This window comes from Alexandromys fortis, unplaced genomic scaffold (genome assembly GCF_014885135.2).
Source record: "Alexandromys fortis isolate MF-2015 unplaced genomic scaffold, M_Fortis_MF-2015_v1.1 scaffold_14, whole genome shotgun sequence".
Taxonomy (NCBI): Eukaryota; Metazoa; Chordata; class Mammalia; order Rodentia; family Cricetidae; genus Alexandromys; species Alexandromys fortis.
In genome coordinates, this window is record NW_026067910.1 from 4925347 (window position 1) to 5069525 (window position 144179).

The following is a 144179-nucleotide window of genomic DNA, read 5'->3' on the forward strand; positions in this document are numbered from 1 at the left end:
ATTGTGTTTAATCATCAGCTTGTGAAATTTACTTTACAATTTATAAATATTATAAGTTCTGAGAAATCTAATTTTCACAAAGATTCTAAACATGCATGACTGAGGATCAGGTCCAGCATCAGGACTGATTGTACCAAAGTAGAACACTGTAGGGCTCTAGATCTAAAACAGCTATCCACCTTGTGTGGCATATTTTGTGGGGAAACACAGCATGTAAGACCATGGAACACTCTCTACTAATGTAACCAAAGTGTGGAAACAGTTTAGTTATGGGAAAATATGTACAATAGACATGGTAGGTGTGATGGTTTGAAAAAAAAAGTCCCCCAAAAGATTGGCACTCTTAGTAATTATGGCCTTGTTGGAGGAAGTGTGTCACTGTGGGGGTAGACTTTGAGGTCTCTTTGCTCAGAGTGACGCTCAGATCACTTTCTGTTGCCTGCAAGATGTAGGACTCTCAGCTACTTCTCCAGTACTATATCTACCTGAACACTGCAATACCCTATCACAATGATAATAGACTGAACCTCTGAACTATAAGCCACCCTTTATATTTTCCTTTATAAAGGTTGCCATGGTTATGGTGTTTCTTCATAGCAACAGAAACCCTAACTAAGACAGTATGGATGTTACTAAATATTAAAATACTAAAAATTACAATTATTTCACCACTGTAACAGCATGAATTTTTAAGTCATATTTCTAGTCAGGCATGATGGTGAATATCTGTAATCACAACTCTGAATACATGAAGACAGATGAGTCAGTAGTTCAAGGTCATCCTTGAGGACATGGTAAATTCAGGCTAATATGGTCTTCATGAGAACCCGTCTCAAAACAAAACAAAAAATGGTCTTGATCTGTGCTAGTTTAGCGTTTAGCATTATTGCTGTCGAGGCTTTCACTAACGTGGTTCATGATTTATGAGAAATGTATTATTTATCTCTTACATGAATTGCAATATTAACCAAATACTTCAGGGTAATTTTATTCTCAAAATCCTCAAAATTCCATTTTTTCAATCAAATCTACTTTGAATTATCCACTTAAAATTTAAGAGACAGAAATCTTTAATAAATAAATAAAAAAGTACTATATTGAATAGCAAAAAAAATTAAGAACACAGCAAGAATTTATATCACAGGAATTTTTTTATGCAATAAAGCTAACTAGAGGAATGTCTCTTCTCTTCAGCAAAGCGGTTCCATACCCATTCTTAAGTATACGAATATCCCGAGTATGCTGGACACATTTCAAATAGGGAAAATCGCAGTCAATGATTTACAAATTGTAACTGGAAATAGAAAGATGTATTGAACTTAACAGGAAACAAAATGCATCGATGCATGACAACAATAAAAAAATAAATTTAGCAGAAATCATTGTTGAAAACATTAAATCACAAAGCACTAAATGTATAAAAGATGAAAGGGGGAACACAGATAACTGATCACCACTTAAACACTGTTCCAAGAATACTACAGTCCATGGCTTATTTTCTTTGTGCATAATACTATGTAGGAAACAATTTTTCAAAGCATGTAGTAATATTTATACTGCACTTTTCCACTTAAAAGTGTTCATAAATATTAATCAATTCCCACCACAACCCTATGACATAGCTAAAAAGTATCCAGAGTAGACAGACTGAGAGCTTAAAATTACATTTGGCTAAGATGTCAAGGACATGAGGAAATTCCCAAGAAGGGTAGCAGCAGAGTTCAAGTCTGGGCTTCGGCCCACCACAGGGGTGAAGGGAGCTGTCTGAGAATCTGCTTGTCTCTGTCCTCCACACCAACACACAAGGAGCTAAGAGCTGAACATTTGCTGATCTGCTTAGACATGCCTGGTCAGCTTGGTTATATTGCAGAGAACTTGTACAAGCTAGGTAGGCATCTGGCTTCTCCTTAGCATCAGCAACTTTTCAAACCAACAGTTTGGAGATCTGATGTACAAGGTCTTCTCTAGATTCCCCGAAGACAAATCAACTCAGAGTTTAAGAACTAACTGAAAAAGCAAAATCCAGACAACGGGGGCTGATCCACATGAACTCTTAAAATAGAGAGGTACCCCTACTTAAATGCTTTATATGCTAACAGGCTTATGATCTGTATTGACAGCGTAAACAGCTGGCCTACTAGTAAACAGGGGGCTTTCAGTATTAAAACTGGGTGAGGCTCAGGCAGATTCAGATGGTGGGTTACTGAACCGACCTCTGGAAAATGAGAAATGCCTTTATGTAACTGGCAAAATGAATCCAGCCGATTGTGTTGTCTCAAGAATTCAGATACACATGAATCAAAATTAAATTTGAGCTTAACATTTGAAGTGTTTATTTTTTATATTTTAGTGGATTTAATATATAAAAACTTCCTGTATGTTGTTAAGACTTCTGTCATTCATCCCTTCATATCCCTGAGTTCCACGTAGGAGGATCCAATCAAGTGTCAAGGTCATCTCTACTCTTCCTGTCTGCTGATGTCTTTTCTCCTTCACAGCAAGAGACTGTCTCATTTACACCAGCAGCCACTTGTTTCTTCACCATGAAGCCAGGAGTCAACTCTGTGTTGGGTCCTCCAGAAGTTACCTTCACCATATCTACTTCCTGTCATCAAAGTGTTTGAAGTGCTTTTTTTTTCTTTTGATCCTATTATGTTCAATTTTTCTTCAGCCAAAATAAAGAAAACAAAAGAATCTACACCATAAAGATCATTGTTATGAATAAATGAGGTAGTAGTTGAAAATGCATTTAAAAGATGGCACAGAATTAGTGCTTTTTCTTTATTTTGATCTATTTTGAACATCTTGGGGTTCTTTCGTACCTTCTTTTCCTGGGGACTTAGATGTTAATCTTTTGCTCTACCTTTAGCAATTAGAGAGAGGACCCCACCTTCAGATAAAGAGGAAAGAATAGTAGTGATACAGTATTCATCAGCTCTCTGACAGTAGCAATGACTTCACTTCTGAGCATATGACATAGGAATAATAATCCCAAATAGCTTAAAATATTTATCTGTGTATATGTGAGTGCTTTGCCTGCATATATGCATATGCATTATAGGTGTGCTTGGTGCCTGCAGAGGCCAGAAGAGGGTGTTAGAGTCCCTGGAACTGAAGTAAGTTTACAGTGAGTGCTAAGAACTGATCCCTGATTCCAAGAACTGAATCCAGGTACTAAAAACTGAACTCAGGTCCTCTACAAGAACAGCAAATGCTGAATCACTGAACGGTCTTTCCAATCCCAGCAAAACCAGTCATTTTAAGTTGAGGAAAATACGTTGCCTTAGCTACTTTTTCTACTGCTGTGACAAAACACTGTGACCTGGGAACCCATGGAAGTCTTCTTTTTATAGGTTTATAAGGGCATATAGCAGCAGAGGGAGACTAAAATGATCAACACGAGATAGTTCTTGACAACCACGTTGATTGAGCGTTGCAAGGAGGAGGGCCTGCTTGTCCATCCCAGCTGCCCGGCTAGCTTAGCCCCAAAATAACCACACAGAAATTGTATAAATTAATCACTGGTTGGCCCATTAGCTCTAACTTCTTATTGGCTAACCCTTACATCTTAATTTAATCCATCTCCATTAATCTGATTATCACCACATGGCTGTGGCTTACCAGCAAGATTCTAACCAGAGTCTGTCTCAGGCGAAGGATCCATGGCTTCTCTCTGACTCTGCCTTTTTCCTCCCAGCATTCCATTTTATGTTCCCTACTTACCTATGTTCTGCCCTATCAACAGGCCCAAAGCAGTTTCTTCATTAACCAATGAAAGCAACACATAGGCAGAAGGACCTCCCACACCAATTGAGCTAATTAAAAGTTTTAAGGCCTTTTTATTGATAGCCAGATGAAGATTAGGCTTATGTTTTTGAAAAGGTTCTTGGTACCCAAGGTCAGGGGTACAAAGATTTTAAAGGCAAAAACCACAAAGACCATAATTTCATCAAAGTTAGATGAGGGTCAAACTAACCTTGAAATGTTCACTCCTGGCAGAGTAAAGTAATTATTCTGGATACAGCATGACATGACAATTATTTTTTTTTAACTTATAGATTTTCTCTTTATTTTAGATTAATTATTTGGTTATTACAGCTGGATCAGGGTCAAGGTCAAGGAAAACTCAAATGTGTTGCCAAGGCAAACATGACCATGGTGGTGGTGTTAGGCTGGGGGTGATGAGAACTGTTTAAGCCAAGACAAAAAATGGAGCCAGACAGTTCATGGTGGTGATGCCAAGGACAGCACGGAAGCAGGAAGTAGGCATGGTGTCAGGAACAACAAGCTGAGATTCACATCTTTAACCATAAGCACATAGCAGAAAGAGAAACGCAAGAGTCTTCAAAGTTTCAAAGCCTGCTTTCTATGACATAATTCCTCCACCAAGGCCACACCTCCTAAACCTCAAACAGCACCAACTGGGACTAAGTGTTCAAATCTCATTTAGACCACCACAGTGCCCCTATAGCTTCCTACCCATCTTTAACTTTATTTGTTTGCTTGCTTTGGAGCAGGGTCTTTCACTGAACCCAGAGCTCCCTGAGTTCAGCAAGACTAGATGGCCAGTAAGGCCCAGAGATCCTCATGTGTCTATTTTTTTCAAATCAACTGAATGAATGCTTTACAGACCTGCTCCAATGCCTAAGAAGGAGACATATGTACAAACATATATATGCATTTTTTTTATTTGAACATGCAAGTACTTCTTTTTCTTTCAGAGTTACAGATGTAGGGCCCTATGGCCAGCTTTTTATAAGGGTGCTGGGAATCCAGCATCAGATCCCCACGCTTTCCCTGCAATCACTTTAACAGCTAAATCTACCCAGATTTTAAGTCAGCTCTCATGTGCTTTTCTCTGCCTGCTATGGTACTATGATCTGGCTACACAAATGGCCCACAGGAAAGGCAGTGTTTCTACTCCTGTTGTCTTATGAGTTTTCTAAAATTAAAATAATAATAAACAAGAACCGTTGAGTGCTTTTTATGACAATTTTAATCTGAATTTCTCATAAAAAAACATTGGGAAAGTCACAAAAAGGAGGGTCATAATAATGTAAATTATTTTTTATTCTGCATCCACACTTTTAACCGGGTGGTGGTGATATACACCTTTAATCCCTGCACTCAGGAGGCAGAGGCAGGTGGATTTTTTGTGAGTTTGAGGCCAACCTGGTCTACAATAACTAGTTTAAGGACAGGCTCCAAAGATACAGAGAAACCCTGTCTCAAAAAATCAAAAAAAAAAAAAAGTATGTCCCAAATAATATACATTTCGGTAACTCAAGGATAATTCCAAATCATCTATATATCCATATTTTCTAACATAAAAAGAATGAAAAAAATTTAGGTGATTTCCACATTTAAATTAATAAGGGAATTCATACAAAAGAAGAGGCAAGTTACACATTCCATTTTCTGTGTTTTCATGTGAAATACCATGACTCACCTTATCATAAAAGACAGCCTTGATTAGCTTCCCCTAGGATCCTGGGTAAGGGGCATTTCCAAGGAATCTAAAGCAGAAAGATTATAAGTCTTTATGGCACTGTTGGCACGGTGTTTTCCATGGAGCTCTCTCATGCCTATGAAAGAATTCCCTGACTTCAGAGCCCTCAGTACCTTGGGTGTCCAGGGTTCCTTTTCCCTTTATGAAAACTACCCCTTAGTACATAGTACAGAAAACAAATAGTTCAGCACCATAGCTTGCCTCCCAAGTCATTCATCTTAAAACTTCTGTGGAATGATTTTTCTCTAAATGACCTCTAATGCAAGTAAGCACTCCTTTGACTTATTTATATGTAATTGCCCTTTAACCTCTTTCTTGATCTTTATATCCATATATATATATTCCCTTGCTTCTGGAAGACACAGAGCCCAGCCTCATTTACACGACAGTAGAGAGTACCCAGAGAAAAGTGTAGAATCCCAGATGTCTTGTGACTTATGCTCAGAATTGATAAAATGTCACTTTTTTTGCAGCATACTGTCAGCTAAAGTAAATCACAAGGCTAGATCAATATTTTTTTTTAAAAAAGTGTAGAAACAAGTTCTCTTTCAATGATAAGGGTTGCAGAGCTATAGTGTACATAGAAGCAGGAAGAAAGAATAAAGGCCAATTTTTAAAAATCATCACTACCAGGATTGTGGTTTTCTATAAAAGGTGAGAAATATATAAACCTTAAGCATGTGTCAATAAAGTGGTCATAATGGGTCCCATGAATATTCAAAAAGAAGTGAGAACATAATATAATAGAAGTGAAAAATTATTTTTAAAGGTAAGAATTAATTAATTAATATTAGAGACATCACTGGCTTCAAAATTATGGTTGAGTGCTTGAAAATATGGAAAAATGAAGGAGTATTAGGATAAATCATTTTTGATATTATGGAGGAAGTAAAACTAAGAATGATGATGTTTACACTGCTTATCTGAATAATTTCCAATGGGTAACTAAGGTAGTGTGGGCAGCAAGATCATCCTAGAGAGAGAGGTAAAGGAACTGAGAAGAAAGAATACTGGAACCATTAAAACTTAAGAGCTATGAGGAATGCTAGGATAGTTAGCTTTAAATGTCAACTTGACAAAACGTAGAAATCGCCCCCAAAAGATAGCCTCAATTAAGGATCTGTCTAGATCATAGTCTTTGGGAAATTGTCTTCAGTGTAATTTGGTGTAGAAAGATCCATTGTGGGAATCACTATTCCTTAGGTGGGAGACCTTATATAAGATGGGAAAGGCTAGATGATAGCTACAAGCAAGTGGCAAGCAGGCAGCATGGATGTATATCACGTCTCTCCACTCTTGAACGTGGATGTGAAGAGGTTAGTCTGTACCTGGACTTTCACTGGATGACAGATCATAGCCTAGAACTTTATACCAAATTTACTTTCCTGTCTAAGTCATTCTTGGTTGGGGTGTTTTGTCACAGCAACAGAAATGAAACTGGAATGGGAAGATTGCAATGAGAAGCTAAAAACTTCAATGAATGGGAAATGTGAAGACTTAAGACTAGAGGGAGACTGGGGTAAATCGATGGGTATATGCAATATGCAACACACACACTCCAAACATGAAGGAAGTATTTGCATGTTCAAATTTTAAAAATATGCATATATATGCTTGAACATACATTTGTATTTTATGCACTGGAAAAGGTCTATAGAGCATTCATCCAATTGTCGGTAACAGTTACTGAAAACAAGAATGATAAATGTGTAAAATAGTAAAATGGGATTTGCACATTCATTTTCTTTGCTCTTTTTGTGTCTCATGAAATGATTATATATACATAAATACTTTTAAAAAGAAAGCTCAAATTCAAAAAAGAAAAAGCCTTTAAGAAAGTATCAGATGTTTCAACAGAGCAGAACATCAGTTCATCTGTGTCCTGTTTATTTCCATAGCATAATAATGAAGTCATTATCTACTATTCTTTGTTAAACTAATAATTGCATTTATGTGTACTAGTGTTTTGCCTAATGCAAACCTCTGCACCAGGTGTGCAACATCCAGGATCCCTCAGATTGGAGTTACAAATGGTTCTGAGTCCCCATGTAGGTGATAGGAATAAAACCTAAATTTTTTGACCGTGTAGCTAGTGCTCTTAACTGCTGAGTTATCTTTCCAGGCCCTTCTAATGTTCTTAATATGATTCCTTCTAAATGGGAGGAGCTAAATAATCTTTATTATCACTCCACTCATTACCAAGCTCCACCTCCATACAATATAGTGTGTTTGAGGGAATGTGTGTGTTACAGAGATATAAGCAGAGAAGGAAAACTAAATTCAACAATCCTGTAGCTCTTAAATTCTTTCCTAGAGTGATCTATTTGGTTGAAAGGGGGAGAAAATGAACATGTTTTATTTAAATTGCCTGTCTAATTTTCTGGACCATGACTAGAAATTCTGCATGTATCAATACCTTCTGTAAACAGTTTTTATTCAACCATTCTCTTTACGGAAGTTTCAACAGAACTATAAGAGTCTCCGCACGCAATGAAGACAGTTTAACCAGGCACTGTCATCTCCACAGGGGCAAAATGCACTCCAAGAAACCAAGGGAACGCTATGAGACATGATAAAATATATAAACCTAAGTTCATAAAATATTTATTGTTCCTCTGGTAAGTACTATTTTTAAAGTAAGTGAACGATTGTGCTCCAACTGTGCTACACCAGCCATCGTAATAATACCTCTATTTGAGTTCTTGATGTGGACAACAAAATCTGCTAACAGTTAAATGAAAGGGTAGGAGCTGATGCCCTTATGCTAGAACTTAACAGGCTGAGAAATTAGTGGTTGTCAAAACGCTGCCTGCTTTGTGGCTGTACACAATTAACATCCTTGTTGCCTGTGACGTGCAAACCCCGATTGATTACTGGAAACATAGGCTGTGGAGCTTCGGTAAAATATGGCACCTCTTCCCCTAAGTAATGGCCTTTTGCAGCCATTCTAGACTCACAATGGACAGGACAGAAATGAAGAAATGGCCAGTACTTCATCCAGTGGGCACTGTGAGCCAGGATGCACGGCTAGTCACTGAAGCGCAAAGATGAACGAGGCAAAGTACCTAGTCCAAAATAACTTAGAGCCTGTAGAGAAGTCTGTCATAAAAACAGATGCCTATGCAGCAAATTAGAAGTAGAGACATCTTCAGGTTCCCACAGCTAGACCTGCCTTGACTTTTAAGAGTAACATGAGGAATGGAAATAAAGGAATAAAAATAAAGGGACGGGATATGTTGGAATGACCAATTGAAGATTGGCCAGCCTCATTGTTTCTTCTAGTTTACTCATTTGAGTGTATGTGCATATGCATGAACACCAATGTGGAGACCAGAGGCTAATGTTCAGAGTCTTCCTGTTGTTTAACCTTCATTACATAGGCTGGGCTTTAAACTACTAGTGGTCTGACTACCCAGGCCATAGCTAGCAGGGAATTCTGTCCCCCCAGACAATGGCTCTGTAGGTGACATTAGAGGTAATTCCAATTTAATCATGGAGTCCTAGTAAGACTCGAGATTCAAGGGCTAGGGTGAAAATCTGCACGCTTAGAGAGTTAGAGCAGCAACTCTTTGCTGGAGTCTGGAAGCCGCTCTCTTCCATATCGCCCCAACTACAAAAACCCACAAGAAGCATCTCCCTGCTACTTCCAGTCAACCAGTTGCTAACCCTGCCTTTCTGAGCCCACTTTAATTTTATTTAATTTATGCAAAGGCAACACATCTTTACATAGTTAACAAATGCAACCTAAACAAATGTAACACATCTTTGCCTGGTTAAACAAATACTCCACAACAACTCCCTCTCTCCATCTTTCACCGAACTCGGAGTTCACTGACTGGCTAGCTAGCTAGTAAAAGGCCATCTATCTGTCTTTGTCTTAGTGTTTGGGTTATAAGCACCACACCTGTTTCTTTATGTGGAGGCTGGGGATCTGAACATGGGTCCTCATACTTGACTGGCTGGCACTTCATCCACTGAGCCAGCTTCACAGCCTCTTTTAATCTCTATTTTATGTACAGTGTTTCATTGGGTTTGCCAAATCAGGCAGCCTTTCCTCCTTGAACTACAGACTCTTCTAGGGAAGCTGCCATGTTGTCTGCTGTTATAGCCCTGTAGCTCTTGCATGTTTTAGCACATAATTGAGATGCAGTAAACATTTGCTCATTTGAATTAATAAGTTAAAACTCAAGAATTTACTAGTAATTAAAAAGAAAAGAAAAATAAACAATGAGTTCAATGGAGTATTTCAAACAGCATGCCCTATCAAAAGTCTGTTATATTTATGATATTTACTTATTTACTTATTGGCTCTTTCCAAGGGTCTAAACAGGATGAGCTTTGGTTGCCTCACGTAGCTGGACTCAGTTTTCTACTGGCCCCACCATATTAAATAAACACTAGCAGTTTCTATGGACCCACAGTGCAAACACATTTGGAAAGCAGTGGGCTAAAATATTTGTGGTACCTCCCATTACAATTGATTACTTTTTATTTGGAAAGAGAACACAGAGCAGATCACAGATGGACATGAAAAGTGGGTTGCAAACAGACTGACCAACAGATGGAGACACCTATACCAGATAAATTCTTAGCAAAATAAATTTTTGCAAACAATGTTGAAGTCATTAAGGTTTAAAGAATGGCAGGTATACCAGATGGCACTGGTGCCCCATCCTCTCAAACCAGTTCTGATTTTAGGCACAGTTAAGACTCAGCTATTTGTATATAAGTTCAGATTCACAGCACACTGGCAATAACCCACCCCAATAGATCTCTGAGAGGTCCTTATTCTTGGTACCCAGGGGCTAACTCTGAGGCCGTAGGAACCCAAGGTCATGTACAACCTGGAAAACTGGAGAGTAGGTAACTCTCTGTCAAGACAGAAAAGGAGCTAATATATAAATATTCAGTCTTTCCTCATTCCAGTAACAGTTCTGAGTTCCTTCTGCGTTTCGTGGGACATCCTAGCAGGATCGAACCTTTACTAGCTACAGTGACCTTGATGTTAGCCTTATATTGTATTTGCTGTCCCTTTTCCCTCTCTCCTGATTTGTTGCTGATTTCTGGGATCACTTCCAAATATACCCCTCGTAGCCGTGTCTTTCTTCAAACACTTGGCAAGGGAAGCCCACATGCGAAAGTGACGCAAATCCCAGTTCAGTATGAACTGTATGCAACTCCCCATAAAGCAGGCTTGAGAAACGAGCCCTTTGGTTCGTGATGATGGGGCGAAAAGCCTTCAGATTCGCCCAGGCGGAAGATAACATTACATGTACCTAAGAGTTTCCTATAAAGTGTCCTGTAAAGAACACTCCCCAGCAGTTTCTGAGTGAGGAGGGAGTTGGGAGCGAAGGTTGCAAACCATCATACCGCTTTCTGTTTCGTTTTAGGAGACCATGCATGCTGATTGTATGCCATAAGCACTTGGCATGGATATGGCATTTTAGACCAACATCCTCAAGACGGCAGTTCAGCTTTCCTCTTGGACGTGGCAGCTCTGAGAGGAACTCACGTCTCAGCTTTAGCTAACATGGAAGGTGGGATCCATGTGCTCAGCGTAGGCAAAGTCGGGGGTAATTCTTGAAAATTTTGGTAAAACTTTATAAATGAATGATTGATCCTCGAACAGGCTCACTCCCCTATTGTGTATTCAGCCACCTACGATTTGAGACTGAAGTTCCTGCTCAAGTGGGTTGGAGACAAGAAGCTAAAGATTCAAGACTGGGTCACAAGAAACCAGTTTATAACAGATTTTAAAATACGTTCATTTTCTGGTTACACTTAAAGTCTCTAAACTTCAGCTCACTTAAATGCTGAAAAATTTTAAATCAAGACGTAACTGGAAAAAGAAGAATGCAGAGCCATGAGCTAAGAACCATCGGTCTCTCTCATTTTATCTGCTACTGTTACCGAAAAGACTCACCAGACTCCAAAACCATCTCATAAATCTCCCATAACCCTTCAGGAGTGCCAATCCCACACAAGAATGGCAGGTGTGTTTCCATTATAGTTTTGTTTATTATTTGCTCCCAATAGCGAACGAGATTAAAGAATTCAGTGGACTCTTAGTACCATTTAGAAAACAGAAATAGTGTCTTTTCAGCCTAGCCCTTAAAGGGGGATTTCCTGTAACCAAAAAGTTTGATGGTTTTTGGGTTTTGTGCTTCAGAATGGACTCTTCTCTTAGAGTAGAACAGTATTAGACGCTACCTTGTTTAGCCAGGCTTAAATTCCACAGAAGAGGCAACTTAAAAACAAAACACATTTCTAAGGCTCTTGGAGACTGGGAGTCAGAGTGTCACGATGTTGTTTCTTGTGAGGCCAGCTTAGCTGACAGATGTCACTCTCCTTCTGTCTCCTTACTTAACTTAGCCTTCCTTTCCTGCAGTGTCTTCATGTGGTCTTTTCCTTTGTATGCATGTGTCTATTTACTTGTATAAATTTCGTCTTATAAAGATACCAACAAGACTGGATTTGAGGCCATCTAAACCCCCATTTTTGCCCACCCACCTCCTACAAGGAGTTATCTTCAACTACAGTGACATTATAAACTCATAAAAGTTAAGGTTCCATCACATAGAACAACTCAGTTCATAACAAACACTAAAGCATAACTGATTTTAAATTCTGTATTTTGTAAAAGAAAGTGAATTCTAAAAAGTTTTTCGGGGGGCTGACAAGATGTCTCAGCAGGTAAAGCACTTGCCAATTGAGCCTGGTAACCTAAGTTCAATTCCTGGAACCCAAGCAAAGGTGGGATACTCCATAGAGTTGTCCCCAAACCTCCATGTGCACCCTGTCACACACACACACACACACACACACACACACACCATAGGTTCTGGAGAGATGGCTCATGGGGAAGAGGTTAAGAGGTTAAGAGCACTTGCTGCTCTTCCAGAAGACCCAAGTTCAGTTGTAAGCACCACATTTAACAGTTCACAACCACCTACATAATTTCAGCTCCAAGGATCTAATGTCCCCTTCTGATCTCCAAGAGTTCCCGCACTTACATATGCATACCCACAAGAAGAAGATAAATACATAGACAAATAAATAAAAATAAATCCAACAAATTAAAAAAAACACTTCCCTATCAAAAATTTGATCATGTAATTGACTGAAGTTGCCAGATTCTGTAAATAATAGCACAAAATAATAATTTCAGTTGAAAGTTCAAGAACAGAACAGGTAATATTTAGTATTCACTTGCCCTGTGGAATATTTGGGACAAATATAATCAGGGATGATACATTAGCTCTGGCAATACAGTCTCAGGGAAGCAGGCTAGAGAACACCAGTGAGCATTTTGAGGAGTGCTACCCTCTGCCCACTCGAGGTTTTCCCCACATGGGAAACAAGAGCACCTTCCATAGGAGCTTAGGAACCCAGAGCAGGGGGAATTGGATCTTTATTTTTGGAATCGAAGAGGAGGTGGCCTTCCACGGTGCCCTGTGACAAAGAGGAAAGCGACGGGGGGTCTGAGAGTGGCCCTGAAGTAGCTGTCCCGCCATAGTGTTTGCCTTCTCCTTTTCCACCCTCATGTTCTAACATCGAGGGCTTACTCTGTGTGGATGAGAGGACAGCAGTTGGCTGTGTGTGGAGTGGCAAGCCTGAAGTGCTCTCCTGAGTTGAATTAAATTTAGACTTTTTCCCCAAAAATAGCAAAACTAGAGGTGTTTTGTCGTTTACAGAACAGGATTGCTACTGATGGCCAGCCTGGCCAGCAACAAATTATACCCAGGGCATATAAAGTTCAGTAAGAGCTGTGTGCATGGATGTCATTGACGTTTCCCCAAGCCCGATGACAATATCTCATTAGCTGTCATGTAATTCAGAAGCCTCGTGTCTGACAAAGAAGCTGGAAGCAAAGTATTGTGAAGTTGCTGACTGTTCAAGAGAGACTCAGTTCCCCTTGAGGTTATTGACATGTCTTTTCCAACTTTACTGCTAGTGAATCAAGATTCTGTGTGATGTCGTTAAAGTTGGTCTCTTGAACCTACAAGGAAAACTTAATATTTACCTTTCAATCAATTGTTTCACCTTTTGGGATTGTTTTGAAACACAGTTCTGTCTTTTAGTGTTTTGTCTCGCTCCTCAAAAATAGGCTCATTCCCTATTTTAAACACCACCATCAAAAGTAAGTAGAAACACGAAAACCTCAGTGAAATTTCTATGTAAGTTTCTCTTCTTGCTGCAATATCAGAACCAGAGTCCCCAAGATAAAATGGTTTTTAATTAAGAAATGTAAAGATCTAAAAAGAGCACAAAGACCATGGGGGAAGAAAATCCCATGAAGAACTACTGCCACCTAAAGGCTTTGCCCAGTATCGCAAGAATGCTTTTTCTTAGCTGAGTAGCTAGTATTGAGATGCCATAAAGATTAAGAAGTAGTAAATTTTAACATTCTTTCTAAATAAAGTCTGTTAATACAGTTTAATCAAGCTCTGCATGGCAGAGAATACATGGGTTAGCTTAAGGCATATAAAATGTTCAGTGTTCCTGTGCTTAAATAGGAGTAGTGAGGAAAAAAGTACATTTTAAACGAATGAAAGACTATGTACCTCTCTGTGTAAAAGAATACTTGCACAAATTATGTTTGCAATTCACATGTTAAGAGAAAGTTGCAAACCCATAAAGGGACATTTTAATGAGTTGTTTCACAATCTAAAACTTAAGCCAACTAATCAGAGTTCTGTTAGGTAAATACCGATGAGTAGGTAACAGCTCCAGATCACAATGACTAAATAATATTCTTATTAAAAGGCCAGGTGGGGTGCGAGGCTTTAATTACAGGCCTGCAATTCCAGCACTTGGAATCAGGTAGAGGGATTACGCATTTGAGACCAGCCCGAGCTGCATAGCAAGACAGTGTCGGGAAGAAAGAGGAAAGGAGTGAGATTTCATGATGAAAATCGCTCTAGAGGATCAGCAACATTACATACTATTTCCGACTATCTCTGAATTGTTCTGTAACGGTAGTTACAAATCTCAGTGAATGGAATATTTTAGAAGCACCTGAATTTGTAAAAAAAATTGACAAATGGCATAATGTTCCTTTTCTTGATGGATCATTGAAATTGCAAACAATACTCATTATATTTAACATATCAATATTGACTAGAGACCACTTGGCATTATTGACTGTCTTAGTTAGGCTGTCTTAGGAAAACCACATACTAGGAGGCTCCTACCAACAGAGTCTTTTCCTCACGGTTCAGTAGGCGATGGCTTTCACCACAGAGCCATAGGAGTTGGTTTCCATTGACACCTATTTCCTTGGCTTACAGACTTGTCCTTATTAGATCATCGCATGGCCTTTCTTCTGTGCTTGAGATTTCTGATGCCACTTCATATCATTGCAGGACACAGGCCATCTGATGGGACTCACCCCCATGTGCTTATAACCCTATTGAACAAAATCACCTTCCTATAAGCTGTCTCTACGTACAGCCATGTTACAGGATCTGGCTCCAACAAACTATTTGGAAGGGACAACACTCACTCTATAACAGTTATTCAACTTGTTCTTCAAAGAAACAATCCATCTATGTAATGGTTAATGTCCATTGACAACGTGACTTGATCGAAGGACATTTGGGGGTGAACCTGTGAACTTATGATCAGACTGTTTCCAGAAAGTTTCAAATGGGATAGGAAGCTCCTCCCCGAATGCACACGAAACAACCCCACGAGACAGGAGACAAAAGAAGAGCTACACACAAACACATTCAGCTCCTTATGCTTTTGTACTGCAGATTAAATGTAGCCATCTGCCTGCCTCACTCCTGCTACTCCAGCTAGATCCACTCTGCCACCATGACTTCCTCGCTGTGATGTACTGTACCCTCCAGTCGCGGATAAGTTGTTTTTACCACAGCCACGGGGAAAAGTAACTATTTCAGTATTTAAGCAGATTCAGCATTTAGTTGCTAACAGACAATCTGTGTTATTTGCATTGACGTTTAATGTATAAGAAGATATATCTTTATTTAGAAACAATAAGCTCTATGAGCCAGAGCATTTGTATCTAAGTTTGGTGTTCTGTAGGGACTGGAACAAACAGAAGGAAATAAGTTCTTGGAGGAACTGAGATAAGGTTGGAGACAGTGGATATCACAAGATGGAAGGGGCTCAAGAATACAATCTTCAGTGAAGAAACTGAATAACTAGATAAATTCTCCACCAAGTGAAATAATACGAACAACAGCACAAGGACTCTCTGGGTAGACACGAGGAATATGAGAAATAAAATGTTGGCTGATCTGCAGGATCAGATGGTTACTGAACACGACTAATGGCCAACTCCAGCTTGGAGTCACCTGGTTACAGATTGGGATCTTTTCCTTGAAGAATGACTTATGTTTCCTCCTCCCCTAAAGAATTTCCTGTCCCTGATTCAGAACATCCAGCAGAGTTTATAAAGGGAAGCTTCGGCTAAATCATCAAGAAACCAACCTTTTAAAACTTTTAACCATGAGTGCTGGTATACAGACCACAGTTAAGAGAATCTCTAAAGTACCTATTAACTCTCTCACACATACAACACACATACACACATACATACACACATGCAAATACATACATGCACCTACACAAACATACACTCACACACATACACACACACACACACACACACAATCTCTTTGAAGGAGACCTTTGGCCTTCAAGTTTAAACTAAAATGGAAGTCAGATTTAGTAGGCCTTCCACTGAAGATTCAGAGAAGCACATGGAGGTCAGTGCTTCTAGTAATAACTCATGAAGGAATTTTGGTTGATAAGAACAAGAAATAGAAACTATCCAGCAAAGGCCTAAAAGAAAATTTTGTCCCTAGCCAGATGTAAAAAGAAAAGAAAAGAAAAAGAAAAAAATGTCTTTTGTTTGGTAGCTGTCAGAGGCCAGGGCTGCACAAGGGCCTCTGGTTCCGGCTCTGCCTTATCTCTGCACTATCTGGACAAGCTCAACTGCCTGCACACTATAAAGGATGACGTGACTTGAAGAGAGCGGCAGATGCAGAGGACAAGGGTGAGCCAAGTGGACAGAGCAACTCACCTTCCCAGGACTCTGCCATCGGTCCTAGACTAGCAGCTTGGTGGGGCTCCATCCCTGGAACCTACTCCTGAGACAAGGTCGCTCTGCCTTCTTCTTCTCTGTTGCAGTCCCATCTTCAGCTCCCGTCTCCTTTAGCTGAATCTGAGAGACAAGAACCCAGAGCTATTAATTCGGTAGAAATTTTGTTTGGCCGTGACCCTAACTCCTCAGTTAAAGCCCACGTGAAGCTAAGATGTCTCTGTCCTACTCAAGGACCCCCCAAACTCCACTTTTTCGGTATCAGTCTGATACAAAGCAACCTTCCGCCTTATCTTCACAGACTGTAAAGACAGGAGGGTCTCAGTGGTCTTTATGCTCTTACCAGTGAGCTGCTCCATTTTCTAGAGGATTTCCTCCTGTCCCTAGTCCAGATTTGTTGGAGGCTCATTATGGCAGAAAAGTTAATTACTAGTTTTCAAATGAGTCCACTAGGTACTATAAGCATCCTAACCAACTGCACTGTCTATCGGGCTAAATTAATCCCTTGATTGGTCTAGCCACCTCCTAAGAGTACCTGTGGGACTTAAATGTAATTCTCCATCAGTTGTATCATTATATTATATCGATTGCTCTTTCTCATTAGATGAAGCGCTCTTTTAAATTTAGAGAAACAGTATGAAGACAATAGATATGTATTTTCTCTTTTAAACAAAGGGCTGTGAGGTAAGGATCTTAATATACTAATTCTTCACACACAGAGGCTGGAAGAGCTAAATGTCTCTGGCATCCTTTGACGCAATTGGATTAGTTTTTTTGCCATCTGAAATAGAAGATAATACAGTCCTTAACTAAGCAAATTGCCACTGAGATCGCTCTGTGCGTCCTGCTTGCAAAAGGTTGTCTTCTGGATCACACCCATTCATCTATAGGGTTTCTGATATCTTTTTAGAAAAGCTCAGTTAAAGGCAGGGTCATCAAATAGCCACCAGCCGTAGTGTCTTTTCTCAAGTTGGTCCTTGATAATGTCTAATGTATTCTCTAACTCATTCCAAATGATGAAATGATTCAAAGAGTGCCTTTCACATCTTATTCTTAGCAAACAATAGAGTAAAACGCTGTTAATCCCAGCATTTGGGAGACAGAGGCAAAAGGATCTCTGTGAGTTCGAGGCCAGCCTGGTCTACAGAAAGAGTTCCAGGACAGGCTCCAAAGCTACACAGAGAAACCCTGCCTCAAAAAAACCAAAGAACAAACAAACAAAAAGCTGTCGATTAAGCACACACACAAAGATCACGTAGACAAAACAAACAAATAACAAAAAAAAAACTATATGCTAAAGGAATCCAACAGCTATTTGCGCATAATGTTTTTTCTATCTCGCCCTATTCCACACTCAAGAATAAAGATACACTAGGATCGCTTAGTTGTATGGCGCCTGAAAGATGATCAGGAGTTCCGCCTAATTCTGAGTAACCTTAAGCAAGGAACATTTCCTAGTAGGGTCCTAGACAGACAATTCAGCTCAGGCAGTACTTGAGGAGCCTGCAAAAATCCCGCTCATCAGAAGGTGGGCGGGCCGCAGACCTGTGCTGCGGGAGGGGCGGGGCCTGGGGCGGCGGGCGGCAGCCCTCGGGTTGCCGGAGTTTAGGCCCCGCCCCATCGACGGGCCCCGCCCTGGAAGACCACGCCCCGCCCATCCGGCTCGGCTGTCCAGTAAGGCCCCGCCCCCTTCAGGGCCCATCCCGCTCCGCCTCCTCGGTGCGATCCTGGGTTGTCGGGTCTCGGCAATTTCACCACGCTCTTCCAATCTTCCGGTCTCGGAACCCTCCGCTGCGCAGCCATGGCTCAGCACTTCTCCCTGGCCGCCTGCGACGTGGTGGGCTTCGACCTCGACCACACGCTGTGCCGCTACAACCTGCCCGAGAGCGCCCGGGTGAGTGGCGCGGGTGACACAGGCGCACGGCCTCTGGGGCGTTGGGCGGAAGTGTGGTTTTAGGCCCCTGAAGGGACTGAAGAAGAAACCGGGGGCAGAAGACAGCGCAAGATGGAGCTTGGGAGCCGGCTTTTAGGGCATTGGAAAGGCTGGGTCGGGAGTCTGGGGTGTCATTTGCTGATCCTAGGCCCTGGTATTTCTTTCCTACTCCTCTGCGCTCCAGCAGAGTGGGTATAGCCACTTGTTTTGGACTTCTAGAATGTGTGGCTGCATCTTCCCTGTTGCACGACCAAGTAAATCACCTGTCAGAGTTGAGGCGCTGCGTTTAGGGAGAGATTGTGTAATAGTATTGCGAAAAAACACCGATCGAAAAGTCATTAAAGTCTTAGCCGTACTCTTGCCTTTACCAAGAAGAAAACGAGCGTTCATTTTGCACCTACTACTTGCTCTGTGCATTTTAAATAAAGTTGTAGTCTCAGTGGAATCAACAGTATTACAGTGAAAGATCTAAGCAAGACTGCAGCTAGATTACCTAGCTCGGGACGCCAGCTCCAAGTGTCTGGCTCTCTGACGCTGGAGAAATAACCTGGGTTCCTTCTCAGTTTCCCTTGCCTGGATTAAGTGGATAGTGGATGTGTGGTGCTGAGAGCTTGTCCCTGGTTAAAAAACAAATGTGTGTTATGGTTTGCACCCAGGGTATTTGGGTCGAGGTGTGGATCCCTAGTGCCGAGAACAGCCAGGACCGTTCTGTGTAGTCCTGCCAGTGCACCAGTTGGCCAGGTACTCAAAAATCAAAAATGAGGCTCCTGAATCACTGGTGTGTGTTTTTTGCATAAGGATTTTTTTTTCCAAATGTGAGTTCCCTGCTGGTGAACTGTTCTTGCCAGTGACACAGATCTCACATCCTTCCTCATGGTGACAGTTGGAAGGCATGTTCTTAAGTCTTGGTCCTTTGGCTACCCCTTCACATAGACCTTTGGGTGTTATTTTCGTTCCTTCCATGCCTTTCGAATCCCTGTCCGGTTCGTATTTCCTGTAGTCAACATCGTTTATGGGGAATGTTGTTTAAGTGCCAATTTGGTGGATGTGTGGGCATAAAATTCCAGAGTATAAGATCCACAAGATACTCTATTGTGAATTTTGAATCTCGGTGCAGTTTAAAGACTGAAAACTAAACCCTGGTGAGGCTCAGATTGTTTGTTGTAAAAATCCTAAATCTGCCAGCATGTTGGCACTGGGATGGAGTTAGGGACAGAGATGAACCACACACAGTTAGCAGCCGGTTAGCAGAAAGATGGCGTAAACCTCTTTTCTATAATCATGGTGGAGGGCAGTCTTTGCTGTCTTGATACGTGCTACTGCCTGTCCTTTAGGCTCTTGTCTGTTCTTCAGTGTCCCTCTTCTTCATGTGGGCTCTCAGGTTGAGTACTGTTCCCTTATGAAGCCTTCCCTTCCCACCCATGAAGTGTATCATGTCACCACCGTTAGTTTTCCACAGAAACTAACTCCACCATGAGGTTTCAATGTTTCACAGTTACTTTTTGGAATCCTCCCCCAGAGGCCCAGTCTTCTTAGCATCAGACTGATTGACAGGGTTCCTTGCATCCTGAGCGTTAGTACTGAGTGTACCGGGCTCAGAAAGTTACGATGTGGATGAAATTAAAGGACTTTAGTAGCTGAGTATACACGGCCACTTTTTTCTATTTTGGTGTGTGTCTGTGTGTGTGGTATATGCATGTATGTATGCGTATATGTGGGGGGTATGCTTCATACATGGAGGTCAGAGGTCACTGATTAGTGTCTTCCACTCCTGCCCTCCACCTTATCTTATGAGACAGTGTCTCGGTGAACATGGAGTTGGAGTTGGAAGGTGACGGGCGAAAGGAGCATGCAGTGGACAGGTGTTCAGAAAGTGGAAACTGCAGACGCTTGTAGAGCAATCAGGGATTTTTCTCAGTGAGGGCATTTATCAAGTCATGGGGTCGTGCAAATATGGACATATATGTGTTCCTTCTGCCAGAATCTCAGGAACAGCATCCCAGAGGACATGACACTGACACCTGTGTTCTTTGGGCGTGCGGACTGAGAATGTGTGCCCATTCCGAAGGAGTGGCCACACATCAGTCTTTCCCGTGTTAACAAGAGGGGCTCCGTCCTACCAGGTCTTCTGATTCGTTTTTGTAAGCTGGAAATCTCAACTAATTTGAAACCTTTCCATTTCGAGGCATTGCCTCATTCTCCAACACAGCAGGATTATAAGGTTGCCAGGTTTAGCAAATTAAAACACAGGACACAAAGTTCTGACTTTCAAATTATAGAAGCACTCCTGGTTTTTGTGAACACCCCAACTATTACATGGAAGATGCTTATCAGAAAAAAAAATCCACCTTACTGTTTGCTATTAATCATTTGGATTTACCTCATCTTTATTTGACAGATTCTGGTGGAGGACAAAGCTGTGTTGTGGGCTGGCAGAATAGGAATATTTATACAGTGGAAATGGGCAGAGGTTATCGTTAGTTGTGGTTTTGGTGCATAACTAGCCAGGACTGATAACAATAGCTAATGCTTCTGTTGAATTTACCTCTGTAAGCACCACATCTGTTAACCCCAGGCTAGCAATAGACTTTGCAGGCAGGATCATGACAGATACTCTATACTGTTCACAGAAGTTACTTTGAACCTTAGTGTGACTCAGTACACTTAAAAAACATTCTTTGAACTTTGCCTGTCTGTTGTTCGTAGGCTTCAAGAATCCTGTAGGAGCTGGGCATGGTCGGGTATATATCCTTTTAATTTCAGCATTAGAGAGGCCGAGGCAGGTGGGTCTTTTAGCTTCAGGCCAGTCAGGGCTACATAATGAGTTCCTGTTTCAAGAGAGAAACAAAAAATCATATAGGAGCCACCAGGGCCTCTCTCTTCCCTGAAAATCTAATGACTTTAAGAGGCAGCATCCATTCTGAATCATCTCCATGCTTCAGGACTGTTGATAGATCGTGTAACCCGGGTGAGGATCACACTGCACTAGACGGGAGTCACACTAAGGTTTTCCAGTCGGCTTTAGGGAGAGAGCAGCTCTATTTGACGGGAGTCTTTGTTTTCTCCATTCTCATTGCCTAGTACCCAGCTCCCACCACCCCAGCTGCAGCAGAGCTCAGACCCCTGTCTACACGGGCCTGGTTCTCCATGGCCCTAGATTCCCCAGCTCTGCCATATCTTCTAGCTGGTGCTGCTGTATCAAGTAAACTTGGCTCGCAGATTCAGCTGGACTAGCTGAACAGCGAGCTCTGGAGAGCCCCCTTTCTCGGACACCCCCCCACCCCAGTGCTCGGGTTACAAGTGTGTGCTATGTCCAGATTTTGCATGGGTGCCGGGGATCTGAACTCGGGTCCTCATGCTTGTGCAGCAGGCACTTCACCCACTGAGTCATCTCTCCAGCGTTAGGGCTGCTTGATACATGTAGGTATTTAGATGAAAAACAACAACGGTTGAGATTCAGGTCTGTCAACAATCAGCGTTGGTTTCTCCTATGCTGGCTTCCAAAGGCTTCCCTCCTCCATGCTTAGTTGTTCTCTTTGTATAGGCAAATGAGAGGCTCCTTGTGTCTGATAGAGGCTTCACGTTTCCTCCTAACTCATCTGCCTGGACGATGTGTCTCACTGAGTCTCCTCTCACCCAGGCCTGTGTAGCACTGATGGACCAAAGCGAGAGAATCTGATAGAGTGGCCAGCATGTGTCCCGGTGCCTGTCTAGTAGCTCCAGAGCATTGTCGGGTCTTAATGATGGGTGCCAACCCATTGGGACCTGGGTGTCGGATTGATACCTGCCTTTGGTTTTATAGTCGTGTACTGGTGATAGAATTTCGGGACCCTTTGGGGCTGACAAATCACCTGGGAAGGAGGTTCAATGGCAGAACGTCACAGTTGTGTGTATTGCTCCGCTGCTAGCCCCATCAGTGATTCTGTTAGGTTGTCGGGTAATGAAATGAAGGGTGAATAGTGAACTTTAGAGTTGATCTCTCTTTGTGCTTTCCTTATTTGCAGCTCATTTATAACAGCTTTGCTCAGTTCTTAGTCCAGGAGAAGGGGTATGATAAGGAGTTGCTCACTCTGACGCCCGAGGACTGGGATTTCTGGTAAGTCCCCTAGCCCCTTTGGCCGCTCCATCCCCTGTGACTCATGATTGTTGCTGATGAAATCTTAACGCTTTCTCTTCTGTGAAGGTGGACAGTGAAATGTAAAACTGAGTCAAAGGGCAGAATAACTTCTATACTAAAAGTTTTGTGTTTAGTGAGTTAAAGTCTTATACTTGAAACATATCTAGACTTTAATATAAGTAAGCTCTCAGCTTGTGACTACTTTTAGGATATTTATATGTAGTTTCAGATAGTCACAGGAGAAGTATTAAAAACTAAAATTTGCATCTATGGGAAGAAGTTTGTTATTCACAGCCATGAAAGAGGAGTCAGCATGTTAAGTAAGCGGCTGAATTAGGCCATCTGAATAAATATTCCTTTCTGGTTCTTATTGTTCAGTCTAGACAGGTGTTGCAGGGCAAGCATGCTAGTGTGAATATAGTGCCAGCCACCTGAGGCCTGAGCATGCCATTCAGGGTTAGCTGGGCAGCACAGAAAGTCCTTGTCTCTTAAAGTAAATTAGGACTGGGAAGGCGAATTCAAAGCCCACGTAAGGAAAAGGAGCCGGTGCCTCGCAAGGCTCAGGGATCTTTGCAAAAGGAGGAAGGAAATATTATAAGAGGTAAAGGTGATGACTAGCCACAAGGGAACTTTCCAGTACACAACAGGGTGGTTGCAGATACGAACTCACAGAGGTTGAAACAGCATGCACAAATCCCGGGTAAGCTCAAACCCGGTAAGACCAAGTATGGAGCAGGATGATGGGCACCACATCCCACCCTTAGCTGGGGCACTATTAACAATTCATGGAGACTGGGAAGAGGGAAAATCCATTTTCTTCAAAGATGGCACCTCTGAGAAGCTACGTGTATACAAGTAGATGGCCCTCTACACATACAAATAGTGGACTTGGGGCAACAACAACAACAAAACAAAAACCATACAGGTGTAAGTTGGGAGGAAATGATGGAGAGGATGGGGGAAGACTTGGAGCAGTTGGAATGGAGAGCATGATCAAAGCACACTGTACACATACACAAAGTTCTCGAAAGGGAAAGGGGCATGGAAGGAGGGAAGAATGGATCTGAGTGCAGTGGCTTCCCTAGAACCGCGGCATTAGGGAGGCAGAAACAGGAGGATCCTGGGAGCTTGCAGTCCAGGCCGCCTAACCAACTGGTGAGCTCCAGCCAGCTTCAATGAGAAATACTGTGTTGAAAAGTAAGGTGGAGAGATGGGAGGGATTCTGGTGTCAGCCTCTGGCTGCCTCTACACACAGGCACACACGTGTGAACACAGGAAGACATGTATACAAACATACACACAAATTAAGACTAAGAAAATGACCATGTAGTTTGTAATTAATAATCACTAAAAATACATGCACAGCGATCATGCATTGGGCATACCTCTGAAATTTGTTTATCTTTTGATCTGTCCTTTCTGTCCTGGGAAAGAATGGAAAGCTCTTACCACGTGACATTATTGTTTCTAGGAGTTTTACTGTGAATGCAAGGAAATACTGCCCCCAAGAGCCCTTTCGTGTTCACTTAACCTTGTGCTGCTTCACTGTTACTATTCGTAATAGAGAATCTATACATTTATCCAGAGCCTACAAGGTTTTTATATTAAAGAACCTAGAGCCAGGCAGTGGTGGCATATGCCTTTAATCTCAGCACTTGGGAGGCAGAGACAGGTGAATCTCTGTGAGTTCAAGGCCAGCCTGGTCTACAAGAGCTAGTTCCAGGACAGCTACAGAGAGACCCTGTCACAAAAAAAAAAAAAAACCAAAAACAAAACAATTCAAAAAAAACCCCTAGAACTTAGTATTTGACCTTCTTTTGCTGGTTTTCAATAATATACCTTGTCCAGAAGGTAAGTTTTTCTAAGTAGAACTATATGGAGGTCAGTTCAAAATAATGCAGAAAACACCCTGGCAAAGAAGATAGCTTGTGTGTTGTAATTGTGTGTGGATATTTATGTGCATCTTTCTGTTAGTATCTGTTTTAATCTTGTGTGTGCACGCATGTGTGACGGTCCGGAGTCAACTTTCTGGAGTCTGTTTTCTCTTCCACCATGGATCTGGGGATTGAGCATGGGTTGTCAGCTTTGCTCAACAGCTACTTTTACCCACTGAACCATGCCACCTTCCTATGTGCTGTAGATAATGGAAAACTGTTGTATATAGTAACAAGGTACAGAATCTTCGTTTTGTATTTTCTTTTTTGAGTTGTGTCTGTTTTCACACACACACATACACACACAATCCTGAAGACTTTATAAGCTGAACATGCTACTCCTTCCCCTGGCAGTTTCCCTTATGTGCCTGCTTTTCAGCGATACTCAATTTTATCATTCCTGGATGTTCTCTCTCAGTGAGAAATATATTCTTCATTTAGGTGAGGAGGAAATCTCTTCACATTGTAACATTTAATAATGGAGATTTTTGTCTCTGAGGTTAATGAAGTATATGAGCTGGTCGATAATCAGACTTTTCTATTTTAGTTGCAAGGGTTTGGCGTTGGATCTGGAAGATGGGACCTTCATTAAACTCGCAGCTGACGGCACTGTGCTCAGGTAACCCGATGAAATTGTGGTCAGCATCTCACTCCTTTAGTACTAGTCAACAGTCCTTAAGCCACAAGATGCGGTTAATATTTAAGTCAATCAGATGACAGGTAGCACTCTATACTACTTTTAACTTCTTAGAAATATTTTCAGGAAATATAGTAGAAAATAACACACCCTGTGACATTGCCTAGCCTTTTCTTTTTTCAAAAGATCATGGGTATTGTGCTGTTTGCCTTTTATAAGGTAATTAGAATAGCATCAGGGGCCCTTTGATTAAAGAAGGTGCAGATGGGTACTGGGTAGGAGTTGATGGTCTCTGTATACCCCATTAGGCCATGGTCTTTGTATACCTGTATACCCCATTAGGTCATGGTCTGTGTACACCCTGTTAGGCCATGGTCTGTGTATACCCTGTTAGGCCATGGTTTGTATACACCATGTTAAGCCATGGTCTGTGTACACCCCATTAGGCCATGGTCTGTGTACACCCTGTTAGGCCATGGTCTGTGTACACCCTATTAGGCCATGGTCTGTGTACACCCTGTTAGGCCATGGTCTGTGTACACCCTGTTAGGCCATACTTCTTTCCCTTATGCAGGCTCCTTGTGGACCTTGTCAGCCTCACGCTCTGGTTTCCTTCCTGTTCCTCTTCTCTTGAGTGCACACAGACCTCTTGGGTTGACCAGGGTATGGGAAACAATCAGTAAGTAGCTGCTGTCACTACTGAGTTCACAGGAAAGCACCATGGAGTAAAGATCTATTTCTCATCTCATAGTATAGTCACAGCAACATGGCCATGCAGGTTTCTTTTACTATTATACCCAGCTGGTCAGCGGCATGAAGACTCAATACAGGACTCCTGTATTCCTACTTTTGATACATCATTTGCTTTGTAGTCAGGGTACTTTCATACATCCCCCAGACTCTCCTCTAAAGTACTTCTGAAAGGAGCAGGTATGGCCTTATCTCTTATTTTGGAATTTATTTTCCTATTTTTTTTTCAGGCAACTAGGGAATGTATATTTATCTGTATGCAAATACTATATAAGTTCTCTTTAACCCTGTACATCTGTGGTTTGCTTACTGGTGTTATTTGCCGTCTTCACTCATTCTCTAGTTGTTAAAATCTGCCTGTCTCTCTGCCTGCCTGCCCAGTCTCTGTCGCTCTCAATTCAACTTCTGAATAACCTGAAGTTTCTCTTGCACACTTTTTCCCCTTGATGACTTCTTTCGTCCTATGCAGTAGATTCTGGTCTACTCAGGTGTGCCTGCAGGACTCCTCTCTCTTGACACAGTATTCTGAAGGGTCAGCCTCTAAAGAAAAGAACTCCATGTGTGTTCTTAGTTCTTCTTCATTTCTTCATTTTCCCCTTCAGATTATTTCCCCACCAAAATGAAATACACTGGATGTTCTCGTAACGAACGATTTAAAATATCAACTATCTACTTATCTACATGGTGAGAGTCACCTGACAAGGCCCTAGTAAAGGAAAAGCAGATTTCTGAGCAGAGAACCTAGCTATTTCTTCATTGTCTTCTGTTTGGCACATTTCTGTGTGCTTCCAAAGTGTTTGTTGATAAAATGTATGTGTTGTGTGGTCAGGTTGTCCAGTCTCATCTCCGCAGGTCCTTGGTACCAGGTGCCCACCACTCCTTGGGACCTGATGTGATTCATCTTCTAACCTGCTGTTCCTCATGACTGCCTAAGTTATCCTTCCCACTCTGTCTACATAGTTGTCTCCTAATTGTTCTGGCTAAATATGTATTTTGCTCTTGCTTTGTGTGCATGCTACTGGGGATAGAATCTAGGGCCCGCACACATGTTAGATGAGTTCCCTACCACCAATATCCATCCCCAATGCTTTCCTTTTCCTTTTATGTCTGAGACAAGGTCTCTCTTAGGTTTTCCAGAATGGCTTTGAACTTGTTTGTGGTCCCCTGGCCTTACCCTCCTGAGGAGTTGGGATTCCGAGCATGTGTTACAACACCAGCTTTGTCTCATCTTTTGATGACACCACAGCTTCTCTAGGGAAGGCCAGGAGCTGCTGCAGCAGTGGCCTCACGAGGCAGCTCCTCATCACTTGCTAGTGGATGGACTAAAACGTGGAAGAGCCACAGCTGTGGTAGAAACCCCAGAGCAGCCAGACAACAATCTTTGAACTGGCCTACATTACTTGTGTAGTTTAGACAGCGTTTAGTGTCTTATGTGCCTAGCATCTTGGTTGTTATACGATAACCATAAAGTGCTTCTAGAATCCCAGACCCAAGCCAGTGAAAACCAATATACAATATATAAAAGAAAAACGATGGTTGGTCATGTGGCCCATGGGTAGCACTCAGGCGGCTGAGGCAGGAGGATCACAATTTTGAAGATATCCTGGGCTATATAACAAGATCCTGTCTAAGAAAAAACCAAAGCAAAGCTATGTTATCTCCAGTGGGATGGGGACCAGTATTCTCAGTGTTGACACAGACAATCATGGGAACTTCCAGCCAACACTACAGTCCTCCCCAACAGGGCAAGCCACGGCACCAGGATGATGACTCCGGAGGCGCTGGTGGAGACCTATGGCAAGAAGGACTGGAGGCACTGTGTGACAGACAAACACTGTGCTTCGAGCATCGACATCCCTTGCTGCTCAGGTAGGTCTCCTCTGCCACCCACTCTGCCTCACTTTTGGACTGTCACCTGCAGTGCAAGGAGACAAAGAAGAAGCTCGGCCCTCTAGCCAAGCAAAGTGTCCGGAGGAATGGCTTTGGCAGTAGTAGTTACTTTTCAGGTGTGTCTGGTTTCTGCTTGGCGTTGATTGGGTCAGCAGTGTTTTCACTGCTATACAGAAGGCTTCCTTTAATGTCCTTTTACCCGTATTTATTCTGGAGTAAAAGGATTACCCTGAAGATGACACGCCCCTTAGCTGGGCTGTGTGCTTTATGCAGCAGTTCCATGCTCCATTCTCAGTTTTTCTGTCTCGCGGGTCTTCTCATTCCCATTGCCTGCCACTCCCGTGTCCTGGACCTGCTTTCTTGCTGACGGCCCTATGTCCTGCCACTGGTTTTTATTTTAAAATGATTCCATACAGTCTTCTCAAGTCTGGGTAAAGACCTTTACCAAAGCGAAACATGAAGCAATACTTCAGAAATTCTTTACTGACATAGGTGTGCGTGGATTGGTTTGGAGTGGTTAAAACCCTTTTTGTGGACAGGAAGTGCTCATTACAATTACGCTGTTTCTCTGCTCTCTCTGCCCAAGCCCTCTGCTGTTTCTACCACACTGTAGTGTTAGGCCACGCCCTTCCCCTTCAGACATTTGGTAGCCTGAAAAGAGTTAATGTTTATTTGCTACTGTGGTAGTTGTTTTTTTTTTTTTGGGAGGGGGGGTGGGAGTGTTCGTTTAAGTCTTTCTGGTGAGTTGAAAGTATTAGAAGATATGAATATTTTTGACAAAATAAGTGTGTAAGAAAAAGACAAAACCTGAGAGAGCTCGGTGAGGATGCTTTTGTGCATCTCAGCCGAGCGCTTTCTTCCCAAGTAATGATAACTGTAGTCTTGGGCTGGGATTATTGCCCACTGGTAAAGTGTGCCTAGTATGTGTCAAATTGTACATTCAAGTCCCAGGGACAAAAAGCCCTATGAGTAAGTTCTTCCATCATCCAAGGAAAGATAGGCTCATAGCTAAGTGCTTCCTTTGGAAATTCATTCATAATCTGGAATATTTTTTTAAAAGGTAAACTATTCCCTGACTATGAGAAAGAGCGGGTACCCAGTTATGACAGACCTGTTTGTTCACTACTTTCCCACCAGAGGGCACTGTTTCTTTGAAGTGACAGCTCCTGGTGCTTCAGCATCTTGGTGATGATTTTGGAATTGTTCTCAATCTTGTCTGCTTCGTTGGGCACAGTTGCCATCCAGGAGTACAGATCCTGGGATGTCAGGCTGAGCTACACAGTGAATGCCTGTCCCTTTTAAAATGTTTCAAGTGCAGGTATGCACAGAGGCCAGAGGAGGATGTCTGATCCTCTGGAGCTGAAGTTGCAGGTGTTCTGTTGGAACCACCATGAGTGCTGGGACCTGAACTCTGGTCCTCTGGATGAACAGTGCCTGCTCTTACCACTGAGCCTTCTCTCACCTTACAAATAAAATTGTGTATGTGTAGAGAAGGCTGAGGGAAGAAAGGCCCAGTGGTTCCAAAACGCAATTAGATGATGCTTACATTAAAATGCAATCAAAGCCTATGGTTGGTAAAGTTAAATATTATAAAAATAGGGAGCAACATGCTCTGGATTTCACTGAGATTTCTGAGGAGAAAGAAGGTCGAGGTGTCTGCTTCACTTGCTTGTTCGTCCGGTTGACCACCTGGGCCATGTGGCTCCAGCGCCTTCTGTGTGATGCGGCCGAGCAGCACAGCTAGCGTCAGAGGGGACTTGGACCAGCAGAAGTGTTGTGTCCAGAGGCTACACCTGCGCCAAGGAAGGGCTTGGATTTAATTTAGCCCCAAGACCATCTGTAATAAACCTTAGTCCTTTTCTCCCTTGAGACCCTAGAATGCGTTTGCCCCAGACTCTTGAGATTTTCTGATCCACACCACCATACACTCACATGACAGGATTTTTATTCCTGTCATTACCCTGGCTGGTCTCAACTTTTCCTATTCATCTGAAATGGCATAAACGTTGAGTGTAGTATTCTACATGGCTTTATCAGCACAGGTGTCCTGGCAGTGTATAGGGAGAATTTCATGGGACTCTAATGTTAGATTATTTAGCTATTTTGGAATTTGGTGGCATTAATAATAAATTGTGACTCCTTCACATTGCATTTTATAGTAATAATATATTATCTTCAGGTTATATATTATTTTGCAATTGAAATGTGTTTTAATAAAATTCTTCACTTGCAGATGTGTGTTTCAGCTTTCTTTTAGGGTCATTAGAGCTTAAACATTCCTCAAAAGATAAGGCTGGGACAGGAGAGGTGACTCAGCAGTTAAGAGTCTTTATTCTAGCCCATGACCTGGCTTCAGTTTTCTGCACCCCCATGGTAGGTCACAGCTGTCTGTAGTAATTCCAGTTCCAAGGGCTCTGACACCTGTACTGACCACCAACAGGTACCAGGCACTGACACCCATGTAGTGCATATATACATGCAGATTAAATACTCAGACACACTCAAAAAAAAAAGATAAAATTAACAAAATAAATCTTTAAAATTGGAAAAAAGAAAGCCTGTAGTAATGCTAGTTTGAATTGAAATGGTCTTTTCACTGAAATTGCTATGGAAAGTTCTCTCCATATCCAGCTAACAGTGCCAATGTGTGCTGCATTGTTGAAGGATATGTATAACACAAAAAAAAAAAAAAACATTAAAACGGCTAGGGAAGACCTACGTTCAACCCCCAGAACTCTCACTTAAAAGCCATGGCACTGTGCCACCTGCACTCGTTATCCCAGTGCTTGAGATGGAAACACGTGGAATCCTGGTGTTCCCTGGCCACTCAGCCTGGCCTCCGTGACAAGTCCCAGGCCAGCGACTGACACTGTCTTACAAACAGATGGTATGAGGAGTGGCACCGGCTGTCATCTGATTTCCACTTGCCGACACATCACTTGCCCCACCTCCAACACACAGGGTAACATAAAGTGCAGGCTTTTCAGATAGTTAGATGAACATCCAGGCTCCCTTCAGGCAGTTTCTCTCTTTTCCATGAGGAGGAGGCAATGATTCTTTTCTGTTTGTTTGTTCTAGGAAAGTGTTACTTCTATGATAACTACTTTGACCTGCCCGGGGCTCTTCTGTGTGCCAGGGTGGTGGACTCCTTAACAAAGGTGAGTGGGCGCTCGGGTTTAAACAACTGCATTTAGTCATAAGTAAGAGGCATTAACTGTGTCCCTTTTCAGTTGAGATCTCACTCTGTTTTCTTTGGATGGTTTCAGAGGTAACTGAGGAAGCAAACATGATGAATTTGGTCAAAAATGTTTTTGGAAAATTAAATAACAGTACCCTTTAAAAAATGTTTGATTAGGCAAAAGTTCTCCTCTTCTCCAGTAGGGGGAGTAAAGGTCTAGAGAAAGGGAACGGAAGACAGGCTCTGGACAAATACTTTTTTGCTTTCATTAGCAGATAAAAAAAAGTACAGGTAATTAAGAAAAATTCCATGTATCTTTATGTATTTGAAATATCCAACCAGGAAAATGAAGCATTTTTTGTGACTTTTCAGATGAAATCTCTAGTTTTGACAATTTATACTTAAACAGAAGATTTATGGATATAACTTGGTCTGTATGCCAGGATTACTTTTCTTTTTGCATCCATTGTATTTTAAAACCATAATTAATTGGCTTATTATTGAAATGAGAATTAAGTCATGCATTTGTGAAAGTTTCTATTGAGCAGGAGAGATTGTTGGTTTTGTTTTGTTTGGGTGCTAGGAATTTTACCTGGGGCCTAGGTATATCCCCATCACACTGACGTATAGGCCCACCACCACTGAGCTGTATCCCCGTCACACTGAGATGTATCCCCATCACACTGATGTATATGCCCCATCACATTGAGCTGTATCCCCATCACACTGAGCTGTATCCCCATCACACTGATGTATATGCCCTATCACATTGAGCTGTATCCCCATCACACTGAACTGTATCCCCATCACACTGATATATATGCCCATCACCACTGAGCTGTATCCTCAGCACCACTGAGCTGTATCCCCAGCACCACTGAGCTGTATCCCCATCACACTGAGCTGTATCCCCATCACACTGAGCTGTATCCCCATCACCACTGAGGTATATCGCAGCATTGCAGTTTTTATCAGAATGAGTGGAGTCTGTTTCTTATCATACACCAGTGGGAGAAAAAGTATCAAGTCTTCCCCTCCCCTCCAGATCTGGGGATCAAACCCAGGTCCTTACGCTTCCAGGCAAGGACTCTACTGCTGAACTTCACCCCCATTTATCAGCCTGTAGTATTTTGTAGTGTGCATAATTGTATATAAAGATTTAGTAGGCTTCTGTATAGAAAGTAGACACTGCCTGTTCCTATGAAGCAAAGAGCTGTAGAGTTGCGTAGTTGAATGTGAATTGCTTTGCCAGCTTGGAAAGTTCTCCTTGTAGTGATTTACATTTTAGACTTAGTGCTGTTGCCGTGAGTTACTGCTTTGTATGTGGAAGTGCAGGCTTACTGGACAGTGAATGCTGAGCTACCCTGATTTAGGCCCTGTTGGTGCCATCATGTCTGAAGTAGCACATTTTATTGCTTCAGAAGCTATAGAACTTGGTAAATTTCTTGTATGTTTAAATATTCTATAACTTTAGGCTGTGTGAGTGGAAATTTTTACCTTATTTGGACTATATGAACTGCATTAATACTTAGTGATGTTTATTTATGTGTTGACTTGTAGCTGTGATATTTGAGGAATATTTCTGTATCAATCTGTCGTGTTTTCTATAACCTGAATTCCGACCTTAGAGTCAATACACGTAATTATTTGCTATAGCTTACCACTATGCTTACAAACAGAATTACTGCACTTGTTACATTTGGAAATTTCTTTTTTTAGCAGAACAGAGGTCAAAAAACATTTGATTTTTGGAAGGATGTAGTTGCTGGTATACAACACAATTTTAAAATGTCAGCCTTTAAGGGTGAGTAACATGAAGAGGGGCTTCCTGATAGAGGTTTGTTAAACGCCCCGTGTCTACTGAACTCGGTAGATGCTACCTCTTTTGCTCTACTCTTTACTTGGGATTTACTCTGATAAAAATGTTTGCTGTAAAATTAGTTCTGGTACCTGTATTCATTTTGCTCTGTGGTTGTAGTTGTCAGGACTCTGAACCAGTCGGTTCCACTGTCTTCCCAGGCCTGCCAGTTCAGCTCTCCTGGGCTGGGGGATGTTCCGTGCAACAAAAGTTCCAGTCCTTGTGTCATGGCTTAGGAATGGGATGACACCTATAGCCCTCAGGACAGTAGTGACAGACAGACAGACAGACAGACAGACAGACAGACAGACAGACAAAGTACCCGCTGATGGAATTCCCATTCTCTTTGTTTAAGGAATAGGAGTGGATGACCCAGAATGGGGGCTAGTCCTACCAACCTCAAGCTAGGGCTTTTTGCTTTCCTCTGCAGTTTTACAGAGAGAATCTTACCCCAAGGAGTAAACAACCTTTATGCTACATTGCCCTAGTGACTGAGTCAGAATGGCTTCTTTAACAAATGGGCTGATGGAGTCAGCAGGATTTTAAGTTTTGAAATATGTTGCCTTTTGGTTGACAACAAAAAATTATATGCCTTCCTTTCAGTAAATCAAGCCATCAGAATAATTCTAAATATTATGACTAAAAATGTGCTAAGCTCATAAATAATAATTGTAGGATATTTGTTCCAATTTGATATTTCTCTGACATCTTTTCTTCTGCCAAGATAAACCCTGTGTTCTAAAGTGTTGTTTATATATTTTTATTTTCTTGTGTCTATTCATCAGCCTTGATCCTGGCTCATAGAGGCTATCCTTTACCTCCTCATTGTCCATGGTGTGTGCCATGCCCGTCTTGACAGAAGGACAAACCCATGACAGCAGGGAACTCATCCATTATTTTCTCATTACCTTTATCCAAGGAAAAGCATGGTTGAGAAAACCCAGCTGTTGCTTGGAAATAATTTCAAGAATGGAAAGCAAGATCTATTCATGTCATTTTATTGCTTTGTAATAACAAGTAGATTAAATACTCCATGCTTTAATAAGTGAGGTACAGCTTAACAGTTTTAAACAGTAATATAAAAATACAGTACAGAGCATAAATAAATAATGTCTTTTCGTTTCTATCTGATTTTGAAATCTTTAATGTTAACTTTACTTTCACTGGGATGGAAGGCAGTCTGTGCTAATGTTCTGTAAGCCCATAACATCCTATTACAAAGACGCAGCAGAATTAATTCAGAGTGTTCACACTGTGTGACAAACTTAAGACTAGGTCAGACACCTGCTTCCAAGTTGCACCAGGTATGTGGACTTTCTTTAGTTGCAGGAAAGCTTGAAAAGATTTGTGACAAAGCACCTTGTAATTCAAAGTAATTTTAATACAGTATTTTGGTTTCTCATAAGAGCTTGAACCAGTGTGTATGCACCTGTGTATTTTAATTTATCTTGATGAAAGGGGCTACATGAGCCATAGAGTGATGCACCATCAGAAATATCCTAGGGTATACAGTGTCTTTTAAATTTGAATATTCAAGTATTTAAATAATACAAAATTATGTGATACTTGCTGCATGTTTCTTAGACATTTTCATGTTAATTATTAAAAACAGGCTTTTTAAAAAAGAAATGCTGCATTTCTGAAATGAAATGTATGGTGAGTTAGAACCTTATTTCTGTTTTTGTGATAGTTTTTTAAATAAATATTAAGGGAATTCACAGAAACCCCCCAGGGCTTTACGACTGCTGGGTGCTCAGGAGAGGCCTCACATAGTCACCTTTGGTGCTCACGTTACAGAGGAAATGTGGCCTCGGAGTGCATTTTAGAAGATTTAAGGTGCTCACGTTACTTTTAGCCGACCTCCACATGCATCTCCAGGGTGGGCACGATGAAGTTGGGGAAAAGCCTTTCCAAGCAGAGCGTTTAGAAGAGCTTGGTATTGCGTGCTCACATGGGAGCCACTAGAAATCCTGAGAAGGAGGAGTGGACATATTCAGAGGAGTAGAGGCCGTTTGACTCTGCATTGGGCAGCTGGAGCCACACCTGGTCGTTTTCTGTGAGCTCCATGATTGCACTCCCTGAAGCCTGGTCCAGGTAGCCCTTGCTGTACTCGTCGTATGTGTACATTGTAGGGGTGCCGTTCTTATACAGCCCTACCCAAACGTGAGTCCCCTTCACGTGCACGTGGTAGGAGAAGTAGTATATTCCTGGGATCTTACAGGTAAAGATTCCAGTTCTTGGGTCATAATGCTGCTGCCTGTTGTACAAAATCTCATCAAATGGGATGGGGGCACCTACTGCTGGGTAAGCTTTGGAGAGGACAACAGTAAAAGCAGACACAGGCATTCCTGTTACTCCCTGGTTAGCACTGACAAGAGGCCTTTGGCCTGCCTTTATGAAGCCATCAGGCATGACTCCTTGGCCAGGGGGTCCTGGGGGACCTGGGGGACCTGGGAGACCAGGCTCTCCACTGTGTCCTTTTGGACCAGGGGGACCTGGAGGACCAGTGGGCCCACTGAGGCCCTTAGTTGCTATGCCAGCTGGGCCAGGAGGACCTGGGTTTCCAGGGACACCCTTAGCCCCAGGGAATCCTGGGATACCTGGTGGCCCAATGGGGCCCCTGCCACCTGGTCTTCCAGGTTCACCTCTTGGACCTGCCTCACCATTGTTTCCAGGCACGCCCTTAGGTCCTGCAGGGCCAATAGGACCTTGGAGACCAGGGGGTCCTCCCTCTCCAGGATCGCCTTTTGGGCCCGGTAACCCTGGGTTGCCCTTAGGACCATTCAGACCTGGCTCCCCAGGGTACCCTGTTTTTCCATCTACCCCAGGGGGACCCCTTGCTCCTCTAGCCCCAGGTGGTCCTACAGGCCCAACTGGACCTGTCTCACCTTTAGCACCTGGGATACCATGGTTCCCTGGGATTCCTTTAGGTCCTTGGGGTCCCATATTCCCAGGAGATCCAGTCAAACCCACCTCCCCAGGATGACCCGCTGGCCCTTGTTCACCTTTGGCTCCTGGGGCCCCAGGAAGACCAACAGGTCCCCTTTGTCCTCTCAATCCTGGCAAGCCTGGCTTTCCAAAGCCTGGAGCTCCTGGAGGTCCAGCTATTCCTGGAGCTCCTGGGTGACCTTTTTCTCCTGGGATACCTGGCTGACCCGGGGCTCCAGCAGCTCCTGGCTTCCCAATACCTTCCTGTCCTTGTTTCCCAGGAGGACCTTGGGGACCTGGTGGACCTGATGGTCCCCTTTCTCCAGGGAAACCCCGATCACCTTTGATGCCTGGCTGTCCTGGAATACCATTTTCACCTCTTCTTCCAATTCCAGGAGGGCCAGGGGGTCCAACGGGACCCTGAGGGCCTGGAAGACCCCTCTCACCTGGACGGCCAGGAGCACCATATCCTGTTTCCCCTTTCTGTCCATTCACACCAGGGGCTCCTCGTGCCCCCTTTTCTCCAGGAAAGCCCCTGGGTCCTGGGGCACCTGTAGGTCCCTGCTGTCCAGGTTTTCCTGACACAGAAATTCCAGCTGGACCGGGGATTCCAGGTGGTCCTGGAGGGCCCCGAGGGCCTGGTAAGCCAGCTGGTCCAATATCTCCCTTGTGTCCATGTGGTCCTCTCTCCCCTGGTTTGCCCGGCACACCTGGCAGGCCTGGCTTCCCAGTGGCTGATATTCCTGGTGGTCCTGGCAACCCTGGCTCTCCTTGGAGCCCGGGGCTTCCATAACCTGGCTTTCCTGGAGGTCCTGAGGGACCTGGGTGTCCTCGGGGTCCAGCTGGGCCTGGTGGACCAGGAACACCTTGATCTCCTCTTACCGGGATTCCTATAAGACACACCAACATACCACTCAATATAAGCAGCATAGAAGCAACCGGAGATTCTCAAAGCACAGTAAGGGCAGAGTGTGGTAGTCCCTGCATTCCAGGTAAATCTTCCACACAATCGTCTTCAATGGGATTGGATGGTATATGTGTTATATTTGTTCAGAAACTTCTGGAGAAGGTGGTTTCACAAAGCCACAGCTACCATGACTGTAGAGTCATCCTAATGAGGCAATGAAAACAAACTGGAATCCCTTTAGTGTAAACATCGCATGGAAGAGAGTTGATGACATTTGTCTTAAGATCATGTAGTCAGGAAGGGAAGGAGAGAAAAAAAAGAGTTACGCAGTCTAGCCTCAAGCAGGTGATTTTCTAAGGTATCGATAAGAGACTTAAAGCTGATCAGTGTGTCCTACCGAACTGCTTAGATTTAGACTCTTGTTTCACAGCCTCAGTGTATACTTGGGCTTTTCTTCTCCTTCACTGAGTTAAAATTGAAGTAAAGAATGACAGGACTAGGCATAATGCATTGATGAGGCACATAGAATCACTTCAAAATGATGATAAAGATACAATAAATGTTCTTAACCTCAATGCTGTGGATTCGTCTAACCAAAACAATTTCCTGCTATGCCAAACATCTTCAGTAACCCTTATTCAGTGCCTGTGACAGGACATGCTCTTGGACCAGACATGGGGGTGAAACCTAAAGCCTCGGGGATAAAGTTGCTTTAAGAAGCCACTCAGAGGTGGGATTTAGCCTGAGGTGTAAGCATTACTATGTGCCATGAAAACCATGCTTGATCCTATGTGCTGACAGTCATTGTAAATGTCGCACAAAGTGGTTTTTCTCAGAGAAGTTATATATAACTAGTAAAGACAACAGTAAAATTGCAGATGTATTAATTAAATACTTGTACAATTTTCATTTAAATTATTTAATAAGTTTTCAGAAGCCTTTATATTTGTATATTGTTGGAAAGCAGTTCATAGTAATGCTACGTTAGCAGATGTGAGAGTAGATACCTCAAAACTGTAAAATAATGTTTAACTATAATCTGTTTATTGTGTGTGTGTATGTGTGTGTGTATATGTGTGTGTGTGTGTGTGTGTATTAGTCCTAGATCTCAAAACCAGGACCTTACACATGCTTGGCGAATGCTCTACCACTGAGCTAATAAACTCATAACTATGTACCTATAATTTTTAGCTAACTTTTAATATGATAAATGTTTAAGATTAATGGTTTGAAAAGTCAAAATGTAGACTAGGGGATATTTATTCACAATTGTAAATTATTTTAATAACATTTTTAAGAATATTCCCTTTAGCCAATAGTTGTTTGTATGCAAGTACATTAATTTTTAAAAAATATCTCTTATTAAATATCTGGCACTTAAAGAGTAGTCAACCAACAGTAGTTACTAATATTCTCAAAGATAACTCCTGATATCTACTTTGGTATACATCCATGATATGTATGTATAAACTTTGACACACAAAATAGAATTGATTAGTAAATAAGGAATTTTTAATGGCTTAGAGTAAAATAGCTTTGTTTTCAAATGCAGAATTTACTTCAGCATCCATGTTTATGCAAAAAATAATTGTCATAGAATTATGGAAATGTTTTACTGTTAAAACAAAGAGAGGAACACATCTTACTGGAAGGGGTAGCATCAGACTCTGCTGGAAGCTTGCCCTCCAGTGACCTTTGTAGCCTGGACTGGTGCTCTTAGGATCCTAAACCTCTCAGTGCAAGAAAGAGTCTGGCTTCTGTGCATATTTGGGAGGCTAGTTATCAGCTCCTAGTCTACAAAAGGAAGATCAGGGTGCACTGTCCCTCAAGAATAGCTGCTCCCTTCTGTGAAGGTTAAGGGTCAGCAGGCTGCACTGCTGGCGGAGTCGCTTCCCTCCAGCACAATTAGTGTGCTTGGACTGTTCTCCCTGTCAGCCTCTGTGTTCCTTATAGGACCCTGATGCCTGGAAGTGGGCGGGATTTCTATTCATTATCAGAAAGAGACCAGGGTAGGTTTACTAATTAAAACACAGCTTCTCCACTTTGTGTGTGTTAAGAAGATATTTCCGTGTGTTCTGCATGTCTCAGGAGTGAAGACAGAAGCACGTCTAACCTTCTAGCAGTGGTATGTTCTCGTTTTAATCCAACACTTTTTAGAATATTAGTAGTATACTAAAAGATCTGACTTTGGTCAAAGTGCCACGCTCGTTTCTGCCTGTTGGCACTCCAAACTACGCTCACTGCCTTAAGGTGGAGTAAGTTTGGCTTCTAGTCTTTCCTTCCAGCTTTTATCTTTTCCTCAGTTGATAGGTGTTATGGACAGTCCAGAGTATCTCTCGGATCTTTTCACTATAAAAAGAAACAAGTTGCAGAGCCCCACTCCCTTCTCTGCCCTTACCATCCATTCCTGAACCCACTGAGATATTTGCCAGGGCATGTATCTCGAACCACTCATCTGTGGAGTCTCTGAAGCATCTCACTGGAGGGTTCTACTCTTCATGGTAATAAAACCATAAAAATTCAAGTTTATAAAAAAAAGAGTATCTAATATTTTTTAAACATTAAGCTGCCTTCATGAAATATTTAATGCTTTTAAAAAACATTCTTAAACATTCAGTTTTTTCAACATATCTTTCTAAAACTGTACCACTTAAAGATTACAACACACATTTTGCTCTATGCAGAACAAAACATATGAATAAGGCAAAAAATACTGTGGGAAGTGGAATCAGGAGAGTTTGTATTGTCAGTCAGCGGTCACCGTATCTGAGTCTGTTAGGTGGAATTAGCAAAGACACGACTGGATTGTTGCCCTTCTTTGACGATCTCATGTTATTTCACATGGACTGTCTTGGCACCCTTCATAGTAACACAGCTAGACAGGTGAGCATTAGATTCCAGAGGAAAGATAAAATGTCTCAGGCTATCCCCATGGAGAAGTAGAAGAGGAGGCAGTGCATGGATATGGTAATAGCCAGACATACACACTCGGCAAACTTCACAGCTGCCCTTGGCAGTTAGTTATGTCTGTACATTTAACCAGTGTACTATATATGAATATATAAATGATCATGAGAATTACTACTTCCTTTGCCTATTAGGTTTATTGAGGGCTGTCTGGTTTTATTTGATACCAGTTTTCTTTAATATCTGCAGCCTTGGGTTTTTGAAGCAAATGTTTAAGTAACTAGATACATAAAATTCCTAGTCTATGAAATTGTTTTTAGTTTAAATTAACTTAATTTTATTGGATTGATTTTTCTAGATTCTGGGTAAATGGTAAATTGTATGAAACCATCATTTGAAAGGAAAAAAAATCCAGCTCCATAGTCTTTGGTATTCCTCAAATGTGTCTTTCTCTTCTACCACCTTCTCCAGGAATATTATATTCCCGTACAGACCTCTTCTTTACACACATCATTTCAACCAAGAATTGAAAATAGAATAAGAACAGATTGGAAAGTATTTTGTTAAGGAGTACATCATCAATATTTGACAACACAAGCCCTCTGGTTAGTAGAGCAGAATGTGCAGCTGACTTTACCTTTACTCTTTATGGCGTATGGGATGAAGTACTGTGTCTTGGTGTTGGGAAGCGGGCCCTTTATGCCTGTGGGTGTTTGGTATCTCTCGGCATAAAACACTCCATGAACCGAGGTTAGGAACATGACCAGCAGAAAGGCTATTTGTGGCAGCATAGTTTCAGATGAATTCTGAAAAACAGAAGAGAATAATTACATGTAGCCTCATGACTTATCTGTTTTATTTTTGTGATGCTCTACAAATTGATTCATTATATAGTTATCTCGTTTTTTTATGGCTGACCTTTCATATCTTGAATATATTCCATAGAATAATAGGTAATTTTTTATTATATGAATATATGTCTTATTAGTTTTGAGAAGTTTCATTCAAATACTGCTTTACAAATAAAATGACCCTCCCCAAATAATCTCATTACTAGATGACTATATTAAACAATTAAACAATGATATAACCTGAAATAACTAGAAATTTCAAGATACATTGAAATTCATATTAAGGCAAATTTGTACAGTCGTTTTTATGAAGAATATCTTAAAAAGGTAACTACAAATGAACCTGTCTGGGTGCCTTGGTAGAAAGCCACTTTTTAAAATCATGCACACATACAAAGATGTCTATAACTGACTGAAGTTTGTTTCTAAGTTACCTGACCGGGATGTCTTCCAGTGATCCTCGGTCCAGACTTACCTGGTGCTGGGAGTTCCTGGCGATGTGTGGGCAGCTTCCCTGGCTTCCTCTGCCCGGTGAGCAGTGGATGATGCCCTCCCACAGCTGCCCTGGGGTATTTATACTGTTTTATCCTCTTACTGCATGAGGTTACGCTGTTTAAGCTCCACCCCTCAGGGGTGGTAAACACTAATTACAGTGGAAAGTCCTATTGGGCAGGCACACAAAATCACGCTGGGTTCTCTTTTCCTTGTTTTCTTATTAAAAAATAAAGTCTTTGTCTTCAATATATATTAATAGCTTTAGCTGTGTCCTTTTTTTCTATATTTCATTTTAGGAGTTCTAACTCCAGTGTGGGTTAATGATGGAATGATGATTTGCCCTTATTTTTAAAAAGTACATTCTTGTATTATTTGATTGAAAATATTTGGTAGAAAATTACGAGAGTTATTTTAGGTAGAATATGAATTTAAGTCATCATGTTAATCCGTCAGTTATTAGAAAAAAAGTTTCATAGAAGTATCTGACCCAAATTTTTGCTAATTTTGAGAGCTTAAACTAAAGGGAAAAACAGTGAAAATGTAGGTACATTATTTTGCATATCAGAATTTTAGAGCAAGCTTTTAGAGGCTAACATAGGGGAAAGATAGCATTAAATATTTCATATTTTCATATTAAATATTTTTAAATTTTGAGACAAGTGCAAGACATCTTGAACTTGTGCAGTTAGCTGTTTAACTTCGCTGAACAGTTTAAATTTTTTGTTCATAACAACACAAAAGTCAATAAGTGGATTTAGATTTTCCTCCTTAACTTTTTATTATACCTTATAGTTGAGAAGCCTGCTAACTTGATAACCCTATGATATGTTTATTTACATCAGATTGCTATTTCATTTCAAAGGGAAAATATCCTCAGGCTTTGCTTTTTAAAAATAAGATTGACTGATGCTACAGGGATCTTGAAGCATCCAGATGAGAAATATTTTTCTCCCAGAGAAATAAACATTATCACCGTCAGTTCCAGTCGGTGGTTTTCTCTTTTACAACCTTAGAGACCTTATTATCAGCTTTCAGGATCTGGAGGAATGTAATAGTAAGGAGTTGAGAGACCAAGCTTCGCCTGCCGTTTAATGTCATCATTTCGTTCTGAGACAAATGAGTTGTGCCGGTGAGCAGGCTTGGAGCAGGTTTGGCGCACAGCATGGATTCATCTAGCTAGCACTAGAGCACTGTGGGCTCAGGATTGACCAGTAACTAGAATACTGGCTGTTGATGAAATAAAAATGTGTTCTTTTCATATTGCTTTTCCTCTTGCAGGTCCTTTCCTGTGTGTGTTTGAACAAATTCTTGTGCAGTTGTTGAAATACAAATGCGTAATTCCTTTTTCCTCTCCCATCTTTTAAATGTTTTGCTTGCTGCCACATTTAACAGTCTATGTTATTGAGATACTGGAGAGAGGGCTCAGTGCTTAAGATTTCTCACTGCCTTCCAGAAGAATGGGTCTGGTTCCCAACACCCACATGATGACTCAAGTTCCCGGGGATCTGACCCCGTCTTCTCACCTGTACTGCTACTGTATGTATGAAATGCACATACATCCACTCAGGCACACACACATACAAATAAATAAGTAAAAAAGAATTTAAACTATATTATTATGTATATTTCTGTGTAACGCTCAGGTATATATATATATTAAATACCACTTTTAGAAGTTTTGTTTTTGTTTGTCAGGGTCCTAGGATAAAGCCCTAGCTAGCCTGATCCTTGTGTATAGCCCAGATACCTCTTAAGTCACAGCAGTCCTCCTGTCTCAGCCTCACAAGTACTGGGAAAACAGAAGTATAACACCATACTTGGTTTTAAATATGGCTTTTTAAAAAAATTAGTTTAGATTATCAGGAGACCCAGAGAGTAGTTATTCTAGTGTAAATGATATAAAAACCAGCTCTTTTAGTAATACAAGCTGCACTGCATCTGAGAGACTACAAAGGGCAAGTGACAGGTCAAGCCAGCCTCCTTTGCACATGCTCAGTAGAGACCATTCTGAACTAGGAGGAACATACCTGCTCCTCAGTGCTGGAAGGAAGACTGTAGAAAGGCATTCTTAGTAATTGTGTGTGTGTGTGTGTGTGTGTGTGTGTGGTCACATCTACACCTGTGCGTATGCTTGCTCCTGAGGCTTTATCTGCTTGGGTCTCATTCCTGTGAACACTCAGCAGAGTATTTCTCAGCTGTAGACGCCGAAATCTGCCCCTGTGCAGTTTGTCCAGCTGTGGCTTCTGCTGATATTTTCAGAACTGCTTCCTCAGCATTTATACCCATCTGGCTTTTCAGCAACACAGTGAAACATATTAGACCAAGAGACTTCTAATCCCCTCCTACTGCCCCCTATAGTCAGAACCCATTTCATATTTGAGAAAAGTAGAAATAGGGTTCATGCTGGGTGGTTGTGTGAACACGTGTGAGTGTCTCCGTCTGTTCCCCAGCTTTGAGGAGTGTGTGTTACTGGCAGACTGGCTCTTCAGCCCTTTTGGCAAATACTGTGCTTATTTCAGCACACGGGCTCTGCCAACCGTTTGCTTTGTTAGTCACATTCTAAGTACTGCCTTGTCCAAAACAGATTGTAGAATCAGAGTGTTTGCTGGCCACACCCACACCTAGTCGTGTGTATAAAACTATTTTTATTCTGGGTGTTTACTCGTAGGTGTTCGGACTGACTGGTCTGTGGCTTTATGAAGGAAATCCATTCTACTTGAAATGGGGCCCTGCCCTCTCGGGCCAGTGAGCCTAGAGGTTTCAATATCAAATATGACTTGCTGTTTTTGCACATGTACAGTTAGCTGCCATTACATACCTTGGGTCAGTCACTCATTCACCAAATATTTCTTGAGTGTCTCTTAGACACTAGACATTTAAGACACTTGGGCCAACACCCTGTGGATAATGCACATTCCTGTGCGTGAAGTGTTTGCACAGTGGTTCTCAGCTTCTTCCCACTGCTCAGTCCTGCGGGCTATGACACAGATTGTTTGGTGTTTGGGGTCTATTAAGGTGGCAAAAGCCCTCAACGTGGCCTTGATATACTCTAAGATGGAATATATAGTCTAATAGCATTTTCAAAATCTTTCTAATGTTAGATACCTAAGTTTTTGTTATTTGTGCTCATATTTTAAGCTTTATTATAGAAAAATTTGATCTTACCTATAAGCAGGGAACGGCCCATCACCTAGTCTTAACTCACTGTCACTCAGTCTCCTTTCCACCCATCCCTTCCACTACAAATTTTGAAACAAGTCACATGTATGATGCTAATTCATCTATTCATATCTTAATAGATGTCTACAGAAAACAAAATTTTTTTAAAAATTTCATATCTTAAAAATTAGTTGTTTCTCAATAATGTCAATCACTTTAGTACCTGTTCATGTTTCCCCAGTTTCCCTCTTAGGTAAAATATGTACATGTAGAGACATATGTATACGTATATGTGTGAATATATACATATATATGTGTTATAGACATGTGTAAATATACATATTCTCATGTAATTTTTAGAGCTTGGTTTACTGTTTGTTCCAATAGTGTTCATAAGGTGCCATTGACTAATAGGTTGCTTACCCCATCTCTTGTTTCCCACTAGAAGTTTATTTGTTGAAAAGCTGGGTCATCTATCCTGTGCACCTACCTGCCATCTGCCTCCGCTGGTTCCACATTAGATTTAGAGTGTCGATATGACAGTTTTGAGATAAATGCATTCACAAACAGAACTCTTCTTTGTCGAGAACACTTTGCTGCTTTAGGAAGAGTAGTCTGGTGTCTCTATTGAAAGCCCTCGGTTGATCATTTTCTCTGGTATTATTAGATATGGATGATTACCCTGGTTCATTATTTCATTATAGGTTTAAAATGCTGGTATGTATGTAACTTTTATGCTTCGTCATTTATTACATCAGCCAAGATATTTGTATGAAGGAAAAAATATCTTTCCCAACTTTTTATCCTGTTTATATAGAGAGAAAAAAGAAAAAGGAAATTGGATTCACCAGCATGTAAAGTAGTGAGCTTTTTTCTCAGCATCCTAATGTAGAGGGGCCTAGATGAGCCAGCTCAGGTACATGCTGCTGGCTTCCAAGCTCAGATATGTAAAACAAAGACTGTTACAGGCATTCCAGCCTCTGGGGCCCATGTAACCACCTAGTAAGTGTGTGTGTGTGTGTGTGTGTGTGTGTGTGTGTGTGTGTGTGCATCTGTGTGTGCGCGCACTCTCACCCATGTGTGCATGCAGAGGTCAGAAGTTCACAGCAAATGTCATCTTCTGCTACTCCATCTTATTTTTTTGAGTCGAGGTCTTTTAGCCTACTAAGGTTAGCTCAGGCAATTAAGCCTCAGTGACTTGCCTGTTTCTGTCCAACACACACACACACACACACACACACACACACACGTGTGCTCGGGAATCATAGACCAGTCTCTCCCCACTAGACTTTTTTATGAGGATACTGGGGATCCCAACTCAGGTCCTCATGTATGAGAGGCAAATCTTTATCAAGTGAACCATCTCTGTGGGCCTTTTAAAAAGCTTCTTTGTCCTCTTATAAATAATTTGTTCCTGTTTTTTTTCTCTTTTCCTTAGATAAATGCCATTGCACTTTCCACCTTATTTTTTTAATGTAACTGATCATCATGAAAACCCTATATATGCAGAGATGATCTTGGCTCCATTTTTGCAGCTTCATCGTACTCCACTATATAGATGAACCAGTGTGTTTTTCGCCACTGTCCAGCTTATTATCATGTTCTTCTATATTTTTCTGCTAAAACAAATATTCTACAGTGAGCAACTTTATAGATATAGATATAGATATAGGTATAGGTATAGGTATAGGTATAGGTATAGGTATAGGTATAGGTATAGGTATAGGTATAGGTATAGGTATAGGTATAGATATATAGTCTAATATCTTTGGAAGAGACTCTTAAAACTTGGATCCATGGGTCAGAAAGAAGGTAAACGCAGAAATGCAATCTCCGATATCATCAAATTCCCTTCCATCAACACTAGATCACTTTACATATTCCCTCAAGTATTATTTCTGCTTCCTCATAGCCTTACAAACAGAATGCATTTGTAATTTTATTATTGACTCTTTAGGTTTAGACCCACCTTAGAGATAAAAATGGCAGTTGGACCGAGTTGATCTGCATACATCTTACAGGGAGAGCATCTTTGCATAAAGCTAAGATGCATGCACTTAAGAGCCGTATCTCTGGCACACTCTTCTTATGCTTAGGGATGTAAACCTGGGCCTTTGATAAGAGCTTCCTTCCATGTATCTCTCCCCTCTGTGATGTATTTTTGTGTTTGCTTGGGAGGTTCCCTTGATGCGTAAAGCTTTCTTTTAAGGGATATAGCATTTTGATTAGAAACATTTTAATTCTTTTATAAACTACAAGCTGTGAAGCTCATGGGGAGCAAAGTTCTGGGGAGGGGGTGTTCCGTTCATTAGGTGGGAAAACTAGCTTCCCTGTTCCTCTTCTATGGGTTTGCTTTCTAAAGGGAGCACTGCGGTGACAGGGCCCACTGAGGGAAAGGGCTAGTGACTCAGCTTGGGCCTCATATTCTTACTCATCAGGATACTGTTGTCCCTCTACCTCTCTTACTTCATCTTTTTTTTTTTTCAGTGAAAGTGGTAAATTCATCCAAAAGTTCAGTTAGGGCCCTCTCTAGGACCCACAGCTTCCAGCGCCACCGTGCCATGCCTCATTCCTCCTTAGAAAAATATGAAGGGACATTTGTTGGTGCTTTGACAGAGTCAAAAGCTAGGCATGATCTGTTTGTGTAAACAGTCTAATGTGGTTTTGTGGTTAGATAGCTTCTGAGGGCTTGGAAAGAGATGCTCATGCAGAAAAACAGGTGTTTATGAAAATCTCCTGCAACTTCGGGTCAGGTCAAAAGACACAGAGTCACTTCAGAAGTTTAGACAAAGGCTTTATGTTTATTTTATTTTCTGTTACACAGAAATTGCTTCGCTATTTATGGTAAGCTTACGGTTTTTATACCTGGCACTTAATGGCATCACCTTCTTTCCATGGCAACTTGATTGAGTTAAAAATGTAGAGCTTTCTGGCCCCTCACCTCAGATCCTCCGTCTACCCAGTGGCTTCACAGCCACACAAATTCTCCTCAGTGCCTGCCAACTTGTGAGGAGAAATAAGTTAGAGTTACAGTGTTGTAGAAGTCATAGTGTGGCCTTTAATTAACTCTTCGTATCCCTGTATGTATTATGCTTCAGAACAACTCTGTAGTCATGGCCTACGGGGGGGGAAAAATGCATGACTTTCCATAAGCTATAAAGTATCTATCTGTTGGTACGTGATGCCTGTAGACATTGCATGGCAAAACAGACCAAGAAATCCACCCTGGAGACTCAAATAATTGTTGAACTTAAAATATGAACAAAGCCATTTCAGAGACTTTTTTATGTCATTAATGCTAGTATGGTGACTCTTTAGCTTTTAATCAAGCAGCCTTGTTGCCTGGGTAACAGACCTCTGCCCTTGAATGTGGGTGACTGTAAGTCAGTGGTTCTCAACCTTTCCCAGGGGTCTCATGTCAGATATCCTGCATATTTGCATTACAATAATTCATAGCAGGAGCAAAATTGAAGTTGTGAAGTAGCAGTGGATAATTTTATGGTTGTGGGTCACGTCAAAATGAGGAACTGTGTTAAGAGGCTGCAGCCAGAAGGTTGAGAACCACTGCTGTAGATGAAATCTCCTGTAACCTCTGGCCCATTACTAACTCTGAGAGTCACCTAGTCTTCTCGTATCTGATTTCCTCACTGGAAAATCCATGAACATCTACTTGTTTTACTTTGCATTTTAAAGGTAATTCCTACATAGAGAAAAAGAGCAAAGAAAATAAAATTTGTATGTCACAGTGATGTACTGATTGTTAATAATTATGACCTTACCCTAATGATCTTGCTAAACATTCTATCAATTATCTCTAGCCCCTTGAAAGTCAGAATAACTCAACCCTTTTGATACCAAGAAGAATGAGAAACAGTAAACAGTGTGTTGTCCTAATCTTGCTTTGTCTTAATTTTACTGATAAAATACCTTAAAATGCAAAATGAGATGTGAAAAATGGTAGGATTGGTTTTCTCGGACATTTGCCAGTTCTTTAACTTTCTGCTGCATTCCACTCGACAGACAGCCCCAGCGCCTTCTACTATAGACACAAGTCTCCCAGAGCTTACACCCAACACAGCCACTTACAGGCTCTGCTCTGGCTTTGTCAGTGGGAACCCGCCTTCCAGGCCATGGAATGGTGTCTTGTCGTCATTCTTATGAGTGGGACTCAAAGATGACTGCCCATTGCTCATTGGAGCACTGTCCTCCACAAGTACAGAACTGAGGAATGGTGCTGGCGGGATGCTCCTGGAGAGCAACTAAGAGCTTTAGACCAGATTTCAGCATTTACAAGGTGTGGGCAGTTTCTCTCATATTTGTAGACATTCAGAGGTGGAGTCATTTGCACAGTGCTGCTTTGTACTGTCCAACGATGTCAGACCTTAACATAGTGGAATTATAAGTGTCCATAACCGCTTCCAAAAGCAGTTTTCACATATAAACAAACAAATAACAACTGTTATGTGAAGGAGCCCCTCGGATTGCTCTCTTGGCCACCAGGTTACAGTTTCAGTGTTCAATTTTCCAATGATAATTAATGATCTGCTAATTATGATATGAAATTTGATGTAAGAGACTTGGTGGAGGCTGGGAGCTAAAATAGAATCAGACAAAGAAACAAAAACAAGGAAAGGAAAGGAAGGGATTCAGGGACCACAGAGATGGCTCATACAGGGCCTGCGGTGAGACTCCCAGCACCCACTTAAGCCTGCTGTGGTCTGTTTTCCCGGTGCTAAGGAGTGGTGAAGATCCCTGGGGCTTGCCAGCTAGTCAGACTAACCAAAATGGCAAGCACCAGGGTCAGTGAGAGATGCTCTCTCAGAGAAAAGAGATTGAGAAAAGCAGCCGCCATGGGCCTCTGACTTCACAAGCACATGAACACACACATGTACACAAAGAACGGAGCTCGGTCTTCGGTATGTAAAGGAATTTCTTTCAACATCTTAGAAACCTAACTGCCATTAAAGATTAACAAATAACTTTTTAGACATGGCTGTACTTCACTTCCCATTTATTTTTTTTTTTTTGGTCCATCCTTAATCTCGATTCCTCGGGACACTGAGCCATTGAGTTTCTTGGTGCAGTAAACTTAGATTACCAACAGCATTTGATCCTTCCCGGCTCAACTCCTTGTCTGTGGGAAATGCCTGACCTTTAAAGGCGGGAGATATTATTGGTTTGGAAGTGAGTATTGAGTAGATGAACAACTTAAGAATCACATTCAGAAGCCGGGCGGTGGTGGCGCATGCCTTTAATCCCAGCACTCGGGAGGCAGAAGCAGGCGGATCTCTGTGAGTTCGAGACCAGCCTGGTCTACAAGAGCTAGTTCTAGGACAGGCTCCAAAACCACAGAGAAACCCTGTCTCGAAAAACAAAAAAAAAAAAAAAAAGAATCACATTCAGAGTCACTGAAAATAGTCATTAGCAATGCAGACCTCCAGCAGACCCAGAGACCGGTAGCTACTACTGTCCGTGTGTAAACTGGGGAAGCAGGGCTGTGAGTGCTCCTTAGGCAGGCACGCTTTTGATGACAGTGCTGATGTAAGAGCTCTAAAACTGTTCCCACGTCTCCTGGGAGCACCCGGGTTTTATGACTCCATTCACATGTTCTTGATAGCAGTAACAGAGCCCCGAGGTTACCTGTTATCCAGCAAAAGTATGTTTGTGCGGAAGCGTCTTTCCCCACTAAAATCCTAGGTAATGTGCCATACCAGCTTTTAGCCAATACTGTAATTTACCTTATTAAAAGAGTTGTCTACAAGTTATATTCAATATCATTCTTGGCTTTATTTTTTGTTTTCGTTTGCTCTTTTGTTTTTTGATTACTTTTTGAGCCAGGGGTTCTCTTATAGCCCTGGCTGTCATGGAACTCACTCTATAAACCAGGCTAGCATTGCCTCTGCCTCCCAAGTGCTGGGATTAAAGATGTGCACCACCATGCCTGGCAGATTCTCAGCTTTCTTATACTTTATTTAAACTGAAAAGAAATCTACAATTAAAATGCTTTAGCATGGCCAGACAATAGTGGCACACACCTTTAATCCCAGCACTCAGGAGGCAGAGATGGATCTCTATTAGTTCGAGATCAGCATGGTCTACAAAGCAAGTTTCAGTACAACCAGACCTGTTATATAGAGAAACCCTATCTAAAAAAACAAATAATAATAATAATAATAATCAATGAAATAAAATGTTGTAGGGCATTTAACCAGTAGATCAGTCAGTATATATACTCCTGGTGATACACAGATTAATAGAAATGGGTTAAATTAATATGTAAGAGTTAGCCATAAGAAGACAGAGCTAATGGGTCAAGCAGTAGTTTAATTAATTTAGTTTCTGTGTGATTATTTTAGGGATAAGCAGCCTCCTTGCAACAAAGCCTAAGTGTGTTTTACAGTTTTATCATTAAAAGTGTGTGTAGGCATACATGTGCCATGATTGTTGAAGCTACCTTGCCTGAGTTGGTTCCATCTTCCTCCTTGCTGAGGTGGGTTCTGTCTCGCTGGTCTGTGAGCTTCTGAGCAGCTCTCTGGAGTGACGGGACTGCTTGTGCGCCACCGCATTATTCACGTGTGGTCTCACAGCAGCAAATATGCTTTTAGCTACTGAGCCATCTGCCACCCCCCACAAATACATTTCATATAGTTGGCCTACCAGACAGCATAGCATCAACGTATAATACGTAGTAGTCCCTCCTATTCTTGCCTGACTGTAAACTGCTGCTCCCTGGCTTGACCCAGCATCATAAGACAGCACCGAATCATACATCCCTGGCCCAGGGAAATGTAGCACAGGGAAATGTAAAAATTCAAGTTGCAGTTTCTACTCAATGCCTTTGCCTGCACACCATCATGGAGTTGAAAAATCATGAGGTGAACTTTCATCAGTCTTTCTTGCTGATAGTTTAGCATTGTGCTGCTTATTTTGGTGTTTGGTATATAATATTTTTAAGACAACTGATTATTTTATGGATAATCTTAGGAATTCAGTTACTCAATAAAATTCACTATAGAAATTTGTTTCACTATAATCAAATAAAAAAGACAAAACCAATTGTTTCACCTAAATGTCACCAGTTGAGGCAGCTGCCATTATGGTGCCTGGTTGAAGGTTTTCTCTACCAGACTCTAACCTGCTATAGTTAGTTGCGCTCTTGTAACCTGTAAAGTGGAGGTCTGTGTGAACTGTCTCAAGTCCTTTTGCAGTTTGTCTAAAAATGAAAGCAGAGATTAGGAGGGTTTTTGTTTTATTTGGTTTGGTTTTTATTATTAGGATTTTTTTTTGCCATGACTTTTGCATTCATGGCCAGGTGCATATCATCATTATGACAATAATACGTAATGGTCATATATTAGTTAAATCAGCCATTTTTCATTTAAATACTTGGTCTTATGTAACTACAATCCTTTTTATAACAATATATAAAAAGCAAGTACATTTTTGTAATGTTAGCATGTGAACTTTAAGAACATCAGCTTTTCTTTGTAGATACCAAGGTGCTAAATATATTCATTTGTTTATTTATTGAACTTGTTTGTCCTGGTTTTCTATATTACCTAAATAAGACTCTAAATGTAGAACTCAAATATTTGTGTGTATTTATATTACCCTTGACTTCCAATAAGGTAGTGACTAGGTTCTTAGGATTTTATTTGTAGTCTACAACCAGAACTTGGAACAACTGTACATTTCTTAGGACTGTACACAAGAATGGTGAACTAGAGACATTGTCCTCCAATGACTTAAAGCTCTTTCTCCATGTAACAGCCAAAATGTGTGCTAGGAGTATGAAACCTGGAAATGACATGAACTATACTCTGTGCCACTTTTTGTTAACGCTGCTGGATTTACTGCTAGTGGAGAGGTGCAGAGGAAAAGAGCTCACCTAGAAAGTAACGCTGAAGTTGTCTCAGGGTCAGTGAGTATGCCATGGACAGATTTGGCTGGCAAGGTGCTTGTTAAATTTAATACACCAGGAAAGATATGATTATTCACATGTGAAGCATTGCACTGGATTATAAATTTTATAATATATAAAACATTCCTCTTGCTCTTTGAAATTTCATGCTCTACAAAATGCTGTATTCTACAGGACAAATAATAACCACTGACTACTAATGTAGCCAAATGCTTTTGACTGGAAAGGTGAGCTAGGGTGGAATATTTAATTTTCCAACATCACCCAGCCCAAGTTAGGTATTCTTCACTGTGAAATTCTAAAAGAAAAATTAGTGACATTAAATTAATGGAAAAATAGAAATGCTGATTTTCAAAACAGGACTTCCTCTGTTCTTATCTCTTAACACAGAGCTTGTTACATCACTGTTTCAGGACAGTCACAAGCTGTATATTCATTGAAGATTATAACATGGGCCCTGCTAGTTTATTAGAAGTCCCGCTACTGAGATCATTCTTGCTTCAGCTCTCTTCTATTATCTGTTTATCTACTGTGCTGTGTCTTTTACTGTCAATATTGTAGAGTTATCATTGAGTTCCAGCTATCTAAATACAAAATTTGCATCATCTCATTGAAATGCAAAGATTATTTTTTTTTGCTTTTAGCAATTATTCTTTTATAGGATACTACTTTATGCTTAACAGTAATTTTATGGCTGAGTTTAAAATTGTTGACCAATCACATGTAATTTTTTTGTAGCTTAACTTTTTTTTAACATGTGTGTGATGATATTTGAAAGTACCATACACCTTCCCAGGGCTTTGCGTTTGGTTATTTTTGTTGCTCTGTCTGTCTATCAGTCAGTCAGTCAGTCAGTCAGTCAGTCAGTCAGTTGCCTTGTTCTGCTGTGGCAAGCACTGAGCCTAGGGCTTCAGTACACTAGGCAAACACTCCATCACTAAGGTATACTCCCAGTCCACGTTTAATAGTTGTTTTAATTTGGTATGAAGTCAAGCCCCTCTGCTGAGTGTCAGGGCAGACTTGGTCCTCCCTTTCCTGTCCCTGAGAGCAGCAGAGAACAGGAACATTCGTCTCCATTTCCCTCTCATATCACAGATACTTGGCGCACTGTGCCCCGCCTTGTCAGTTACAGTTGTAGTTAGTACTGATTGGGGGACCGTCTGTATTTCATATCAAGAGTCTTTGGGGAAGAATATGAGGCAGTGGAAATCCCTGGAACATGATAAGTGAACCTAGAGAATCTTAAAATTTGACTCTAGAATGTAATTAAAAATTAATCAAATAAAAATTGTGCAATCCATCAAGGTATGTTGGCTGTTTACTCTTTGGGGGTGAGTGTGTAAATTTGTAGTGTGTAAGCCTCAGAACACATGGAGATTTGAGTACCCACTATGCAGCTGGTATATTCAGGCTGTCACATCTCATATGCTGAAATACTATACATACATGTTAGCATATATATTATAGCTCATGTAATATACATACAGTTGTATCTCAGAGGACAGAAACTAAGGGAAAAAGTTGGCTTTTAGGAGGGCACTTGGATGAATTGAGGCAGAGGCAGGATACTTTGGCATACGCCAGTCTTTACCATGTGAGTATTGTCTGAGAACAAATATAATCTATGCCCACTATCATCATATTTTTAAAAAATTTTTAAACCAAAAAGCTAAAAAAAATAGCATGTTTTGTTGCTATTTGATACACATGCCATTCAAATATTACCTTCTTTAATAGCATTTAAGTACAATAATAAACAACGTTCCTATAATTATATTTACCATGTATTTTCACACTAATCCAGCTCCACCTTGCATTGTCTTGGACTATTGTTGTGAATCTTTGCTTTCATTTCCTGTCTGTGGCCATATTAACAAGTAAAGTACACCAGTTTATGTTGCATCTTTTTCAGCACGTTGGCTTTTGGCTGGGAAGAAGTAACTGGCAACTAAGAAGTTGGTGTGCTAAACTAAGCAGTAACTAAGTTGAATTGCTGAGACATGTTTGGTTTCCTTTTTGGCTTATAGAAAATAAGATGGACAAAGTGATATTTAATACTGAAATTTACTTAAGTGCACTGACTCTTTTAAAACTATATTTTGAGTGATTTGCTTCATTAACAATTATTGTTAAGTTAAATCAAAGGTAAATAAAAGTGGGAAAAAATAGGGATGTAGCCAATGAAATACATTCAGTAAACATATAGTACATGACCTGGGTGTTTTAGTTACAGTTCCCACTAAAGAGCCAATTCGTGCTTTCTGTAACTGAAGGACACTGAGTATCTCAGTGCCAAGAAGCGACTCTACTTCTTGAACTTGACTTGACTTTTGGGCCTTTAGCTGACTTTTTACATTTCTCAGATTTTGCTTTCTTTAGGACAGGTGTGTTAACCATGGATAAATACAGTGGACATTAAGTCAAGAAAGTCCTCAGAAGTATATTTTACCTGGCAGAATATTTAGGGTAATTATACATTTGGTTCACAATTTGGAGGTGTAGATGATATTATTAGCAAATTCCACACAATTTTAAATGAAGAACTTTTCTATAATTAATAACTTAAACCTCTTTCCATCACTGCAGTTTTTCAGCTGTTTTAATGTTCTGATTTATGCTTCTTTCCACTATGTGTAACAGGAAGTCAAGTAGACACTGGGTTGACTGCATTTTTTAGGATTAGAGTCTTCTAAATTATTTCTGTGCCAGTGTTAACAGAACACTCTAGTCAAGGCTCCTTTAGTCGGTAATAAGTTGAGTCTGAAGTGGAGCTTTCAAAACACTGTTATGTTTGAAGAGTGGAGAGCATATCCCTGCTGCCATTAACCAAGGTGAACCAAAGGAGAGCTGTCATGAGTATCTAGACTCCAGAGAAATAGTTATTTTCCAGAAGAGTCTAAATGAGTTGTGCTGATACAGAAATGAAAAGGGACAAGTGGAAATTGTTGATCTGACAAATCAGACTAGAGACTAATGAAGAGCCTGTGGTGTGGCGTCTGCATGTAAAATAAGTGGGGGAAGAGTCTGGGGATCAGACTGGAGAGTCTCTTGACCCAGCTCTTTACCGTAGAGCTGAAGACACTTAAAAGGTGTTTGACTTAGACAGAGACTCAGGATTTAGACTACAGGGTTTTACCTACTGTTCAGTGTCCTTTCCTGTCCCACTTCCAAACAGTTGAGAATTGGCACATTGTTAAACCATTGTTCCCTCTGGTGTCTTTCCTCAGTGAATGCCTCCATACAGGAAGACATGACAGAAAGCCTGTGGGCCTTGTACACTGCAGCCCAGATGGTTTGAGCTACAAGGAATAGTTATGTTGGGCCTGTTAAAAAAGACTGGTCTTTAGAAAAAACACTATCAGGCTGGGTATAAAGGAGTTTATTTACAAGAGTGGCCCAATTAGATGGGTGTTTGATTTTTTTTTAAAAAACCCTGTGGCTGCAATATGGAGAACATTCTGAGGAAATCAGTGCCCACTGAGAAATCGGTTGAAAGAATGGTGTGTTAGAAGAGAATTGTGCAGTGGAAGCTGATGAAGTCCGGAGAGGGGTTCCTCTTAGGTCCTGTTCCTTTTCTGTACAGATTGAAGCATTAATAGGATAGTATTTGCTAAGCTTATTTTAATTTCAAGTATTGGCTCTTGTTGCTGCCTGCCATTACTCCTCTAACAGATTGTCTGGTGTGAATCTGAAGAGACTTGGTGTATTTTATGTCTTGTGATTACCAAGTGTTTGCTTAAATTAAATATTACTTAACTTTCTGTGTAATATTTACAAATTCATATTTAGCATTGCATAACATGGCTTAAGTGCTGTATCAACATTTAAATTTATAATCAGAAATATCCATGGTATATAGGGTTTTTTTTTTTTGTTTTTTGTGACTGGAGTTCCCTCATGAACCCAGAAGTTTATTAACATTCAGCAAATGAAATATACTTTGTAACATAGAGGCAGTGTATCAAGATATCCAGATGCCAGTGAGTGCTAGGGATGGAGAGGCCACAATCTCCATCCTATAATCATTCCAAAGAAGAAAATACACATGGCATGTATATTTGTGAGGTTGAGTTTATTAAGAGGGGGTGTTAATTATTCCTGTTACTATTGGTGCTTATTTTCCTTGCTATATGTGGGGTGGGGTAAACCAGGAATGTATATTTAGATCATGTTAAATAAAATGGCTGGGGAAGGAGAAAGGTTTTAGGAACTGCAGTACATCCTCACTCTGTGGGTGAGAGTTCTCTCTTCCAGTAGGAAGGGGAGCTCTTTGCTATGCCTGACCTTCCCTCCCCATTCCTGGGACATCACGGTATATAGTTTTATGGCTTAATAAGGTAATAATAATATGGTATTTGAAGGCCCTTTGGAATTTAAAGTGTTATTGTGTAGATTGAATTCTTGACATCTCCAGGCTTATATAATTTTCTGGATTTACTTGGGGATTAGACTTTACAGCTCATAATTGCAATATTTTCAACCTGCTCAGCCTCCTGTTGACCTCTAACAGAGGTGGTCATCCCAGCCTCAGTGCCTGCTACACCTCCTGTGTGCCCCATTCCCCAGCTTGTGCCTCCTCTTCAGGGACTCTGTGGCTTTCTTACAATCATGGCATTCATCTTGGATCTTGTCCATAAACGCAAATTCAGTGCATGTTTTTCTTAGGTAACTTCTTTTCGAAATATATTACAGAGGAAGTAAAATCCTTTTAACATTTACACTGGTTTTGATTTTCATAGACTGTGATCATATGGTTAAAAGCATTTGTGGATAAAAATTGTATTCCATTCATTCACTATTCACATATATTGAGCTCTTTCATACTATTCTGTATTTAAGTTCATTTACATAAAGTTAATGATCTGTATGTGATCTGTTGGTATGCATTTAAAATTCAGTGTTATCGAACATGCAATAAGGAAAAACATAATTATTGGGTCATTAACTTTAGAGTTAGGTTTATAGACAGAGTAATTGAAACCTTATTTTATATTCTTCTCATTTATTTTGGAGGTAAGGCATCTATTTCAGCTTGTCCATATTAAGTACTGACTTAGATTCCCACAGCAAATATACCTTAAATTTAAAAATAAGCAACAACAAAGCAATTCTCCTCAGTGGGTGAAGAATAACAACCTTTTTCTCAGTTGTTGAGAGGTTTATGAACTGATAGTTGTGTGTCATCAAGTATTCTTTTGTTTCTGGAACACCAAAGTGTTTATTCTGGCTTATGAACCCTTATAAAGACGTGCTATTAGGAGAGTAGTTGGTGCCAACTTTATTGAAAACAACTATTTTATTTTGCTAAGGCACTTACCTTGCCGAAGATGCAGGATTACAGTGACTTGCTTGATTCTGCAACTTTCCGCCTTCCAAAAGAGAGACATGGAAATTTTTTTGAGATGGTAGAACTCATTGTATTTCAGAGTCTGTTTTCAAAGAACACACTGTGTCCTTTTTTCATTTTTATTATACTCTACAGTTGACATCAGAAATGCAAGTTTTGAGCTAATGAAAGCTTCAGAGTTTTCAGTGAGTGTAAAGAACTGAAGATTATAGGGGTTAGTTGACTTTTTTTTTTAACCTAATCATTATAACAGTTTTTGTGTAAGCGGGAAAGGGTATGCATATGAGAGCACACCTGTATGTGTGTGCAAATGGAGGCCAGAGCAAGATGCTTCTTTGCCTCCTATGTTGGAGTTATATGCGTGTGCAGCAAAACCATGGTTGGCATTTTTATGTAGGTAGGTGCTAGGGATTGGAACTCAGAGCGGGCAGTCTACACTGAGCCGTCTCCTCAGCCCATGAGTAGGGTCTTAATGGTGTGTGTGTGGACGTGTGTGTGCATGTGCTCACGTGTGTGTCTGTGTGAGCGCATGTGTGCACACAAGTGCAGGCTAGGAGGCTAGAGGGCAATAGCAGGTATCATTACTTAAGGGCCATCCATCATGTCTTTTGAGACAAGGAAGCCCCAAGGAGCTACCAGTCTCTGATTCCCCAGCTCTGGGATTACAATTAGGCACCACCATGCTTGGCTTGTCCACTCTGGGTTCAAACTCGGGGTCTCATGCTTTCATAGCAGCACCGTCCCAGCCGAGCTTTCTCCCCAGACCCCAGTTGTTCGGGTTCTGTTACCGTTTAACTTCCATCACTTTTGCACTGTCCTCTTCTTACTGATGTAGATCCTTTTGCCTCTTGATTCAAAATTCAGGAAAGGAAACATTAGCTGTCTCATTCACCTCTTGTTTTTACCTGTGAACTCAACCATCATAGTAACAGGCACACAGCTGATCACAGAGCTTGGTGTCTCTTCACTGCAGTTTGGTGCTTGTGTACTGGGTTCATGTCCCTGAGACTCCCCCAAGACTATCAGTCACTGTCTTTTCTTTTCTAGGTCTTTATTTGAACTTTAACATATTTGAGACATTAGTGTCTATAGTCCCACAGTTCCTTCTCTTTCCTCCTGGCCTCCCTCCCATCATAGCTATACTGCATGGACTAACCTACACTTTTCCATTTTCTTTGGTCATGCTGCCATTCTTGTAAATACCTAACTTTATGAATTAGCCTGTCACAAAGCTCTCTCTTCTGTTTTTCCTACCAACCACGAGTTTCCTTTGTCTGGTATCCTGACTTCTGATTTGGCCATCTCATGAGTATTGGGATTCCTAAACGTCATATATCTGGACCACTTTTTCCACCCTTGCATAACTTCTTTCAGCATTTCCTTTCTTGCTTTCTTCTCCTGTAGCCTCTTTGTAGGATTGCTTGCCTCCTTTCCATGGCTTATTTGAACACTGTTTGAAGCTTAATAGATACAGGGAGTCAGAACACTATTACAGCTAACCTGATGAAAAGTACTATATTGCTACACTCAGGATAAGAGAAGTTAGGTATTTCTAGAATATAATAAGAGAGGTAGATTGTACAATATCAAGTGTTCTGGTTGGTGGAAAGACTGAGGAGATGACTTTGAGATTTATAGTTGAGTCATTTGAAGATATATAACTTAAAGAATGAGAAAAATGAGGGAACTTTCAAAGATGACAGTTCTATCTTTGAACATGCAGAGTTGGAAGGATTTGTTGGTCTTTAACTGTTCATTTGGATGTGTGAAGTCCAGAAAGAGAGAGCTCACATTCCCATGACGAATTTGAAAGGAATAGTTGTGCAGATAGGCATGAGAGCATACAGCACAGCAGACGAGAAAAGCTAAGTAACCAATGTGTTTCCCATCCTTTCTGTATGTTTCACATATAATTGGTTGTAACCAGGACAGGTTATGTAGAGGCCTTTCATGTACTGTGTTCCATTTCCTTGGCCATTATTTACATGGGTTATAATGCCTGGAGTACCCCACTCCTCTTATGGTGAATTCCACTTATTGTACTCCATTATTTACGTACACACAAACACTCATGTGCATGTACACAGAATCTTCTCCAAGACGCTGCGATGAGGTGTGTTCCTTCTTTTTTTGTTTCTGTAGCACCCTACAGTGGCACCTTTTGGCTCTGTGACGTTTATGTCTAGCCCCATTCCTGTAGACAGTATCACCTGTAGACTTACAGTGTGTGGTGATAAGTCTGATGCCAAATCTACTTCTTTGTCAAGGTAAATGGAATTTTTGTGAGTTGCTTTATAAGCACTCAGCTAATTAAAGTGCACTGAAAAATTAACGTGGACCTAATACTTGACTATATTCATATTTAAACATGACTTTTTAAAAGTCTGGGAAGAAAAATCCATCAGGACTTTTTTTGTTTTTCTCCGTAAGTTCACCAAAGGAAAGAAACAGTAGATTTAAACCAGCTGTGCCACTCTGGGCTGCTGCTTATTTTCTTACATAATAGAAAGTAGGAAAGGTGTCACTTTGTGCTTTACCACTAGGTGGCTGAACTGCATTGCTTTGGAAAAGAACTAAAATCACTTGAAGTAGTTAGTTCAGTGTTCAACATTTAACAATATGTTTTTCACTTGCAAACGGTGCATGTGCCTTTGTATACACATAAACGTACATATATATGTATGTACACATACATACAAATGTGCTTGTATAAATACTTTTGAGTAGTAGAGTTAATTAGATTTAAGCTTTGTGGGAGCCTAGGCAGTTTGGATGCTCACCTTACTAGACCTGGATGGAGGTGGGTGGTCCTTGGGCTTCCCACAGGGGCAAGGAACCCTGATTGCTCTTCGGGCTGATGAGGGAGGAGGACTTGATTGGGGGAGGGGGAAGGAAATGGGAGGCGGTGGCGGGGAGGAGGCAGAAATCTTTAATAAATAAATTAATTAATTAAAAAAGAATTGTTTCTTTAAAACTCATCAAAACTTTGAGCTTTCATGCTTTTAACTCCATTTATAAGATTTGTTGCATGCAAAATGAAGATTAGTACAGCTTAAAAAGATGGTCTTGCACAGAGTTGCACAACCATAAGCTCTAAAGTTTTCACAAACGGCTTGAGATGCATGTGTAGCCCTGTTGTAACCCTACCGATTGTCTGGTAAGAACAATCACTTACTTTAAACATCTCTTCAGTCTCTTTCGGTCAAATCACGCATAAATACCTCTACCTTTGTTCAGGTTTTTTGTTGGTTACCCATGTGGTATTGCCATTTACCTCCAGGTGTCAAAAGCACTCAAAATTACAGCAGTTTTGTGTGACTCAGTGTAATGACTTCCTTATTAGTAGTGATTTTCACTTCTGTGTTCCCTGGATAGTACCACAGAGAAGGCTCTCAACTTGACCTTGATACTTGTCCCTCTGTCTTCTCTAAAACTCTGTGGGTGATATGTATACAGAATTGTAATTTGATCAAAATAAGTTGGGGGATAGGCCATGTGACATACCAAATGTTTTCCAACTGCCTTTGTTTGGGAAACTGAACATGATCTGTGCATATCTAAAGGGGTTATTTCTAGACTTGCTTTGATGAGTTCTATTTGAGATGGTAGAACAAGGAGGTGTTAAAGCATAGCTTTCAAGTCAGCTCAGATTTATAATGTGTCTTGTCTTTTTCCGGGCCAGCATTTTTGTATTTTTGTTTAATTTCTTATTGTGTGTGCGTGTTCATGGATGTGTGCACACACACACACATAAATATATGCATATATATGTGTGTTTTTATACGTATGTGTATGTATGTGTGCAGGTACCTGTGGACATGTACATGGGTGTCAGAAGTCAACCTCAGGTGTGTTCCTTAATCCTTCTCTACCATGCCTTTGGAGATAGGGTCTCTGCATCTGAAGCGCACAGACAGGTGTGCACCACTGCCTTTGGTCCTTCTGTGAGTGTCAGGGATCCAAACTCAGTTCCCCCGGCTTGTTTAACACTTTACTGCTAGGGCATCTCCCAAGACCAGCAATTACTTTTGATTATGACTGGTAATGTTATAATGAAAATGTGTAAAATTTTGAAATTAGTGGTATGGCAAACATGTTTAATATTGGAAAAACAATAAAATATCTGAAGTGATAGTTTTGGGTAAACTAAAATATTGTCACTGAGCCTTGATCTCCTTCTATTCCATTCCAAACACTGCCCCTAGTGAATGGCTTTCTTCTCCAAAGCAGACATGGCCTTGACTCGTTTTCCTTCTTGAACTCTGACAGCAGATTTACCCAACACCTAGGCTCTTTGCTACATGCGATCCTGTTCATGGTTTGGAGTGCTCATGTAACCTAGCAAAATGCTAATTAGAAAAATACACAGAACTTTGTGTTTGCTTTAAAAGATGCCAACACAGTGAGGCAGTGTTAAACAGTTTGAAAGTTCACCATTCATGTGTTTATTTGGTAAATTTGCAGGTTGATTTAATTATGGAAGGGAGAGGTTCTCCCTGAGAAATCATGGGTGTTTCTGATGGTGAATTAAATAATTCCTTATTTGCTCTGTTTTATTTCATCCATCAGTCTAAAAATAAAGCTACGTCTAACTTGTTTATGCCTCAGGATTATTAAAGAGATTCTTCTCTTACCAGAGATACCATACTACATTCCTCAGCTTGAGGCGATGCATTGAAGATGAGGAAAATTAATGACTTCAAAAAGAAAATACCTTTTTTCTTGAGTAAGCAATATAAACACAAAACAACAGTCAGGATTTTTCAAACCTGAAAACAACCTTTAGCAACTACATTGTTCTTTTCGTTTTCTTTACCCCCTGTTGATTAGGAAAGGGACTGACAGAATAGAACTTAATTTTGTCCTTGACTGGACAAATACAAATTTCCTGTATTGGCAGCTGTCTGTGATGTGGCCTTGGAGCGTTTTTTTTTTCATTCGGATATGTTGTAGGTTATAGAGTTTTCATGGCCTTAGAGCTGAAAGGACAAACAGACTTGGATATTGTACAATTTCCTAAAATTTTCAATCTACTCCAAACATAAGACAGTCTAAGAGACAACCTTTCTTATTATGCATGACAAACTCCTTTAGCATTCTCCATGGGTAGTTCTTGTCCCTCACAGTACCAGGTACTGTTAGAAGACCCTCTGAATGACGAGACTGACTCACCATTTGTGCAAAACCATTTTTTTAAAATAAATAATATACTAAATCAATTTAAGAAGCTTGAAATGGCCTTTAAAAAGATAAAGTAGCATTAGAAACAATTTAAAACCATTTTGAATCAATAAAAAAAATCCCGAATGCATTTACCTATCAATAATCCAATCCATCAATAAAATAACATGTGAATGGTGATCCATTACCACATGGGCCCATTATATTAGAGCAAGGCACATGCTCCTCTAGGAGGTAATGGGTAGATAAACCAACCTGTGCCTATGCAAAGGAAATCATGTGGTTCTCCTCGAAAGCAAAAAAAAAAAAAAAAGTAGTTTCTTCTGTAGGTAAGGTAACGTAAGGATTCCCAAGAGATATAAGTTTTAAAACCTCCCAATGCACAGATATATTTATTGATGCTATCTTTTATAAAAATTTAGTGAGTTTTGTTAAGTATGCTATGAAATGCTAGAAACATATGCAAAATTTGAAAGATTTTAGATCTAAGAATGAGCCAGAAAGAAATTGCATTCATTTTAGCAAAATTCAAAAATAACGTTTTGTCTCCTGTGATAAAATGTCATAATAATAACCAATCTACTTAGTACGTAGTTGCTTACAGTTCTTGAACTAGTTTGAATATAAGTAATTTGAAAACAACAGTGTCATTGCTATCCTGTTCAACAGGAAAATCGTAAAGCATTTTCTCTTTGAGTCCTGGTTTTGGTCGTGAATTTATGGAGCTGTTTTTTTGTTTTGTTTTTTATTTGTTTTCTTTCTAAGTCTATCTGATTTTCTTTCAAAACTTTCTCATTTAACTGGTTGGGGATTTTGTTTGTTTGGGGTTTTTTAATACTAGATTGAAACTTTAAATTTAATACTATATTGTATGATCCCTACTTTTGAGATTATCATATTATCTGTAGTGTATCTATTAGTATATGGTGTGTATAATGCAAAGTAGAATGAATTCTGGTTTTAAAGAGGCATGAGTACTGTGAGAGAAGGGAAAATTAAGTGTTAACTGAATGTCGATGGAGGAGTCTATGGAAACATGAATGTGGTCATAGAAAGAGACAGGAGGTAGGTCAGACGGGATGACACTAAAGATCGTCTTACTATGCCTGCATAGTGTTTGCTTTAAAATCACATTGAATGTCATTTAAATTTAAATTAAAGTCAAATACATCTATAGCTAGAAAAAGATGTCGGTCAGATGCAGTAACGCCGGGCTTTCCATCCTCCCTCCCTTTGTGGCCTATCACAGCACGCACCCCTCTCACAGTCCCGGGTTCCCTCCCCAGACTGCAGTTTGTGTGGAACAGCTGCTGCAGGGCTGAGCTGCTGCCTCCTCGACAGGAAGCCCTGCTGCACTGCCTCATCTCCAGCTGCATTCTGGGTCTGCTCTGTTTTGTTTCTTTCTGACTCTGGTATATCCATGATACACCACCACCTCCCTTCCACCCCAAACGGGAGGGGAGTACTAGTGTTGCACACAGTGACCTAGGTTGTTTAGGAGAAAGTAGAAGACAAGAACAAAGCTAAGCTTTACTTATAGGCATCTAGATTTTGCCCCCCACCCCACCCCACTTCCCTTCACCTGGCTTCTTGAATAATTTGGTTTAGGAACAATTTCAAGTTTCCTTTGAACTAACTGTTGCTCACCAGCCAGACTTTAAAATGCCTGCCGGTGTCAGAACAGACAGTTGGGAGAGTAATGTGTTTAGTGGAGTCCCAGCAGCCAGCCTCGTGGGCTTCCTCCTCGTTTCCATTCTTTGGCTGCAGATGCTTGGAAGCTTGGGCAGTAGGAAAATAGTGTGGCGGCAGGTTCAAAGAGCTGAAACTGTTGAAAGGAGTGTCTGCCAAAATCTAATATTGAAATATTAAAACCAAATAGTTTTTAAATTCAAAATATATTAGCATGCATTGTTGAAGAGATTTGAGTCCAGTAGGGGATCAAGTATATGTGAAATTGCAGTTTTTTTAAATTTTTAGCAGACTAACAAGACAATGTGTGAAGGGAGAGCCATCTCCCTGCCCTCCTGGAACTTGGAACTCTTTCTCTCAGCCAAACAGATGGATGAAGAAAAGGAGAGAAGCAATGATGTAGATGAAGATGTTGGAGCGACGAGGATGGAGGAAGGTCAGGAGCCACGTTAGTCTCTAGAACTGAATCGCACAGGGCCATATGACTCTGTCCTGATCTAGCTGCTGAGGCTTCTTCCCAAAGACTTCCCATCCTTGACTTCCACATCTTTTAGCCTACCAAAAGGGCTAGTTAAAGGGCAAGAGAGAAATGCATCGTCAGCTCTGAGGCTGGTTGGAAAAATGAAAAGCACATCTTCTGTGGGTAGTTTTTATATTTTCACTTCCAGTCTTGTCATTTCCCACCTCGTTTTCTTTTCTTTTTTTTAACCACATCTCGTTGACAACTTGAGACTCAGAAGAAAGCAATTCTTCTAAAATGGCAAGAACTTTTAGTCTCAATATCTATAACAAATTCAGATTACTCTACCGCAAGTCATGTTACCTAATGTCTAGAAGTCATGATACAGGCAATCCCTCGTTACGGGGAAACGTTGATGCCAAAAGTAGATGCAGATACTGAAGTGCTTAAAGGAAAACCTTGTTGAGAGGCCCAGACACTCAGACACCAGCTCCTCACTTGGCCTGCACATCTGCACCGATGCTTTCTCCCTCCTATTTCAATTGCCTGCTCCAACTTCTCTTCCAATCCAGAAAAAAAAAATACGCTATCGGTAAATGATCTGATTTCTTATTTAATCATTACTTGATAAAGACAAAAAGGTACAACTACAGTAGTCTTACCAGACAGAGAAAAATATTCCACTTTTTAAAAAGACATGTGCCCTGTCTCCTCTCTGAAATTATTTAAATTGTCACAGTTGACATTCAAGCCCTGTTTCTTATCTGTACACATTGAATCATGTGAACTAGTCGTGACGTTTGCATTTTCCCTACCTGTATCTGCTGAGAGTCCCTGCGTGCTTGTCCACTTCCTTATAGTAAGTGGTCCTCTGCTGTGCTGCCGTGGGCTTCTGTTTCAGTCAGGAGTAAGGATGGTGATGGAAGGGGTTCCAGGAAAGGCCAGCGCCATCCACTCTTGCAGAACCCCACGGTTGTTTCTGAGCTTTGGGCTTTTTATACAAAGCCCTGCTGAATCCTGTGCTGGCTACTGAGCTATGGTCTGCCTTCTGATTCACTTCCAGGAGAGAATCAATTCTGTTGTTTTCCAGCAGCCAGTGACTCTTTGAGACATGGCTGGGGATTGGGGAGTCTCACTTGCTGGTTCCCATGTGTTACTGTAAGGATGGAATAACAGCCTGGCATAGACTCTTAGTAGGGGCAGTTAAAAACAAGTCTTGGGCAGCTTTGATTGTTAGATCTAAAGGATATTCCTGTTATAAAGGGGGAGTTACTTTGTATATCTGTCTACTAGTCAGTGAGCTGGCCAGTTTCCACAGATGAATGCTTTCTTATGCCACCCCTGCCATCAATGCCATTTTTGAGGTGTTTGATGACATGTGACTATTTTGTAGTTTTATTGATTTTTTTCCTATATTACTGTCTTTTAAAATTAACACAGCTTTGTATTTACTCAAAGCAAAAATCAGAAAATGTGATTTTCTTTCATACAGAGAGAAAAGGCATTTATTACAAAATCTTCAGTCCTATTCTTTTCCTGCATGCTTCTTCCCGCTTACTCGACAATGTCCTCATCTGTGAGTATCCACATTTCTGGCCATTCCTCTGTCCTGTGTGTGCAGTAGTCAGAAAGGACTAAGCATCCCCAAATGCCAGAATACCAGAGATGACTAACATCATGGCTGCCTGGCTGCTTTTATTATATCTTATGAGTACTTAATTTACCAGCTTAATTCATCTCTGTCTACGGTTCAAGCCCATGTATTTTTTTATGCTCCATAGAGCACACCTAACACTAATATGCTTATCTCCATGAATAAATGCAAAACTCTCATTTGGAAAATAGTTCAGTAATAGTCTAAATCCATGGGAAATTTATACCAAATATTCATTTTTGCCTTTTTTGAGACAGAGTCTCATTCTAGCACAGGCTGACCTTGAACTCACAGAGCTGTTCGTGCCTTAGCCTCCCAAGTGCCTGGATCACAGTCATGAGCTAACCATCCCGCTTCCTACTGAATTCACAGGAATTTCCTCCCAGTCTGCATCTCGTAGTTAGAGTAGGCGATAATGTGATTTCCCACAGTCAGCTTCATCGCCCCGCCTTCTGTAGACAGGAAAGTGCTTGGGCTTAGGGGACCATGGTACTTGGGAGTGTTCTCTGCAGAGTTCTCATGATGGGGGGAGAGGAGAATGGGCTACAGTGCTGTCCTCTGACCACACATGGGCCATGACATGCATGCAGTCATACACTCACATGCGTATATGATAAAAATAACCTTTTTAAAGATGAAGGAGCTGAAATGCATGTGTGGCTCTGATCCTGAATTGAAAATTATTTTTTCTTATATCAGTTGAGCCTTGTTTTCCTGTCTGAATGTTGTTTAACTGTGCTTGACTCTGCATGTACTAGAATCTGCTATGTATGAAGCTTGCTGTAGAACTTACAAAAGTGAATGAGAAAATGCTTGCTTTCAAGATTAAATCACACCTGGATCAATCAGAACATTCCGTTATCCTTGAGTCAGCATTTGCACATCATATGTAATAGCACCATAAACAATGAAGCACATATTGAAAACTTTTTAAAATTAAAAAAATACATAATTTCGACTTCCCTTAATTGTAAAATTTCGTGTGATAAAATTCAGATATTTTAGGACTTAATATTCTTTCCATCCTTTTGTTCTTAGCCCTCTCCTTTCCATTGGTGATTTAATTCTTTTCAAAGACTTGCAAAGAAAGACTTACTTAGAAAATGCAAATATTTTGGCCTTTTTTGTTTGTTTGCTTTTTTGAGACAGGATGTCTCTATTATGTAGCTCTGGCTGTGCTGGACTGGCTATGTAGACCAGGCTGGCCTCGAACTCACACAGATCTACTTGCCTCTGCCTCCTAAGGGCTAGGGTAAAAGGCTTATGCCACTAACACCTGCTGGCCATTGTTAATTACTTCGCAAAACTGCCAAGCTGTGATAATGGAGATAATATTTAGTTCAATTGAAATATGAAAATTATAATGTGGATTATTTAGTTTTTCAGCAATTTTTTTATTGTTTGTAATCATAAAATATTACATCATTTCCTCCTTTTCTTTGCTCCCTTCTGCCCTCCCATGTACATTGCTGTCTTTCAAATTCACAACTTCTTTTTCTTTAATTGTATGTGCGTATGAATGTGTATATATACATATATATTCCTAAATAATACATACTACCTGATAAGTGTTTATTTAAGGACTATTTTTCTTTTGGCTTTTTTCTTGAAGAATATTTTCTCTAGGGGGAGAAGTTTAATTGTTCTTTGTGCACTGTCTTCTTTTTCTATGTGCTTGTTGACAAGCCCATAGTCTAGCTAATTGTTTTTAAAACCATGCTCTGTTTTGCTCAGATAACTTATTTATCTACTTTCGGTTTTTACTCTGATATATATTAATATTGTTGATTTTCTCTGTCTTCCTTGGTATTCTCAGAACTTCTCAGATGTCTATGTGTATGCAGTTGGGTAGTTTTAGAAATTTTCAGGCCATTGTCTCTAAGAATACTGCATCTGTCTCCTTTCATTAAGCTGAAATAGCCTTAGAATGGGGGATTTCTTTTATGCCCCAGTACAGTCCTAGACCTGCAGTAGGCATTTAAGAGATTATTGAATGAAAGTTAATTTAAATGCAAATTACCTATTTATAATTGTTGCACTGTTACAGCTTTGCATATTTTAAAATTGTAATCACTAGGCTTATTTGGCAATTATTTACCAAGATTATTTTAAGAAGAATGCAAATCTGAAATCAAATAAATAGGTGATTTTTTGCTCAGGCTTTAAGAGCTTTATTTTGTATGTAGACTTTGAGCTCAGGAATTAGGATTTAACACTATTCCAAAAGACCATTTGTAATCTAGTTACCAGAAATTTAAAATATTCTTTATAAAGCCAGTTATGCTGTAGTTAGTTCTAGTGAACGGATTACTGTGGTGATAATCAGAATTCAGAGTAGATTTTAGAGGAGGCTCCAGGATTGGAGAATGGCCTGACATTATTCAGGGAAGTGGAGAGTGGCCTGGCATTGTGCAGGGGTGGTGGAGGGGCCTGGCATTATGAATACTGGGAGGTCCTGGCGAGGGAGAGTAGACTGACATCATACAGTGTGTGAGGTGGTCTGAGCAGCAAAGACAGGGATGCTTTAGTCCAGTGATTCCCAACCTTCCTAATGCTGTAACCCTTCAGTACAGTTCATCTTGTTATGGTGACCCAACCATTGCTACGTCATAGCTGTAACTTTGCTATTGCTATGAATTGTTATGCGACTCCTGTGAAAAGATTATCCAATCTCCAAAAGGGGTCGCAACCCACAGATTGAAAACCACTGCTTTAGTCCATGTTTGATTGTGCTGAATTCTAGCCAGTATCCCCTGTACTTTTCCACTCTGCTCTACTGTTGCTGGTATACGTGTGAGTTTGAAAATGAATGTAATGCATGACTTTTTCTCATGGTGAGAGCACGAGGTTGGAGGAGGGGGGCTCGCAGGCAACTGGGGACCGAGACTCCTTCCTCGGACAGTGCTCGTGTGAAGATGTGACTTTTCAGTTGAATGTTGAAGAGGATAGTGAGAGCTGATTCTTGTCTCAGTAGTACTATCCCTTCACTTCATAAATCTTGAGCTCCTGCCCCCTGAGCCACCCCTCCTGCCTGCTAAGTTACCTATCCAACCCTTCCTAATTTTCTAAGTGAGATAAACTGAGCGATTTCAGGCTTTAACTCGCAGCCACTTTGTCTGCAGGGTCGGAGGCCAGTTAGGATGAAGTTCATCTTTATGTCTTGAAATGTCCTGCAGTTTCATTAGACAAACTCAGTTCACAAATATAATTGTCTGGGGTGAGCCTATAGAATTAATTATTTTTAATGTTCCTCCTTAGTTTTTAAAGTCCAGATTTTATGTTCCTTTACTTTCTTTTGGGGTTTTAATCTATAATTCATTATGGGGATAAGTTAAATGCAGTGTAGTAAAATTAGTACCTGAAAACACTATATACATGTCTAAGCCCCAGCCCCCAGCAGTGTAATCTGAAAGTGAACTGGGCATGCCCCTGAATTCATCGGGACTGCTTACCACTCACTTGCAGTTCTTAACAAGGCTCCCAAATTGTATTTTAAAGTGCAGAAAAATTTTAATATTAGATGTTCTAATGAGAAATTAGAACATCTGCATTTTATGACCTGAAAGTGAAAGAGCTTCAGCCCCCTGGGTTAGGACACACTGACAATTCTTCCAGGCCGAGATAGTTATGGACAATGGAATAAAATATAAAATACTACTGTGCTGTGTTGTAAGAGGGAAGACAGTCTGGTCATCCCTGCAGAGCAGTGAGCTGCCTTCACACTGAGTTCTCTAGAGGGTGGTGAAGGTGAGCGAGCACCTCGATGTATGGTAGACTTCAGACACTGGGAAAGCACCACACATACTGTTTTTGTGGTTACATAAAATGCCTGTTTTGAGGTAACCCCTGGATTGACAGGAGAAGATAATCCCGAGAGATCCCATCTTGGTACATGCACACTGGATGCTACTGTGAACAGCCCTGCAGAGCCCTTCGGATTCCACCGGCTTTTCCCCTGAATAGCTTTTTCTGTTCCAGAATCCAACATTACCTTTAGTCATCACATCATGTTAGTCTCTTCTCGTCAGTGGCAGTTTCCCATTCATTTCTGAGTTCTCATGACCTTGATGGTCTAGAGTACTAGCCAGGTATTTTGTAAAATATCCCTGTGTTTGGGTTTGTCTGATGTTTTTCCCATGACTAGACTGGAGTTGTTGATTTGAAGGAAGACATCCCCGGAGGTAGCGTGCCTTTCACATCACCTAGTACCCGGGATCCCAGCTGTAAGCATGTCTCTGGTAATGCAAATATTGATGGTCTAACCAACAGAGCCTCTACTGGGGTACTCAACTGTGAAGTTAGTGTTTTCTGGGCAAGAGAGATTGCCTAGTGGTTACAGGTACTTGCTGTTTCGAGAAGATCCCAACTCAATTTCAAGCAGCCACCTCAGATGACTCACAACTGCCCGTCTCTCCAGCTCCAGGAGTTCAGACAGCCTCTTCTGACTCCTGCGGATACCTGCACACATAGGGCATATACTCACAGACCATGGCACGTGCATATAAATAGAAACAAAAGAAACCTCAAAGTTACAATTTTTCACTTCCCAGACTCTGCTCTTAGGAAGCGAGTTACCAGGTTCAGTCACATTGGGAAACTGGAATCGATGCCTGGAGTGGGAAAAATAAAATTATTTGGAAAACTTATAGGATTTATTGCTTTTACCTCCTTTATTTTAAACACAGCCTCATGTATCCCAGGCTGACCTCCATCTTCCTAATGCTAGGCATACAGAATTAGCCTGGATTGACTAGTGCTGGGGAGCAGACCCAGGGCTTCGTGTGTTCTGGGTAGGCACTCTTCCAGGATAAATCTCCAGCTGTTTTGACCCTACCCATAAGACTGTTGACCAGAATTAATTCTTTTCCTTTGTTTTCAGGCAAAAAAACTATGCATATTTAGTGAAACAAGAAACATAAAAATATATCTATGATTGCTGGTTTGGTGGTGCATGCCTAAGATTTGCTGAAGGAGGCAGAGGCAGAAGGATCACAAGTTCAAGACCAACTAGGCATAAAAATTAAAAAAAAGAAAAAATATATCTGTGGCTAAATGTAATGATTATAAAACTCAAATTGCAAGTATTAAGTAAACAAACATTTTCTATTTTCACTGTTATTCATAGTAAAGCTAATGACAAAGACCTCCCTTGACGACAAAGTCTACCACGTGTTTCAGTCATTCCCCTTTCCTGTTTTCAGTGCGGTGTTCCTAAGCCTCCTTCTGTTTTTAGCTGCATAATGATTTTAATGAATTTACTTTGCATTTGTCTTTTGCTTTGCTTTGGTCCTAACTCTACCATATCTATTTTAATTGGTAGCATAAGGTGTGGTTAACTCATTCTAGCTTTAGGTTTTTTGACAGTCTGTTCAGTAACTACTATGTAAGTCTTCCTTAAATGTCAAGAGTTTCTTACCATTTTAAATCTAATCTAAAAAATATTGCAAAATCATGTTTTGTAAAAAAATTAGCCTGTTGATTCCTATTTCAAATGGTAGGTTATGAACATGATAATCACTTATAAGGATCATAAAAGAGTCTGTGAAAATTAGGAAACCAGGCTGGCTTCTACATGTAACAGATTGACGCTGCATGTGCTGCCTACAGAGTGAAATCCTGCTGTGTTTACACACTGACGGGATTGCTACCCCATCAGGATACAGAGCATTTCCAGGAGGTTCCTCCCACTTCCATTCCCACAGCCATCGATGCCAATCCTCTGACAATCTAGATAAGTTTTAGAAAAACTGGTATTTATGTTTTTCTTTGCTGCCTTTGTGGTTTTCTTCTTACAGTCGCTTCCAGCAGCTTGTCTTTACCGTGGTAGAGATTGAGATTGAACAGAGTGATGTTTAGCTCTCCAGGAGTTCTCCGGATATCTTGGGTCTGTGGCTGATATTATTCATTATATTTTTGGAAAATTCTTGGTTATTGTGTCTTTGGATACTTGCTCCCTAATCCTTCAGCGTCCTAACAGTACTTGTTAGGCCATTTGATGATGTCCTGTCACATCTTAAAGACCTCTTCTTTCTCCTGTGCTGTTTTCTTCACTTTGTGCTTCGGTTTAGGAAACTTTGACTCCTCTTCACAGTCCTTGATAGTAAGCCACTGAAGAGTGTCCTCATCCTGATATCTGTCTCTCTTTGTTTTTGGTACTTCCTGTTTCTATACTAAAATAAGCTATCTCAGTCATGTTCACACTTTCTATTAGAGCATCGAACACTTTAATCCTTGTCTCTTCCCAGTAGCATGCATCCAAAGACAGGCGCCACTGTAAGATCTAGACTTTATTGTTTTTGCCATGAGAGCTCACTGTGCTAAATGTTGTAAATGACTTCCATCTGTTTCATTTCTGTGTGGGTTGGACAGTAATCATGGGCTTTTCCTTTATAGTGATGTGGATTTTTTTCTTCAATATTTAACTACATTGTTAAAATATTGTTTACATAAATAGATCATGTTTTGTTTTGAAACATGCCCCCATCATGAATCTCAGGTTGGCCTGCAACACACTATCCAAACAGGCCTCCAAATCTTTGCAATCCTGCTACCTCAGCCTGAGTGCTAGATTTACAGATGTGAGCCAGTAATAAAGTATATCTGTAAGTTAATAATTAGCTTCTCTTCTTTTCTTTAGGATTTTTGGTCTTATTCTATAGCCATGACTGTCCTCCAGCTCATGACTCTCCTCTTGCCTATACCTCCTAAGTCCTGAGATTTAAGTGTGCATTACTACAGTCATCTGTGATTAAACTCTGAAACTGATTATTCTATCATAAGTTGACCAAAATCCTTGTTACTTTTTGCCAGGGGTGTGTGTGTGTGTGTGTGTGTGTGTGTGTGTGTGTGTGTGCGCACAGGTGTGCATTTATGTATGTATGTGTGTGTGCGAGTGTGTATATGTGTGTGTATGTGTTATGCAACTTCTTATAGAATTCTATCCAGACAAACCTTTCATAAAGAACATAAAGTTTAAACTCTGAGACTCAGTTATCTTTTGCCTAGGCAATTTTATTTACTTTTTAAATAATACACATTTTAGTTAAGCCTATGCTTTCCAATACTCCTAAACTTAATGGCTAGAGTATATTCAGAAATTTATAGAAATGAGAATTGTGATATATAAAAATGCAGCCATTTATATAAACATTTATTATTAAATTTTAGCACAATCAAAATCCAGTAGAAGCTAAAATTTAAGTAAGTACCATTTGTTAGTGGTATTACAAAATATCAAGTAGTTAAGGACATTTACTTTAAAGAAAAAAAACTGTTAAGTGGAAAAATATAAAATAATGAGAGAACATATAAAAGGATATAAATGAAGCAATTTATCATTTTATATATTGGAAAGCTCAATATTTAGGCATATCATCTCTTCAAAATAGTTGTATGAGTAGAGTACACGTTTAATCAAAAGTTCAGCAGGTTCTTTGTAGAACTGACGCTGATGCCAAAACATGGAGGGGTGTGAAGAGCCAAGTGCTCTGAAGAAAAGCCAGGTTAAAGAGCCTGTTCTTCAAGAGCAAGGGTTCTTGTAGTTGTAGTGATTAAGACAAGGTGAACTGAGTGAGAGGTAGATGAGTGACCCAGAGATGCTTGCGGCAACCTGTGCAGATCCAGGCTAGTGTGCGGCCTCACGCAACAACCATAAAACTTCATCATACTAAAAAAAATACCTCCTATGGATTAAAGACATAAGCATGAATACAACTCAGTAAAGCTTAGAAAAAAAACATGAGAAAAGAACTTAATGATTAAAGGTAGTACAAAAATTTCTTATTGCCAAATAGTATTGATCTGTAAAGAAAAACAAGTTAAAACCCAGTGAAACCCAGTATCTCCATTTGTCAAAAAAGAGTAAATGATGGATGGATGGATGGATGGATGGATGGATGGATGGATGGACAGACAGACAGACCAATTGGAATAGGGAAGAAGTCTGGAATGTGTGTTGTCACAAAAGCTTTAAATCTAGGATTAGGAAGGAGTTCTGTAAGTCAGTCAGTAACAAGAAACCACCAGGCGGTAAGGAACTGAGAAGAACACGCATGAATAGCGACTCTGCATGGAATAAGGGAAAGCATGTGTTTATGCTCCTGAGAAGTGAGGGAAATGTTCACTAGATCTCAGTTGCTCACAGCACCTCAAGGAGCCCAGTGCATCAGTGCTTCTTGAAGATGGAACCGTGGATCTGCTCATGCGAATGTAAATTGGTTGGTTTTAAAGTACAGTATCTTTATTTATAGTTGTGATAAGATAAATAAAATACAAACCTTTGCTGTGTTAGGATATTATTGTATTTGAAACAAAGTCTATAAATCTTAGAAGTGGTAACTTTGCATATTCTCAGTTACAGGAGTCTTTGTAATGTTGCTCATTATTACAGTTGGTGTGTGTGTTGGGTGTGGGAGGGAGGGTGGTAATTACTTATTCTTGAGTGCATATTCATGCAGAGGCCAGAGGTGCTCTTACAGCATCATCCTCCACTCTCTGTGCCTCACTGCTTTAGACAGAGTTTCTCACTGACCCTGGAGGTTACTGGTTGTGTGAGGCTGGCTGGCCAATGAACTTCAGCAGTCCACTATCTCTATCTAGTTCAACCTGTCTCTCCTAGCAGTGGTAGATCACCCATGTGCCACCATATACATTGGTCTTGGGGATATGAATTCAGGTCCTCAGGTCCACAGTCAGCACTTTCACTACCAGACTGTCTCCTAGCCTACCACAAGTGCTGTTCCAAGCTTACAGTGAAACAAGGTGCAGGGGGCAGTGTTCATAAGGAGACATTTCCTCTTGAAATTTTGGGCATTTTTAAAATGTACAACTCTTGAGAAATGTTTTTTGTGAGTAAATTCTTGTAAAAGCTTTACCTCTGTTAGTTTGTACATTTTTTCCTGGCTGTTAGAATTATGTAGCTGTCTGTGTAGTTGTAACTATGTCCCTCATGTTGAGTGCTAGTGAGCTCAGAGTCCAGTTTGTGAGACGCATGCTGCCAATATCACTATAGGCTTGCGTTTTGCCCTTTCTCTTTCTTAGTAATATTTCACGATGATCAATGTGTTTCTTCTTTATGCATGTTTGTCTTATTTCTAAGCATCCTGTCCCAGTAACTGCGATCTTTTTCCATGAACGAGGAAGACATGACTGGATGGTCCTATGTAGGAGTTGTGCCTGACACTAGATGCTATTCCTGATCCCCGTGGTTTTCTGCAGTTCTCGCTGCTGAGTGAAGTTCAGCTGATATTTTTTCTTCTTTAAAACGTTCCTACCTGTCAGGAGAGTAAATATTTACAGTTGGCTATGGCAAGATGTTCTGGGGGTGAAGAAAATGATTTTAATAGAACCACGTCCTTAGTGGGCGAAGGAGACAAAAATCCATCCATATGCAGAAGGGAGGGAACATGAAGTAACATGAACAGGCAGGCTTAGGGCAAGTGCACGGTGCTCATTAGCATCCTGTCGGAGGAAGTGCAGCACTCTTTCATTGTGTGCTATACACTATGTACACGTTTGCCTTTGGGGAGTTTGTAAAACCAATTCAACGAGTAACGAGATGTACATCATTTTCTTCAGTAGCTTTTAGGTGGTGGCAGTGCGGTGATAGGATGGAAACTCCGTGGACTTTGTTGAGATGAGAGTAAACAATTTCCTCCTCTGAATTAGCCTCAGGACTCTGCTCAGCCTAACACAAATACAGCAGGATCTCTAGAGAGGAAGTAGTGGGTATTAAGTGATACATGTGTATAAAATGCTTAGCACATTTAGCATATGTTCACTTTCCTCTTGTACGTACACCTTTCTACATTGGAAATTTAATATTCCCTGAGCTAAAATAGTATTTTTTACTAATCTAATTTTTATTTTATTATGCTGTGAAATACTGTGTTGTCCCTTGGAAAACAAGATTATTTTCACAGGATAAAAGAAGTTAAATTGTCGTTAGTTCTTATTTTGAAAAAGGGGATACATTGGGTTGTTATTCAGTGTATGACTCAAGGAAAGGTGTGTATAGTTGTTAAATGGAAACTGGGGGTCGAGAGGACAATAGGTTAAAAGGGTTTGGGATGGTTGGTATCTTGACAAAACAAAACACTCACAGCTAAACTTTCTGGGAGGCATCAAAATGATAATGGCTGTAGGATAGCCGCCCCCCAAGGGGAAGAGGAGCCATTGCTCTTGCCCAGCTCTGCTTTAGTAAAATCAAACAGGAAAGACTTCAGACCTACAAAGCTGCCAAAAATGTAGTGGTATCTGGATTCTTGACAGCTGAGCAGCCAGAACCATGTGATATGTAAAAGGGCTAGGAAGAACCAATCTTGCCTCAAGAGTAAGTGGCAGGCCTGCTAGAGTTTAGAAACCTACCGGGCATAAGACATGCTCCTGATTTCACTGGGCCTGGGTCTGTGTGGCACTTATGTATGGTCTGCTTGTGCGGACTCGCCTATTTGTATAGAAAAATAGAGGGAAATCTTAGGATTCCATCACTAGAAGGTCTTAAGAAATTACCTCTAGATATCTTATTTCAATAAAGATACTGATGTCCACAGGCCAAAACAATCCTCAAAGTTGTACTAGTGTGATAGTTGGGGCCAAACTTGTTTCTGAACTCAGCCACAAGCCAAAGGAAGGAGAAGCCATTGAGAGTACAGTGCCTATTTGTGATTAGTTCACATTATTCAGCCCAGAAACTCAATATGCTAAATCAAGAAAGAAAATAGCTGGGCAGTGGTGGTGGCAGAGGAAGGTGGATCTCTGTGAGTTCAAGGCCAGTCTGGTCTCCAAAACTAGTTCCAGGATAGCTAGGGCTGTTACACAGAGAAACCCTGTTTTGAAAAACCAAAAAGGAAGGAGGGAGGGATAAACAATTCCTACCTTTATTTCTCTAGTTTAGCAAAAATTTGCGTGTGTATCTGTGTGTGTGAGAGAGAGAGACAGACAGAGACATTAAGGAAGGAAGGAAGGAAGGAAGAAGGGAGGGGGAGAAGGGAGAGAGATTGGCTTGTATTTTGGAACCTTAGGCTGCTTGGTTCTCATTGTCCCCTGCAAGAGGACAGGAAATATTATCACAGATTAATTCAAACTGGTTTTGCTATTTCCTGCGAGCTACATTCATTGGCTTTGAGTTCTTGTGGGTTTATTTTTATTGTTGTTTGTTCGTTTGTCCTTTAGGATTTTGTTTCATTTTAGGACAGAGCCAAGATGAAGAAGAAACATGAGTGAGCTCCTACAATTCTTATCCCTTGTGGTGATGATTCTTGAAAATAACAATCACAAGTGACGTGATAGCAGCTTCTCATATGGAGGCCTTGAATCCAGATCAGTGGTAAAGTGATTGTCTAGCACATGTGAGGACCCAGGTTCCATCCCTGGCACCACACACAAGGACAACACCAGTAGATAGATAACCCTGTTGTGCATATGACGTTGTGAAGTCCCTAACTGTGGTTTCAGCAGGTTAGTTACAGCTACTTGCTATATACACAGTTATAGTAACTCCTGTTACACCTAGTTAAAACTTAAGATGAACTTTAATATTAAAAGGGAAATTTCATATAATATATATAATGTTGTGAAACACAGTACCTCATACATAGTGGACTCTCATTAAATATTATGTAATATTTATAATTTGTTATTGCATTGTAATTATGGGTTTTTCGAGACAGGGTTTCTCTGTGTAACAGCTCTGTTCTGGAACTCGCTTTGTAGATCAGGCTGGCCTTAAACTCGCAGGATTTGGTATATAATATGAAGGTAAAGACAATTAAAACTCCAGGCAACATAGAAAGCTGAACACAGTCATACAACAAAAAATGGAATTTTGAGATTTTGAAAAATAATAAAAATTAAGAAAAATAAAGCTGGGGCTGGAAATTTATCTCAATGGTTAAGAACACTTGCTTTTCAACTAATCTTTCTATACTCAATCTACAACTAGTTTCTAAAACCTGAAGTCAAGTCTCAAACAAAAGCATGTGGATTACTGATGCATTCCTGTACTAGACTAGAGTTTATGATGCTGAGAATATTTATCAGTGCAACAAGTAAGAATGTCCTAGAATTATATTTCTATGGAAATAATCCATTTTAATAATCCACTTTTATTCCTTCTCCAGTGCTTATTCTTAGCTGTTTAAAACAGCATGTTACTAAAATGAAGCCAAACAGATTGTTTTCTTTTAAAAAATATTTATTTATGTGCATGCCTGCATATGTGCATCATATGTGTGCAGGTACCCTCAGAGACCAGAAGAAAAAAAGCAATAGACCCTGTGAACTGGAGCTATGGACTAAATGTCACTCCTGAATCAGAGAGTCATCACAATTTGTTGGCACTATCCTATTTCTTAAAGCCATGTGACAGTTACATCTCAACCTTTTAGAAAACACACAAGGCCTTGCCCTTGCCCTTATAGATCGCTTGATTGCCATCTTATTGGATTTGAAAAGCTAAGAGATTGTATCATTATAAAATATTGAGTGAACGAGTTTCTAACAGTCATAACCCTCACCATCTACCACCACTCAAGACTTAAGAACAAAAGTTGGGCACTGGTGGCACATGGAGGCAGAGACAGAAGGATCTCTGAGTTCAAGGCCAGCCTGGTTTACAGAGTGAGTTCCGGGATAGCCAGAGCTGTTACACAGAGAATTCCTGTCTCAAAAAAAAAAAAAAAAGAAACAAACAAACAAACAAATAAACAAAAAAAAACGAACTTAAGAACCAACGGGCAGATGCAGTGATTAGTATCTTCAGGGGCTGTTAATAGGGCCTCGAACAGGCTAAGCCAATAATAAATACAATCCAACTCATAGAATTAGAATGGTTGATATTGAAATGTCAGCTCTACTGCTTTTAAAAATTGTTTTTTATTGGCCTTTTAACAGAATTACTTTTGAATTTCACATATGTAAATTAGTCTGATAATAGGGAAGTTGTGAGGATTCAACGAGACAACATGTAGAGCACTTAGCACAGAGTCTGACACGTGGGAGGTCCTAAGTAAGCCTTTATTTGGTATTGTTACCAGTGGTGTACAGTTGTGTACTGGACATTGTGGTGCATTGAGATCTCCTCATGTCAACTGTATCCAAAGCTTAAGAGGAAATGGCAACTAACACCTCCCAGATCCTGAGCTTTGCTCAGAAAATGGCCTTTACTAACTGTTTAGTACCAGGAGTGAACAAGCTTTTCCTAAAGCTTGCAAGAGAGATCCGAGTAAACAGAAGGGTTCTTTCTTTGCCCAGCTACTGGGTGGCCGATGACTACATCAACAAACAGGGATTTGGTCACTCACTTCCTTCCAAGTTGAGGTCATCAAGTAGTGAGCAACAGTTTCTGGATTGTATCCATCTCTTTAGTATGGGTTCTTCATTCACTGGCAGATTTTCCAGCCATGTCACTGTTGGGAACTACTCATTCTCGAAGCAGAAGATGACAAATGGCATGCTCACCAGCTGATGGTTGATATACAGGTATAGGTTCCTCCGTTCGCAAGACCATTCACCCTAACTGTCCACACCTGAGGGAAGTTACTGTGTACAACTCATTTTAAAGACTTCCTCCTTCTGTCTGTCTTGTCCACGTCGTTTAGCTGTAATGGTTTCTTCTTTTCTGATAGACTAACTCATGAAGTCATACACACAGAAACAGTCTTTTAGATTTGTTCTTGATGAAACAACAATTGAAGAATAATTTATCAATAATAAAAGTAGTATGAAATTGGGTGAAATTTTTCTAGCAGTCAATTCTTTTGGCCAACTTACCACTTAACATTTGGGACTGGATTATTCTTTCTAAGAAATGGTCTATATATTATAGACTTGGTTTTGTCGTAAGAGATGTTTCATATACTGTAGGACATTTAGCATCAGGTCTGACTTCTGGCTTTAAGATATCAGTAGCAATGACCTTTACAAACAAAAAGTTCCCAGATACTACCAAATGTACCAAATTGAGGAGTAGGGACGAGAAAGACAAAAGCTACCCCCCGAGTTGAGAAAAATTTCTGGAATATAACTAACAGGTCCTTCCCTTAAAAGACAAACCTGCAGTTGTCTTTGTAAACAGATAAAAGAGGCTGTGCCACAACCGTGGGGGGCTTCCCTTTCTGAGAGGACTATTTCTTGGAAGTACCCTTTTCCTTTCTCCATTCTCCTTCAGGTTGTTAGTCAAGTCTTCGGTGTTTATCTTAGTCATCAGGTGGTGGAATGAACATAGAATTCTCATCAGAAGTCTGTTCTTGGCCTTCTGTTGGGTCCTTCTTCTGCTGTTCTGTGCCTCTGTTTACCCATTTGTTAGGGAGGGTGTGTAAAGAAAGACATTGTTGTGTTACATCACTAAAACTGAAGAAGTCACTAAATCTTGTCGATTAATAGCACGTTCCAGTATTAGGAACTGGCTTCTTGCAGGCATGCCTGATCTAGGTCTGGGGCAGAAAATGCACAGGGTGGTCAGAGCATCTTAAATGTTGGCAACTAATGAAGTGCTAAAACTTACAAAAATAAACTTTTTAAAATGTAATTATGTCAAAGGGACACAGGAATGACAGCTTTTGATGACAAAGGCTGATATAATTTAAGAAAAAAACTAGAATGGTTTGGATTCTAGCCCAGAGTATAAAGAGAATAATAAGTTTGATATAAATAAACAATTATACAAATAAATCAACAAGAAATTACCCATACAAAGAATTTAAAGTATTTGTTGTGAACATTTTACCCTCAAGAGGTGAGCATAACCCCCACTTTTTAAATGCAAGCTGTGTGTCACAGCTTTGTTACAAAGAGTATAGTGTGGAGCACAGCAGGAGGGATGTGGTTACAGTGGACACTTCTGGCAAGTGCTGGCAAGGTTAGCATCAACAGCAATGAGTCATGGTGATAGTGTGCACTGAACATCAGGCAAATCCCAAACAAGGAATACTCTACAAATTACCTAACCAGATGTTGGTGGTATGGTGGTAAGCATAGCTGCCTTCCATGATACCTTAACAAAATGCCTCAGGACTGTCAAGATTATCAAAAAATCCTAGGAGATGAGACCAATGTATTAAGTTACTTTCTGCTGCTGTGATAACATATGACCAGGGCAATTTACAGAAGGAAGTGCTAGCTTGGGTTTATTGTCTTAGAGGGAGCATTCATAATGACAGGAGAGGAATGGCACCATGCTGCCAGCACAGGAAGCTGAGAGAGCACACTTCAACTGAAACCACAAAGCAGAGAAACCAAACTCCACAAAGGCCTTCCCCAGTGATGTACTTATTCCAGCAAGGCTGCAACACCTCCCCGAAACTGCACCACCAGCAGGGGACTAAGTGTCCAATACCCAAGTCTATGGGGAAGTTTCTCATTCAAACCACCACACTAGCTGCACCATGAGATCGTGGAACATAAATAAGGTGTAGACTTTATCATGTGTCCATGTTGTGTCATTAACTGTGGCATGTCTACCAGAATACTGTTAAGATGTTGAAAAGAAAATTGAGTATGAAATATGTAGAAATGTGCTATTTTTATAATTTTTCTGTAAATATAAAACTACTCTAAAATTAAAAGTTTACTAAAGTATAATGAAATATACCCAAAACACTATTGTATACAATGGTTATCTTATCCTGGAAGGCATCGTCTGGCTTTAGTTTGAATTTCCTTGGTATTACAAGGTCATACATGAAGTGTCCCCACAACTTTTTTTCATTGGCACTTCATGTCCTTACCAATTACCTTCCATTTCTCCCTTCACCAGTTTGGAGCAGCTTTTGGCTTACAACTAAAGAAAAAGGCCAAAGGTATCTCTTTGAAGCTGTTCACCTTCTTGCCACTTTGACTTTGAGGAAGTCCATGGGCACCTCCATCCTCCCCCTCACTTGGTCAGAAATACCATTGCCTGGCTGTTTATATGTGCCCCTTTCTTGCTAATTCAAAAAAAATTATTTGTTTTATTTCTTTCTAAGGAGAAATGGAAAAGTTGGGGAGCGCCATTGATGGTTTCCTTTTATACATAAACTGTGAGGTAGTCCTGGAAAGTGGCCTGAGTAATGTGGACAGAACAGGAGAGTATGGGGGAAGGTTTGTTCAGGGTGGGTTGTCAGTATGAAGTTCTGGGAGGACGGTACGTTAGAGGATTAAAAACTCAAAGTAGGTAGTTAGAATTCATTATTTACTTGATATTTTTGCCTTTCTGGCTATGGCTGTAATATCTAAATGTCTAAAAGAAATTATTCTACCATACGTATTTTCAGGAATGGTTTTGTTTATAGATTCTATCCACAAAGCACCATATAAAGTATAGATTTTTAATGGTGTTCTTTGTAGAAGTTGATCCAGAATTATTATATAGAGAATAGGTTGTTAACATTGGCGAGTGATTGACCATTGACTTGTAGCATCATCTCCATAGGCCTTTCAGCTCTGAGCAACACAGTGAAGGAAATGTTTGCGAGAGTTGGGTTTAGTGGTTGTATTAGTTACTGTGTTGTTGCTGTGATAAAATCCCTGACCAAAGCCACTTATAGAATAAAGGATCTGTTTTGTTTTATTGTTTTATTTATTTATTTGTTTGTTTGTTTGTTTGTTTGTTTATTCGAGACAGGGTTTTCCTGTAGCTTTGGAGCCTGTCCTGGAACTAGCTCTTGTAGACCAGCCTGGTCTGGAACTCACAGAAATCTGCCTGTCTTTGCCTCCTGAGTGCTGGGATTAAAGGCGTGCGCCACCACTGCCCAGCTTGAAGGATTTGTTTTAACTCACCCTTCAGAGGTCCCCTGAAGCAGGGAAGTCATGGCAGCAGTAGCATGAGATGGCTGGTCACATTGCAGCCACATTCAAGAAGCAGCAAATGATGAACTCTTGAGCTCCTCTTTTATATTTAGTCTAGGATCCCACCCTATGGAATAACACTGCCCATGTTGTGGTAAGTCTTCCCTACTCGATGAATGGAGTATAGAAAATCCGACAGACTCACCCAGAGATTGTCTCCATGGTGATTCTAAATCCTATCAAGTTGACAAGATTAACTCTCAGAATGATGAATTAGGATTGACATTTAATACACAAATGCTCTCTGGAATTCTTGTTGTGTAAGCTTATTTGACATTCCATCCCTACCCTTGATGTGGCTGCTTCTGGGAGAGGGACCAGAGTTGGGGTAGGGAAAGTAATGTGGCCACTTAGGGTGCAGGTGTAAAGACACCACCCACCACCTGTTCTGGAAATAGTTCCCTACTAACCTGTGCTGAAGTTTTGAAATAGTTTCAGAATTATAATTATTCCTTCTATTTTTTAAAAATGCTCTATTTCTGGAGCAGGTCAATTCACTTATTATTCTACTCCAAGTACCACACTGTCATATGTAGCCACAATTGATCATTTTGGGCACAGTGAACTGAAGTTAACTTACCCCTGAGGGAGAGCTGGTCAACCCAACTTCCTGCCATGACGAAATGACCTATATCTGTGCTGCCCAATGTGGTAGCCACTAAACCACACATGGCTTTCAAGCACTTAAAATATGGCTACAGTGTCGCCAGGAACTGACTTTCCAATTTTATTTACTTCTACTTAATTTTAAGTAGCCACCTTTGACAAACCTCATCGAGCTTAGGCCTAGATAGGTCATGAGTCCTCCATCTTTACATGGGCCCTGTGTGTCAACTCTTTGAATACTTTCTGCACCCTAGTCATCTTCTTGAGGAAACAGTGGTCATTCTGGAGACCCTATTATTTTTAGAATATTTGATATATAGATCACAGGAAGAACAGAGTTTAGGTTACATTTGACCCATTTCAGTTTGAAGCTAAAAAGTCTTGAGCTCATCACTTTAAAAATGGGATTTGGTGAAATGATGGAGAAATATGATCAAAATATATGTTTGCATATACTTATATAAAATTCTGAAAGAATATGTATTTTTAAAAGAAATGAAGGTTACTGAACTTAGTTCTCACAGTCTTTTGGGGAGTGAGGGTTAGAACCCATTTGTTCTTAATTCTATCTTCAAGAGTCTGAACCTTTAGAAAATTATTATTGGCAAGAGGTTATTTCTTTAATTCTAAAAACAAAGAACTATTTTTCTTTTACAGATACAAGTCTGTTATTTGATACCTATAAATTTCAATGACACTTTAAATTCAGATTGAGTGTTATTTACAGAGCCAGACAAAAATCCAGTCTCATGATATTTTCATTAGGCTAAGAATGGAATTCAGAGATTATGGTCTGGAAAAGGGGAAGTGTGGTTTATGAATTCATAAAGACTTTGCAGATAAACATCCAACTCTTAAAACAGTGACAGCTGTTTCCACCACCCCTGCTAAATTAGATTAATAGATTCAGGAACTCGATGGAAGAAACAGGGAAGATGAGAGTTCTCAGTGACTTACTTCCTCTGGCGAGGGTGTCCTCCAGGAGTGAGAAAGTGCAGTGGCAGCAGGTAATGCAGGCGTAACGGGGCAGAACAAACAAGGAAAGGGGGCCTGTCTCCTAAGAAAACTGCATCTGACGTGAATTTTGTCTTCTTAACACACATGGCTTTCATTATTTAATACACAACTCTCTCCCATAGATTATAAAACTCAAAAACACCTCTTAAGTTTGAAAACCGGTATGGTTGTGTTTCTTTATGAACAGATTTACAGTGTCACATGGATCGTTTTATGTGGCTTATATTTACACTGGCTCTTCCCATGTGAGCCTTTCGGGACTGGTTTAGTGCTTGCTTTCCATCTCTCTCTCAAACCCTTTCTCCTGGTCGTAATACTATGGAGTCCGTTTCCTCTAGCTGCACTTGTTAAATTCTGTCAGTAAAGGTGAACATGGTTTTAGCTAATAAAACTTGCATTGTCCCCCGAAGCCCTGTCATCTTCCTTCTAGCCTGGAGATTTTCCCCGGAGAGACATCTAAGCCCACGGGGACATATTTTACCTGCTTTTGTATGCTTCCGTATTTTTATCCCTGTGCTGCAGTTTGTCCTCTCTACAGATGGGAAACGTGGGATAATGGAGTTGCTTCGTGATAATCATTCACATGTAGTTTATGTCGCGTGGCTGTTCCGGTCTCTTCCTAGGAACGGAGTCCCTGCACTCTAGAATCAGTGTGCATGTGAGCATCCAGCCCAACAGTGACTCCTTCTCCTTCCCCAGGTATTCCTCGGTACAGGCATGGTTAGGATACTTCATGCTGCCAGGTTTATTTTCCTTTTTCAGGGTCCATGATGATAATCACAGTTTAACTTTTGGAGAAAGCCTGTAGTGGCTAGTTCTTTCGCTGTTTTAGGATGAGGCTACTATACGATGAACCTCAAATGTACTCATTCCCAGTTTTCAGACTGGCACCTCCAAACACTGCCTCATTAATAAAAAAAATGCTCTTGAAGTTCAATTTTGTCAAAATAACTTGCATTTTGCTCCTGCAGTAGAGTCATTGGGGAAGGGAAAGGTTGGTGTAATGTTGTGAAACAAAAGGCCGGTATGTGTTTGTGTCTGTCTGTCTGTCTGTGTGTCTATGTGAATGTGTCTGTGTGTCTGTCTGTCTGTCTGTGTGTCTGTGTGTCTGTGTGTCTGTCTGTCTCTGTGTGTTTGTGTGTCTACAGTACTTGAAGAGGTAATAAAATTGGATGTCAGATGTTCCACAGTATGGTCAGTGAGTATACACGGATATGTTCCTTGTCCAAAATGAGATCGGTCACTATTTTCCAACAGCATTCGTGGAGCATAAGTGAGATGCAAAAATCTGTTGTTTAGTTTAGGAACAGTACCAGAAAATAAATGAAGAACACTGAATATTATTAGATTGGAACGAGTCAGTGTGGAAAAGGTAAAAGGGGTTAGGCCAGAGAAGAAAAATGAGAAGTGAAATGGGGGAAGGAGCTGACTAGAAGTCCTGCCTGAGGCAGGCTGTTCCCAGGAAGCTGACTCTACTTAACCACTGCAAGTACCGGCTATTCTCTAGTCGGGGCTTGACAGAGGCTCTGAGGTGGGGTAGCCTTAAGACAGTAAAACTACAGATTGTAAAGGAGAAAGCTATGACCACCCCATCCACCCTGTTGTCCTCCACTCTGCATTTCACACGTGATCAGTATGGACTCATTTTGGTTGTTTATGTTCTCTGGGAGCTTTATTATCAGCATGTATAAACTAAGGGGCTGTCTTTGCATTCTGTCAGGCTACATACTACAGAAGAAAAGTCGGGTTGTAAAAACCATAGTAAACATACTGCTCCGGTATTTTGTTGGTTAAATAATTGAGCACTTGAGTCCTCAATAGGAGGCAATTTTCCTTTGAAAATTTATAGTGAGTGAACTGTAATATCTAGAATGTGATTCTTTTGTTCCTGTTATTGTTTCTGATTCCTTTGTGCTTGGAAGATGAAGAAATCAACTAGACTCTTTCTTTAGGGACCAGAATTCGCACACTCAGGTCCACTGTGCCCAGAGGCACTCTGTAACAGTTCACCTGTTTTTCCCAGATCCTTTCTTCTCAAGGACCTGGTAGATTTCAAATCAGGATTTCATGTCAGTGACCAGATTCTGTTGAAAACAACACCCTCCAGGAGGTTTTATGTGTCTCACAAATGAAGACTGTTGGACATGAAACCCACAGAACTCGTGAAGGCGGTTCCTAAACCTGTCCCACTTTTTTATCTGCAGGCATCATTAGACCCTTGTTCCAGGGTGAGAGGGGAGAACCCCACTTCATGTACAGGTGATATTTATGGTGGTATTTCTGCACAAGACTTTCTTCATAGCACTGAGCTCTCTAGTCCTTCTCATGATGCCAACATGGACTGTCTGGAGTGTTCCACTTCTTCTGACAGTAGCAAGGGAAAAAAGGGAAAATATGACCAGCTCTCAGCTTTTTATCCCTGAGCTTACATTGTCTTGCTGTGGCTCCTACTATTCCTTTATTACCAAGTACACCAAGTGAACTTGAAAGCATGTCATTAGACTTGAAAAGTAAAGTATATCAGAATTCTGAAGGCAACAGTAAGAGCAAAGTTAGGTTTATCTTAAAAAAAAAAAACTCCTCAGATGTTTAAGAAAGTGGTGGGGTGAAGTGACTGTTCCTGAACCATAGAATGTGCTGTTGACAGATGATGCCAGAGACAACTGAGGGGCAGTAGCATCATGCCTGGATCTACACATGAGGACATATGTATTACCTTGTCATCAAGTTAGTTTTATTTATAAATACTGAGCATGGTTGATTACTAGTAAGAAACTGTATTTGTGAGACATTGAAGACACTCAAGTACAATAAGTAAAGAAACAGTGCAACTCTTGCTATTTCATCTGGAAAATGAGTTGAGTTTTGAAGATGATGAGATGATATTGACTTGTCCCTCAAACAAATGACATTAACTATGCTTCCTTCAGTGTCCCACTTAGATGATCACATTCTCTTAGGGAAGTTTTTCACTTGCTGTCTGGATTTATGTGTGTTCTAACGCATGCAGCCATTCTTAAAATAAGGGCTTAGATAACTGCATCAGAGACTCTGAAAGTAAACCCTCTAGTGGTCTCTTATTTGCCCCTAACTTTGAGAACCACTAGTGTATAGAAATCCTTCCTCTGAAAGCTTGAGTGTATAAAACAAAGAACCATCTCAGAGGAGAAGCAGTAAGGAAGGGTTGTATCCTTTGCCCTTTATAAATACACAAAGAAATGTACCTCTTTCATCCTCTGATGAATACCTCAACCTTTTGTAGACAAAATTTTCTTCGGAAAATAATTAATTGGGTCGTCTCTATGGCATACACATTTTAACATCCCATGGGAAATATTTCAGCTGTTTCTTAATATGCTCTTATCTAACCGGTAGCATTGCCGTTTTCAGTGTCCTCAATTATGTTCTGCAGTGGCGGCAGCAGCAGCAGACCTAAGCTGGAAGCTGATGGTGGAGGTGTTCGCACCCTAGCATCTCCAGTCCCCTTCACAGCACTGGCAGCTCTTTCCCCAGCTCACAGACCGATGGTGGCAGCTGGGTAGCAGAAGTGCCTGCTTCCTCGGGGATGAAGGAAGTAGTGGAGTGGCACAGGGTCTGTGGAACTGACAGTGTAGTGCTGGAGTTGTACCAGTTTTCTCTGGCCACGAGAGGTCTCCCAACTCTGCTTGATGGTCCTTCAGGCTGTCTTCTGTACACAGCCGACCGGTCCAGCATGACGGCTTTCCCATGATGCTGTATCAAGCAAATTTTTGTCATGAGAGAGCTAAGCTTTTCTTCTTTCAAGCCAGCTTTTTGAAATTTCACTTTTCTTTCCATCTGGACACAGAAAACAGCCTCCTAGGCTAAGAAGGGCAGTGGAAGAGCCAGGAAAATGAGTTCCACAGAGTGGCAGTGAAGCAGAATTCCTTCAGAGGTTAAGTGAAAACGCAGACTTCTTTGCAGGTTGAGAACAAGCAGGGCCATTGCGTTCCACCTAGATCTGAGTTCCCTTGAGCATCAGTGGTAATCTGTTGATATTGTATTAAGCATGGTCTTTTTATTTTTATTTTTTTTTTATTTATTTTGGTTTTTCAAGGCAGGATTTCTCTATGTAGACCAGGCTGGCCTTTACTCACAAAGATCTACCTGCTGCTGCCTCCCAAGTGCTGGGATTGAAGACGTGCACCACCACCCAACTTAAACATGATTTTATAATGGTGAAAGAACACAGATGACATTGACAGCACATAGTGAATATAAACTTCATTTGTTATGTACATTTTGGCAGCATGCCACAGTTTTATTGTTAATCGGAATATAAAGATACAAATATTCTTGTACTTTTTTCTGTACTAATCCAGCATTCATGCATTGATTGTAAGCTTCATGCCAAGCCAAAAGGTACATTTATTGCCTTGAAAGTTTAGTCTCTTGGAAAAATCACTTAATAGAAAACTAATTCTCCCTTAATAAGAATACTATTTGAAATCTGTAGAGAGGGCAGATAATGGCTCTAGTCACCAGTGCTGACAACCTGAGTTCAATTCCTGGGACCCACAGCTGTGGAGAGACTTCCCGGGAGCTGCCTCTGACCTCCACATGTGGGCCATGATAAGTGTATGCACACATACAATAAATTAATCAAATATTAAAATTTGTTGAATAATATGATTTTGGGGGGTCCAAAGGAGATGATTTGGTAAATCTTTGCCTTGCAAGCATCAGCACATGAGTTCAGTCCCTGCACCCCACATCCCGCACCAGCACCTTACACAGAAAGCCAGACACAGTGGTACCGGCTTCCAAGCACAGCACTGGTAAAATGGAGAAAAGTGGGTTCCTGGGGTTCCTGGCCACCAGCCTGATGTACTTGTGGGTCTCCAGCTGGCAAATGATGCTGAAAAGTGTGTCTGAGTTTGTCTTCTGCCTCCCACATCACACAGGTACATGACATGCACGCACGCACGCACATGAGCACACATATACACAAACACATACACAATGAGCTTATGTGGTGTGTCAGTCTGTGATCTTTTGTAGTTCATACAACTTGGAATCTACCACTGGCTTCTGTTCAAACAGTGTTGTGTTTTTAGGTCTGTCCCATAGGTGGCTTGTGAAAGGTAACCCAAGTATTATTGCTCCTCCCTGATTAAGTTAGTGTACTTGCCTTCTTGGGTTAGACTCACTAAGAGTTACTAATAAAATTAATCTAGATAATGAATTTAAATTGTGGTAATTAAATATATATGCTGCTTCTATCCCTTTGTAATATGAACACTAATTTTAATAGCAATTTGGATTTTGATCACTAGAGGGCAGTAGGGACACATAGCCAAGAAAAAACTTGTCTAAAGACAGATTGTAATGTCCTCAGCATCCATGCATTATGTATCTTTGTTTTCCAGATGTAAAATTAGCTGCAAACGTGCATGCCGCTCTTAATGTGTAAAAGCCTCAGGAATTACTTAGTGCCCAATACCTGTTAGCTGTCGTGTTCTTAGCCGTTTGCATTTGTTCTTTTTCTTAACATCTTTTTTATTGTCAGAACCTTCTCTTCACTGAAGAACAGAAAATATATTTTAATTTCTACGGGTCATTGAGTGATTTCTGAAACATTCGTGCTCTAGAGGACTATACATGTCCTTGTGGGACCAAATACGAAGAGAACTATGTAATAGCTGTCTTTACACTCGGGCTTCTGATATCTGATTGTTTTCTCACTATAACATATTCTCTCTCATGCTAAGCTCAAGTCTGCTTGCGATGTCTGTATGATGTATTGCTTTCCTCATTAATATGCTCAAGGATGCCCATAATAGGTGTTCTTAATGTGTAATTGAGTTTATTTCACCGGAGCAAATTTCATCTAGAGCTTTGTTGTCTCAGTGGCTTGTCCTGAGGCCCACTGATGTTATCTAGAGTCTGTGTCCCTCGTACGTCTTTCCTCCCAATCCTAACTTGAGCTTTGTGTTGAAGGCACTGCTACAAGTCTATGTAGAATTTGTAATCATGGCGAAGTCAAGTGGCAGACTTTTTTTTCAGTGGAATGCATTACTCCAGGGTCTCCTACTCCTGTGATGCTCTCCTCGGTACTCAGTGGCCACATGCGGGGCTGTGCACCTCTCTAAGAAAAGCACTGATGAGTGGGGGAAGTCTCACTGTGTGTGTGCGCAGGCACGAACAGCATTCGCTTCTGTTTCACATTAAGTTTTGTTTGTTGGTTTCGCATAGACTCTTCCAGCCTGGTGTGCCGATATTCTTAAAATATCTTCATTTCTGCTATTTCACGTGCATTACTGTGGACAGAGTGTCAGGAGTAGCCTAGACTTACGGAGTCAGTACAGTTTAACATTTTGTTTTGGTCTCCTAGCATTAAAGACACTAAGAACTTGGATTTCCTTCTCTGATTATTAGTACTACCACACGTAGAAAACAGTCTTTCCAAACTGCTCCTCAAATCTGGTAGCCTTTGAACAAAACCTGCCTGCCCAATGCTATGAGGACTGGGGCCAGAAGCTTGTTAGCCACTCCAGCCTTTGAGTGCCTTGCCGCCTTCTCTGGCAGCTCTGCTCTGGAGCTTTTAAGTAGCTGAAACCTAGCAATAGAGGTTTGTATTCCATCCGAAATGACACGACTGTTCCTCTGAAGAAAACAGACAGCTGAATAGCTGCTCCTTGACAAAGACGGTCTCCTGGCGCACTATCTGAATGTTTGGGTCTTATCTGGTTTCATTAAGTATTTGTTCAGTATTTATTAATCAGCTCACTTAAAACAGTAAGGTTTTCTCTTTTGAAATATGATGATGCTTATATTATTTTAATAACATTGATTCTCATGAAATAGTATTATCAATTATCATTTTGTTTTTTGATTTTCAAGACAGGGTTTCTCTGTAGGTTTGGAACTTGTCATGGAACTTGCTCTTGTAGACCACGCTGGGTTTGAACTCACAGAGACCCACCTGCCTCTGTCTTCCAAGATTAAAGGCATGAGCCACCACTGTCCGGCTAATTATAATTAATTTTTAAAATAAACAAATAATGTGTTTTTGATATTTGTTTTGATTTTCCATTTTGTTTGTGTCTGTCTGTGTCTGTGTGGGATATCTGTGTCCAAGTGGAGGCACTGAGAACAACAGAAGACACTGGGCCCTGAGCTGGAATTACAGGCAGTTTGTGAGCTGCCGAACCTGCCTAAGAGCTGGTAGCTGAACTCAAATCTTCTGCAAGACAGTACACACTCTTAGCAACTTAGCCATCTCTATAGCCCCAGAAATACTACTTCTAAAAGTAGTTAGGCCAGTCGGTGCATGCCTTTAATTCCCACACTGGGAGGCAGATCTCTGTGAGTTCCAGAATAGCCGGGACTACATAGAGAGATCCTGTCTCTAAAAACAAGCAAACAAACAGTAGTTGGTATTGGCATAATGGCTAGATTGCTTGACCCTGGTCTTTATGCCTTTGATTTTTCTGCAGCTTTGAAAGACATATACATGTCTGAGAGTAAACTAAGTTTAAAAGCATTTTTATTAAAGATATTGCCTTTCTGTTTTTACTTTTCAGAAAATTGTGGATTCTTCTTTCCAGAAATAAAAAGAAATCTGGGCAAGTATGTGTACCGCTGTCCTGAGTCTGTAAGAAGGTGGCTTCGACAGCTGAAGGATGCTGGGAAAATTACTATGTTGATCACCAGTTCTCACAGTGATTACTGTAAACTTCTTGGCACTTACATCCTTGGGTAAGCGACCAGCCGTTCATGGGTTTCCGTGCTCTGCCTTATGCGACTGCTGAGGACTGACTTTAGAATCTTCCCTGGAATTCTGGGGCTGCTCATGCAAGATCGCAAGCCACGTGTTTTCCCTTCTGTAAACAAGGTTGGCTGCCTGAGCTGCACAGGATGTGTTTGATCACACATGGACAGGGGGTATGTAGACAGGAAGTATATCAGGATGTACGCTCGTCCCCAGGAGACAGAGGCAGAAGTAGGTAGCCTTGTGGGGTTTGCCTTTATGATAGGTAACTTAATTCACAGCCAGTATCTGGGAATCACAGCCAATGTCCATCATCCTGACCAGTATTTAATAAATTTTGCTTCAAATTTGACTTTAAAAAAGAAAAGAATATACTTCCTGACAGATTGTAGGATGTAGCCCCTGCATCCATTTCAGTACAGATACATGTGCTGTGCCATTTGGCAAAGCCAGGGGTGGAATTAACATAAAATCAAGGTATTAGATTTTGAAAAGGGACCTATGTGGCCTGGGATACAGTTTATAACTTCTTTGAGCTTAAATTCACTGTCTTCATCTAGGACAACACTTCTTTATGAATATAAGGGCATATTTAAATAGTGCAGTACATGCTACCCATACGTATTGTACAGACCAGCTGATAACTAATATATGTCGTTCTTGGCAATACAAAAGAAGACCCATAGTCAAAGCAGGATTCCACAGAGGGTTGTTAGATTTCTTCTAAGATTTCAAGTCTCAACGAACACAATTGCCCTAAACGTGAACCAAGCCATAGCCCCTCGCTTACCTCCATCAGTTATCTTTAATTCCAGGAGTTCTGTGTTCTATAGCATGTGAATTTAGTCTATTCTGTGGCGTACTTACCTGGCAATGGGTTGGTTTTCTGCTTCCTGAGAATATTTAGGTAGCTATCCTTGAAGTGAATTAAGGCTCGTGTCCAGGGTACCTGGTGAGGTCACCTCTTCAGGAGACCTTTGCAGCATGGTATAGGACCATGCATCAGAATACCTGGGGCTTTCAGTTCCCTTTTCCACCGTGATAAACAAAATCCTGCCTCTCATCTCAATTCTACTCTCAGCACATTTCATTTGTTAACACAGCCTGAAGCATTGTTTCTCCAGGATAAAGGTGAGCCCTAGAGAGAACCACTGTTTATCAGATAGACCTTAGCTGGCATAGCACTACACACACACTGATGCTGTCATCCACAAACTGTTACAGGACTTCACTGGGTTTCCAAATAAAATAACCTCCTTGTGTTTTGAACACTCTAAGAACTGTCACTGGGCTTGCTGTAGTGCTGCGTTCTATGGGCCCTGTATAGACCCAAGCCTATTGGCTCTTCAGCTGATAAGTGCAGATGAATTCCAGTCCTCATGTTTGAACGTATGGACTACTTCTGGCTACTAGAGCTTCTCTTGCTTGCCAAGGTGTTTTCACGAGAGAGTGGGTCCCACGTCTGTGTCAGCACGGCTTCTGTGCTCTTGCTTGCTTTCCTCTCTCTCTCTCTCTCTCTCTCCTTTCGTTCCTTCTTTACTTGCTTTGCTTTTCTGTTATGTTTGTGCTTTTAGTAATTGTGGTATTTTTAGAAGAATTGTCTAGTACCTAACTACCTTCTCTTTCCTGTGTAGCTTCCAACTTAAAGTGTATAAGATAAATGTTTGCATGTTACATGCATGTGAGAGTTGATAGGAAGGTGAACATTGATGCCATGATAAAATACATAGGTTTAGTTCTGTTTTCTGTGGAACTTTTATGATTCCTTAAGGGAAATTTACTTTGCTTTTTAGGAAAGATTTTGCAGACCTTTTTGACATTGTGATTACAAATGCATTAAAGCCTGGATTCTTCTCACATTTCCCAAGCCAGAGGCCTTTCCACACACTCGGTAAGTTGTATTTTGCTGTTTGTCATGTGTATCTTTGACTAACACCAAGTGCAAGACACTGTGTTATAGGGAACATCATGTCTCCTCAAGAAGAGAAGGGAAATATAAACCTGTGTTTACATTAAACTTGACTCAGCTTTGCTTTGTAGCTCAGGTAATATGGAAATCATTTCTGTACATGTCAGCCTCTCCCTCTTTTCAGACAGAGGGCGTGGATCTCACCTAAAATTTTATGGTGTAAGGAATGCACTGTAGGTGCTTGAGGGAATACGTTAATAAGTCAGAGTCAGCCATTTCGGGAGCAGAAGTCCGTACAAAATTCACAAAGATGAAAACAACACAAGCACATATGTGCTTGTACATGTGTACATATGTACACAGACATACAAACACATATACACGTGCACACAGACGTAGGCTTTCTCTACAACAGATTAGCCCTTCAGAGAAGGCTACTGAGAATATGGACATATATGGAGAAAGAATGATGGACGTGAGCTGCCCCTCATAGTGTGGAGAAAGAATGGTGGACGTGAGCTGCCCCTCATAGTGTGGAGAAAGGATGGTGGACGTGAGCTGCTCCTCAACGGTGCTCAGAGCTTCCTGTACAAGCATTTGAAAGAAGCAGAAGGTGGTCAGAATAGAGCAACTACAGGACTGGGCAAGATGAATGGCAGAAGGTTTCACTGTCATCTCTGTGTCTATTGTTTAGCTAAATCACAAGAGAACAGTTTCCCCTCCCTCCACTTCTCCCAGTCTCCTCCCCCTTCTCTCCCCAGATCCACTGTTCCTAGGTTTCCCTTCAGGAAAGAGTAGGCCTCTCAGGTATTGTTGAAATAGGAGCAGCGGGGCTACATCCCCAGCACCCCAGCCGCCTGCTAGCTTATGCCCGAAATAACAACACACAAACTGTATTCATTTAGGAACTGCTTGGCCCATTTCTAATAATGTGTGTAAGCACCCCAAGGTGCGCTTACCGGGAAGATTCTAACCTATGTCCATCTTGGGTCGGAGCTTCATCACGTGTGCCTAGAGAGCAGAGCTATTGGGAGAGCAGAGCATGGTGTCTCTGCTCCAGAGAGCAGAGCTGTCGAGTCTCTCCAGGAGCAGAGCAGAGTCTTACCTCACTAACTCTTCCTCCTGTTTACTCCTCTTCTGTTTACTCCTCCCACCTATGTTTTAACCTATCAGGGCCATCCAAGCAGTTTCTTTAATGCTTGACCAATGAAATCAACAGATTGATATGACACACCCACATCAAGGTATATCAGCCAAACACTACATAACAAGGTACAATAAGACTCAGCGGGGCAGTCACACAAACCTTCATATCAAGACTGGGAGAGGCAACCAACTAGGAAGAAAAGGGTCCCAAAAGCAGGGGAAAGACTCAGTGACATCCTTACTCCCACTGTTAGGAATCTCACAAAAACACCAAAGAACCATAACATATAATGCAGATCCAAGCAGGCTCCATGATTGCTGCCTCAGTCTCTGTGAGCCCCTATGGGCCTTACCTAGTTGATGTCCATGAGCCATGTTCTCTTGGTGTCCTTGACCCTCTGGCTCTTACAATCCTTCCTCTCCCTCTTCTGAGGCTTACCCGAGCTTTAAGAAGAGGAACCTGATGGAGATCTCTCTGCCTAATGTTTGGCTGTGGGTCTCTGCACATACTCCTGTTGTAATATGAGTGGCGGGCTGCATTCCCACTTACTGGCTCCCAGCTAGCTTTACCCAAAATAATTACTTGGAAACTGTATTCATTTAAACACTGCCTGGCCCATTATATCTAACCTCTTCTTGGCTAACTCTCACATCTTAATTAACCCATTTCTAATAATCTGTATATCACCACATGACTGTGGCTTACCGGGATGAGTCTAACTTACATCCGTCTTGGAGAGGAGAGCCATGGCATCTGCCTGACTCTGCTTTCTTTCTCCCAGCATTCTGTTCAGTCTACTCTGCCTATCTAAGCTGCTGCCCTGTCAAAAGACCAAGGCAGTCTCTTTATTTAACCAATGAAATAAACACAAAATAGAAGGCCCTCCTACATCACGCTCCCATATGCTGCTGAAGGAAGCCTCTCTGACGACAGTTGGGCTAGGCACTGATCTATGAGTAGAGCAGAATATCAATAAGAATCATTTTTTACTATATTACCCCTAGCGTGGAATCCAGAAAGTCTTAGGAACCTAACTTTGTAATTCTACTCTGCTGTTTAAAAGCCTAGATCGTCGTAGAGCTATGCCCTGTTGTGACTTCTGTAAGATGCCTAAAAAAAAAAACATAGAAATGTGTCTTCATGCTCGCAGTAGAGAGGGTTGGAAATGTCTGAGTGTGTATAAGGTTCTTTTCTTTGCTGGACTAATGATATAAAACGTTTAAATAGAAGATATAAGGAATCCTGAAATTGGGGGATTTAGCTCGAATAGATGACTTTGGGAGGGAGTACAAGAGGAGGTATGGAGATCTGCTTTCATCAGAGCATGGCCTGGCTCTTCCCAGACAGTGGCTGTATTTAACTCCTGTAATCTCCCTCTCCAGCCCACCAGCTGTGTCAGTGCCCCACCCCCTTCTCCAGTTCCATTGTCTTGCTAATGATCCCCGCCTTCTGTGTGTGCTCCTCCATCCCTCTGTTGGCCTTCTGATTCTGTGGGTGCTTTTGTTCTCACTTGTGCATTGAGGGGGTTCCAATTTTTTGTTCTCTGACCTACAGAGATATAGTTCGTCTTTTACACTTTCCACACCCCAGAATTGGTCTGGAAACTGGGATTGCTCATAGGAGCTCATCAGCCCCCTGCCAGTTAGCACACTGTCATTTCCACAATCCAGAAATCCACAATCTCTTAGGAATTTTGCCAGCCACGGATCTTATGAAAATGATGATAACTCAGCACTTTTCTGGGTCACCCTGCTCTACATCTGTCCTTCGTCTGGCCTCTACCTTCCTGCCTCTGCCATCATCTTCTCTCTGGTGACTTGATGCATGCAGCACTGCCGTATGTTTGGGTCACTATAATCAGTCACCAAGCCCCAGCCCACGGCAGCCTTGTAACCCTCAAGCCATAGTCCCTGTTAACAATGCCCATCAGATCAGGCTTCTGCTCTGACTGCCAGAGGTATATTAAATCTTTGTTCCAAACAGTTAAAAGCAGAAATAAAATGAAGACAGCGACCTTGATGAAAAGGAGCCAATCTCTGTGTTCAGTGTGTCCTTGATCAGTGGCATGTGCCTGACGTCAGTAGTTGTCATGGTAACTAGAAAAGAGCTGATGTGCTGTAGCCAATGGGGGCCCAGCAACTCTTTCAGCCTGATCCCTGCTCACCTTAAGAAAAGTGTGGGGGTGAGAGAATCATTATGTAGGCAGAATCTGCCTCTTTCCAGCGTCCTTTCCTGCACTATGCAAAGGGAGACCCCAGCCCTTACCAGTGCTAGGGTTTTCAGGAGAGAAGGAGAGTCTCTGCCTTACAAGATTAGAAATGTCGCATGAACACAGCTCCTATCTGACCACTACACTGCCAACTCACTCCTCTCCACATTCTGGAAATTCAGCATACATCTCTGGTCCCTTGGCCTCAGCTGCTGTCAACATGTGGACGCCCCCATCATTCCCTAGCTTGAGTCTCCTTTCCTGACTCTCACGGGTATTTTTCCCTGTGCAAGACTTGCTGTTTTCAACATTTATTTTCCCTTCCAGCTAGAAAACCAAGACAACTAAGCATGCTGATGAATCACCTTGTGTGATTGCCCTGCTGACTTAACCGTGAAACTGCCAGAGAGCCAGAGCCCCCTATCTTCACCCTTTCCCATCATCGTGCAATTCTTGTGTAAACCTCTCGCCCCAGTGCGCTCCTCCTAGCTCTTCTAGGGCTTGTCAGTCACACTGGCTTCAGTTTGTTGTTTGCTGTTAAGCAGGTCAGTAGCTTTCCAGTTTCTCGCTTATTGGCAGGCACAGTATTTAATCTCATTCATACAGTCACGTAGATCCCCACTTCATATAAGCATCCTTTGGCTAGCAAGTTCTCCCTCTCTTTCCTAATATGTACTGGTTACAGTAGCTCTTCCTTCTCTAAGGTAGGGGTAGGTGAAGTAATTGAATCCTCCAAGGTGCAATTGTGTTCTATTTTATTTTGTTTTACTTTTGAGACAGGATTTCTGTGTAATAGACCTGGCTGATCTGGAACTCCCTTTGTAGGCCACATTGACCTTGAACTCACCAAGATCTACCAGCCTCTGCCTCCCAAGTACTGGGATTAAAATCATGTGCTACCACTGCCTGGCTGCAATATTTTTAACTAAAAACACTTATACAATATTTTCTGATCACATTTTTCCTCCTTTTCAGTCCCTCCCAAACCATCTCTAGTTCCACATCTATGTAACTCCATACAATTTCTTTCTCTCTCTTTCTAAGAAAACAAACAGGAAAAACAAAAAGCAAAGACTACACACCACACTATACAAGCAAAAGATCAATAAGACTTAAAAAAAAAAAGGGTTTTGATAGAGAAAAGACATCTACCAAAATACCACTGGGTTTGTTTTGTGTTGACCAACTACTCCTGGGCATGGGGTTTACCCTGGTGTGGTTAATATACCCAGTGAGACTCCATTAAAGACTACTAACTTTTTCTTTGTAAGCAGGTACCAAGTGCACATAGCTTCTTTGTTAGGGGTAGGACCCATGTCTGTCTCCCCCTCTCAGTGCTGAGACAGGGTGCAAGTTTTAAGCCTGGATTTAAATGGCTACCAATAAAAGTCTGTTCCTTCTCACCTGCTTCCCAAAAGACAGGATTTAATTGGGTTTCCTTGATGATGCTTACTAAGGGAACCATCATCTTATTAAAGTAGAGGCAGGGTAGCAAGATGGCTCAGCAGGTGAGGGTGCCTCCTGCCAAGACAGAGTACCCAACAACCTGAGTTTAATCCGTAGAACCCATGTAGTTGAAGGACAGAAACAACTGCTGAGATTTGTCCTCTGACCTCCAAATGTGCACCATTACATGCCTGCACCCATGCCTGCATAAATAAATGAACAAATGTGAACACACACACAGAGCTTACTGCATGCATGTGTCCTTCCCACATGGTTTCCTTCTGTACATGGTCTATAGCCCTGGATATAGCCCAACTAACAAGTGTTTGTCACCCATGTTTGCAGAGAATGATGAGGAACAAGAGGAGTTGCCCTCTCTGGATAAACCTGGCTGGTACTCCCAAGGCAATGCGGCCCACCTTTATGAGCTTCTGAAGAAAATGACCGGCAAGCCTGAACCCAAGGTAATTTCTGATTGAGGCAGAGTCCTTGATATCCACATGCAAATACAAATGGTTGCATATCAGGGACCTCTGAGTGCCAGCCTCAGTGTCCCCTCAGGGTTCAGAAGAAGACTCACAGCAGCACAGGACCAGAAGGATCTGAGGGTGCAGTGAACTCTCCACTGCGTACTTTTCTGTATCCGTTTCTTTATTCCTTTCCTGCTGGTCTCCTCCTGTTCTGTAAAGTCTCCAGTTTAGATACACACGCAGAACAAAGACAGCTCTCTAAGCTTGGGTCCCTTTATCTTTGAAGGCCCCAAATATGATCTATATGAAAGACTCCTTTCCTGACTGCATGTCCTGCCAAATGGAAAACAATTGCAGGGAGGTGACCTCTAATATATCTCAGGGAATAGAACAGAGATATATGGCTTTGGGAACCAAGGTTTCTGGCTACATGACCAAATTCTCTCACTGGAGGCCCCATGGAATGGGGGAAGCCATCCAGTAAACAAAAGAAGAAGCCTGGCTTTTAAATGTCCACAGTCCTTGTGGTACAAATAGATCCAGTTATGAAGTAAGTCTCAACATATATTTTATGTATCAAAACTATATAGCTAAATGAAAAGTCATCTTTGTAGCTACCCACTGATATATGTGCCTGTAAGATTGAGATGCAATTATGGGATTACATATACACATCACATGAGATTACACATTACAATGCAGGTATAAGGGAGACACCAAGCTGCTTCAGCAAAAGTGAACAACAGCTTTCAGAATCGGTGGTGCTGCAGACCTTGTCTGGACAGGCTTAATCCTGCTTCTCATGGCTATGACAGTTATGAAGAGATTAAATGGTTAAAGTTAAGTATCTCGGTGGGTCATAGGCTTCTGAGCATCTGCTCTATCTCTTCTTCTGACTAGATACACTTGGATACTGGTCTTATCTGTGTCAAAAAAGCAAGGACTCCCAAGGGGCCATCGATGTAGGAGGTACATGATTCAGACATGGGATGCCTGAGAAATGGCTTTCTGATAATGACTAATCAAAGAATATTTCATACACAAAACAGGCAGTGACTGAAATGACAGTGACTTCACAGCTTTCGCTTAAAGAACTGCTTGCATTTAACCCCATGATCACATTGTCAGTGTTAGACATTGGTGTGTGTTTACCCACAATCCTTTCCTCTACATGATGTACACCGTAAGGAGCAGGAGAAATCATTGGATAGAGAAGGGATCAGGGTTCAGTGGACAAAGAATCTGGATGAGGAGCCTCTGCTTCTTACCCCTTCACCTCACACCATCTTGTGTAGATTGAAGGCTGTGGTCTGGATCAGTAGGGCTTTGCTTCAGAATGCCTGGGGAACTTTCAGACTTTACATGCTTTAGCTATATATCCATGAGTTCTGTTTCAGCAGATCCAGGGCACCCAGGGTTTTGGGTAAGCAGGTCCAAGGCAAGTTCAGGGTGTATAAACTCTTGAACAGTAGTTATGATATGTGTTCTTAATATAGGCAATCCCTATATGTTGTCAGTTTTAGTTCTAGAGGCAGATTTAATTGCAGATGTGTGAAAATACACAGACTTGCTTCTTCGTTGGGAAAATGAAATAAAATTGTTACCTTCCTTCCATCTTCAACAAAGCTGTGAGTCAGAGTCAGATAGGACAAATACCTGCTCATCTGTGAAATCACCTACTGAAGTTTAAGTTGCTTGTGTCATTTCTGGTTCTCGTACTCCAGTGCATGTGAAGGCATTTTTTTCTATTTTCTGTGCAGTGGTCACCACTCTCACACCCATGCCTCATTCAGAATTTTCCTCCTGTATCATAGGTCGTTTACTTTGGTGACAGCATGCACTCAGATATTTTCCCAGCCCATCACTATAGTAACTGGGAAACAGTCCTCATTCTCGAGGAGCTTCGGGGACAGGACACGGAGAAGGCTGAGGAAGCAGAGCCTCTGGAGAAGAGAGGAAAATATGAGGTAAGGATGCTGTCTGTCCATTTCTTAGGTGGCTGAAAGCTGAAGTCTCCTCAGGCTTCCTGACTTGAGAATGAGCTGGGAATGGTGGCATAGACTTCAGTCCCACCAAATGATAAACGGAACAAAAGGGTCAGGATCTCAGGACTGGCCGTGGCTTCATAAGACCCTGTTTCCCCCACTCCCTCCAAAAATGATCTGGTTTGAGTGAATACTTTCATGTTTCTGTAGTTTGTTTGAGTAACTGTTACTTAACAGCTTCCGCCTAAGCAGATAGCTGTAGCCAACTTAGTTGTATAGTCTGCTTTTAAGTATGTGCCGTCATCATTATATCACGGATGGGGAGAACTGCATAAGGTCGCCCGCTCGCAGCTGCAGAGCTATAGGCTGTAAGGGAAGAGGAGTTGTTGTTCCCAGTGATATAGCTGTTGCCCATGTTCCAGTGAACAAACACACACCCTTGCTCATGTAAGCAGCTCTAATTGAACTCAGTCATTTTTCAAAAAGACATGGAGGTCTGAGGGGACTTGATGGGAAGGGGGAGTTCAAGGGCCTGTGGAGGGGGAGAGGAATAGGGGGGTGATTATTATCCAAATCCATAATACACATGAAACCATCGAGGACAAAATACCAAAAGGAAAAAAAAGTGTGATCTCTCACATCTCTCTCTGCCTAGATTTAAAAGTAAACGGAGCAATTGTATGTCTTTTAACAAATATCTTTTGACATAAACCTGAGCCCCCTGACCGATACAGTCCTATTGTAGTGAACAGTCTGTTGCGGTTGTTAAATGTAGTTTTTCCACCAAGTGTCAAGCATGAACCATATGAGAGACTCTCTTTCTATTCAGAAAGTTCAAAACTACCCACAGAAGGATTGAATTTTCTATCTGTGATGACTTTATTCAGTCTAAATGAGCTTTCAAAAATAAAGTTGGTTAAAAGCTGAGTCATTTCAAAGTGTATGCCGCGACCTGGAGCACAGGCTGTTACTGCGGTGACGTGTTCTGCGATGGAGTGTGTTGTTCGCACACAATTTCTGTGACAGTTTGCAGTGCTTTCCAAAGTGGAGTCCATCTGGAATTTGAAGATCACTTTTATCTCCCTTGATTTGTGGCAAAAAGCATAAGGACCGAGGACATCTCAAATGGAACTTGACAAGCTTTTACACAAAACTTGTGATTCTATATAATCTTGGTACATCAGCTGATTATCGCGCCTCTGTTAGACCTGGGTGACAGAAGAGCAAAAACGGCAGATGTTCGTGACTAGCAAGACAGAGTAACCAGGGAATAATTTTCTTCGCCTTATAAACCAAAACCAATCAGCTGGTCAGAAGTCTGTTGTTGAAACGAGGAATTACTTGCAGAGTGTTGGTGCCATGCAGCCAGCCTTGCCTTTAAGGGGCGAGGAACTCGCTCCTGCAGCTTCCTTTCTTACTGTCCTAATTTGTTTCTTAATTTAACTAAAAACAAATTTAAAAGAAATTGCATACTTTTTAGAATATTGTGTCTTTAAATTTAGGTTAAAAATAATTTAATAGTGAACATTTTTAACAAATAAAAAAAAGTTACTGTCGTTTAATTAGGAAAAGCCTGTCCACTAAATCCGTAGTAGTAATATAATATATTTGAAGAAAATGAAGAAAGAAAAACAGTGCGTGTGTGTGTGTGTGTGTGTGTGTGTGTGTGTGTGTGTGTATTACATGGAGACCTGATCAGGTCCCAGTAGGGTCTCCTTCCAAGTTCTGAGCTAGACAAGGATACCTCTTGATTCCACCATGAAACAGAACTGGCTGTGAGAAAAGAGAAAAAATGTGGAATAAAATTAAAAGGCAATTTAGCAAATTGTCATATTTTATAGTTATCATGATAGAATGAATCATCAAGATATCAAAATTAATAGGAAACTTCAGTCAGTCAAAATTAATAGGAAAGTTTGAAAATATTTTTGTAAGTGTCGTGGTTTGAATGAGAATGACCCCCATAGACTCATCTAGTTCAATACTTGATCCAAGCAGCTGAAACTGGGAGATTAGGAGGTGTGGCCTTATTAGAGGAAGCATGTCACTGCAAGTGGGTTTTGAGGTTTCAAGAGCCAGAGCTCTCTGTGTCCTCATTGCAGACAAGAATATAATCTCTTAGCTACTGCTGCAGCATCTTGCCTGCCTGCTACCATACTCCCCACCATGATGATTTTGGACTTGAACCTTAACTTGAGCCCCTAATAAAACTCTTCTATAAATTGCTACAGTCATGGTGTCTCTTCACATCAGTAGAAAAGCAGCTATGAGGGGAACTACATTGTAAGGAATGATTTCTCAAGTTAGAACTTGAAGGATATATAAGCAGATTACAGAGCTGGCATGACGGCTCAGTCAGTACAGTGCTTGCCTCAAAATCATAAAGACCTGAGTTCAGTCCTCAGAACCCAAGTTCCTAAAAAGCCAGACTTGGTGAAATGTGTTTATAATGCCTGCAGGAGGTAGGGGGTTGAGGCAGGAAGGTCCCCAGCGTTTGCTGTCAAGACACTCTAGCCAAATCAGTGAGCAACAGGTTCAGTGAGGGAATCTATCTCAAAAAATAAGGTTTAGAGCGAGCCAGTCCAGCAAGACATTCAACATCGACCTCTGGCCTTGCACACACATCCACATGCACACACGGAAATAACTATCTACCCTTTGGAAAATCCATGCATAAAGAATCTACCTGTGAAAGAGCCTATGGTTAGCCCTAGAAATGAAAGTATTTATCTCAGTCTTCTCAGTGAAGACTTGAAAATACTCTTTTAGAAAAAAAAAAAAAAGAAGAAGCAATATTCCAGGCATGGTAATGCATACCTTTAATCCCAGCACTTGGGAGGCAGAAGCTGGCGGATCGCTGTAATATAGTCTGCAGCCAGTCTGGTCTACATAGTAACTTCTAGGCCAGCCAGGAATACACAGTGAGACTAAAGGTAGGTAGGTAGGTAGGTAGGTAGGTAGGTAGGTAGATAGATAGATAGATAGATAGATAGATAGATAGATAGATTCTAGTAATTTTAAACTATTATTGAGGTATTGGCTTCATGTTTAAGATATACTGAAAGCTATAAATAAATTTTCATGTCCCATTCTCTTCTAAAAGGAACAGTACTGGGAAAATTCCAATGAAGTTTTTTTTAATTATCCTTCAGTATAATAATAATAGTAATAAATATTTTAATCATAGAGAAAATATCTTACTATATACTGTAGGATAGTTTTCAGATTGTGATAACTGGCCATTTAAAGAGCCAATTCAGTGTTAAGGGGCATTCAGGATAAGGAAATGTTGTTTTCTTTGCAAAATTGGAATGGGCTCCCAAACTGGGCCTGTGGGTTCCTATAGCATTTCTCTACTTCCGTTTGTTTACTGAGTGAAAACACTCTTGCAAGACCAGTTCACTGCAGAGACATTCTGATCACGGCTGTTCTTCCGCTTTCAGGCACCAAAGGTCAAGCCTCTCTATTCATTATCTAATAAATGGGGCTCATATTTTATTGACTCAGTCTCCAGACGAGGGGATGCAGAAGACTCCTTGGTTTATACGTGGTCCTCGAGGAGAATCAGCACCTACAGCACTATTGCAATTCCGAGCATTGAGACGATTGCAGGTAATGGGGATACCTGGGAAGCCTCCCTGTTAGAGGCATTGTCTTAAAAGATGGGTTCTCAAGACATTGTTATTTTTGTCCTTTATTTTTGAGATTATAATTTAATTACATAATTTCTCACTTCCTTTTCCTCCCCCCAAGCCCTCTCATATACCCGTTGTTCTCTTTCAAACTCATGGTGTCTTTTTTCATTAATTGTTGCATGCATATATGTGTACACACACACACCTAAATATATCCTGCTCAGTCTGTGTAATGAGTTATTTTTCAGTGAAAAGAGCTTCTAGATATACAGCCTAGGTTAGGACCATACACACACACACACACACACACACACACACACACAACTTTTCTGGAACCAATTACTAAGGCTGGACACTTTTTAAAAAAAAAATCTGTTTGGAGGAATAGGGTGCAGGTTGGGAGAATTACCAGGGCAGGATGCTTAGGAAGCCCAGTAAGATGAACCTGGCTTTTGGCTGCTTCCCCACCACCACCCCAAAGAGTTCCTCACCCAAAGAATCCACTGAGGTTGAGTAAACATTTCAGTAACTCGTGTAACTTATAAGATAGGGACTAGAAGAGATAATGGGCCTGGTGAGCTCCTTCAGTCCCTGTTGTAAGCATGAAGGTAGGGTCCACATTTTCAGAGGCTAAAGCTCAGCTTCAGACAACTGAACAGCAACAAGTCATTAGTTCCTCCACATACACTTGGTTGAAATGAGTGCCCATTCTCTTTTGAGAAATACATTATTCTGGGACTCAAATGCTTCCCTAAAACAACTTATGTAAACCGGGAAGTGGTGACACACACCTGTAATCCCAGCACTCTGGAGGCAGAGGCAGGCGGATCTCTGTGAGCTCAAAGCCATCCTGGCCTAAAAGAGCTAGTTCCAGGACAGGCCCCAAAGCTACAGAGAAACCCTGTCTTGAAAACATAAAATAAAAAGTAAGCAGCCAAGTGGTGGTGGCGCACACCTTTAATCCCAGCGCTTGAGAGGCAGAGGCAGGCGGATCTCTGTGAGTTCGAGGCCAGCCTGGTCTACAAGTGCTAGTTCCAGGACAGGCTCCAAAGCTACACAGAGGAACCCTGACTCAATCCCCCCCCCAAAAAAGAACACAAATCACTAAATATCATGGAAAAGCAAAAGAAAGCAAAGCAAAACAACAAAAAAAAAAACCAGAAAAACTCATGTAATGTATAGCACAGAGTGAACAATTGCCAGGAATATGATCTCCTAAGAGCACAAAAATTACAACAAAAACAACCAACTATAGAAAACAAAGAAATGAGACATTTTGTAGAGATGTAAAAACTAAGAGGATGGAAATTTTTAATTAAACCTTTCCAAATCAAAATTGATTTGTAATGAATAGCTTCATAGCTGTTTAGACACAGTAGAAGGTGAACTGGTGTCTGGTGAAATTGCTCAAAGGAGATGTGCAGCACCTGGCAGTGCAGCTCAGCATCAGAGGGAGGTTGCCTGGCATGTACCGGTGCCTGGGTTCGATCCCCAGCACTGTGGGAGGGAGCTAGGCAGGAAGGAAGGTGGGGTGCAGAATAAAGCACCCCCAGGTAAAACCACAGAAGACTCAAAAAAGCCTAAAGGAGACAAAAGGCAAAATGGAAAGGGATGAAGATTTTTGTAACTGGGGATCCAAGAGTAGCTATAGCCATATGGAACAAACTAGACACCTGGGGAAACCATTCATTATTAATATGAGAGGCAACCACTTCTTGCTGATGTCTCAGTTCTCATGAAAATACAAAGTAACTCAAAGTTTGTGGCACTCAGATCCGAAGTCTTTCCCTGTTTAATTGAGAAGCTGCTCAGGAGCCAGCCTGCTGTATAGACGTGTATGCTTTCTGTGTCCAGTCCCCTTCTGAACCGGGCAAAGGGAGTCTCTGCTCTTCTTTTGCAATGGGCTCCTAGGCACTCAGTTCTGTCTCTGCAGCACTGCAGGACTGCCCAAAGTCCCCAGCTTTCCTGCTGCTGGCAGCCAAACCAGCCTCCAGCATGAATGCATGGCAGAACATGGGCTTTCCTCGCCTCTCATTGATATTCCTGCATATCGTGTGTTCTTAAGTGTTGGTTGTCCATTTCCGGCCCCAGTGACTCCACTCTGGTGTTTTTCACATCCAACTTGAGGCCTGGATACAGGTTTGAGCTTCGCATTCCTCGATTAGAGCTGATAGTACCAATGCACATGTCCTCCCTTACAGGATGGATATGAGGCAGAAAGAAGTTTACCCGAATTGTCAGTAGGATGGCCCTAAGATAGGCTTGATCTTCTAAAAGATCCATCTGTGTCAGTGTGCAAGCCCAGTGTGTCAGTCTGTCCTTCTGAAACTGTATTTTTCTCTGTGTTCCTTTTACTTGTTCAACTGCTAACACACAAAATTAAAGACAGCCTTAAAATCTTTCTACAAAAAAAATCTGTTAAAGAAACATTTACTTTCAAAATAATTCAGAATTTTATTGAAGTAGTAGAATAATAGAAGGCATGAGACTATTCTAAGATACCTGAATGGTTATGGAAATTGTCAAATTGTCAGGATGTGGTTATGAATAGTACCCTAAGAAAGTTGAAAAATGAATTTCCATTCTAAAGTTCACTTCTAAAAAAAATTGGAAAATTACCCCTTAGCTATCACCTCAGTGCACCTCTCTTCCTTTTTTAATGTATTTAATTGTGTTGGTTTGTTTCTGTCCCGTGCCTGTAGGTGCCTGTGGAGGCCACCTGGTGTATGTACTTTGACTGAACTAGGGTCTTCTGGGTGAACAATGGAAGCTCTTAATCACTGAGCCAGCTCCCCAGCCCTGCCTTTCTTATTCCAAAAGCTTTTCCTCTGCACCCTAGGAGAGAACTTGACAGGGCCTGCTTCTGTCCGAGGAGCTAGTAAGCAGATCAAACAAAACTGAAAGGAGCTCTGTTTCATGGCTGGGAAAAGGGAAGAGGGTTGTTTGTATCTTATTTGTTCTGATGTGGGAGTCTCCTCACAATGTAACACAGTAATCACATTCTTAGGAACAAGTTGGGTCACCTACAGAACCCTAGCTTCATTATGTCAGCCACAGACTCCGTAGTTAAACACCATTGCATTGCTTACCTCAGAATGAGAACGGCAACTCAAAATAAAGTGTAATGGTCCTAAAATATTTTAGGACTCAAATCCTGCTGGTTTCTGTTGAAGTCCCCAGAGCCATTCTGTTTCTCTGTGTTATTTTACAATATAGGAATGTGTTCATTTGTTCCCTGCATTTTATCGTTCCGCAGTTGGAATAATAGAGCTGATATAGTGGACTCATGACAGAATGTAAGAGAAAACTGCTACAATAAGTGAGAATCAGGAGAAGGGAGTTCTTTTCTATTTTGTTCCCAGTAGTCAGCTACCACCAGTGACTTCCTACCACAGAGATGGAACAGTTTCCTTCTCGCTGACTTGACAGTCTCATGAATCACTAGTTTGATGATCTTTGGTTTTGGCCTTAGTTTGCCTGTTCTATACCCAGATGCGTGCATGATTTGAGGGGGAGGGGCTGTGTGCGTGTGTGCATGCGTGTGTGCTTATGCGTGTCTGTGTGTGTGTGTGTACACGTGCGCAGCCGCGCATGCATGCTTCAGGCAGCATCCACCTTTCCCTTTCACAGGGCTGGAACTCACCAAGTAACCAAGAAAGAAAGGCTGGCTAGCTAGTGAACAAGCTAGAGAGCCCGACCTCCCCAACAGTGGGATGTACAGCTCTGCACCGCTGCACCCAGTTCTTCACTGTGGGTTCTGGGGATCCAGCTAGGGTCCTTGTATACATGACAAGTACTTTACCAAATAGGCCACCTCCAGAGCCAGAGGTTTATTTTTTTTTATTTCTGTTATTTTTAGTGAGGTGTGTATAACTATGTGCGCACACATATGTGTGGGTCCCATAGAGGCCAGAAGAGGGCTTCAGATACATGGAGCTGGAGGCATAGGTGTTGGTGAGCTGCCTAATATTATTGCCGGGATCCAGATGCGGATCCCCTTGATGAAGCAGCAAGCGTTGTTAGCCCCTGAGTCATCTCCCCTGTTTTCTTTTCTTTTTCTATTTCTTTTTCTTTTATAAGGTTTATTTTTGTACTTTAAATGATGTGTGTCTGTGTATACCTGTGCCTCTGCTGGTGTGTGCAGTGGAATGCAGGGGTCCACATGGGCACCAGATCCCCTTGGAGCTGTAGTTACCATCAGTGTGAGCCAGTTAATATGGACTCTGGAAATCACACTCGACTCCTCTGTGAGACCAGTACATGTTCCTAACCACTGAGCTATCGCTCCAATCAACCCTACTTTTTAAGGTGTTTGTGGATTAGGGAATAGAGGCCAGAAGAGGGCATCAGAACCCTGAAATGGAGTCGCAGGTGTTTCTGAAAAACATGAAGTGGATGCTAGGAAGCAAATTCATATCCTCAAGAAGAGCAGCAAGTGCTTGTAACTGTGAAGCCATCTTATGGGTCCCATATTTCTTTATTTTTTTAAGATTTATTTATTCATAATGTATACAGTGTTCCACCTGCATGTATGTGTACAAGCCAGAAGAGGGCGCCAGATCTCATAGATGGTTGGGAGACAACATGTGGTTGCTGGGAATTGAACTCAGGACCTTTGGAAGAACAGCCAGTGTTCTTAACCGCTGAGCCATCTCTCCAGATCAAGCCCCCATATTTCTTAATAACCAGTCTTTGTTGTTACATAAGCACCAGAGCTGTTGCACATTACTTAGTTAATGTCACTCATATTAAATATCTAGAATCCAGGCGCCTGATGCTGACTGTGCTACATGTTTTTCTCTTCGCAGTACATGTGGCTTTTTCTGACATCAGGAAAGCAAGGTTCCTTCTTCCTATCCAGCAGTAGTTTTTTTCTAGTAAAGACTGACTGCTTGAGTCTTGATGCCTCTCAATGGCACCTAATGTAAAGTATAATTTGGGCGGAGTTCTGGGGATTATGTGTAGTATGTGTAAATACACATCATATAGTAAATTTTATGTATTTACTCTATACTCTGTGCCAACCTATCTGTAGCACAATATCAAAATTATTGATAAAATAGAAAGACTGATTTGCTTTATTACTTTTTTGTTTTCATGACACTATATTATAATTACGTCATTTCCCCCTTTCCTTTTCTCCTCCCAGATCCTCCCATCTATCCCTCCTTGCTCTCAAATTCATGGCCTCTTTTTTCATTAATTATTGTTATATGCATATATATATATATACATAAGTATTCCTGAATACATAGCTACAAACTGCTCAGTCTGTATAACATGCTTGTATGTGCCTGTTCTCAAGGTTAACCACTTGGCACTGGATAATCAGTGGTATGCTCTTCCCTGGGGAAGACCATGTCTTCCACTCCCAGAATTCCTTAGGCATCTGTAGTTATTCATGTAGTGTAGAAGCTTCATGGTCATTCCCCATCCACAGCAATAATGTGACTATTATTGCTGTTCTTGTTCTGTTCATGAACACTGAATTTTAATCTGTTTGTATTTATGAAAGGAGCTTGGTGGCTTATAAAAGTCTTTCTTTTCCTTCCCTTCCAGAGTTACCCCTGGACTACAAATTTACAAGATTCTCTACAAACAATTCAAAGACAGCTGGTTACTATCCACCGGTCCATTATACCTTGGGTTCTCAAGACACAGACAGCAAAATAATACTTACTGAAAAATGAACCAACCATATGTGCAGCAGACATATTGCTAAAAAATGATAAATTTCAAAAAATGCAAACAATTTATAGGAATAATTTTTCAATGAAAATTTACCAAATGGGTACTTGCTAATATATCTTTTTAAAATATATATAATTTTTTATAAATCATTTTAATGTTTAACAGTTGTTACAGAAAAAATGTTAGTGCCCTAAACTAAAAAAGAACATGAATTAATATTTTCTATACTAGTAGTTTTATGAATTCTTCCAAGATGATAACAAACACATATGCAAGCATATATTTATATATCTACCTAGTCCAGCAGTTTCCAAAGCCTGGTTCACAGACTGATACAGAACAACCTAGATCTTAAAAATGCAAATTTGAATGCCTTGTTCCAAACCTAAAATCAGAAACTTTAGGAGTAGGACCCAGCAATGGATTTTAAACAAGCCTTCCAGTGAATGTGATTCTCAACTATAATTTGAGACCTAGTGAGTAAACCCTGTACTCCAAAATAGATTTGTTTGGATAAATACAGCTGAATCTTCACATCTCTCCCATGTCCATAATAAAAATGTAACCAAAATTCATAGTGAACACCAGAGTCTAGTGAAACTCAATTCTTTTTCCAAGCTATTAAGCTTTTTGCTTTTTTCACAAAATACATAAGTAAAAGGACATGATTTCTTCAAATAACATAGCCTTACTTCTTAGTAATGTCTCCCGTTAGGAAGAAGTTAAACTTGTACCTATTCAGCTCAGTTCCAGCTTTGTCCTTGGGAAGAGAAAATAGCAGCTGAAAGAAGCACAAGTTTATTCATCCGCTCCAGGTCAGGGGAGGTGTTCTGTGCAGTTTCGATTGGTTATGGTAGTAACTTTGCTTCGGATCATGTTCATACAAGATGTTTAGATTCAGTTGATATTTTTGTAAGTTTCTGGGACCCCTTTTGACGGTTAACCTCCCTGTCTATAATAGACAGGACTACAAAACATTATCATTATTTTTTTCTTGGAATTTAGCATATTAACATATGCATTGAAAATCTATTTTCTTAAAATTTGTCAATGTTCAGATGAAATCCAAAGTGTACTATGAGGATGCATTTCTCAGGGTAATTAAAAGGATAACTTTTTTCTTTATCATCTGCGTCTTTGATGTTGATCGATAAGTATACATATATATACTTGGTATATATATGTATCTATGATATATATGTATTTGATATCCAAAATGTCATTTGAGTGTTATATTAAGCATGCACAATCAAGCTTAGGGCCAAATGAAAGATGCTATCTATTGTAGGCTTTCACTTAACTTCAAAATAAAGCTATTTTCCCTTCTAGATGTTTCTTGTGTTACTGGACAGAAATGCTTATTACTCTGTGTGTGTGTGTGTGTGTGTGTGTGTGTGTGTGTGTGTGTGTGTGTGTGTGCGCTTTCCCTCTGCCCTGTATGTTCCATTATTAAACTCAGCTCACCACACTTGGAACAAGTGCCTTTACCCACTGAGCCGTCTGTGGCCTAAAAATTGAGAAGCCCCAAATTTGAAAATCAATTGTACTTTTTTTGATCACTAAAGAGTAGAGGAAAGTAACTTCAAGTGAAAAGTCCTTTGCCAGCTCCCACATGACAACCTTGACCGAGGCACCCTCTTACCTGACCTCACCTTTTTTCCCTCACAAAGAAGAGTCGAGTTCAGAGAATACTCTCCTCACACCCACTGATTTGTCACAGCCGACTCTAGTGAGTCTTTATTAAGCTACATTTCAGTTTTATTTCATGGTTCATAAAAAGTGTCAGTGTTCCTAAATGGATAGGAAAGGTAAACACGGGGCTGAGGAGCTGGCATGGGATAAAAGTGCTTGTTGCCCAAGTCTGAGGACCTGAAACCCAGGTGCAGGTGGAAAGAGAGACCTGGCCCCACTGCCTTGTTCTCTGACTTCTGCACATATGCTGTGCCAGTCTCGTGCCCAAATATGCACAATGATAAAAAATTAAAATTTAAAATAGAGGGTGGAAGTAATGTAAAAATTAAAAAGAGGGAGCTGGAGAGGTGGATGACTCAGCATTGAATATATAACTTTCTGCTCTTGCAGAAGACCTGGGCACCTCACAGCTGTCTGTAGCTCCAGTTCCAAGGAATCAAAGCTGTCTTTTGGCCTCATGGTCTCTATATGTACCAGGCACCCACACATAAATAATTTTTTAAATTAAAAATATTAATAAAAGAAATATATATCATTTTATTTATGTGTATGCTTGCTTGTCTGTATGTACACATGCATGCAACTGCCCATGGAGGCCAGAAGAAAGCATTAGATCCCCTGAAGCTGGTCTGTAAATGATTGTGAGCCACTAGAGTTGGGTGCCAGGAAGCAAACAGGAGTCTTCTGCAAGAGTAACAGGTGCTCTTAACCACAGAGCTATCTTTCAAGCCTGGGTTTCTTCTTTCCTAGTTACATGCACTAAAAAGCAGGGAACTTTCTAACATAACCAGTGGGTTTTTCAATGAAATTTAAGGATTACACTGATCTTTATCACTTATATACTGTTGTCATTGGAAAGATGATACTCTTTGTGAACGGAAACATCCTTGTTTCGGTTTATGCTAACAGTGCCTCCTTTGGTCTAAGTCTTAAGGGGCTTAAAATATCCTCTGTAAGAAACATCATGGAATGTGTGAATGTTAAATGATTTCCCTCCAACGGTGTGGTGCTTTGAAAGTAGGGCTCAAAGCCGGGCGGGGGTGGCACATGCCTTTAATCCCAGTACTCGGGAGGCACAGGCAGGCTGATCTGTGAGTTCTAGGCCAGCTTGCTCTATAGAGCGAGTTCCAGAACAGGCTGCAAAGCAACACAAACCCTGTCTCGGGAGGCACAGTCAGGCTGATCTCTGTGAGCTCTAGGCCAGCTTGCTCTATAGAGCAAGTTCCAGAACAGGCTGCAAAGCAACACAAACCCTGTCTCTAAATAAATGAATAAATAGTTAGGGAGTGCTCAGGCGCACATACCTGTAACCCTGGCACGTAGGGAACAGAAGCAGGGAAGTCAAGAGTTGGAAACCAGCCTGGGCTGCACACATGATGACACCATCTTCAAAAGACAAAACCGTCAACAGGAATACCCAAAGTATGAGTATGTGACTGAAATATACCTAGACACACTGAAAAGATTTCACAACTTCAGTTATGAGTGATAGTTTCCCCAGACACTGTTCCAGAAAGGTCTAGAGGCTAAATACATCCACATTATCCGTATACGGGTTATAAAAATGAATAACCAAGTATTTTAGCCATCTAAGCAAAAATTTGACAATGTGCCAAGATTTCTGCTGAGTTACAAACTACCAGGTAGCTGGCTAGTCGTTGAGATTGCTGGCACCTGATGCATTTCCTACATGCAGGCCTTGCTGGTATGATTTCTGAGCTCGGAGAGTTTGCAGGTTAACTATCTGTTGCGGCCTCTGCCTTTTTCCTATCCTAGATGTAGTCTGAGCACCACTGTACTCTGCCTTTCCTTTTTCAGCTTTAGTCTAACAAAGGTGTTCCTCCTGATGACACAGCGCCACCCACTCACTGCAGGTTAACATGGCTTCCGTGCTGTGCTGCTGAATCTGCTGTGAATGCTAGACACCGACATCCTGTCGACGTCACTGCCAAACAGCTGGCTCATTCCTACAGCCCTGCGCCTGCTCCATTCCCTTGAATTTCTTTTTCTTTCTCAGTTTTAGAACTTAATTTCCTTCCCTTGATATAGCCTTAATACAAGATATATAGAGAAATATATAAACACGTGTATATGGCATATATTCCATATACATCTTGTATTAAAACTGGATCAAAGGATATATATGTGTGTGTTTATATAAATACATACGTGTGTGTGTGTGTGTGTGTGTGTGTGTGTGTGTGTGTGTGTGTGGCAGCCCAGCTGCCTCTGAATTGCTTTGTAGCCCACGCTGGCCTCAGACTCCACCTCCTCCTTCCTCAGGCTCCCGAGAGCTGCAGTCACATTCATTTGCTACCACACCCAGGTTCTCTAGTTATTCACCGTGCAGCTTCAAAACCAGCTCACATCATCTCTCACCTGCTGGCCCTATGCTCAGTTCATGTGGCCCTGTGAATAGGAGTGAAGCGGCTAATCGTTGCCCAGCCTGTGTTATCCCAGACAGCACAGAGCTTTTTATTCATCTTTATTCATTTATTTCTTTTTGGTGAAGACAAGAAACATAACAGTAACATGTTTTTACTTCAAGCACACAGGAGAAGACAAAGGACTAAGTCTCATTTAGTGTGGTGGCCGTTCTAGTCCCACACTGGTAAAACATAGTGTCAAGTATTACTACAGCAGGAAATATCAGTACGACAAGTTACGTTTTTTTCTTTTGAAATCACTTTTACAAGACATAGCAACAGTTTTCAAAATCTTCGGACTTCAAAGATCACATTATGTGGATTGTGTTTCTAAGAATACAGCTATATAGGAATAGACACCAAAATAAGTTAATCTAGTAATGAATATTCACGGAGGCTTCGTACTGCAAAGGACAGATATTCAAATGTTTGCACTTGCTCTCAATGATAAGCAAAAGGCAGGCTTGTAAACATCAATTCTGCCAGTCAGCTGACAGGGAGTAATAGGGTTTGGTCAAGCACAGTGGGAGAAGGAGTGCACACCGTTGATCTCCCACAGACAAAGGTCACTCCGAGAATCTGGAGAAGAAAACACCCAGACTTAGATCTGTTCACAAAGGATCTATTGGCGAAGTTGAGAATTAGGAAAAACTCCTCCAAGCATCCTTTTTAAATCCCAACCCATCTGATCTCCCCATTCTGCACTAGAAACTTGCCTCAGTGACCACTGCCCCCAGCCATGCTCCTGCAAGACATCAATCATCACAGCAGGCCTAGAACTCACTCTGCAATAGGCTCCCCTTTCACTCTAGTCCTTCTCTAGGGCTCTACTGAAGGTATCCAGACCTCCAGAGCTCTGGGGAAGCTTCTAATAAGTTCTTTAAATCAGAAAGAGGATGGGTGAGGGCCACAGCTTCAGGCTCAGAACTAAGAGCTGTCACTGCACAACTGCGTGCACACAGGAGCAAGCCCTGCAAATCCAGACTCCTTACATCCCCCATCCCTCAGAAGAGGCTTGGAGTCTCCCACAATGCACTCGACAGCCCGCTTCCTCCTTTGTTAGGATGGAAACAAGGAAGGAAATTCAGAAGCTGATAAGTAAGGACCAAGGTCAGACAAGCAGAACAGGGATGGCGCACATGGCTACTCTCTAGTCATTCTACAGGCTGCGCCCCGAAAAATGCCCGCTCGTCTTTAGGAACAGGTGCAGTTTTAGTTGTGTTTGTTCACATCTCGCTCAGGGGCTGCAGTCAGTCGTTGAGATTCTTCTTTCTCAAACTAGAGCTGAAGAAATACCCAGCATCTGGTGGAATGGAGGAGGAGGGGGGAGTGGAGGTGGCCTCCCTTGAAATTTTCAGACGTTACTAAGAGAAGGGTGAAATAGTAAGGACAAGAGATTTAGAGACGACAGTACCTTTTTCTGCCTGGGCACAACTGGGGACCGGGGAGGAAAGAAAAAACAAACCTGTAGCCAGTTTTGTTTTTCTGCCTTTAGGCTGTAACTGCTTCAAAGAGAAGGGAACAGGAAGAAAGAAGAGTCAGTGAGGAAAAAAAAAGGCAGCAAACCCTGTGTGGAGTGCCACAAATGATTTCCAACCACCCCAACCTAGGCAGCTATGACTTAATAATCAGTGTGGGTGTGGACACGGGAGTAGGGGGCGTTACCTAACAGAGTTGCCTGGATTCCGAGTAATTTGTTGGCTAGGGCTCAGAAGGGAGGCACTCGGGCTTTGCTTTGGGCACTGCCCCATGAGACTACACATCCTGCCCTATGGCCAGCGGAGTCACGGGTAATAGTCGGGGGTCCTGTGTGCTGCCTAGGAGCTTGGGTCCTTAGATAGTTCCTGAGGAACAGTGTTGGCCTGTGCCCAGCTCAACCAGGAGAGAACTAGTGGGCAATTGCACAGGCCTTCATACTCACCAGTAGCTGATCACAATGCACAGTAACCAAAGGTACAAGACCGATGTGGTAACATAAAACACTCCCGGCCTGTTACTTTTCTCATGCCTAGTAGTCACCCACCAGCCACCTGCTTCAGTGGTAAATAGCAAAGGCCCAGGAAGACAGCTAGGATCGGTTGGAATGTCCTGATGGGCTGATGGCTGGGTTGGGATACAGTTCCATCTTGCAGTGGTGAAAGTCACAGTTCATCACAGTCCAGAGAAAATAAGAAACACGGCAGGAAGAATGAGACCTGGCAAATTCTTGGGAAGGATATGTCAAGCTTTCTTGTGGTAGAGAACCACTTTTAAAAAACTGGAAGAAGACATGGTCACAGACAAGAACCAAGCCATGCAAAGGAAGGCAGTACAAACTACAGCACTGTGAGCTTGGCTGAGAAGCAGTTTGGAGGCCATGCACTTGGAACACCATTAACACTATGCAGAACACGGTGATGGCCAAGAGAAAGAAAGCATAGACTTGGAAGCCACCATCTTGAAACTACTAGAGACTGAGAAGAACCAAAGGACACAATCCAACAGGAAGAGAAAGCAGACGAAAGGCTGCATGCTGCTGGCCAAACCGAGGAGGTGGTAGGACTCTCCTGCAGGAGCTTCTTGCAAGGGAAGAGCTTAGCCAGACTGGAACCTGAAGGACCTGGGACTCTCCACTGGCTGTCTTGGTGGGACGCGAACTCCTCTGCGTGGCCCATCGCCCATCAGATAGTATTGTAGAGGATTGGACCACAGCTCTCCTTTGATAATTTCAGCTATTCTGTCGAATTCTAGGAGGCTGTGGTCTGAGAACCAATTGAAGAAACTGGGAATCGTGTTCCCCTCCCGATTCCTGTGGATATGGGCCTGGGGTTCTTGGCCCCGGTGCCAGCGGATCGGAGTAGAGAGGGATACCACTCTACCGGAGGATCTGCGCTCATATTCCTTGACCAGCCCCTCATTTCGGAAGTAGGGGTTGCTTTGGAAGATGAACTTAAATTTGCAGCCTGCTCTTGGGTGCTTAAGCTCCTCCACTTCTAAATTGATCATGTACCTCATCATGTCTTCATCTTGGCCGCTGATCATTGGTGACAGCTGAGGGTGGTTCCGAAAAGCCGTGACCCAGAAACCTGGGATGTTTTGGATGATGAAACTTCTGCGCTGCATGTGGAGCCTTCTCATCCGCCCAAATTTGCGTTCCAACTGGAGGAAGGCCCTGTCGGCCTGCGCATTTACGTTTGACAGCTCTTGATCGATGGCCTCTAGCGAGTCCATGCAATTATTGATCTTCGGGGCCCTGGGACGAGTCTCCTCCTTCCCTCCTCCGGCTACCTTTTTTTCCTTCTGTACCCCCTTCTTTTCCTGCATCGCCGCCCCTGCTTCTCCCTCCTTCCCGGCGGCCACAGAGGTGGCACACTTGGTCGCTGTCATTTCCTTGGTTTTCTTTGCCCCTGGCACCATCTGGGACCCCAGGCCCACCGCACCACAGGCTTCCAGAGCTTTCGGTCCATCTGGGCTGCGCGGCCCTTCAGGCTGACAGCCATTTTTATTGCTGTCGTTGGCTGCCACAGGGACTGAGGCTGCGTCCCCGCCCTTTGATGGGGACAGAGCATCCTCCAGCCCCTCTCCGGCTGCCGCATCACAGCAATGTTCAGCCACTGCAAGGCAAAGCGCAGAGCCGCAGTGCTGGGAATCCGGGGGCGCGCCTCCCTCCGCACCGGCCTCACCTGCATCCTCCATCGCCCGCGCTGCCTCGGTTTCCTCACGGTTCAGATCCAGATCTTCCGGGGCATGGGCGGGGGTCGTGGTGTTAGCGAGTGGGAGCTCATTGCCCTCATCCAAGCCGCTCATTTTGGCAGATGTCAGCCCTACAGAGGAGCCTTCCTCGTCCTCTGCAGACGCAGCGCAGCACCGCAGTGAGTGCTTAGCTCCACCCCTTTTCCTTCGGGGCTGTTGCTACCATGGCAACCTGTGACGTCAGGGTAGCAGCTGCATCTAACCGTAGCGCGAGAACTGGCTACCCAGGTAATTAAGCTTGTCAGTCAACGTATTCTTTTTGTCTTTTTACACGATGCTGTAAATTGAATCTTATCTGGAAATTGCGTTTGTTTACACAAACGGATGCAAAATTATATTAATGTGTATTCGCAAATCTCTAAATTAATCTCAACATTCTCTAAACCATTGTCTTAAAATACATTTAAAAACAGGAGCTATTGTCTAATAAAATCAGATCTCATCGAGCTTCTCGGAAATAGAAAAACGAATTCCCCAGCCACAGGTCTTTCTTATTTCGTCCACAAATTCATGGCGGTTACTGAGGAATTGCGCAGAATCCGATTTTGAAAGACAAGTGTCGTTGCTGTTTTTATGTTTATGCAAAGGAGACATTCCAAAGATTCATTTCAGCTTCTGTGACGATTTTAATGTTCGTATATGTTAGCCGATGTCTATGAAGCGATTGGATATTTATTCACCTTGAAATGAATAGTAACTGCTCCTTATGGTGGCCACGCGAATACCATATGCACAAATTTAGCCCTTCGGTATTGCTGGAGGAAACATAACCTCAGAGGATTTTGAATGCTGCTTTGCCTTGGGTTATAATCTTGGTTTCTGCTTCATGCCTGTGAGTATGAAACCGACAAAGATTTGCCCGAATTTGCTTTTGTGAAGGCAGAAACAATTACCAGCTTTTCCAGACAGCTAAGTTACTGTCTCTAAAGTAGCTGCTTAGAAAGAAGAACGGTCATCCATTCAAGTCAGCTTAGGGAAAGTATTTGTAATCACCACTGTCTCTTAGCTTCCTACAGTCAGAATAATGAGGTTAATTCTTGGGTCGGTAAGACCAAAGAGAGACTTAAATTCTGCATATTTAATGTTTCGGGTCCTATTAGAACAAAGTGTTACAGCTCTTTGCATTGGGAAATTAATTGACTCTCACCCAGAGTATGGTTATGCTCAAATGCGCGGCTGGGAATTAGAGTTTAAAGAAAAGCAGCACTCCCCCAAGACCTCTAGTGAGGAAGGGGTAGTGCCTGCTTCAGCTAAGACTGGGAGGTGATGAGAGACATCACTGGCCAACAAGGAACCATATACCATGCAGTCTGGTGTCCCCACCCAAAGCTGGTATATCCAGACTGACCTCTCCCTGCTGGAAAATAGATCAGTTCTCCAAATAAAATAAAAAGGTGCAAAAAGGTTAAATCCAGAAATAGCAATTATTTTCTGGGCCCTTTTCTTCTTCTCCTTTTTCTTTTTGCCTTACCGAGCAGAAATCAATGTATTGCTTCACTTCCTTGGTAAACGAATAGACACTGAGCTGCAACTGGCTTTGTGAGTTCTGGGCTATTCTTTGGCATTCCACTGCTTCTGTACCTAAAGACTCTCCCCACTGCTGTAGAAGCAGCAAACACTCTTGGGCTTTAGCCTAAGCCACGATGCAGAGAAACATCAAATGCCGAACCAAGTTACAGGGCAGTTCAGGCGGAAGGAAAAAGTTCGTTATTACATCACTTCATAAAAGTGAGAAAATTACATGTGGACTTTTCCCCCTTGTTATTTACCCATGTTTGATTTCTCTACCAATGAAACAACCCAGCCTTCCATCATCTTTGATTTGATTACACCTGCCACCTAAATCATTTGTTTACCCCTCACAGCCGGCCCTTTATTTAAATGTCTACAGGGATCGCACAGGACATTTAAATCACATTGGTTCATATCCAGGAACCCAGGAAGCACCGAGAAATCAATTGTCCATACTGGGGTTAATGACAAATCGCCTCTTCCCATCTCTACCTTCCGTACTGCTTACCACGTTAGCATTGTTAATCCTTTAAATTCCTATAGCTCTCGTGGCTTTTACACCCAATTTAGAACTTACCTGGGCTTAACTTTTTAGCATTTCTGGTTGTGATGACCGTTTTCCTCATCCCAGCAAGATAATAATGCGGCATAGCAAGCAACTCCATTGGCATTTAATACAGTCCAGGCCAGTATCTCACAGAGTGTTTTCATGAAACCTCATTATGTAAGTGAGAATTTAAATTTAAATGAAAACTTTTAACAGGATGGGTAATATGACTCTCCTAGTGTTTGAGTTGTTTAGATAAAGCTATAAATCATATCTTAAGTTTTTGGTACGTTAGAAGATTGAATGTTTCCTATATAATGGAGCATATTCTGTTGGTAATTGGCAGTGAAACTCACTCTCATTGAAAACAATATGTCAATAACATGATGCTATGGAAAGATAGCCATGGAAAATTCTGTGAAAATCTATAATATAATTTTCATTTACTGGGAAATCAGAAGATCAAACATAGCAATCAAATGGAAATGATTTTACCCAAGTATATATAAATATTAGAAAATTTATGAAATATGCCCTATTATTCTTCTTGACTTTTTTTCAGAATAATAATATTCCTAATTATGTGATTATTGGGGGTTATATTCAGTTGTACCTTTGTATACTGTATACTTTTACATACTTCAATATATGACCTCTACTTGGCTTCAGATGGAACTGAAGAATTGATTTACGGTCATACAGTGAACAGGGAAGCCACGCTCTGCTCCTCCATAGTCTGGCTCAGAAGCCTGTGTGCTCACTAATGGTACTTCCCAAACAATTGAAACCCTCTCTCTAGCCCTCCTAACCCCATTAGTCATTTCAGGGTGCTATATCAGCACACCCTAGGCAGGATGAATTACAAACAGTAGAAATGTATTTCTTGGAGTTCTGGACACTATGAAATCAAAGACCAGGGAGACAGTAGAGTTGATGTCTGATGAGGCTCTGCTTCTTGGTCATAAGTAGCACTTTTGGTTGTGTCCTCACACAAGGAGGACCTTTTAGGGATCTAATCCAGTTAAGACCCTAAACTGAGCCCCCAATAAGCAAATTAGTTGTTTCTCAAAGACTCCACCTTGATCCTCACACCGGGGATTATCTTTCCACATATTATTGGAGGGGCATAAACATTTGATCTATAGCACCTATTTTCCTCACAATTAATAATTATTGGGAATGTACCTAATTCTTAAAGAAGAAAAGAATGAGTGGTCCTCTAGTTCAATACCTTTGTAGTTACCAATCCATTTGATATTAATTTTTAAAATAAATATAACTTTTTCTTTTTTGAAATTCACATGCTATACTATAATGTTTAGAGAGGGGAGACAGAAAAGAGATGGGGGACTAAGACTCTATGTAGCTCTTGTTGTCCTGGAGCTCATTATGTAGACCAGCAAGCTGTCCTCAAACTCAGATTCATGTGCCTCTGTCTCCAGAGTGCTGGGATGCACCTTCATACCCAGCTTTTTTTTTTTTTTTTTTTTTTTTTTTTTTTTTTGAGCTTTCCTGACTGCTGCAACTAGTAAGGGGGAAGGTCAGTTCCCTCATCTGTCACAGGAAGTAAGGGGTGAGGTTGGTAAGGAGAGTCATCTCTCCCCAACCCACACCATTGCATGACTGATGTATAGTGAGGATAGCTCTCCCATGCTCCCTCACAGCCTGGCTCAGCCACACCTCCACCAAGGGGATTGGCTCTATTGTGCTGCCCAGGTGAGGTGCAGGGGCCTGGCCTCCTTAGCCTTGCTGGTGGGGGGCAGGTGATGTGGGAGGTGATGTATGCTGTGAACGTGTTTTATTGCCATTGGTTAATAAAGAAACTGCTTTCAGCCAATGGCTTAACAGAGTAAAGCCAGGCTGAGAGAGATATAGAGAGAGAGTAAACAGAGTTAGGGTGAAGCCATATAACCACTGCAGGAGACAAAGGCTTCCACCGGAGCTCCCTGAAACTTTGCCGATAAGCCACGACCTCATGGTGATACACAGATTAATGGAGATGGGTTAGTTTAGGATAGAAGAGCTAGGTAGCAATATGCTTAAGCTATTGGCCAAACAGTATTGCAAACAACATAGTTTCTGAGTGATTGTTTCAGGTCTAAGCGGCTGGGAATGAATGAGCAGCCTCCTACAGGCAGGGACAGCTATCCCGCTCTTATTACCTCAGGGCCAGTTCTCCCACCTACCTCAGCTGTCGATGGGGGGCATCTACATCCATGCCTCCTTACAGCAGATGGGGGGCCGGGTCAGCTCTCCTGCGCCCACATCAACAGGGGCAGCTCTACTGTGCTGCCCAGATGAGGTGTAGGGTACTTTCCCCAGTGTTGCAGCTGGCAAAGGGAAAGGTCAGTTCCCTTGCCAGCTGGAGGCAGTAGAGGCAAGGCAGGAGGGCATCTTTCCCTCAACCCACCCCACCACACTGCAGACAAGGAAGACGGTACCATCTATGCCCCTCTCATGCCCTATGGACTGGCTCATCTGTGCCCGTCTACAGGGTCAACTCTACTGTGCTGCGCAGGGCCCGTTCTTTTGAGTGCTACAGCTGGTGAGGGGTTGGGTCAAGTTCCTCACCTGCTGCAGGTGTCCAGGGGTGAGGGGAGGAGGGAATCTTTCCTTGACCCACACTACCACATGGCACAAGAGAGGGGCCTGATTTATCTGCTATTCTCACACCCTCAGGGCCAGCCTGCCCACGCCCCTGTGAACAGGGTCAGCTCTATTATGCTGCCGAGGTGAGGTATAGGACCCTCTTCCCTTAATGCTTCAGCAGGTGAGGGGCAGGACCAGCTCTCCCTAATGTTACAGCCAGTGAGGGGCAGGACCAACTCTGTACAGCCTTACCCTTTCTGCCTTTGGTGGTATCAGGAGCCTCAGACATCAACCCAGACAGCGGCTGCATGAGAGCCATGAACCTAGACATGGGCCCCTGTATCAGCCCAGGCCCAGACATCACTCTGGCCCTGGGTGGCAATGAAGCCACCCACCTCAGCCCAGTCCTAACCCCTTTCACCTATTCAGACAACCTCTGTCCACAGGAAATGAATCTCTCTCCCCCATCCCCATAACATACCATACATTTGCTCACCATAATAGTGCCCCATGTTTCCTCCTCAAAGCCCAGGCAGGCCTGGATGTGGGTCTCTTGGCCCAGTTCAGTCCATCATGGCATTGGACAGAAGCATGCTTTTTTTTTTTTTAAATATTTTTTGAGTGTTTCACCTCTGTTTGTTATGTGCATCTTTTGCACATGCTTGGTGCCCTCAGAGGTAACAAGATAGCATCAGATGCCCTGGAGCTTACAAGTTTGTGCTGTTGCTACCCTCTCAGCAACCTTATATGTTGTCTGAAGCATCGATCTTATAATGCAGGTCTCTATATAGGTAAGGAAACTGAGCTGCAAAGAAGTAGATCACTTCGGTTAATATTGTACATAATAATTTAAAATGTTACTCAGTCCCCATGTAAAGCTAGTATCCCATGGATCCATCATGCTATTGCTGAGTAATCTAAGTATTCATAAAAATTAGTAACTTATCTTTGTGATCCATTTCATTTTTAATTGACCCCAGGTCCTCCCATGTGTTAACAAGGAAATTTCTTTAAATAAAAATGGAGCTAGGAGGAAACACCCACATTTCTTAGTGTGGTATTCTTGTTTGCTTTTCCTGATGCTATGATAAAAAGCAATCTGGTAAGGAAAAGGCTTATTTCAGCTTATAGGTCCACCACCAAGGGCACGAACTCGGAGGCAGGAACTAAAGCATGGACCATGGAAGAATGCTATTTATTGTCTAGCTCCTAGTAGCTTGCTCAGTTACATGGTCAGGCCTAACCTGCCTAGGGATGCTGCTGCCCAGTGGGCCAGGCCCTTCTACATCAATTATCAGTTTAGAAAATGACCCATGGACATGCCCCAGGCTAATCTGACATGAGCAATTTTTCAAGTGAGGTTTCTTCTTGCCAGCTGACTCCAGGTTTGTGTCAAGTTGACAGCTAAAGCTGACTATGACAGGTGGCTAGGTGGAAACTTTCTGTAGGTCTTCAGAGTCTCTGAGGTCAGAGGAAATGGATAGAGGCATACCAGTGGATAAAATTAGCCCTTCAGAGCTCAAAGCACTTAGCCATGAAGAAAGTACTGCTCCAAAGTTATTTTTTTTATAGGATGCTTATACAACTGTGACTTCTGTAATCTAGGACTCAACAGTAAAAGGAGACTCTCCATCATCTTTAATGGCTCCCCCTTGTCAGTTTAGCCCTCCCTAAATTTGCTTGAGTGTATTCTTTAGGGATGAGCAATAGTTGTTTTAAGGAGGAAAACATCAAATAAATGATTCTACCTACATGGAGTGAGCTCCTTCATTGCAAAGAAAGTCTTTATCATCTCATCTCATTTAATCCTTACCACAGATATAATGGCTGAGTTATTAGGTAATTAACCACTAAAAAATTAGTGATTAAGACTGCTAGTATTGCAATACACTACTTTCCAAAAGCAAAGTATGTACCTTCAAGTGGTAAGCACTAGTGAAAGTGACATGATATAATGTCAAGCTCAGATTTTGTTGCTAAACAATTGTTAAAATAGAGCCCATGTAACATATATATGAAAAATTCAATGTCTAAGTATTTTCTGAATATTGTGTATATCTCTAAATTAGATGATACAGAGCCATTTATTCTAGAAGAATATGAATCTACACTAATCTTTATAGCACATACCTTTAATCCCAGCACTGAAGTAGAGAGGCAGGTGGATCTCTGTGAGTTTGAGACCAGCTTAGTCGACACAGAGAAACAATATCTCACCTTTTTTTAACTTACTATTCTTTACTGATCTTGAGTTTTAGCCCAGATAACCCTTGACGTACACACAAACACATCCAGTTTATGGGAAGAAAGTGATACTGTTTAACTTTAAAATATCATGTATGATTTGAGATTCACTAAGTACTGTCCTGTATAGTTACTACTGGCCACATTAAACAATAAAGGAAAACTGATTTTATTAATATGTTTATCCCTGTTCAGCTCACTTCCCTGCTTAGGGTACCCATCACAATCTTTAGTTCTTCCATACATTATAAGGGTGAAAAATAAAACATCCGACAGAGTGCCATGCCTTTATTTACCATCTTGCATATAAATGACAACAAATATCCTCACAGTACAGCTCTAATTGTCAGCGTACTTTCACAACTATTGTGCAATTTAAGAGGCTACCAAGACAATCAAATCACATAAATTTTTCCATGAAGACAATAATTTGACAAACTTGATAAAGACCAGATTATCTAAACTGCTTCTAAAAATTTAGATTAATATTGAAAACTGTTATGAATACTCAAGACTATTGTTCTTCCAAATGCTTTCAAATAAATGAAAAGAAAGTATTTAAACTTTTCCAGTAAATAAAAACAAGTAGCAGTTTACTAAATGCTGGTAAAACAGGAGCACAATATTATCCTTTCAGCTATATCAGGTCACAAGTAAGAAGAGGAAAATAACCCAAACTTGTGCTGTAAAGAAGCCCTGTGTAGATTTAAATCATTAACTTGGAACTCCCCCTACACTTCCTATTGCAATCCTGAGAAAGCATTTCTCCTCACAGCACCATTGGCCAACCAGGACTTGAAAACTCTTGTCAGCCTGGTCTTCATCTTCAGTCCAATGTTTATCTGACTTAATTTGATCCTAACCCTTTCCAGTTCGCAGGGGTGCCCATCACAACCTCTTTAGCTCTTCCATATGTTACAAGGAAGATCTCACCTGTTTCTATCTAGCGCCATCTCCCTATAAGCCTGTTAGAACTGCTAATCAGCTAAGGACTTGGGAGGAGAGCAGATGAGGCAGCCACAGAGTTCTGCAGCCTCTCTGACAGAGCATCCTCCCTGGAAACGCTACCGGTCTAAATGGACTGCTGATCTTGCAGATGTTTCTGAACTACTACTTTTCATTTGAAATAAGAGGAGGAATGTGGGGTGGCAGAGTGAGGGTGAGGAGCCTTGGCAAGCGCCAGTGGAGCTCGGTATAGGCAACAGCAAGCAGTATAGGTGCTGGTGCAGAAAAGGAGTCACAAAAACCACACACAAGGCGGCCCACTCCTGTTCTCCTACAACATCATTAATGCCCAGTAACTGTCTGCAAACTTGGTGCCCATACTGTCACATGCTCAACAGGTAAATAGAAAGGGCCCCTAGACAAAGCAAGGGAAGTCCAGGTGGCAGTCAACAGGTGACAGAAGGAAAACAACAGAGTCCAAGCAGTGCAAACGTCACTATCACGTGGTAAGCTCTGAAGGATATGAACTAGCAGATACGAATACAGACAGCATCAAAGCAGAAGCATGTCCGTAGTCTCTTAATCTTGAGGTTGAGACACTGTCCAAAGAGAAGATGCAGAAGTCAGGAGGAAAGAAAAAAATCAAAATCACTGCATACCCGCTGCATTTGCTCAAGCACAGGTGAGAAGGGGCATGTTTCAGCTGTATTTTCGGAGGCAAAGGTTAGCCGGACTGGAAGCCAAAGGGCCTGGGAATCTCCACAGGCTCTCTTACTGGGCGACGCCTGGGTCTACGGATTCCATCCCGGGACAGGTAGTACTGCAGTGGATTTGGCCACAAGTCCTCTTTGATAATCTCAGCAATTCTGTCGGATTCTGGAAGGCTGTGGTCTGAAAACCAGGTGAAGAAGCTGCAGATGAGGTTTTGGTTTCTGCGAATGAAGGACTGGGGCTCATATCCCCTCCGCCATACGATCGGAGTGGAAAGGGACACCACTCGACCGGAAGACCTCACTTCATATTCCTTGACGATCAGCTTGTTTCTGAAGTAGGGGTTTCTCCGAAAAAAGAACTTGAATTTGCAACCAGTCTTAGGGTGTCTGAGTTCCTTCACCTCCAGGTTGGTTACGTACCTTAACATATCTGCATCCTGACCCCTAATCATGGCGGACAACTGAGGGTGGTTCCGGAAGGCAGTCATCCAGAAGCCTGGGATATTCTGAATGATGTAGTTCCTCCGTTCCAGATAGTGTCGCCGCATCCGCCCAAACTTCTGCTCCAGATGTTGGAAGGCCCTGTCAGCCTGCGCATTCACAGTGTCCAGTTCCTGCTGGATGGCCTCCAAGGGGTTCATGCGGAGATTTATGCCCAGATGCCAGGGCCCTGCCTCCTCCTCCATCTCCCTCAGCCTTCCCCTCGCCTCCAGCATCTCCATCTCTTCACCCGGGAGCTCCACCTCCATCACCTCCTCCTTTCCTTCCATCGCCACTTGAAACGGTTCAGCTGCTACAGCCACTGCGACGTCATCGGCCTTGGCCGTCTCTCCGTCTTCCGGAGCCTCGGGCGCAGCGGCCGGGAGACTCGAGGCGGGAGGCGGAATCTCTCCCTGCCCGGCTGCGGTCACCCGCATCTGGGGCTCAAGCCCCACGACACCCCGCGGCGCCGGGCTCGTCACGGTCTCCGCTAGGCCCTCACCTGTCAGCACGGTGGCCGAGCTGCCCTCGCCGAGCAGCGGACGCCGGCCTGGGCTCCCCGGGACACTGTCAGCATCGCAGTGGCCGTGGCTGGGGGGCACAGGGGTCCCCTCGTCCTGCTCCGGGCCGCTCATGCCGGGTCCGGTCGCGTCACCCTCGGTGCACACACAACTCCCCTCAGAGCGCACGCAGCTCCCGCTACGCCCCTTCTCTGTCTCCAGGGCGGTGACGTCAGAGCCGCAGTCCGCAAAGATCGCGAGAGCTTGCTGCGCAAGGCATCTCGGTCATCCTCGGAGACTGAAGGCAGGGATGGGGGGGCGGGGATGCTTGCAGGGCTTCTGGAAAAATCTCGGCTGCAGCCGTTGTGGCTGCACAGCCTTTCCACTGCCTACTGTGGCTGAAGGTCTGCCAATGAGTGCATCCGCTTTCTAGTTATGTAAGAAGGTAAAAATATCGCCTGACATTCGAAAAAGCTCGGAGCAAAAATGTCCTTATCTAACCGAGGCGGATGCCATTGTGCCCCCACCCCCACTGTTAGAAATGAGAACTATGCATTCTAGTCTCGTAGGACGGGTTCTTGCCTGTCGTTTCGGAGGAGGATCGCGATCTCTAGGCTAACCTGGGCTACAGAGGGAGACGCCGCCGTCTCAAAACAATAATAAAAACACAATTCCCTTCTAATCTCTGTTCTGGGGGGACAAAGCTCTGGGTTTGTTTAGGAATTCCTATTTTTCTGGAAGATGCTTTGTGGTTGTTCTTACTGGCGCATCTATCGCTGTCATAAACGCCACATCGTATGGCTCTTATAAGAATCCTGTGAAGTGTTAGGACATTCATTTTACTCCCTGTGGATCTGAGACGAGGAGAAACTGAGTTGTTTACCAATGTAGCATAGAAAATGACAGAGGAATGATCTGAGCCCAAGAGATTTGAATCCGATGCTCTCTGAACAGAATGTGACGTCACTTCAACATAAAAGCATAAAGGCGGAGTCAAGTTGATACATATTTTCTCCCTCCTCATCCATAAACAGATTAATATTTAAGGACCGGTTCATTCGTTTCCTTTCTGTTTTGAGAAAAGGCAAGTAGTTATGCCTGGTCCTCAAATTCAGTATTTTGCCAAAATTATCAGAACAAATGTAATTTTTTGTATGACAAATATTTCTAAAATATGATTTACCTTCTTGCAATGAAGTTCATAGATAATATAACCTAGCAACATACATAAATAGAAATACTAAATATAAAAAATTTACCATAAAAGTTATTGTAGGAGTGGTGATTTTAGTATAGCAAATGAGTCACCAGCTTGCCCTGTGATGAATGGCGTAGTTAGAAAGTTAGGCTTCTCTTAAAAGACACTATGAGTTAAGCGTGACCAGGATGTCTATGTCTATATCAGGTCTTCTGAAATTGAGTTCTGCGTTTTAAAAAAATGCCCCCCCCCACACACACACCTTGCATTGTGTTTCTTTCTCACCAAGAAACGTTATTTTCACTTCTATTTGCTAGCCCTGTTATTTCCATCAGCTGTCACTAGAGGGAGCCACTTGTCCTTTGGAAAGTGATGGTGAACCTATGATAGAATTGGATTCTTGTAAATTGACCCACAATCTTCTATTCCCACTAACCTATGATTGTTAACAGATGCATCTCAGAGAAGATTAGTTTTATTTTGATTTTCCAGAGACCATCCATTTGAATGTTTGAAGTGTCCCATTTGATTCTGCCTAGTCTGATAAGGTCCCCACCAGTCATGGACTTGATGCAGATTGTAGCTCCATCATTCACTGGTTGTTTGACCTGGACAAGTCACCTCTCTAGGTCACGGTTTCCTAATGAAAAAAAAAAAGGAATTACGGGCTGACAAGATGGCGCAGGAGGGGAAGGTACTTGCCACCTAGCCTCAGGATGACTTTAATCCTAAAACCAACATGAAAAAAAGAAAATGATTCCTGCAAGTTTTCCTCTGATCAACACAAGTACCCCCATGTCACACACTATACACCCCCCCACACACAAAACCAATCAATAAATCAATGATTTTAAAGGAATATTTATACTTGAAATGGAAATTATTCATATTTTAGAATTGTAATATGACGATGACACAAGATGTATAAAATAAATAAAAATGATGTATAAAGTATGTAGGATTATAAGCTTTCAATTCACAGAAAATAGCAATATTACATTTATTTATGCCAAAGCTTACATACATTTTAATCAAAATTTTGTAGACTAACTTAATGATTTCCTTTAGAGTGTTAAGAGCATGGAGTTCAAAGACAAAGTCATTCATGCAGATGAGAGTATTCTCTATACAGGAAATGAAATTTGACTTGGTTCCTACTTTGGATAAGGGCTGACCAGCTGGAGAAATAGGTGGAGCCTGGGAACAGGAAGCATATTTGCACACTTCATCAACTACTTAGTCGTTCGTTCTACACTTGTATAATATAATAACCACCGTTCCCATGCGGCTATTATTTTTATATCAATCTAAGAGAAATAAAAATTCTAGCTCATCAGTCACATCCACTTCCTTTAAGGTGCTGAATGGTGACATCTGAGAAGTGGCTGCTCAACCGAAAAGCACACAACGTTCCATTGTGAGACAGTTTGGACATTTTTCTAGACAGCATCATGTAGGGGGAGTAGGCCTTTCTGGAACTAAAGTGATATACAAAGAATCAGCAGGGACACAGCTTACAAATGCTTTATAGAGACAGAACAATGGAATTCGTCCTTTTAGTGTTCATAGATAGATAGATGATAGATAGATAGATAGATAGATAGATAGATAGATAGATAGATAGATAGATAATTGGGAAGGAACAGTGTTACTAGAAATACTGACTGCCTCACATATAAAAAAAATGATCCAGCACCTTAGGTGGATAAGTGGGATTGGGTGGAGGGACTTGGGATGGGAACAGGAGAGATCAGGTGTGGAAGAAGGCAATTAGAGTTGGGGGGGCATCTCAAGGACAATCTAGAAACATAATGCAATGAAAACTACCAGGAATTATGAGGGTTACCCTGGCTAAGACTCGTAGCAATGGCGGATAAGAAGCCTGAACAGCCCATCTCTTGTAACCAGGCATGTCGTCCAGTGGAGGGATTGGGACCCCAACCCAGCCTCATAACCTCTGACCTTCTATTTGTCCTGCCTACAAGACGTGCTGGGGTAAAGGTGGTGTAGAAATTGTGCGAGTGGTCAACCAATTACTGGTTCAGCTTGAGACCTACACCACAAGAAGGAGCTCACCCCTAACAGTGCCTGGAGGGCCAGGACCCAGAGACTGGGTACCCTAGAGATCTAGGATAGAACTAAACATGACTGGCAGGGAAAAAAATGAAATGATTCCTATCAATATTCTGCTATACTCATGGAATAGTGCCTAGCCCAATAGTCATCAGAGAGTCCTCATCCAGCAACTGGAAGAAACAGATGCAGAGACCCACAGTCAAACATTAGGCAGAGTTCGGGGAGTCTTATGAAAGAGGAATGGAAGTATTGTAGGAGCGAGAGAAATCAAGGACACCACAAGAAAATCCACAGAATCAACTAACCTGGGCTCACAGGGACTCACAGAGACTGAACCAACAATCAGGAAGCCTACATGGACTAACCTAGGCCTTCCGCATATATGTGACAGTTGTGTAACTTGGTCTTCTTGTGAGAATTCTAACAGTGGCTGGGGGCAGGGGCTGTCTCTGACTCTTTTGCTGGCTTTTTTTTTTCTTCATACTGGGTTGCCTCTACCAACTAAAACTTGATATGCTGTGTTTCGGCTGATACCCATATGAGGCCTGCCCTTTTCTTGAGAAAAACACAGTAGTGGTGGATGGGGGGTGGAGCAGAAAAGAATTGGAGGAGGGACTGGGAGAAGAGGAGAGAGGGGAAATTGTGGTCAGGAAGTAAAAATATAAAACAGATAAGATCAAGAGGATCCAGATGTTATGCACCATCACTAAGAAGCCCACAGATGTAAAATAGATTACAAACTGGCTAAGCCATCACATCTGGAAAAAAAAGTGGAGGTGATGCAGCAGTGCCCAAGTGTCACTTGCAGAAAATTAAATTAAATGGCTGCTAACAGTTACCTACCACATTGTTAATAAAGTAACAGTGTAAAGACATTGTTACATTATATAGGTACTTTTAAAGTCACTGTGAACCATAGAGACTTAGAGGGTATAATACCTGAATTTAACAGTGAAGCCACTTCATAAATAATGGTTTTTGTATTTGAAACATTTCAAATTCCTAAGGCTCAGAAATTTCATACAAGGGGAAGTGTTTCTGAATATTTTCTGTATATGGGATGTAGATGAGTAGCCAACGTCCTTTAAAGATTGTCCCCATGAATCTGTGTTAGTTACCATTTATTAAAACTCCAGACCTCATATATAATCTTACAAAAACACGAGCAACTTTCAAAAATAAAAGTACAGTCCCAGGGTTAAAGAACCTTTTTAGAACAACCAGACCTTTATAATTAAAACAACAACCAAATAAATAAAGACAAAGAGCTCTTCTATCTGCAAGGAAAGTTCACTGAGGTCATTCATCTTTCAAATAAAAATTAATTCAATATGAAAAGCTGATATTTTGATACCTAATTTAATACCTTAGTTGTCATAACTCTTTAATTTTAAACTGAAAACTCTGCCTTGTGTAATCATTGACGCTAAGAGTATACGGTAACTTCCTTTGGTTTGCAAGCAAACATTCCAAGCATATCTATTTTGAAAATGTGAAGGCTGATTTGGACAGAGATTGTCATTCAGTCCTTCAATTGTCAGTGGGAAGGTTCATAGTTATTGAACTTATGCCAAATAATACATACTATGCTAAATGTATCCATGACTAGAAGTAAATTCATTTTGTTGTAAAGATTAATGTGCTTCTGTATGTTATCTTAACTAATTCGTAGTGAAACATAGCTATAAACCCCTTTACCTGACGTCAGAGCTCTTCCTGCAATGCCATGTTGCTTTCAAGATTTCTTGAAATACTTAAGCAACATACAGAAACCTGAGAGTGATTGCTGCTGTTTCCTATTGACATTTTCCAGGATCTGTATCCTGAATAATAGCACCCCAAGGATCCCTGAGCAGTGTTGTCTTCACTGACTGAATAAATGATTCTACCCGTGTCCTAATTAGGGTTTCTAGTGCTGAGATGAAATATCATAACTAAAAGCAAGTTGGGGAGGAAGGGTTTATTTGCCTTGTGCTTCCACAGCCTTTGTACTCCATCATAGAAGTCAGGATAAGAACTCAAATACAGCAGGAATCTAAAGACAGGAGCTCATGCAGAGGCCATGTTAGAGTGCTGCTTACTGGCTTGCTCCTCATGGCTTGCTCAGCCGGCTTTCTTATAGAACCCAGGACCACCTACCCAGGGTCCACAATGGGCTGGACCCTCTCTCATCACTCACTAATTAAGAAAATACCCTACAGACTTATCTACAGTCCTATCTTCAGAAGTTTTCTTTTTCCATTGAGGCTTCCTCCTTCAATGACTCTACCTTGGGTCAAGTTGACATAAAAATAGCCAGCAAAACCCTGAAGGCTAACATAAGCAACTATGAAAACTTCAATGTCAGTTACAATATGCTAATCTAAATATAACATATAGCTCTAGGAGGTAAGTACCTTTCAGTAAAAGCAATTATTAAATGTGGAACAGATTTAAAACCTAGGTGCTGGAGGTTGGGGATGTAGCTCAATAATACAGTGCTCTCCTGGTATAAGAGAGGACTTGGCTTCAGTCTTCAATCTTTACCTTCAGGGTCCATACCACTGAAGGGATGAACAAAGGGAGGCAGGAAGGAAGTGATCCTTTGCTAAAATGAATTTTATAACTCTTAATATTTCTAGAGTCTCATATTTGAGATTCAGGTACTACAATTGCTGATAAATTAACACAATGACAAAAAGAGAGTTTGTCATGCCTTTTGTTGTGTTATTAAGAAGTGTGTGAAGCTCAATTTGGAATTATCTAGCTCCTCAAAAAAGAATGAGACCTAAATCCTTCCCATTCAGGATATTGTGTACTTACATGTAATCCTCATTATTGGAAGATTTTTCCATAACCCCCAAACTGGGAGGGACCAGCTCAGTCCTCTCCCAAAGGGAGTAACTTTTCCTAGCGGTTCCCTTTGAGTGTTCATTAAATTCTCTTTCCAGAATTGCACCTCTAACACAAAAAGTAGAGAGAGCACCTAAATATGCATAGCCACTGTTGTTTTCTGTAACATGCTGTGGGATAATCCTTCTGTACATTGTAAATATATATTACTCTCATTGGTTGATAATAAAGCTTATTAGGCCTATAGCAAGGCAGGATAAGGCTAGGTGGGAAAGCCAAACTGAAAATACAGAGAGGAAGAAGGGCGAAGTCAGGGAGAGATGAGAACCAGTTGCTAAGGGAACAAGACATGCTAGAAGCCATGAGATTAATAAAAATGGGTTAATTTAAGTTGTAAGAGATAATTAATAATAAGCCTGAGCTATAGGCTGAGCATTTTGTAAATAATATAAGTTTTTGTGTGTTTATTTGAGACCCAGCAGTTGCACAAAAGAAAAGCTCTGCCTCCAATCATAGCAAGACCCAAGACTGGAGGTACAAACTATTTGTTCTTTCTAGACACTATAAACTTGAAATATATTTGTTAATTTTTACTGCACACAGGATACTGTGTATGTGATGCCATACATCCCCAGTGAACACAGACTACTGTGGAGAAGATAAAGAAATAATTAAAGCACCACATGATAAATGTATCAAGAGATAAGAGCAAAGGATTTTAGGTAAGCAGGGGAGGAAGTTTCTATGAGAACTGACTCAGAATTCACAGAGGAGACAAATTTGAAATAAATCCTAATAAGAACACTAAAATTATAACAGGAAAATGAAGTCAAACAAATTCTAGGCTGAGAAAACACCCTTAATATAAAAACCAAATGACAAGCAAGAGTCAAGCCAACCTGGGAGGGAAAGCTGGTTGATTACTTGGGCGCAGTGCTTTTAGCAAAATGGAATGTGACAGTCAAGAACCTTCTCTTCTGTGCTGCTCCGTGTGTATATGAAATGACAGTGGGCCAACTCTAATGATTATGTGTGCCTTTATTCGTCCTGGAGTGTTAGAGTGATGAGGTAAGGTTTAAAATAAAGTTACATGAATGGAGTCAGGAAAAAAATCATCATCATATGGGAGGTTGTACAATTAAAAGCTGGGATATCACTGTGAAATGCTCTTTAAAATCTAGGTAGCATCAAGGGGGTATCTTTAGGGATACGATGAGCAATAACAAAAGACTTAAGAAAAAGCATAAAACTAATGATTAAAACATCAGTATTAGTTTGAACAGAGATTTAAAATAACTAGCTAAAATTCAGCCAAAATCTTATTTTATAGCAGTAGGACTTCGTGATTTGGAGCATGTTAGTTACGTTAATAAGTGAGTTAGACACTGTTTTTTTTTTTGCTAGATTTGATACTATTTTTTATGTAAAGTATATTTTAAAATATGCAAACTAATAATTATCTCACAATTAATAAAATGTCTACTCTTTATGTAAATTTAGCATAGGAAAGTCTACTTTATATAAAAGGCCTAGGTGCTAAAATTAGCCCCAAATGTCAACTATCAGCCAAGTTAAAAATAATTTGTGGACTACATTTTTATTGCTGTTAGCACATTCCTTTTAAAATAGAAATGTCCCTATGGTCATATGTTAGTATAAATAGCTTGCATAACCTGCAAAGGTTTTGATTGAACTCTGGGGTTTAGGTATATTAACAAAAAGGATCCAAAAGTCCTTCGTATGGCTCTTGAAAAGACTGAGGAGATGGAGTCTCTTGGAATAGGGAGTAAATGGTAGATATATTTGTAAAGGGATATGAAAGAAACTACATCAGAATAGCCCTAAAATCAGAAGCTGACTCCTAATCTCATCATCTCATTTTGTTTTCATCCTCCAACTGGGAGTACAAAAATAAAACTTCTTGAATAACAAGTCCTTTCCCCCCCATCCTCCTCTGAGAGACCCTAAAACCAGAGCATTTTCAGCAAATGTTGGCACTACAACATAAAGCAAGCCGCTCCTGCCCTTCACAGACCCACAGAGCATAAGAGGCTAATCAGGAAGTCACATTCCATTCCACGAAGGGCAGGCGGAACAGAATAATGTTCCTCTCGCCCCTCCCCCCAAACAGCAATGACCTAATCTTCATAACCTGTGAGTAAGTTACCATCACAGGGAAGTAAAGTTGCAGAAAGAACTACACCAATCAGCTGACCTTGAAGTAGGGTGGGGCTACTTCTGGTGGGCCCAATGATGTCATGCAAAGTTCCTTTAAAGTAGAAGAGGCTGGCAGAGGAACTCAGAGTGATTTTATAGATAAAGAATCCTACCTTCTATTGCCGCCTCTGAAGAGGGAAGAAGGCACCATTAGTCAAAGAATGTGCCATCAGCTTACTGGAAAGATCAAGGGAATAGCTTCATCTTTGAAGGCCCTGAAAAGACTGCAGCACTGGTGATGAATGTCTCCAGTTTAGTCCACTGGGAAGCTCTGGGTTCCTGACTTCACAGCTGCATATGATGAATTTGTGTTCTAAGTTACTAAATTTGTTTTGACTTCTTTTTTTTAAAAATATTTATTTATTAATTATGTATACAATATTGTCTGTGTATGCCTGCAGGCCAGAAGAGGGCACCAGACCTCATTACAGATGGTTGTGAGCCACCATGTGGTTGCTGGGAATTGAACTCAGGACCTTTGGAAGAGCAGGCAATGCTCTTAACCTCTGAGCCATCTCTCCAGCCCTGTTTTGACTTCTTATAGCAGTTGCAGATAACAATACGAAAAACAGTTAATAAATTATTGAATTTATAATATTCATACAAACTTTTGTCTCGGGCTATTTCGGGTCTCACATGAAGCATTTGACTTTTCTGCATTCTGCCAAATGATCCAGAGAAAAGTGAAAGTCCTTTTCTCCTCTTCCCATGCATTGAACCCCAAATCAAAACAAAACCAAACCCTGGTCTAGATATTTTCTTTTGTGTGTGTGCCTTAGGTATTGCTTACATATCTGATAAGTATTATTTGATCTTGTCTTGAGTTATTCATTATTTGACTTATCCTTTCTAGTTTGGAAACAAATTGAATCTGAGAAAGATTCTCCCGAGGCTTACTCTTCCCAGGATAGCATCAATTAGCCCGAGGAAGGCAGCACATGCCAGGTAATAAGTATAGAGAAGAACAGCAAGCTCAGAGAGTGTGTGAGCCAGGGGCAAACTTCATTTGCAAGAGAGACAGAGAAATTAGTCTCCATTATTATAGTTGTGTGCGGCTTAAACCCTCCAGGAAAGAGAGGTCTGACTCTTGAGGATCAGCGAGAAGTTTCTTTCTCTTCTGGTTTTGACCATAAACTGAACTAATTCTCTAAATTATAGCTTTAGGAACTGTGAGCATAAAGTGCCCAAAGGTATTGTAAACTGGAAATGTAAGTCAACTCTTACCCCGAGAAGCTTCTAAGATTCAAAAGAGAAAGGAAGGAAGGAATGAGGAAAGGAGGGAGGGAGGGAGGGAGGGAGGGAGGGAGGGAGGGAGGAAGGAAGGAAGGAAGGAAAAAGAAAGCACAATCCAAACATGTATGTGTATAAAGCAATTAGACACATGTTAGATACAGGTAGAAATACAGGTTTGGGTCAAGATAAAAATGAAGCTAGAAGTGGTGATGGCGGCAAAGAGAGAGTGGGAGTAGCGACAAAGTGAGCAGGAGCTTCTTCTGTGTTCAACTTCACCAAATAATATATCTCCAAAACTTCAAAGAAACTGTGGTGTCCTTTTATTTCTTACCAAAAGGGATAAACTAATCTTGGCATGCATAGTATAAAGTTACTATGATTAAATCTGAGGAGACAACCTAGAGGGTAAACACATTTGCCTCTCAAGCCTGGTGATCTTTGTTGAGTCCCTGAAACCCATGTGGAGATGGAAGTCCAAGGTTGTCTTCTAGCCTTCACATGCACACCATGGTACACATCCTGCATTCACACATCATGCACACACAATAACCACTAAAATAAAAAAAATCCAAAACTTTGTACATATACTTTCTTTTATGAGCATGAGTGTTTTGCATATATATATGCAGTGTGTGTGCACCGCATACACGACTGACTGGTGCCTACAGAGGCATAGCATCCCATAGAACTGCAGATATAGATGATTGTGAGCCACGAGGTGGGTACTGAGAACTGAACCCAGGTTCTTTGCAAGAAAAACAAATACTTTAACTGCTAAATCATCACTTCAACCCATCCCTCAAAAATTACTATCAAAGTGGTTAATTCTAGACTGTGAATTGAACTTGGGAAAATAAAATCAGCATAGGATAATCTAAAACATTGCCCTGTTTTCTAAGATTGCTAGTGTTTTGGCCAAAGATAATTTAAAATAGTAAATAGAAATAAAGTTTTGAAATTTTAACAAGCTGATGATCTGCTGATAATTTACTATTATTCAAGTAATTTTTAAATTTAGGAATTATTCATAAAGTCTTACAGAAATATGTGCAAATGTTTAGGAAATTTTCTGCCATAGAAGAGAGCAAACGAGGACAGACTTCCTAGAGAGGACAGACCTCCTGGTCTCGCACAGAGCCTTTATCCTCTTAGTATTTAGTTCCGAGCATCAAGCTTGTACTTTGAGAGGATACCATAGCACTGCAGGATCCAAAGTCACAATAACAGTAGTAAGAGAGTCATATTGGAATAGCGTGTTTCAAATAGTATATTTTTCATGGGTGTTACTATTTTTGGAATATGAAATAATCTTTAGGAATGTGATACTCATTTCCTACCATATTTGGGCATTCATATAAATGTGAAAATTAAGGAAACGAATCTGTGTCAGCTGTGTAATTTACTTTAACTTCTGGGTATATAGTTCCATTGCCTTTATTGATAACACTTCACAAGAGAGAGGAGTTGAGAATGTTTAGACTTTGATAGATGATGCATTTGGCAGTGTCCTGATGTGCTTAGTGACACATTGTTACCTTCTCTGCCCGCAGAAGATCTGCTTCGCATGATTATTTTCCTGACTATCCTAGCTCAGACCATGAAGTCAAGTGAGGCTTGTTTAGCCTTAGACCAGCTTACTGATGTAAGTGTAAAGAGCTATTGTTCTCCTCTCCCTCCTCCCGGTCTGTGCATCTAAGTCCAAAATAAATGAATGGGAGCAAGTTTCCTTTACAGCTTTTAGCATAGAATTTCAGTCAGGAAAAAATCCTGCACAAGAATGAATCTCGGCACTGTTCCTGGTGCCAGCAGGCGGCAGAGAGCCTTGGAGTATGGACGAAAGCCAAGATAAATTCTGCTGCATGCTAGTGGAGTCGTTTATATACAATAACATATGATTACAGTTTTCATTCAACTTCACAGTCATCTTTTCCTCCGGTTTAATTGACAGCATTTGTAGGCAACAGTCTTATAGGTGAAATCATCCCTGGTGTGATTTTAATTTGGATATCAGTCAGATATAAAACATAAAGAAACGTCAAGGAGATTCTAGGAAGCAGAGAGGTGGTAGATTCCTGAGGCAGTCAGACTGAAGTCTTTGGTGTGGCTGTGTACGTAGGACTGCAGAGAGAGGGAAAGAGAATGGGCTTAAGCAGCCTCATCTCCACAAGCTTCTCACAGGTGAAAGATCCTGCAGACCCACGGAGAAACTCTTGTTCCTCTCTTTGAACATGGCTAGACTTTTTCTGGAAGCCCTGACCTTGCCCCTGTGAATCCAGATTGTGTAGCCCACTCTGTGATAATGAGAGAGAGAGAGAGAGAGAGAGAGAGAGAGAGAGAGAGAGAGAGAGNAGAGAGAGAGAGAGAGAGAGAGAGAGAGCGAGCGCATTCCTGCTCGTATTATCTTTCAAGTGGTCTGTTCCTCTGTTATCTCTTCTACGCCTGAGTACAAAGAGGGCCATTTTATCTTTAGTTTGTTCTTCTCACAGTTACTCTGGAGCCTCCAGTCCCTCTGTATATCATGGCTGGAGTAATCAAATAAGTACTGCTTGATTAAGATTAAAATCAGCTTAGGCAGAGGTTGACTGGTGCTTTGGGATAAAGACTAGAGTTCTCTTTTTGAGATCAACTTTGCTCTTTCTTCCACTCCTCTGGCTACTGTTAAGCTTTCTATTCTATATTCAGCAAATCCCCTTGGGGCTACTTTTGTTTTGCCTGAGCTTCTCTCTGCTGGTACCATTTCCCCCAGTTCAGCCTTACTAGCCACCTTCTCATCTTTATCTCAACTTGAAAGTCACATTCCCTAGGATACCCTTTTGAGTGACTGCCGGGCTAGGCCCTTCTGCTCTTATACATTTGTAGTGCATATCACAGCCTTCTTTTTAGCACTTGCTACAATTGTAGTTGTTTGATACCTTGCAAACTAAGTGAGGACACAGATTATTTCTGATAATGAGATAGTATCTCATGCAATCTATGGCACTTTATGAAATGGCCATTGTAAACTTCCTGAATGGATGAATAAAAGACTAAGAACAGAAGAGAGGTGGTGGATTTCTGAGGCAGTCAGACTGAAGTCTTTGGTGTGGCTGTGTACGTAGGACTGCAGAGAGAGGGAAAGAGAATGGGCTTAAGCAGCCTCATCTCCACAAGCTTCTCAGAGGAGAAAGATCCTGCAGACCCACAGAGAAAATCTTGTTCCTCTCTTTGAACTTGGCTCGACCTTTTCTGGAAACCCTGACCTTGCCCCTGTGAATCCAGGTTGTGTAGCTCTCACAGTCCTCCCCAACTCTCTCAGTTCCCTTGGGCAGACACCCCCTGCCCAGCCACAGGCCACACCTGCCAGAGACCAGCCCTTTACTCAGAGGGAAACTTCCTGCTGGATCAGAAGCCACACAGGTCACCAGAACTCCAACTGCTCTACCACAGACCACACAGGCCAGAGGGCTAGAGAGGAAACAGAAGCAAAGGAACAAAACACCCATCTAAGAAAGACAAAGGCAGAAATCAGCACCTAGACCTATAATATTCCAAACCCTGATGCCTAGACACCAGTGTGAGAACACAATCAACAATGGCCAGAGCAATATGTCACCACCAGAGCCCAGCTATCCTACTACAGGAAGTCCCAAATATTTCAATACATCTGAAGCACAAGAAAAAGACCTTAAAACCAACTTTATGGAGATGATAGATGCTCTTAAAGAAGAAGTGAATAAATCACTTAAACAAAGTGAGGAAAAGACAAAGTATCGCTATTTGCATATGATCTAATAATATGCATAAGTGACCCCCAAAATTCTACCAGCAAACTCTTACAGCTGATAAACACTTTCAGTAATGTGACTAGATACAAGATTAACTCAAAAAAAAAAAATCAGTGGCCCTCCTATATACAAATGACAAACAGACTGAAAAAAATCTGGGAAAAACGCCCTTTACAATAGCTACAGACAATATAAAAAAATCTTGGAATAACTCTAACCAAGCAAAGAAAAGAATTGTATGACAAAAACTTCAAGTCTGAAAAGAAAATTGAGGAAAATGTGGAAAAACAGTGGAAATGGGGGTGTCTCTGACTCTTGCCTGCTCTCAGAAGCTTTTCCTCCTACTAGGTTGTCTCACCTAGTCTTGATAAAAGGGTTTGTGTCTAGCCTTATTGAACTTGTTATGCCTTGTTGAGTTGCTATCACTGGGAAAACGGAGCTGAGAGTTCTACCGCTTGATCCACAGGCAACAGGAAGTGAACTTTATGTCACATTGGAAATAGATTGAACATAGGAGACCTCAAAGTACCCCCTACCCAACCACACACACATAGTGATGTACTTCTTCCAACAAGGCTATACCTTCTAATAGTGCCACTCCCTAAGAAGGCCATTTTCCTTCAAACCACCACAGATATTTAGGTGAAAAAATGGTGGTACTCCTTTTCAGCCTACTCTGAAACCTTTATATAAACTTTTGATCCATAAAAATATGGGTGGAAATCAGAGGCTGTCAGGGCTGCCATACCTTACACTGAACTGCCAGGAGGATCTGTGTTGCCTCCATTTCCCTTCAGAAAAGAGCAGGCCTCCCAGCGATATCAACTCAACAAGGCAAAACAAGTTCAATAAGCCTAGACACAAACCCTTTTATCAAGACTTCTTTTTCAAATTGGGGTTTTGTTGTTGTTTGTTTGCTCGCTTGCTTGCTTTGGCTTTTCAAGACAAGGTTCCATTGTGTATCATCGACTGTCCTGGAACTCCCTCTGTTCACCAGGCTGGCCTCAAACTTGCAGAAATCCACCTGCCTTACTTCATTTTTTTCTTTCCTTTTGTTTTTTTTTCTTTCTCTTTTCCAAGTGCTCGGGATTTAACTCAAGTCCTTGTACTTCATAGGCAAGTGCTCTCCCACTGAGTTAAATCCCAACCCCTCAACATCAAATTTCCTTCTCAATTAAATCAGGGTTTCCTAGACTAGGAGGTCATGGGAACAAATCTGAACTTGGTCCCTTTATGTGTTTTAACTGTACTGTTACTTATAACCCAAACAAATAATTGTCTGAAAAATGACTGGAAGAATAATGTGGAAAGCTCTAGGATTTTGGCTGAACTCTCTTCATTTATCGCTTTCTTGACTTCTGTTAAGTTTCCTGAGTTCCATCTTCTTATTAAAAGACTTTAAAATCCCCCTCTGACCTAAGTGTGGGGGTTTCATTTTTATAAGATAATGTTATTTTGCTTAAGGAAAAAATAGTAGTAGTCCTAGGGACTTGCTCAGGCTGGTCAAGCACTGCAGATCACTCTGTATTCTCAGCCCATTGAGAGAAAATGTGATGACTTCTGAGATGGTGTCTTCCTGTTTCCCAGGCTGTCCTTAAATTTCTGGGCTCAAGTGAGCTCCGCACTCAATTTCACAAGAAGCTGAGCACATACAATTACGACATCATGTGTAATCAGTGAGGGTTTATTTTATTAAATCCTGTGAAACTTCACCAAATAGAATTATTTTGTACTTTTTAATCCATTGTTCATCTACTATGATGTAAATGGAGATCAGTTTTTATATGAAGGCTATTATATAAAAAAGCTGCAAGAGCTGGCTGGAGCTACAGGCAAGATCAGTTTGTGTATTGCTTTGTCTGATCTACACCCTCAGTAATGTTAAGTCAAGTTTCATTTAAAATATTTGTTTCTGATGTATGATATATTCAGGTACAGGAATATGTGTCCCAGAGGTAGGCTATGCCGTCTTTATGCTCTCTGTCTTCCAGCCCACATAGAAGTTCTTCTGAAAGTAAGTTGAATATGGACATAGGATGAAAATCCTGGACATAGCTCACTTCCTTGCTCTTAGGGTTACGTGGGCAGAATCTATCATTTCTGTAGCTACAGTAGCCTCTCAATATGGTAGGGGAAGTAACAACACTGTCTAAGCTTTGTATGCCATTGCAGACATGTAAAAATCTGTCCAATCTCCACAATTCTACAAAGGAGGAACATACAGCCCACCTACACATACTGCCAAGTCCCTCATACTCTGATTCTCTGCCTATGATCTTATCGCCTAATAAACAGAGATGTCTCAAGAGATGCAACACATATGGCCAAAAATATTATATTATGTTATATTATTTATTTATCTTGAGTTTTTGAGATAGAGCTTCTCTGTGTAACAGCCTTGGTTATATTGTAATTCATTCTGGCTGGCCTTG

General features: G+C 41.3%; 4 protein-coding genes across 5 annotated transcripts; 1 reads left to right on the forward strand and 3 right to left on the reverse strand.

Annotated features, from left to right (window-relative positions):
* The first annotated feature begins 18278 nt into the window (after window positions 1-18278).
* Window positions 18279-112377, forward strand: Nt5dc1 (5'-nucleotidase domain containing 1). Of its 2 annotated transcripts, none has more exons than XM_050137993.1 (12): window positions 18279-18474; window positions 22518-22609; window positions 25112-25183; window positions 27696-27820; window positions 30920-30999; window positions 32739-32823; window positions 92368-92542; window positions 94349-94446; window positions 99612-99730; window positions 101551-101703; window positions 105165-105333; window positions 110916-112377. In XM_050137993.1, exons 1-12 carry the CDS (start codon window positions 18382-18384, stop codon window positions 111044-111046), a joined length of 1392 nt encoding a protein of 463 aa, XP_049993950.1. In that variant the 5' UTR covers window positions 18279-18381; the 3' UTR covers window positions 111047-112377. The 2 variants fall into 2 exon arrangements, with proteins under 2 accessions (XP_049993950.1, XP_049993951.1); XM_050137994.1 differs by having other exon boundaries at window positions 32742-32823.
* Window positions 34715-40586, reverse strand: Col10a1 (collagen type X alpha 1 chain). The gene is made up of 2 exons (XM_050137983.1): window positions 40257-40586; window positions 34715-36695 (listed from the first exon to the last, which is right to left on the reverse strand). The coding sequence occupies exons 1-2, from the start codon at window positions 40408-40410 to the stop codon at window positions 34825-34827; spliced, it is 2025 nt and encodes a 674-aa protein (XP_049993940.1). The 5' UTR covers window positions 40411-40586; the 3' UTR covers window positions 34715-34824.
* A 2865-nt stretch (window positions 112378-115242) lies between the features above and the next one.
* Tspyl4 (TSPY like 4) lies at window positions 115243-125917 on the reverse strand. The gene has a single exon (XM_050137996.1). It carries the CDS (start codon window positions 118949-118951, stop codon window positions 117740-117742), a length of 1212 nt encoding a protein of 403 aa, XP_049993953.1. The 5' UTR covers window positions 118952-125917; the 3' UTR covers window positions 115243-117739.
* Window positions 125918-126062: 145 nt separating this feature from the next.
* Tspyl1 (TSPY like 1) lies at window positions 126063-128660 on the reverse strand. Its single transcript, XM_050137998.1, has one exon. It carries the CDS (start codon window positions 128560-128562, stop codon window positions 127459-127461), a length of 1104 nt encoding a protein of 367 aa, XP_049993955.1. The 5' UTR covers window positions 128563-128660; the 3' UTR covers window positions 126063-127458.
* Window positions 128661-144179: the final 15519 nt, after the last annotated feature.

What these genes read in the sequence shown, in the direction of transcription:
- Nt5dc1 (XM_050137993.1), top strand. Translation starts at nt 18,382, where the DNA reads ATGGCTCAGCACTTCTCCCTGGCCGCCTGCGACGTGGTGGGCTTCGAC. An exon ending in CTTGGCACTTACATCCTTGG is followed by an intron (nt 92,543 to 94,348) that starts GTAAGCGACCAG and finishes TTTGCTTTTTAG; the next exon opens with GAAAGATTTTGCAGACCTTT. An exon ending in GAGCATTGAGACGATTGCAG is followed by an intron (nt 105,334 to 110,915) that starts GTAATGGGGATA and finishes CTTCCCTTCCAG; the next exon opens with AGTTACCCCTGGACTACAAA.
- Col10a1 (XM_050137983.1), bottom strand. Translation starts at nt 40,410, where the DNA reads ATGCTGCCACAAATAGCCTTTCTGCTGGTCATGTTCCTAACCTCGGTT. An exon ending in ATACGCCATAAAGAGTAAAG is followed by an intron (nt 36,696 to 40,256) that starts GTAAAGTCAGCT and finishes TGTGTCTTATAG; the next exon opens with GAATCCCGGTAAGAGGAGAT.
- Tspyl4 (XM_050137996.1), bottom strand. Translation starts at nt 118,951, where the DNA reads ATGAGCGGCTTGGATGAGGGCAATGAGCTCCCACTCGCTAACACCACG.
- Tspyl1 (XM_050137998.1), bottom strand. Translation starts at nt 128,562, where the DNA reads ATGAGCGGCCCGGAGCAGGACGAGGGGACCCCTGTGCCCCCCAGCCAC.